Consider the following 144179-nt stretch of genomic DNA (forward strand, 5'->3'; position numbering starts at 1 on the left):
AAAAAAAATTCAGTCTCAACCCCAAATTTTAACCCTCCATGTTATTACTTTCCCTTCTTCCTACTGTAACGATCAGCCTGCTGGCTCCTTTTTTTGGATCACCATATACTCCATAGCCATTGATGATCTGGATGTCATACTCTACTCACCTATATGAATACAAACTTGCTTTCTTTCACTGGACCTGCATGGAACAGAGCACTCATCTGATTGGACTTCTACCTGTTACTTGATGACATATTTCTCTAACACTGTATACATCTATCTTAAATTCTTTTTGGTGTCTAGGATATTCCTGGCTCTCTTGCCGTACCTCAATAAAGTCTATCTATGTTTTAGTTTTCAATTATCTATTCATGATCTACCCATTTCTCAAAGTTCAGTCCTCCAAAAAGTTCAGATTTTTATTTCATACATAAGCCTGTCTGTCTCAGCTGTCCATTGAATAAAAGGGTCTTATATTTTAAGGATTCATGGAAAAGAACATTATCATCAGATACTGTAGTATCCCTATTAACATTGTTAATAATTAGAGTCCATAGTAAAACATGAGAAATTCCTTAGTCTAGAGCTAGAATACCAAGAATAGGGGGGTAAAGATCCCTGACTTCCACTGATAAAGAAGGTCCCAATCCCCTACACCCTATCAAGCAAGCCCTGAAAGAGGCAGTGAGGTGATATGAAATATATTCTTCTACATTCTTCAGCTAGGGACATTGAATCCCAATAATCTAGTTGATGCCTAGGGACTGACCAAGTTTTGTAAAATAATTGCATAATCAGATATGTATAACTTGGGCAGTTAAGCATTAGTAATTCTTGCTTCTGATCCTATAGGTGTTATACTTAATTCTAGTAATAGGGTTCAGAGATTCAGATTAGAGAGAAACTTAGATGTGACCTGGACTAATCCTTTAGTCAACTGACTTGATAAAATGATTAAAGATATACCAATTGGAAGGGATACAATGGACACTAGAGAATGTGGGGATGAATTTAAGAAGGGTTGGCAATTGATTGGATAAACAGGGCAGGGAAAGGGAATCCAAGAATGATTCCAAGGTTGTTAACATCCATTTGTCAATGGATAAAGCCACCAGAATAAATAAGGATACTTGTTAGAGGCAAGTTCATTGAAATAATGAATTTCATTGGTGACATGTTAAGTTTGAAAGGCACATGGGGCATTCAGATTCATGTTCAAGAGGAAATTGGCAGTATAAAATTGAAAATATCAAGAACTTAGAGGCATTTGTGTAAATATTATAACCAAACCCAATAACAAGAGTATAGATGGGGGAGGGAGGGAGTAGGAACAGATGATGATTTAGCAAATAAGACAGTAAGAGCAATTAGCTAGTAAAGAACAGTGTTATGGAAACCAAAAAGAACATCAAGGACTGGGGTACTTGAAAGCTAGAGGTGTTAAGTAGGATGAGAACTGAGAAAAAGACATCATATATAGTGGTTAAGATCATTGATAGTGAGAGAAAAGTTTGCAGTGCAAGGAGAGGTCAGATTACCTACAGTGGAAAACTCAGAAGTGCGGAGATAAGTGTGTTACCAGTTGAAGTTAACCAATTTGTGAAGCACAGTTAGTCTTATTTATGACTTGAAGTGCTACACAGAATTATTGGAATAGAAGATGGATGAGGCAATTCGGGGTTGGGATTTAAGATGTGAATGGCAAAAGGACAATGGGTAAGGAATTCAGGGTAAGGGAAATAGCTTGAAATAGCTACAGACTTGTGAAGAAAGGAAGATGAGGTAACAGACAGAAGAGGTAGATGTTCAGAGAGAAGAAAAAGAACAGGTTTCTGAGGTGAAAAGTAGAGAAGGAAGGACACGAATTTATGATCAAAGTGAAACTGTAAGGGCCTTGAAGCACATCAGTGATACAGATAAGTGATATAGATCTAAGGTATGATTCTTCCTATGAATGGATGAGGTGAAATGAAAATTGGAAATCTAATTTAAGAATGATCAACTGGGAGTCTAAGGTGTTTGAAGGGACATCAATGTGCAAATTGAATTGCCTGAGCATGAGGAAAGGGGATGGAGGTGAAAAGGACAATTGGGAATCAGATACTGAACTCCATAAAAGGGAATGACCTAGAGATGGACAGTTGACATCAACAAGAATCTAGACTGGTTGAAAGACCAATGGAGTGACTCACAAAAAGGAGAGATTGCTAAATGACAGTTAATCTAGAACTGAGAATGGGGGAAAAAAAGATTTCTATTGTTACTGTTTCTTTTTGTTGAAAGGTAAGAGAGACTACTAGAGTGTAGCTATAGATGTTTTCCCAAGGGATGCAAGTTTTCCGTAGAATAAAATGAAAGGTACAAGAGAAAAAGGTCTAGGGTAAAAGAAAAATATAGGTAGTTGCCAGGAGCCATCAAAGACCATGTTGTTTGACATAGTCACAGCGTGGACACCGAGGACTGCCAAGCAACCTCTAGGAAGGATGGAAAGACCCACTGAAACCTCCCTAAGTGCCTTATTAACATCCCCATATTATTGGAATTGCTATGATTCTTACTTAGCCCCAGGAAAAATAGATGAGAGCAACATGCTTGAATGGTTAATATAGATGTCCCACTCTGTCCCCAGAGAATACTACCAGATCACACTTACAAAATTAAACCTAAGGATTCTTACATACCCACTTAGATAGGACCCTCTTTTCTAGGCATAAAAATTTCTGACAAATTCCCCAACCTATATCTGGGTCATGTTGATTCTACCCTTTGACCCTGCACTCAGCAACAATGTTTTGTTGACTTATCTTCTTAGGCTTCGCATCTGTTGTTGGGTTCTATGGAAACATTTATGTTGAGAATGAAACTATGTGCCAAGTAGATGTGTGATCATGAAGGTTTAAAATAAAGCCAAGCCTCAGCCAAGGTGGAGTAGTTTTCCCCATGAAACCCGTGCTGCAGTTTGAATAGAAAGCTGCGTCCCATTCATCATTCCACCGACACCGTCCCACCTCCAAGGCCCCATCCCCTGTGGGATGTTGGCCCACCCCACAGCAGGTAGTTATTCATAAAATAAACTGGACAGTTTTCAAAAGCAATTTCCAGAGGCAACTTTGGCACACCAATAATAAGTAAATAAAAGCAGTTTCTTTATCCTGCCCCATAAATGAGGGCCCTTTTCAGTTAGATCATAGAACCGAATATACTTGGGGATTAATTTTCCTTACCCATCCTAGAATAGTATTTGTAACTCTTAAGCACAGAATAACTTAAAATTCTTGATTTCTGGTATCATTTCATCCTCCTGTAAAGTTCCATTCTTTGAAGATCTTATGCTATCAGATTTTGTCCCACAAAGCATACAAAACATGGACAATTTTATACATCTCTAGAGGATCAAGCCCATACTTGCTTCTTCAATAAATATGAAGAGATCATTCTCCCAATGTAAATTCCTTCAGCCCTAAGCTTCATTGATGCAGTTTCCTTCTGATACACAACCTGATTAGTTTCAACTTTACATATATACCCTCCTGGTCAAAAGGCACAAGAAGTCTCAGTAAAGTCTTAATAGTTTGAAGCCCTCATATTTGGTGTATGTCTGAAAACACATTTAACTGTCAGAACCTGATGACTTATTGACAGGTTTCAAAATGAAGATGATTGGGGTCAGGGTCCACTAAATGCAAATATATCCTTGTATATTCCTATGGTTAAGGAAAAGTAAATCTCCACTGTTTAAATGTTTAATGATCTGTCACTTAAAAGCCCTTCCCATAACACAAAAGTATTAAAGAATTAAACACTAGGTAAATAATATCCATCCACATTATTGACTAGTTGAAGATTGATTTTTACAATAGTATGAATCACTATGGAATTTTACAGAACTAGCAATGAATGATTAGTCACTTAGAGGGAAAAGCCAATTGTTCATTTTTGGGACAAAAATAAAACTTCTATTGACTGTTTTATACAGTTAGCCACTATCATTATGGCACCCTACTTATATTGGATAAAAGAGCTTTTCCAATTTAAAACTTAAGGGTTTAAGAAATACATAAATCCTTTGAGTGGAATATTGGGGGGGGGGGAGTGTCCTGTGAAATACTGATTATTTTTATTCATTAAGCACTGCCAAATACAAGGAATTTTCATCAGGTCAAGGGCAAAGTGAAATTTTAATACCTCTCCTAACCGAAACAAAAGTCAACCTTAGTATAAAAAGCATAATTAACAGTAGATTCCAAATTTTATGTTTTTAGTTCTGTACTATCGTTTAGCATTCAAATACTACCTTTATATTTTCAAAATACTTTAAAACATTTATTAATCCTCACAACACCCCTGTGAGGTAGGCAAATTTGTCTTTTATAGCTGGAGAAATTGAGGCAGAGGTTAAGTAACATGCCCAAGGCCACCAAGGCAATAAGTGAAGTTGTATTTAAAATCCAGAAGCTACAGTCCCCATCCTACTAATGTATTTCATCAAAGAGAGTTACACAAATACCAGATCTTCTTAGCCCATATTACAACAGGAGACACAACAACAACAACAACAACAATAAAGGAAGAGCTTAAATGCTATCAGGGATATCTGAGAGTGTTAGAAAACATTTAACTAGAAACAGGCAACAGAACCTTGAAATAAATTGTGGAATCACCAGCACTGGAGCTATTTGAGAATAAGATTAGGCATTCATCAGGAATGGTTTAGGAAAATGTAAACAAACCTGCTACAATTGCAGCGAAAGTAAACTAACCAACCCATTAAGAGTTTTTTCCCTAACCCCAAATGATTATGTTTTCAAAGGAAAGAAAAACAGAAAAATCAAACTGAACTCAATATAAATTCAAGCCAGTAAACATATGGTTATTCACATTATAAAGGTCAAAACCAATTTTAGTTTGTGACAATTAATGTGTTTTTATATATTGATTTTCAACCAAAATCTGCCAACTTAAAAAAAAAAACAAGTCCTATTTCCCCTGGCAGTCTTATTTTCTTACCAAATCAAACTAGATTTTGGGGAATCAAGCCCCAAGCAATCATATATACAACTAGTTTGTAATTTTTGATGACAAAATCCAAATTTGGGCTCTATAATTCCCAATTTCAACTGCATACTTTTATATTTTGTAAGTAAATATTTAAATTGGTTTATCTAAATTCAATCTTTGACTGTGTTAAGAGAATAGAGGTGTACCTTATTTTTTTTTTTTGCAAAGGGACTGGTGTGCTTGGTTCAATATATTACATAAAAAAAAAAAGAACCTGCTTTTTAAAGCCTAACAAATGAGTAGATTACTACTGCAATTGCAAATTTTACAGATAGTGATACAATGACTACATAGTTTAAAAATATCACTGTTATCACTGTTTATTTTACAATAATAAGGATTAGTCTACAAGTTAAGGCAAACATACTAATGCATTTGCTTTTCTTCACAAATCATATTGGAAAAGATTACATAACATGTTCTAAAACTTCTAAGAAATGTTCATTAACTAAAAAACAAGCCAAATCAAGATGCTTTTCCAAGTATATATGAGTAAACAATGCCTTATATTAACAGTACTCAAAAATAGCCAATGGAAATATAGATCCTATTTCTTCAGATGAATAACTCAAAAAAAAATATTGGCAGCTACATGTAAGTATATTTATAACATGAACATAATTATATTGTCTACTTTCACAAGAAAAAAACAGCTTTTGGTTTTTGAACAAGAAAAGTATACAGTGATTAAATAAATGTACATGTGAATACATGTGTTTCTGAACAGAGTTGCATTATACACTCAGGAATCATTTGAGGGTAGTATTAATCCATTCTTTAAAATCAGATTATGTGCACTTTGTCAGCTGATTATTTTCCTGCAATGGCTTTAGGTAAATGCCTAGAGGCAACAACAAGATGCAAAAGGAAGGCAACCCTTGTTAAACGAGATCCTGGAATGCAGTTTATATATCTCCATTTAGCACTGCTAAGCAACTTTGTAGCAGTTGTAAATTACCCTAAAAAATAGAAACAACAAAAAAAGTTAATAAATTTAGCACTTTACTAGAAAAATGCCAACTAATACTATAAACACTTATAACCTAAAAACCAAGGAGCATTAAATATTTAAAATATATTCAAGCCAGAAGAAGTTATTAAATTGACGATTTTATGAATTTTGAATCATATCCTGAAATTTAAAGAACCATTAAATTATAGAATTTTAGAGCTACATATTGTGTATTATATTATTATTATTCTAAAATGCAAAGTTTAAATTCTTTTGAGAGAAATTTCAGGATAAGAAACATGCTACCTCTCCGAATCCAAGAAGTGAACTCTTTGGAGAAGGTGCCATGAAGATGTCTACACAGACCACACTGCACTTTGGGATGTGTTAATTTGAACTGTGTGGGATTGAATGCATTTGTTTTTGTATGTATACTCTTATGGTGAAGGGGACTTCCCCCAACTGACTTTTTGTCAACATGTCTAGAAATCATTGGTTTTGTTCTCTTTTCCTTTTATCCCCAAATTATTGTAATTTAAAAGTTGATTATGTTAAATGATCAATTGGGGAGATGTCATCAGGGGGAATTGTATAATTGAAAATCTGTTACCCTAAAGAAACACCTACATTTCCCAGGAGCCCACTGACTTCCTGTTGACAAGGGATAAAATCAGTGGACATTCCTGCTTTAGCATTTTTTTTGGCTTCCTGGTAAAGATGGTGGTGGTAAGTGCAGGGGTTTTGAACAGGCTGATTAGTCATGGGCACATGGTTTTTATTTTGTATCCCTTCTGTTTCTTTATTTCTAACGATCATTATTAAATCTTTTAAATATATTTTATTGAGACTAATTTTAATTTTTACGATGCTAAAAACATCTCGTATTACATCCATATTATCCTATAAATGAGGTAACAAATGCAGAGGAAGGTCAAATGACTTGCCCAAGGTCATAGTATAACATGATAAGCTGAAACTCAGGTCTTCTTACTCTCAAATATCATACACTACTTACACACTAATAGGATAAGCAGAGGGACAAAGCACCACTTTCTGAATTTTTTTTTTAATTTTAAACATTATTTTATTTGGTCATTTCCAAACATTATTCACTGGAAACAAAGATCATTTTCCTTTCCTCCCCTCCCACCACCTTTCCCTCTCCCATAGCCGACGCACGATTCCACTGGTTATCACATGTGTTCTTGACTCAAACCCATTTCCATGTTGTTGGTATTTGCATTAGAGTGTTCATTTAGAGTCTCTCCTCAGTCATATCCCCTCCAACCCTGTAATCAAGCAGTTGCTTTTCATCGGTGTTTTTACTGCCACAGTTTATCCTCTGCTTGTGGATAGTATTTTTTAGATCCCTGCAGATTGTTCAGGGACATTGCATTGACACTAATGGAGAAGTCCATCACCTTCGATTGTACCACAATGTATCAGTCTCTGTGTACAATGTTTTCCTGGTTCTGCTCCTTTCGCTCTGCATCACTTCCTGGAGGTTGTTCCAGTCTCCATGGAATTCCTCTACTTTATTATTCCTTTTAGCACAATAGTATTCCATCACCAACATATACCACAATTTGTTCAGCCATTCCCCAATTGATGGGCATCCCCTCGTTTTCCAATTTTTGGCCACCACAAAAAGTGCAGCTATGAATATTCTTGTACAAGTCTTTTTCCTTATTATCTCTTTGGGGTACAAACCCAGCAGTGCTATAGCTGGATCAAAGGGCAGACAGTCTTTTATCACCCTTTGGGCATAGTTCCAAATTGCCCTCCAGAATGGCTGGATCAATTCACAACTCCACCAGCAATGAATTAGTGTCCCCACTTTGCCTCTGAATTTTCTTAAGGAGTTCAATACCTGATATACTCTTTGGGTGTTCTACCCCAACCTCTGTTCTTCTACTTAAGGATCTATCTCAACATACATATCAGTCAATAAACATTTATTAAACAATAAACATTATTAATATTTAACATGAGTCAATAAACATTATATAATAAACAATAAACCTACTATTTGATCAAGCAGGATCTGGGCTTAGTGCTAGAGATTAAAAAAAAGGTATTCAAAAATATCATAATTTAATTTGAGGGAAGATAATATATATAAGATAAAAAGTGGAGTTCCTGGCTTCAGGACATGTTGAAGAGCAAAGGAGTGAAACCAGGTGGGGAATGATGAGATCATTTTGTGATCTCCTTAAAGAGGGGATCTAGAAGGTTTTCTCCACATGAACCCTCAGAGGGAGGGAACCCAGGAGTAAGGGATATTGAGGTGTCAGTTCAGGGTTGAGTAATCTTGTAGGATGATGAGATTCTGAGGAAGAGCAGTCAAGATGGGAAATGAAGGTATATTGTTCTTCCTTCAAACACTCATTCTAGCTTCCTCAGTCTTTTGTTTGTATTTTAAAATTTCATTTTTTAAATTCCAAATTCTCCCTTTTCCTCCAGCCACTCTCCCACCCATGGAGAAGAAAAGCTTAATATATGGCTAACATATAAATACTTTATATGCAAAACATATTTCCGTATGTTCATCAGTTCTCTCTCTGGAGATGGATAGCATTTTTCACTGAGTTCTCCAGAACTGTTGGGGATAGCTGTCTTGATACCTTAAATTTTTTATACATAATTATCCTTATAATACCACAGTTACTGTGTACCATGATCTGGTTCTGCTCATTTTACTCTGCCTCAGTTCAATATAAACTTCTTGGATTTTTCTGAAACTATTCCCCTTCTTTCTTTTTTTTTTAAAAACATCTACTTTCTGTCTTAGAGTCAATACTGTGTATTGCCTCCAAGGCAGAAGAGTGGTAAGGGCTAGGCAATGGGGTTTAAGTGACTTGCCCAGGGTCACACAGCTAGAAGTGTCCAAAGCCAGATTTGAACCTAGGACCTCCCATCTCTAGGCCATCTGCTTCTCAATCCATTGAGCCACCCAGGTGCCACCTCCCCTTATTTCTTAAACCATAATAGTATTCCACCACAATCACATACCACAACTTGTTCAGCCATTTCCCAACTGATGAGAATGCCCTCAATCACCAATTCTTTGCCACCACCGAAGCTGTATTGCCTTCTTTTGACGAATTATAAACTGGGTAATGACTCTAATTTTTATAAACAACTTCTAATTAAGAAATTATATTTTTAACAGAAAAACTTGCAGTAAAAAAAATTTTTTTTAAAAATAAAACCCTTACCTTCCATCCTGGAGTCAATACTGTGTATTGGCTCCAAGACAGAAGAGTGGTAAGGGCTAGGCAATGGGGGTCAAGTGACTTGCCCAGGGTCACACAGCTGGGAAGTGTCTTGAGGCCAAATTTGAACCTAGGACCTCCCATCTCTAGGCCCGGCTCTCAATCCACTGAGCTACCCAGCTGCCCCCACAGTAAATTTTTTTTATGTGATTTCATTGGCTGTGGTGCCTTTTTCACCCTTAAAAAAAATTTGAGTATTTTTCCATGGTTAAATGATTCATTATTTTCCCCACCATTCTTCCCTCCCCCTCTCGGTGCTGACAAGCAATTCCACTGGGTTGTACATGTGTATCATTGTTCAAACCTATTTCCATGTTATTCATGTTTACAACAGAGTGGTCTTTTAACATCAAAACCTTAATCACATATATCCCCATCAAACAACATGATTATGTTTTTCTTCTGCATTTCTGTTTCCTCAAGTTCTTTCTTTGAATATGTATAGAGTTCTTTCTCTTAAATCCCTCTGGATTATCCTGGATCATTGCAATGCTGCTATTAGAAAAGTCTATTATATTTGATTGTGCTACAATGTATCAGTGTCTGTGTACAATGTTCTCCTGATTCTGCTCCTTTAGCTCTGCATCAATTCCTGGAGGTCTTTCCAGTTCACATAGAAATCCTCTAGTTCATCACTCCTTTCAGTACAATAGTATTCTATAACCATGATATACCACAAATTGTTCAGCCATTCCCCACTATGGTACCTTTTAGCAAAATGTGCTTTCCTTGATTATCTTTTTTAATTAGGTTCATTTTTCTTTTGCTTTTGTCTGACACCATGATTTGTGAAGAGTGATTCAAACTCTCTTTGTCTATCAATCAGGACTTTTAAGTTAATCAATCAAAAAACTAACATACCCCATACCAGTCACTAAATACGAGAATTCACAAGTCATTTGCTAGAGTGGGTGAGTGCCAGGCAAACTGAAAGACTGCCATTGGCTCAAGGATTCAGTCATGCACTCTGCATTAGTGAGACTGGAGGAGTAGACTCTTTCCCTGAATCCTGCATTGGGTTTGTGGTGGTGAATGGTGTGAAGCCTTCCTTGGTTGCCCAGTGAGGAGAACTTTCCTACTCCTTGGCATGAATTCTGGTGAGACTCTTGGGAGTCTTAGCTCTTTACTGTTGGGTGTGAACTGAAGGTTCTTGGCGGATTCTTCAGGGTCTCCTAGCTCTTCAGATTTGGGCTTCCTAATTAGGACTTTTGATTCTGTTGAGATTTGCTTTTTTGGTCTGGAGATATTAGGATTAAATTTAGGGTATTTTGTAGCTAGGCAGTACTTTCTGTCTCTACATTTTTCCACTTTCACTCTTTCCACCTCTTTTGTAAATAAAGCTGCTAAGTCATTTTGACTTAAGCTGTAATATTTTTAAATCAGAGACCACAATATTACTTTAGAATTCTCATATTTAGCATAAAACCTAAATTTTAAATTCTTACAGACTGTTAACGTTGCCTCCTTCACTTTAGTTGAAGCACTCTGCTTCAGTCCTTTAACTCTGTAAAGTGTCTCTTTTAAACAACATATTGTTGAATTCTGGTTTCTGTTTGTCATCTGTTTTATGGACAAGTTCATCCCATTCACAGCTATGATTTATTAACTATGCAGTTCCTTCCATGCTTTCTTTTATCCTCTCTCTTTACCCTATATCCTTCCTCTAAAATCTGCTTTGGTTCTTATTGTTGCCTCTCTTAAATCTTCCCTCCCTTTTACCATTCATCCACCCCTTTCTTTTATCTCCTTCCCCTAAGATTTGTATACCCAATTGAGGATATATATATATATATATATATATATATATATATATTCTTCAGTCTTTGAACCAATTCAAATAAGGGTGAAATTCAAGATCCCCTCTCTCCCTATAAAAGCTTTTATGTTAAAAAAAAAATTGCCCCATTTTTCCTACTTTCCTCTGTCTCTCAATTCATCCTGCTTCCTCACTTTATTTCAACTCATCCAAACATAAGCTTACCTTTTCATCAGGAATATTTGAAAGTTCTCCATTTCACTAAATATCCATTTTTTCTACTTAAGGATTATACTCAATTTTATTAGGTTCATTATAGTTTGTCATAATCCTAGCTACTCTGCCTTCTAAAATATATTCTAAGCCCTTTACTCCTTTAATGTGGAAGGTGCTAAATCTTGATTATTTTCCCTTGATCTGGGAGCTCTGGAATTTTGACATCAAATTTTTGAGATCTCTTTGAAAAGGAGATGGGTGAGTTCTTTCCATTTCTATTTTATCCTCTGATTCTAAGAAACCACTGCCAGTTTCCATAATTTCTTGAAATGTGATGTTTGCACTTTTTTTGGTCAGTCTTCAGATTTTCTAATAATTTTAAAATTATGTCTGCTGAACTTATTTTCCACATCAACTGTTTTTCTGATAATTCACATTTTTCTATCTTTTTTCACTTTCTTGACTTCGTTTCTTAAATGTCTCAGCATCATTAATGTTCTCTTGCCTAATTTTAATTTTTAAGAAATTTTTATCTCAATTAATTTTTGTTCCATTTGACCAATTTTCTTTTTGTGAAGTTCTTTTCATTAGTGAATTTTTGGGTCTCTTTTACCACTTGGTCAATCCTGTAAGGTATTGTTCTCTTTAGAATTGTGTGTGACTTACTAAGCTAATTAATTTTCATCATTTTCTTACATCAATCTTATTTCTTTTGCCATTTTTTATCCTACAGTTCTTTTCTTTAATGCTTCCAGAAATCCTTGTTGGGCTTTATGGCCAACTGAAATTTTTCTTTGAGGCTCAGCTTGTAGATGTTTTCACACTTATTTTCTTCTGAGTTCCGAGTTATGGGTTTTCTCTGCCACTGCAGTAGATTTTAAGTCAAATTCTTTTTTTATCTGTTCATTTTTCTCAGCCCATTTCTTGACTTTCACCTGAGGGTGAAGAGGCATTGCCCCAAGCTTTTTGTGTGCTACTGTTTCCAGTTATTTATGGGAGTCTGCAAGTTTTTATTGCTTCCAAAGTGGTGTGATTCAGAAAGAGGTTTGGTCTGTACTCTGATCTTCATCCAGGAAGGCCCCTTGCTTCCCACTGCAGTCACAAGTGCTAGTGCTACTCCTTTGGGCCCAGGAATTGTGACCAAGACCCTTAATATCCTGCACTTATAAGAGCTAGTGTTCCTTTCTTCTATGGAACTGTGACCCTTTTCCCTTGTAACCATTCACAATCACTCCTCTCCATCCTGACACTGACTCATAACTGTATATGGGCCAAAAAGCTCCCAGTTCTGTGCCCAATATTACTTCAAGGTCTCCTGAAAACAAACCAGTTGTCCAATTCCATTACCATCTACAGATTGGGAGATCCCAAAGCTGTAACTGTTTTAGCCATCTCCAAGGTCTACTGCTGGTGTTGTTGGCTGCATCACTTGACATCACTTTAACCTGGCTCCCATCCCAGTGTCACACAGAGTTCATACTAACCCTCTTAAGTTGCCCCGGGAAGGATAAATGTCTCATCCATTTCTTTTGATGAGTATTCACCTCTTCAGAAGGTTAGAAGTAGTTCCCACAGACAATGCCCCCTGGGCAGTGCTGGGCAATTTGGAAGCTATGATTGGCCCTTGTGATAAGGGGAAGGGACAAGAAGCCAATATAAAAGGCCCTGAATTTCTGGGGCTAGAGAAGTCAACTCCAAGAAGGAAGATGGCTTCAAGAAAGAGTTGACCTTCAAGAAGGAAGTCAGTTCAAGAAGAAGATTGGCTGAAGAAAGAAAGTAGGCTTCAGGAATCAGATTCTGCTCAAGTCATTGTCTTGATCTTATTATTGGCGGGAACTTGGGTCAGTGGATCGCTGGTTTTCCATTCCTGTTTTCTGGAGATAGTTTAATTCCAGTTAAAGTTCAACAAGTTCTGGCTGAGTTGAGCACCAGAGCAATATTTAGTTAGATAAGCTAATGTCTTCTCTACCCTTTTGTATTTCTCTGCTTTCACTTTTTACACCTCTTTTGTGAATAAAAGCTATTAAAGTCATTTAGACTTTAAGCAATAATATTTTGAATCAGCAACTACAATATTATTTATAATTTTCATATATTTTAGTCAAATCACTAATTTTTAACCTCTACATTTTTTGGTAACCATTATTTTTTAACCCTTACACATCTCAAGCTTTTTTTGGCTTTGCCACTACAAAGTTCAATTTGAGATGATATTTTAAAGTTGTTGGGAGGGAAATCTTCAGAGAGTTCAGCTAGGTTGCTGCCTCTACTCTTGTCTTCTCCACCCCCAACCCCCAAATCCACCCCAAACTCTTTGTTGCTTTTAACCTAACATGAATTTTGGTTTAGATTCACTATTTTTTGCTTCTACTCCTATCTGCACTAACTGAATGAAGCTAGAGAAAAATCATAAAGCCAAATCACAAAGTCCTACTACAAAACAATAGTTATCTAAACTTGGCCCTTTGCACAGCAATATTTTCAGTCCTCACTGTTTGTTTATGCTACTGCTCACAACAGTTATTCCAAAGCTTTTCTTCAGTTGCCATCTCCTCCCTTCTTTTTCAGTTGAAGACTTCACCAACTTATTTGAGAAGATTTATATCATTCACCTTGAAAGGCTCTTCTCTCATTCAAAACACTTTGAAAGAATCCAGCCTCTGTTGGCAGACTTTGGAGGAAAAGAACCTACCATTTCTCAAGACTATCAGCATTTGAACAGACCATATCATGCGTGAGTACAAGCTAGTGGTCCTTGGTTCAGGAGGTGTGGGGAAGTCTACTTTGACTGTACAGTTTGTCCAAGGAATCTTTGTTGAAAAATATGATCCTACAATAGAAGATTCCTACAGAAAGCAAGTTGAAGTTAATTGCCAACAGTGTATGCTTGAAATCCTCAATACAGCAGGAACAGAGCAATTTACAGCAATGAGAGATCTGTATATGAAGAATGGACAAGGGTTTACACTAGTATATATTAGCCCTTACTCTCCTCTCCTTTATTATAATCCTTGTCACAAAAAATTTCATATACACACATGCTCCAGCCCAGGTACCATCTTTCAGATTCCTTCTGTAGTCAATCCTCAGTCTCTACCTATTTCCTTTCCGACTGCTTATAAACAAGACTCACTCTACCTCAACCTAAAAAATTCCCAAGTTATGAATCTAGATCTTTCCAGTTTCCCAATCATACACTTGGAAAAAGCTATGTAATTCTGCCATTTCCACTTTTTTCCTTGTCACTCTTCAATCCTCTGTGACTTGGCTCTTGACCTCATTATTCAGATGAAATTAATATCTCTAATTGCTAAATCTGATGGCCTATCAATTTTCCCTCCTTTTTGTCCTTTCAGCCATATAACAAAGCCCAGCCTTTTCCAGACATTTTTTTCCTGTCTGGATTTAAAAAAAATTACTTGTAATCTTTCTGATCACTCCTAAGTTTCTTTTGCCAGTTCATCATCTTTATTGTATTCTCTAAATATGTGTGCCTGAAAGCTGTCTTTTCCTCCCTTCTATTAATTCTCACATTTTATCAGATTCCATCACTATGCTGATATACCCTCTAGTTTTTGTTGTTCAGTTGTTTCAGTCATGTCCAACTCTTTATAATCTCATTTGAGTTCTCTTAGCAAAGATACTAGAGTGGTATACCATCTCCTTCTCCAGCTCATTCTACAGAGAAGGACACTGAGTCAAAAAGGGTTATGTAACTTGTCCAGGGGGTCATATAAGTGAAGTCAGACTTTTAACTCGGGTATTCCTGAATCCAGGCTCAGAGTTCTCTCCAGTATGCTACCCAGCTGCCCCAGGAACACTCTAAAACAGATGTCCTTTAAGTATCTCAAAAGCAATACTGCAATATTTCTCCCTTAATGTCCCTTCTTTAACTTCCCTACTTCAAAGAGCAAATGCTAGGCACTAGAAATAAAGGGGAAAAAGAATTAAATAATCCTGTCTCTCAAGGAGTTTACATTCTAACAAGGACACAAGTACATATGACAACCAATAAACAAGTATTTATTATGTGTAGAGCATTTTGCTAGGAGGTGGGGATAAAAGATCAAAGAATGAAATAATTTCCAAATACATAGATGCCCAATATATGTAGATACATAAATATATAGAAAATAAATATTGGTGATTTGGTATGAGATTCACAGGAGGAAGAGTACACAAAAGGAGACTGGGATCAAATTAATATTAAGCACAATTAGTTATTAGGTTCCAAATGCTATCAGGAAAAAGAAAATCACTAAGAAAAATTTTAATAAAAAATATTACATTCAGAAAAACAAAAACCTAACAAGTATAACCATCAATACTCAATAAAACTGAAAATGAGGAACTAGAACAAAAGTTAATATGTTTCAGGCCAGTTCCAAAAGGCAACAGTTGTGATAATAATTTTAGATAAAACAATAAAATTCATGTCAAGAGATTAGGCAAAGGAATCGTCTCTGTCTCTCTAATAGACTGGTATCTAAGTTTTTATAGAAAAAGATGTTACAGAAATAAAAATAATTGTCAGATTTTAATCTTCTTTTAGAGTTCAATGACTTTAAGAGTAAGATAAACAAAAAAGAAAATGCTGTAAAAATATATTTGAGACACATGGATCTAGTGAATGAGATTAAATATATATAGTTTCTGTTTTTAAACCCTTACCTTCCATTTTGGAATAAATACTATATATTGGTTCAAAGGCAAAAGAGTGGCAAAGGCTAGGCAATGGAGGTTAAGTGACTTGCCCAGAGTCACAGAGCTAGGAAGTATCTGAAGACAAATTTGAACCCACAACCTCCTATCTCTGGGCCTAACTCTCAATCCATTGAGCCACCTAACTGCTCCCAATATAATATATCATTCTAATCATCAAAAGGAACCTTTATAAAATAAGGCATATGACAGGAAAAGATAAAAGTTCTGGCATTGTTAAATAGTCAAATCAAGGATTTCCACCAAACTACTGGGTACTTGTCAACCATAAATAAACAAATATTTATTAAGCTTCTATTATGAGAAAAGTAGGTCAGCAAAATAGACTCAGTAGAATCAAGCACGGTGTGTGTGTGTGTGTGTGCGTGCGCGCGTGCATGTGTAACTATATGTAAAAGCAAGAGGAAGACCATATATTGGAGAATGGCTGAATAAGTAGGGTATATGTTTTTGATGGAATTCTGTTGTGCTATAAGAAATGAAAGGAGTTTTACAAAAACCTGGAATGCCAACATATGAACATCATGATGTAAAGTGAAAAGAACCAAGAGATCATTTTACAAAAGAACAAAAATATTGTAATGATTATAAACTGAGACTGTTGCTCTAAACAATAAAATAATCAAAGATAATTATATAAAGGACTTTTTTTTTAATTTTAAAAAGGAGTTAATTTATTAAAAGTCTGTCAAGATCAAATGTTGCTTCAGAACAATCCCAAGGGACTTATGAAAAAGAATGCTATCCACATCTAGCGAAAGAACTGTGGGATAGAAATGCAGAAGAAATACTTATTCGGTATATGACTGGGGTTTTGGTTTTAAAAGATGACTTTATTACAAAAATGATGTATAACCCAATGGAATTGCCTGTCAGCTCTGGGAGGGGGAGTAAAGAAAGGGGGAGAGGGAGGGAGGGAGGGGGAGGGGAGGGGGAGGGAGGGAGAGAGAGAGAGAGAGAGAGAGAGAGAGAGAGAGAGAGAGAGAGAGAGAGAGAGAGAGAGAGAGAGAGAGAGAGAGAGAGAGAGAACATGAATTATGTAACCATGGAAACACAGTTTTAAAATAAATTGTGTTAAAAAAAAAAAGTTGATCATTAGAGTTCAGCCCATGAAGGACTTTTTTTAAAAAAAATGCCCTTACCTTTGTGTTGGTTCCAAGGCAGAAGAGTGATAAGGGGTAGCTAATTGGGTTAAGTGATTTGTCCAGGGTTAAACAGCTAGGAACTGTGTGAAGCCTGATTTGAATCCAAGATTCCCTTCTCGAGGCATGGCTCTCTATCCACTGAGCCATCTAGCTGTCCCCATCAAGGACTCTAGATGAAAAATGCCATCCACTTCAAAAGAGAACTGATGAACTTTCAGTGTAAACTGAAGTATAATTTTCTCACTTAATTTTTCTTTCCTTTTCTGGGAACATGGCTAACATAGAAACATGTCTTGCATGGTTCCATATTAACTGTTATAGTGCTTGTCTTCCCAGCGGTTTAAGGAAGGGCTAAAGAGAGAGAATTTAGAACTCAAAATTTAAAGATAAATGTTAAATAGATAAAAAAATTTTTTTAACTTCCTAAAAAAACACATTGCAGAGGGAATATCAGGCTGAATAAGTAGACAAAGTTCCTCATATCAATTAAATCCTAAGTCTAGACTCTAACCCTTGTCCTTCTTCATAGTCTAGCTAACATATGAAAAATAAGATTGACGACTACTTTTCTTTTTTTAACCCTTACTTCCATCTTAGAATTAATATTATATGGTTCAATGCAAGCTAGGCAAAATGGGAGTTAAGTGACTTGTCTGGGGTTACACAACAAAAAAAGTGTCTGAGGGTAAATCTGAACCAGGTCCTCTCATCTCTAGGCCTGGCTCTCAATCCACTCAGCCACCTACTTGCTCTCCTGACTGATATTCTTAAAATGTTTTCATACCTTTGCATGTTTTAGTTCCAGTTCTGCCAGTTCCACTAAATTTTTTCTGAATGCTGCAACTCTTCTTGTCTTAAAGTCAATAAGTTCTACAAAAGTAGGAAATTGAGATTAAAATTTAATTTACAAATAAGTTTGAGACTTTTTTTGTAAACAAATAGTACCAACAAGACAGTACCTTGTTTTGCAGATTCTGATATCTTTTCAAATTTCTGACAACACACTTGCTGAGAGGTTTCAGCCTGTAGAACATCTTTATTTTTCGCTCTTGCTTTATCCAATGCCTTATTAGCATTTTCATAATCTACTAGTGACCTAGATCTTCTGTACAAGAGGTCCTATAAAATAGTAAACTCCAAAATAATATATGCCATAAGGTCAAAGATATCATTTTCAACCTTTTAGTTTATCAGTTAAAGGGAAGTTCATTAGAAAACTTCAGTAATTATTTTGTCATATAAATACCGAACACTTTAAGAAAAAGTAAGATAAATAACACTTTGTTTAGTCAAAGAATTTATAGTTCTCTTAAAGAAAGAGGCCTGGGAGACAACAAGGCACAGCCATATAATGTATGTGTATGTGTGTATGTGTGTATGTGTGTGTGTGTGTGTGTGTGTGTGTGTGTGTGTGTGTGTGTGTATGAATAAATCTTATTAATATTAAGAAATTTGTCATATTAAAATTATGAAAAAATATGCCTACTCTGTAGAAAAAACAGAAAATTTGAAATATAAATCCCACCAGAAAGTAGCAAATGTAATCATTTATAAAGCTAAAATATCAAGTGAAGATTTTTTATAAAGATACATGTTATAAAGAATATCTTAGAAGTGAACTTAAAAGTAAAAAATTTAAGTCTGAATCTTGTCCCTCTCCTTGATATTTTTTCCCACCTTGTATATTTTATTTTGCATTTCATATATTAATCAGTTTCACATTTTCATAGATCAGCAATGATACTAGCAACCTATTTTCCAAAGTCTGAATACAACCAAGACAGCTGTGGGTAAATAGGATTATGTGCAAATATTGATGTGCATATATTATGTATATATATTGAGCTTGAAAATACAGCCTTAGTAAAGAGATGTAGATTTAATGTCACACTTCATTTTTCCCTCTAGTTCTTACATCTTTCCTTCTTGTATCTAATAGGAAATAAGGGTTTTCTTGGCAAGTTTTGCACTTCATATTTAACAGTGCTTAAAGGTTTCCAAATCATCATAAAGTAAAAATACTTTCAAGTATTGTGGAATTACATAGCATTTCACAAAATTAATATATCTGAGGTGATTATGTTTTCTGTGGTTATTGAAAATTCCAATTAGAATCTTATTTTGAATTACTTTTTTCAGTTATGTCCTACCCACTATATTTTTCCATTGTAATTTCTACCAAAGCAGCTTACAAGACATGATTTGGTTTAAAAAAGCATATCACAGAAATTCTTTTTGCAAAATGAAACACCAAGTACAACACAGTTTAAAAAGTAATGGTTTTTTTGATAAATTGGTATGGAATGAGAAGTATGCACTGAGACTCAGACTCATCTGTTTCATAAATTAACATTAAATCTGGAGTATCTGGTCCCAATTTTTATAGGTAGTGTGTTGGATGAGCTTCAGTGTGCAATTGTAAGAATAATATTTGGCATATAACCCCAATTTTCAAGACCCCTTAGTATTGCTATTCCTTACACTAAAACTGCCGCCCCTCCCCCCCCCCCCCCATCTGTAGTCTGGGAAGAAAGCCAACTGTAAGCTGAAGGAGTAAGGAACAGCAAGTATCAAATGTTGCTTCATTGTCCCAAGCTGAAAATCCCATGATAGTCATGGGGTTTTTTGATCATGAGTCTTTAAGGGCACATAATGTTGAAAATCATGCACTCAAGATTGTGAGTATAACCTCTGCCCCCCCCCCCCAAACTCCTATGGGATTGGACAGTACATCAGAATTATCATAAAAGCCTGTGATTGTAGCTAGAAGAGAGGACAAAAATTTTTGCCCCTAAGCAAGCAGTTTGTATGGAAGAAACCCTTTTCCTTCCCTTCTCCCTGTCCACTGTGTTTTCTGAATAAAGAAGCTTTTCTCTGCTAGCATCTTATCAAGTCTCCTGTCTGCTCATTACAGTGATTTATGGGGGGTACAAGACCCCCCCCAAGAATTCCACTTCATACAGGTAGTATTAAAAATATTCTCATGGTCCTGAAGCTAAAATGCAGAAAGTTTTTTCATTGAGTAGTTATAGCAAATTTCAAATTCCTTAGCGACTCAAAATGTTTTTCATTTGGAGACATTTCTGGATAACTTAATGGAAATTCGTAGAATTCAAATGAATCATCCTTGCCTGCAATAGCAGAAGCTTTAGGGAGGTAGTATGTAGGATATTAGGCATAAGATTAATGATGTTTATACTGTCATAGAACATTTCAAAAAACAATGAATAACATAATTCACCTTAGCAGCTTGAGATTCTCTTAAGTAGTATTTTAAAAGGTCAGAAAGTTTGAGGTCCTCATCAGCAGATACTCGTGCTTCTATCTTCTGAAAGAGTAAAAACACTGTTTTTGTAAGCAAATACACACCTTTTTAGCTTTCCCTACTTCAGGAGTCCTTAACGTGGAGGGTTCTATAAAACTTTTCAAAAAAATATTGTGATGATTCTATTTCAATACAATTGTTTTATTTGTAATTCCATATTTTACTTTACGAATTTGAAAACACTCTAAAGAGACATCTATAGGCTTTATTAGATTGCCAAAGGTATCAATGACACAAAAACAGAATTTTATTCAATAAGTTACTACAAGAAATTTAAATAGTTGTAGAAAACTCGTACCCATATTTTTTAAAACCCATACCCTCTACCTTAGAATTGATATTAAATACCAGTTTCCAAGGCATTAAAGCAGTATGGGCTTGACAATTAAGGTTAAGTGATTTTTCCAGAGTCACATCTAGGAAGTGTGTCTGAGGACAAATTAGAACCCAGCATCTTTTGTCTCCAGGTCTTATGTTTTCAAAAAAAATTCCCCTTTTTTCCATGTCTATTTGTCAGTACAGAAAACTGAAATTAAGTTACTTAGCAGATGACTTTAAAGAATCACATAACCCCAGATTTGGAAGATCTTAGAGGCCATCTAGCCAAATCCATATTTAAGCGTTATTTGACTTTAACCCTTCCGTGAAGAACTCAAGTTAGGAAGAACCAATTACTTTATAAAGAAGCCTGTTCCATTTTTCAAGAATTAAATGTAAGGAAGTTTACCTAAATTTGTCACTTTTATCCACTACTAGTCTAGTCCCCTAGGGGCCAAGCATAATAAATCTATATACATAGCTTTCTCATATCTACATAATCATAATCCAAAATCTCCATTTATCTAAAAATGCTCAGAACTAGAACATAAAGACACACTTCAAAATATTACATCCTAGACTCATCCAGAGAACCAGAAAATTCTTTTAAGCTTCTTACAGGATGCACAATTTGTATCCATTGTGGAATCCCCTTTTTATGAATGTCAGTAACAAATCATTAAAATGGATGAATGTTAGTAATGTTATGTATAATACTAAAAAATATAATGCATTGGCTTAAGTAAGGGGAATGTGTTTAGCCTGAACAACAGAGGAAATGGTAATTTTCTTTAAAAAGATGAAGGATAGTAATTATGAAAAACGATTAGGTATACTTTGTATTTTTTATAGCTAAGGAGTAATAATTTTAAGATAGGGAACTGTATTCCTGAACAGTATGAAAAACATGACTTATAGCTGTTAAAAAAAAAGGGATACGCTTCCTTATAAGATGGAAGTCCTTTTCACTGGAAATGTTAAAGCTGAGGGCAAATGTGCCCCTGTTGGCTGTTATAGAAGGTAATTCTATTATTAATACTGAACAAGATCACCTCACAAAGAAAACAACAGAAAGGAAAATGACATTTTAAAATAATATTTAGAAAGTTATAGCTCTTAGAAATTATTTTACTACTATCCTCTAGAAAATGACTATTTTTCCTATTGGCATCTCTTAAAGGTTCAAAATTGACATGTAAAGTCAAAAATTATTAACTTGTAAAGAGTATATCAAATGTTAAAAAATGATTTTGATATGCTTACTGTAATTATGGCATTCCCAATAATTTAGTACCCACATAATTGTATTTATAAAGGTAAAAAAAAAGCCTTCATTTGATTTAAAAGGTCCACCAGTCTACTATAAAAGAAAACAGCAATTTGGTATAGATATTATACATAAAACTAAGTTTCAAAGATCTGTTACTTTATCAGTGTGGTTAGTGACTCAGATCACAACATCTCTATAATTTAGTAACTTGTGTTGGAGATTTTTCTGTGGTTGTCAACAAGCATTTATTAAGTGCTATAGTTATATGCAAAACATTATGCTAAGTGCTGGTAATTTACTCTCTTGCCAAACTTGTGATGAATTTCTGTGATTGGTTCTTAGCTATCAGGAGGCTAATACCTGAAACTCTTCCAGTTCAGTAAGACCTGCCAAGAACAGTCTTTTAAAATAAGATTTCCACTTAACATAACTTTTAAGAACTTAAGAATACTTTCACACCTCAAAGAGGGAACTAAAAAGGCAAGTTGAAAATCAGTATTTGAATAATAATAATGAAAACACATTTTTTATTTCAAACATAAATATTTGGTAAAGAATAACATTTAAAATTAACTTCTGGGTACTAAATAAGTTTCAGAAAAATCTATGCCCTTAAACTATAACAAACCTTTCTTGATAAAACACAGAAGAAATATTAAAATCTTACTGTATGCACAGAGCTTAGATTCTCAAATCTTAATTAATGAGACTTACCCGTGTCTTATCAAATAATTCTGAAACCTTAAGAAAAAATCTGGAAAGAAAAAAATTTTTATCATTTATTTCCTTAAACATAATTTATTTTCCATTTCATAGAATTGTTCAAATATCCATTGAATTTTGAGTATTTTACAGAGTGCTAAACCTGGAATCAGAAAGATATAGGTCTAAATCCTGTGGTGCAACTGAAATTATATTTACAAAGAATTTAAGGAATTTTAAAACATGATTTAAATGTCAGTTATTACAATCAGAGATTTTGTTAATTACAATTATGTGTTAGAAACTATCTCTAACTTTGATCCATATGCAAATTGAATTTTTAAAAAGATAAAGAGAAAATATCCTTATATTTTAAAATGCCTTTCATTTCAAGGCACATTAAACCACATACCACACTAATACAAATCCCATTATACCCTTTAATAATTTACCATATTTCATTGAAGTTATAAATCTCCTTTAAAAGTTAATGTGCAGTATGCAAACATTAAAAAAGGTAAAGCGAAACCTCATTTTCCCCCATCCAATTAAAGGGAAAATAACGAAGGTACAAAAATGCTTAAGATATCTAATTATTAAAAACTATGCTTTAAGCATTTCCAAAGATGACTAGTTTGTTCTTATATATAGTCCTACCAAAGAATCATCCTATACTTCCAGGTGCTACTACCACCAAATACTAAATCAAATATCAATCTGGGGTAACAGCAATTTTATGGGATAGGATAAATCAGTGATGGCAAGCATTTTATAAGGGTGGGTGATATGAGAAAAGTCTTCAGGTGCACATGGACAAGGGGAGAGGAACAGCCCAGTCCTGCAGCCCTCTGGCTTTCTAATAACAAACTCTGGCAAACTCTGTGCTGAGGTGACAGAATGTGCACCCACAGAGAGTGCACCCCCCCCCCCCGGCATATGTGCCATTGGTATAGATGATACTGTTTTCAGTCAAATTAATTACTACAATTAAAAAAAAAACTTCAAACAATTCTTGGTCATGGTTTCAATAAATTTTTCATATACTATCTCTCCAATGTTCTAGAGTCTTCTCATTTGCTCCTCACTGGACTATGTGAGGACCTGGCCATTTAACAACATTTAATACATTCTACATTGCTTATCATAATCTTAGAGCAATACATTGCAGGCTGCACATGGCCTGAATTTTTCCTGTCCTTTGGGCTATTTGTCACATTGAAAATCAACAAAAAGAACTTTTGGTAACAATAAGTTGATGAATTTTTCCAAATGCAACTCCAATATGATCTCCTATTCAACTGAAGATCCAACGCATTATTTCAGCAGCATATATCAATTAGTGTTCAGTAGTGTCTCACTCTTCATAATCCCCTGGACAATTACATGCCATTACTGTCCAAAGGGTTTTCTTGGCAAAGGTAGCAGAGTGTTTTGCCATCTCTTTCTCTAGTAGATTAAGATAAAGAGAAATTAAGTTACTTGCCTAGGGTCACACAGGCCAATGTCTATTGCCACATGTGAACTCAGCTCTCCTTGATTCTAGGTCTAACACTCTACCCCTGAGCCACCTAGATGTCTCCACATATATTAACACATTGATTCAAAAGGAAAGCCTGTCTAGCTACCTGCCACAGACATGGAGCGTTTTGGAGAATCCTCTCTGACCAAGATTAAAATATCACCATAAAATGAATACAGAAGTGAAAGAACCAACAGAATAAAGACAGAATAAAACAACTTTCAAGAAAAGAGAAACTTAATTGAACTCCCAAAAAATTACTTTACTGATTTAGAAAAAACCATAACAAAAGTTCATTTGGAATAACAAAAGATCAAGGATATACAAGGAAATAATGAAAAAAAAAAACACAAACGATGGGGGCCTTGCAGTCCCAGACCTTAAACTATATTACAAAGCAGCAGTCATCAAAAAATTTGGTACTGGCTAAGAGACAGAAAGGAGGATCACTGGAATAGACCGGGGGAAAGCGACCTCAGCAAGACAGTATACGATAAACCCAAAGATTCCAGGTTTTGGGACAAAAATCCACTATTCGATAAAAACTGCTGGGAAAATTGGAAGACAGCGTGGGAGAGATTAGGCTTATATATTGCTATTAGGGGGAGATATTACTATTGCTTCCTATATACAGGAGTTACAGCACAAACTACGTGAACTTCATGAATCTGGAGCTGCAGTACAAGCTGGACCATTAGACTTTTCTCTGCATGACCTGAACCCAGGAGATAAAGTTTATATCAAGAATTTCAAGCGAACTGAAGCAACTCAACCTTCATGGGAAGGACCATTCCAAATATTATTAACTACTCCAACATCTATAAAGATTGGAGAAAGAGACTCTTGGATTCACTGCTCACATGTGAAGAAAGCATCTTCTGCTGAGACTGATTGATTGTGTCCTATCATATGAATTGTGACTCTATCTTATCATATGAATTGGAGATAATAATCCATAGACAAATGGATGCTGTTTTTTCAAGAATATATTGAATTTTCTCATTTTTTGTACTGAAGGTACACATAATTAATATTAATATTATTTTCCCCTGCAGTAATACAAGTTAATATATATACTCTTGCTATAATATCAATATATGCCTAAAAGCTTTAAACTATGGGAACCTGCCATTTATTGATAAAATATTATAGGACTGTGATTAATGTTTGTGTCTGATTCCAGGAAAAGGGATAAAAATAAGGAGCACAGACTAAACCTGAATAGTGCCAATAGAGCACACAAGAAATATTAAAGTGAGACTCGAGGTTGCGACGCTTAACTTATGTTTAAGTCGTAGGACTTCCTTGTATCTTACACTCTTTTCGAAGTACTCAAACAAGTACAAAGCTTGACTATCATGCTGGCTCCCTATATCCCTGAGGAAAAAAATCAGACAAGGGAATGACATTTCCCCATCAAAATAGAATTCTAATTCTTTTTTTCTTATATTATGGCAACTTCCTGTAGTCTTGGCTACAAATGGCTAAGTGAAATATTACTGCATTCTGTACTACATACTTGTGGGATAGAAATTACTTTAAACTGGACCTATACAAGGCCTATTTTGAATTTTTCTTATGTTTTTGATTATTTTTCTATTCTTTTGATAATTGACACATACACCCCCATAACTGAACATTGCATTCTGAGCTAAACTTGATATTTTTTTAAATACTTACTTCAGGGGGGATTGTATTTTAATTTAAAATCTAAGAATTTTTTTTGAATTTTTTTTTGTTTGAGATTGTATTTTTATAAAAATCCAAGAATTTTGAATTTTGTTTAAGATTTTACTGTTATAAAAAATTCAAAGATTTTGATTTTGTTCAAGAAAAGATCTTCAAGAAAGAAGCTTGAAACTTTTATATCCAGAGAATGAACTGTTGCAGAAAAATGCTGAAAACCTACACTTCATCAAGAAGATCAAGAATGAACTTTGGATGTGATTGATTGGACTGAACTTTTGACTGAACATTTATTGTAACTGTACACATTTATGCCAAAAGGGACTGCCCCTAATTTGGCTTTCTGTCAATGCGCCTAGCAAACATTGGTTTTGCTTTCTTTTCTTTTCTATTTCCTCTGTCACTATTCTAATTTCTCTTAGAAAATTGAATATTGTGTATATCTTTAGTTAGAAGTGAATTTAGAACTACAAAATGATTATGTTAAATGATCAATGGGGAGACTAGTCTCCCAATGATCATCAGGGGGGATTGTAAACCTTAAAATTTCTTAGACTTATAAATGTTGGAAATTTCACCATTGGGAAATTTCATACTTGGAAAATTTCTTACTGATAGTCTATTGGAATGTGAACCCCATTGTCATGGGAGGTTCCTTCTCCTCCCTACTTAAGATTACTTTAGGACAGAAACCTTTTGCTGAACAATGGAAAGGGCTTTGACCTATGCTTAAGCACAGAACAGGAATTTCTTTGAGTCATGATTGATTTTAGAAATGATACAATAGAGATACTTGGAATGACAGAACCAGGTCTTGGAAAATACAATTTCCACCCCACTCAGTCCTAACAGGATTTAGGAAGGGCTGCAGCATAGATCAAAATTTAATTATTCCAATCTCTACCCTACTCAGGGTAACAGGATTTAGGAAGGGCTGTAGCAAAGGAACAAAGATTTAATTATTTGAGAATATGACCTTCAACAGACATGTGCAAAGCCACAGACCTCTGAGCGGTCCTGGGTTAAGCTAGAGCCACCATTGGCACAGGGAAGACATGGACAGTGATTGGTAGATGTGAGAACTGAGGGGAGGGAACTTGGATGGTTTCCTTAAAGATAGAGGGGTCTGAGGACTGGGAAGGTTGGTTGGAGAGGTTTTTGGCTCTGAGAGGTTGTGCTGCTCTGAAGGAAGCTGGAGGTGGAGGCCCCTGAGACTGTTTCTCCATTTTGTCACGTGAGTAATAGGGACTGATCTCCTTTCTTTGCCTCAGCTATCTAAGGGCTTGGGCCTTTTGGCCCAGCCTAAACAGAAGGGGTATTTAAGCCCTATTCCCTTCTCTCCCCTTTCTCTCTCCCTCTCTCTCTCTATCTCTAATTCCTTTCTTCCTCCTGTTTGTAATTAAACTCTATAAAAGGTTGACGGCTGACTTGAGTTTTCATTTAGGAATTACATAGCTGAATTCCTTGGCGACCTTAAATTAATATATATCAGTCTTTTAAAGTGATTTCCTTGTCACAATACCCAGTGGAATCACGTGTCGGCTATGGGAGGGGGGAGGAAAAGAAAATGATCTTTGTCTTTAATGAATAATGCTTGGAAATGATCAAATAAAATATTATAAATTTTTTTAAAAAAAGAGAAACTTAAAAGGCAGGCAAAGAATATATGGGGAATTGAGGTGTGTGAACCTTAAAAATTTTCAGACCCTACTTCATAAATTGGACCTATACAAAGGCCTATTTTGAATTTTTTTTCCCTTATGTTTTTGATTATTTTTCTATTCTTTTGATAAATGACTCAAACACCCCCATAACTCAACATTGAGCTGAACTGGATGTTTTTTTAACACTTACTTCAGGGGGGATTGTATTTTAATTTAAAATCCAAAATTTTCGATTTTTTGTTTGAGATTATATTTTTATAAAGATCCAAGATTTTGATTTTTGTTCAAAAAAAGATCTTCAAGAAAGAAGTTTGCTAACTCCTGAATCCAAAGAATGAACTGTTGCAGAAAGATACTGGAAAAACCTACACTACATCAAGAAGTTCAAGAATGAACTTTGGATATGGTTGATTGAACTGAACTTTGATTGAACATTTAGTGTAAATGTATACAATTTATGCCAAAAGGGACTGCCCCTAATTTGGCTTTCTGTCAATGCGCCTAGCAAAACATTGGTTTTGCTTTCTTTCTTTCTATTTCCTTCCTCACTACTCTAATTTCCTCTTAGAAAATTGAATATTGTATATATCTATAGTTAGAAGTGCATTTAGAACTACAAGATGATTATGTTAAATGATCAATGGGGAGACTAGTCTCCCAATGATCATCAGGGGGGATTGTGAACCTTAAAAATTCTCAGACCCTACTTCATAAGGTTGGATTGTGAACCTTAAAAATTCCCAGAGCCTACGTCATAAGGTTGGGTTAAGACCATTCCCCATTTTAAACAATGAAGGAACTTAGATCAGGAATGTGAGACTTCTACTTAGATCAGGAATGTGAAGACCTCTACTCCACCCCTACTTAAGCATACTTTAGGGAAAGATAAAGTTGTAAACTCTTTGCTGAACAATGAAAAGTATTTAAAGCCATACTTATAATAAGGCAAAAAGTTCTTAAGCTGTGCCTATTTTTAGAACTAATACAAAAGGGTGCTAAGTACCTATAAAGGTCAGGCAACTTGTGAACTTGCAAAAGGCAAAGAGGTGAGAACTTACTCAGGTGTGAATTACTCAAAAGTTTAGTCTACTTAGGTGTGAATTAAGAATGTTCTGTCCTTTGAAAAAGGTCTACTGTGATTGATAGATGTAAGAATTTAGGGGAGGTGACATAGGAGCTTTAAAAGGACCTTTAAAAAAAAAACTTTAAAAGGAGCTCAGAAAGGGAGCTGAAGGACATTCAGATTGAGCTGGTAGAGTCAGCTGAGATGAAGCTGGCCTGGTGTCATTAGAATCCTTGCTTGGACAGATCTTGTGGTGAGTGATTAAGGACTGACTGATCTTTCTCTTAGGGCTTAGGCCTGGGTTGGCCAGGGCTGCCCTGGGCCGGCCTATCCTTTTCTCATTATTCCCCTTTTCTCTCTTTCTCTCCTTTTCTTTAATTCCTCATTTGTATTAATTAAAATCTCTATAAAACCCAGCTGACTTGGGTATATTTTAATAATTGGGAATTTTTCCCTGGCGACCACCTTATATTTGATTTAAAAACAAAACACTGTCTTGAAACCATATTTTTCTGCGATCTCAATTTACCCATTCACTCTTTTATCTGCAACAATTTAAGTCTTCCACTATTTTAATCATACAGGTGAGAGGAAAGCAGACCCAGGTAGATAGGAAACATTTTCCTAATCTCTTATTTTTCCAATATGTAAGATTATATACATCTTTTTACTCATTATTATCTATTTTACTTGGAACTTTACTCCCCCAACCAAAGGTCAGAAATAACTTTCTTCCTCAGCCTTCATATGGTACTGTTTTATATATTCTAATACATTTTCTAATACATAAATGAAGGCTTCATATCATTCTTTATCTCCCCTAGTACCTGGAACAATGATCTGGTACATAGTACATGCTTGATAAATGTTTGAAACAATTAACATAAAATCTTTATATTTTAGACCTTATAAGTATATAAGATCCTCTGGAAAACATAACTTCCTATTTAATACATTGTCAATAACTCAGAAATGTTAAGGAAACAAGTAATTTTCATTTCCATGAAGACATTAACAATATCTTGATAATAACTACTAACCCATATTTTATCAAGTGTTGAAAAGTGAACTATTAGTCAATTATCTTTATTTCGTGTGAACTAATGTAAATAAAAGTGAAACAACATATTCTGACATTCTGCCCACTCAAAATTCTGGACCTTGCATTTCTCCTGAAAATTGTTATGTCATAGTTCAAAGAGAAGGTTTTAGGGGAAAGATCTGAAATAATTCGATATCAAATTTTTTGTATTACTTAAAAACATAGAACCAAAGAATGAAAATTAAGAGTAAGGATTAAACTGTACTCTAGGTATAGGTAAAATTAACTCAAGCAAAAGAAAACCAAAAAACTCCCCAATCCCACAAAACACCATACAATTATGCAATCAAACACTGAGTAATCTACTATATTGTTGATATTTCATTTTATACTATGCATGTTGCCACATGCACATTTGACAACTTATAAAATGTAGAATTAATCATGCTTAAAAAATAAGTTTCTTTAAGAATACATCTGAATCACAATAATCTTTCTAATAATGAATTTAAAACTAGAATTCCTTATATTACTAAAGTTTCTTACAGAAAGAAATAACTTTAAGACAATAATTAAAGAAAATAATTCAGCTAATTTTTAATCAAATAGAGTAAACTGTGAATATGTATTATATTTCAGTGATAAGTGAACAGAAATGAGAAGATAATAATTAAGCAAGTTCATTTTTTTCTTTATATAGATGTATGCAGAACACAAAATGATGCATTCCAATATGCTGGGTTGGAAGTGTGTGCGCTAAGAGTATTATTGAGCAATTTTTTATTATTTTGCTTATCATAAATACTGTTAAACCAAAGAACTTACTTGCATATCTCTGTAGAATCCTGTGTTCCTAATGCATAAAGTGAAGATCCAATTCTATTGTAATCATCTGCAGCACCTAAGAAATTTTTGAAAAAATATTTAATATATTTCAGTAAAATGCTAAAGAATAAACACACTTAAGACTTACACAAAATTGTTTTCCAAGGTTATGCTATCAGTACAACTTTCAGATAAAAGTCTTATGAAGGGGTGATTCTGGTGATACCAATAATAAAACCACTTGAAAGAAGTCCAAAGAAAAGTCATCATATATTTAAATTCTCCATACATTTACAGTTCATATTATTATATTAAGGTTCCAAGTTTAACAAGGTATATAAAATGGTGTAAAAATATTCTATTTAATATTCTAACAATTCATGGATAGAATTGCATTTATCCTCAAATCAAAGATTTACATATGTGTTGAATGCAAGTCCTTTCTGAATATGCTTTCTCCACCAGAAATAGGAAATTTATTTCTCATTCACACACTTTGAAATCTGTTGAAGACAGATAATTTTGGTAAAACTCTATATATTTATTATTTTCATAACCATGATTCTGAATTTTGATAAAGAAATAAATAAAAATTAAAAATCTCAGCCAGATTTTTGCCAGGAAGTAAAAATGCAAAGACTTTGTTTTGCTGATTAATTAATTTTGATTGTTTAGTTTTACCAAGGAATTTTATTATATGAGTCTAATAGAATACTTCTTAAATATTAATCAAAATGAGATCACACAGCATTTCAGTTTTCAAATTGCTTAAATATTCAAGTGCTCCACTGACATTTTTAGTGATACGTTTCATTACAAATAGTCATCCATTTTTTGCAATCTTTTTTGGCTGGGTGTGTGGTAGGGGGAGGGAAGTGGCAAAAAATCTTAAAGTGAGATTCTTTTAAAATCAAATAAATGTACTTTTAAGCGTTCCAAGAACATTTTACTAAGTGAAAGATCATTTTCAATAGCTATAATTAACACTAAAATAATTCCAAAATTTTAGAGAATACATGTTACAAAGAGTACTAAATACTTAACAGAAAACTTCCTCCTCTCATTTCCTAGAAAGTATAGGCTTTACCATGTATAGACAAGAAATTTAAAGCAAAACAAAGTCATTTCCCAAGGTTTTTTGGCATATCAAGCTGAGAGAAATAATCAATTTATCCTAACTTTCCATTCAGAAGGCTAGTTTATGTTTGTAAAAACAGAACAGAAAGTTCTGGTATTGTCTCCATAATCAAGAAGATCTTCATATTATAGACAGAAGTTTCATGGAGAAGAACCCATTAAAATAGAATTTTCAATTACCCCAAAATAATGACACAAAGAACAGAAATTTACTGGTTACCAAGAAACTTGTCTAATTCTCTCCCTGCTTATTAAAGCACTTAGCTACACCCAGAGTCTACTGTCATATAGGATCTGTATGTTTAATTCTTGCATATACTGATTTTAAAAATTTTATGTCAAACTTTTAACTATAAATAATAAGCAAATTTTATATTTATCCTACAGAAGGATTTTACTTTTGCTATATTAAGTTTATGTGATTCTATGTTTCTCTTCAGAAAGTTAATACTTACTTTTATGGGACCTTGTCATTCTATCCGATTTAGCAGATGCATCTTTAACGCGATTGTGATATTCTAAAAGGAATGTTCGTTCATGTTCAAAGAAATCATCTACATCCTATAAGTCAAAATTAGAGTTCTATTGAAATCTGTTATTTTTCTTATTCATAAGTCACATATTTTAGTATAAATATAAGTGAAAAATCAAATTTGTAAACAAGCATTTTAAGAACAAATGTGGATATAGGGCAGAGTCCAAGATGGCAGAGGAAAAGTAGTGACTTTTTAGAAGTCTCACAAATTGTCCTCCAAACTCAAAACAAATTCTGGAGCTGCAGAAATCACAAAAGATGGGGTAGAGCAATGTTCCTATTTAAGAAAGGATAGGAAGTCTACAGGAAAAGTTTGTTATATGGATGAGAATGGATCATAATCCAATGTAGCCTTGTCTTGTTAAGCTTACAACAGGCCTTGGGGTAACTGAATAGGAAGCAGTGGTTTCTGGAGCTCTCAGGCCATAGAAGACAAGAGAAACTGCTTAGGAGAACATAAGAGCCCTTTTGCTGGCACTGGGTGCAAGATTCTGTTGACCCATGAGTGGGTCACTCCAGGGCTGAAGGAAGTTCCTAGGGTGAGGAAGAATACTAACTAAACACTAAGTTTAACACTAACTAAGTTTAAACTAACTAAGAACACACTAAAACATTTGGCCACAATGGAACCCTGGGCACTGTTCTGGGGAAGAAAAGAGTATATGTGGTTGGTCCAGGATAGCCAAGTAGTAATCACACTTCTCCTTAGATCATACCACTTTGGAAGAACTAAAAATTTATGGACTTCCAGAGCTAGCTCTAAAAACGGCAGCACAAAAAACTTAAAGCTTTGAACAGTGACCACTCCGACTCAGAAGCAGAATACAACTTTAACAGAAGTTAAAAAAAATACGAAAGAGGCTAAAAAAAGAAAGAACCCAAACACAGAAATTTGTTGTTATGGTAACAGGGAAAATCAAAACACAAACTCAGAAGAACACAAATCAAAACTGCTACATCCAAGCCCTTGAAGAAAAATATGAATGTCTCAGTTTTAAAAAATTCCTTAGATGAGCTCAAAAACATTTTTTTAAATAAAATAAGAAATAGAGGGAAAATAGGGAAAAGAAATGAGAATGATGCAAAAAAAAAAGCATGAAAAGAGTCACCAGCTTAGCAAAGGAGGCACAAAAGACACTGAAGGAAACAACACCTTGAATAACAGAATAGGTCAAATATTAAAAGTGGCACAAAAAAAATCCAATGAAGAAACAACTCTTAAAAAAGCAGAATTGGCCACATGGAAAAGGAGGTACAAAAATTACTGAACAAATAATCCCTTAAAAATTAGAATTGGGCAAGTGGAAGCTAATGACTCCATGAGTCATCAAGAAACAATTACATAAAATAAAAACAATTTTTTAAAACTGAAGAAAATGTGAAATATCTCATTGGAAAAACAACTGACTTCAAAAACAGATCCTATACTACCTGAAAGCCATGCTGAAAAAAACCTAGACATCACCTTTTAAGAAATTATCAAGGAGGGGGCAGCTGGGTAGCTCAGTGGATTAAGAGCCAGTCCTAGAGATGGGAGGTCCTAGGTTCAAATCTGGCCTCAGCCACTTCCTAGCTGTGTGACCCTGGGCAAGTCACTTGACCCCCATTGCCTAGCCCTTACCACTCTTCTGCCTTAAAGCCAATACACAGTATTGACTCCAAGATGGAAGGTAAGGGTTTAAAAAAAAAAGAAATTATCAAGGAAAACTGCTCAAAATCAAAGAACCTATAGATAAAATAGAAATTGAAAGATTTCAACAATATCTCCTAAAAGAGATCCTAGAATGAAAACTCCCAAGAATATTATATCCAAATTCTAGAGCTCCCATATGAAGGAGAAAATGTTGTAAGCACCCAAAAAAAAAACAATTTAAAAATCATGGAGCCATAGTCAGATCATACAAGATTTAGCAGCTTCTACATTAAAGGATAAAAGGGCTTAGAATATAATATTCTGGAGAATAATGGAACTAGAATTACAACCAAAAAATTACCTACACAGCAAAACTAAGCATAATCCATCTGGGGAAAAAATGAATATTCAATGAAATGGTGATGAAAAGAACTGAATAGTGAATTTGACTTTCAAATATAATATTCAAGAGAAACATAAAAAGGTAAACAAATCAAAAGGTGTATATATATATATATATATATATATATAGTTTACTATATACATTCCTACATGGGAAAATGATACTTGTCACTCCTAAAAACTTTCTTATTATTAGAGCAGTATGTAATGAATTGCATTATGTTATTAGAAATGACAAATATTGGAAATATAAAAAAGGGAAATATATGAAGAGAAGAAAAGAGAATGATAGAAATCATGATTATAAAAAAATAAAATAAAATGAAAAGAGTATCTAAATAAAACAAATCCAGAGGGAACTGAAAAGCTGAGAATGTTTCTATTAGCATACACATATAACATCTTTTTAAACAAACTGTAAACAATATGTAGTTTAGGGTTTTATATACAATTTTTAAATGCATTTGTTAAATTAAATGTTTTTTGATGGTGTAGTGGTTGTCATTCCTAAGTATATAATAATAAACAAATTTTAAAAAGAAAAGAAAAATAAAGGTTACATTTAGAGAAACAATATATCACAATGAAGAAGAAAAAGATGGGGTGTTGGATTTCAACAAATGAGTTCTTATATGGTCCTGAAATAGAAAATTAGAGATGAGACCTGGGAGGTTAGACAAAGAAGGTTAAGAAAAAAACAAAAAAGAATTATGCTAGAGCAATGAAGGAGAAATTCAAAATAATTATCTCTGCTAAAGTATATTAAGGTAACTGGAAAGTGAGAATGACTAAAATTGTTAAATTTAGTTATGTTCCCTAATTATTCTCTCTTTACCTCTGATTTTCACTATCTCCTGGGTTCTTTCCTGCCATTGGTAATCATGTAAGAAAAAACATTAAGTATCTACTTTGTGTTAGAATATCCTAGCTGTGGAGTTATACAAAGACAAAAACCAAAGTCAATTCCCTCAAACAGTTTACAATCTATTGGGGAAGGAAATGCACATGTAAGTATCTACAAAATAATTTTGAAGAGAAAAGTCCTAGTAGTTTCAGAGGATCAGGAAAGGCTGTTGAGCAAACAAGTTTAGGTTCCCTTCTTCCTTAAAAATCCACTATATGATCATGCCAATAGTTTCTCAATGTACTGTATTATCTTTTTCTTTTACACAAACTTTCAAATTGTTAGCAAGAGTAATGTATTCTTATTGCAATCATTTGCTCATCTTACTCCCTTATCCACCCAACCACACTGTTCCCTTTTCCAGGTCACCAATAACTTTTTCTCCACCCCCAAACCCCCACAATAACCCTTATTTCCTGACAGTATCAATTCTAAGACAGAAGAGTAGCAAGAGCTAGGTAACCAGAATTAAGTGACTTGTCCAGAGTCACAACTAGAAAGTTTCTAAGGCACAATTTTAACCTAGGACCTCCTATCTTGAGGCCTGGCTCTCAAATCCATTAAATCACCTAGCTATACCCCTAATAATTTCTTAAATACTAAATTCAGTAGTTAGCCCTCATCTTATTTGACCCCCAGCCCCCTATAGCTCTGACATCCTCCTCCAGATATTCTCTTTCCTTGCCTTCACTGGCACTTCTACTCTTTTAATCCTCTTCTATCCATCTCAATCTCCTTTGTTCAATTGTAATTCACCTATTCACAAAGTGTGGGCATCATTAAGAAAAATAAATGCATTAAGCCCTCTTCTCTTATGCTTTATCCCTATAAAATTTTATCATCTTCTAAAATACAATTATCTTTGTGACTATGATTCCCAACATAATATGAGCTCTATGAGGCCGTGTTACAGATCTTACTTTTACCTTCAGTAACCTAGCAGCTAGAATAATGCTTTGAACATAATATTTATTGAACTGGAAAAACACACACACACACACACACAAATTCTCAAACTGTTATTATTACAAACAAAATCTTACCTTTACCCCTGAAACAATGACACCATCTGCTGATTTAACCATATTTTTAAAGAAATCTTCAAGTTTCTCTTTCTTATTTTTTCCACGTACACTCAACTGAAAGATATAGAAATTTTTAAAAGGCATTTTCAGAATAAATAGGAAGTAGTGCCTTTAAAGTTTGTAGCATCAAAATGGAAACCACTATTGATTTCTGTCTGTTTACCCTCCCATTTGTGAATTTTAAAACTATTCCACCCTAATCAGACTTTACTTTAGAAGATCTGATTTAGCTATTTCCTAATCAATAACAATAGAGATACTTAGACTAACAGAATCAGGTCTAAAGAACCCTGCATTTCTCCACTCTCCTTAGTTTAACAAGATTAGGAAGGTCTGCACCAAACTCAAGATTTAATTATCTGAGGAAATGGCCTTCAATAGACATGTGCAGAAAAATCGGACAGACCCCTGGGCTGTCCTAAGTCAAGCTAAGCTATTATTGGTACAGATGAGACACAGGAAAGTGACATAAAACTGTCTATATAAGGCACATCATTTCCTCTCTCTTCTTTCCCTGGAGAGGCAACTCTAGCTGGCAGCATGCTAGGCATTCCGACATCTTGGAGTGGTGGCAGTTATTTGTCTGGGTTTGACAGTGAGTTTTGCCCTTGAGCTGATTCAGGTTCGAGCATCTTAGTTGAGCCCCTTTGGAGGTCAGGCTGATTCCTTCCTCCTTCACACTAAAAACCTTACTTTCTAGATCTCCTAATCTTTCCCGCCCGATACTAGCTCCTTCCTTCATCCTACTTAATCTCCTCCACTATCAATTAAATCACCATAAAATTTCCAGCTGACTTGGGTGTTTCATTAGGATTTTATAAATAAAATCCTTGGCAACCAAAATAATTATTACATTCAGTCTCAACCACAATTTTAACCTTTACACATTACTACATACCCTTCTTTCCCTATAATTGGCTAGCTATTTCCATAAACATAGTAAAACAAATATAGCCCCTCATAAAAAAAGGCTTATCAGTCCTATGGCTTCCTTAGCATTTGCTATCATTTATCTGTATTCTAAATTTATTAATGTTTGGGAAATTTCTACATTATATAGTTGGACAATTGTTTCATTTCTTGTTTTCACTAATATATAAAAATCACTGGGAAAATGCAAGTTATATTATTAAGTTTGGTATAGGAAACCAAAGAAATTATAGACTGGAAAAAACTCTAAACATCTCATTTTAAATTCTTCTGTATTGTAGCCCCTGAAGTAGAATAAGGATCAGCAACTCTTAGCATCTAGTGGTATGTGGGAAATTTTTGATTAAAACCTTAAATCAGGGCTTGCCTTAGGAAAAATTAAATTTTGCTTCTGGTTTCTCCCTCTCCTCTCAAACACTATTCTAGATCTGAATTGTCCAGTCTCTATAATTCACTAACTACCAATTCTTTTCTTTCAATTCAGTTAATCTCTGCCAAGGTCGGAATTATTAAGGAGTTAGCTGATAAAATAAGAATGAGTTATTTTCCCAATCACCACTCACAAAGGAAGACTCCGAAAACTATGCTACCTCAAATATAAACTTGAGTTGGGAGCTAGCCTTTAAATAAGAAGAAACTAAGACATTCCATCTAATGTGATGATGTAAATTTTAGGATGAAGTGGAAATAGGATATAAATTTAAACTTGAATATATATTATAAGAAAAAACTAGAACTTATAGATAGTGGTTCTGTTATTAATTTTCAGGGAATTATATAATAGAAAATGTTAAGTAGCCACTGTGAAAAAGCATGATTGTATACGTCACCTTTTTTTTTTGTTATATTCCTGGTATTTTCTAGACTGTTGTCAGACATTGATATTAAAAACAATTTTAAAGTGTTTATAAAATTATCACTCTTTTCCTTCTAAAATTACTCTGGATTTCATTAATGGTAAGGCACTTTAACCAAGTTATTAACACTTCAAAAACACTAATACAAATGATTTGCTATATCCCTGCAAAGATTGCTTGCAAATATATATATATATATATATATATACTTTGATCTCATCTACTTAATAATGTTCTTTTTCTCAACCTCTGATGCAGATTTAAAACTCCTCTGTATCTTTTCATGTCTTGTCCATGGCTCTCCAAAAATGATATATGACAAGGTCTTTTCATTTTCTGGATACTTCTCTCATAGCAAGCAAGTACTACACTGAAAAAGCCTGATTATAATAACCAAAATGGTTCACCTTTAATTTTGATTCCTTAGATTTCGAGCAGCAGTAACAAATATTTGAAGTACTGAGTACTCAATACAATCTAGACTCATCTCCTACTCTAGACTCAGTTCACTGACCATGGGTACAAGGTCTCTGTCTCTCTCTCTCTCTCATGCACACATACACACCCATGCACAAACAGATTTTGGAGGCTTCACAATAGAGTGTGAGATAGCCTTAATATAAACATCAACTGGTACAATTCATGACATACATGAATACCATAAGTAATCATATTTTTTCTTGCTTTATACCTAGATTGGAGTTCACACTCAGGCCAATGCTGAATAAATACATCTCTATAGTCAGAGCTGTCAAGAAATTTCACATTATTTTAACATTTTTAACTGCACAATAAAAACACTATTTTCAGATTTAATGTAAAAGCTTAACACTTATGGATATATTCCTGTGCTACTGAGCCACAATTTTAATGTAAGAATGACAAATAATAATACAAAAAACAAACAATTTACAATAATAAAACCAAAAATGTATAAAGTGCTTTAAGGTCTGCCAAGTACATGTATCCTATTTTTATACTGACAATCTAGAAGTGGTATTATTATTATTATTCCTGTTTTACATATGAGGAACTGGAGGGAGAAAAAAGGTAAGTGATATATGAAGGGTTGTCATACAGCTAGTTAGGGTTTGAATTCAGGAATTCTTGACTCCGCGTTTAACATTCTATCCACAAAGTGATGCAGTGATTCTCGTAATATAAATACTTAGGTAGTTTGGCATAGATCAACTACTTATCAGTTATTTACAATATTGCCAATACTCAACAATATTTAACAACACCTGTATCTTTGGGTTTTTTTGAGGGGGGTGGTATTTGTTTGACAAAGAGGAAGGTAGAGAGGAGGGTCTTGGATCAGTGATTTTCTTTATCAAAAGGTGCTACAATAATACGAACCAGCAAGTAAATTTAAAGAATTGTTGAGGCAACTGAGAAGTTAAATGACTTGCCCAGGGCCACACAGATCTGACAGGTTAGAATTAATGCTCAATGGGACATCTATCCTTGCTTACAAAGTATTTCTTATTATTTTTTCAAATAGTAATAGTTTGACTATTGTTGGATATGTCGGTTATATTTTCATGAACTTAAGAGGCAAGAAGCTCTGGGTTCAAGTTCTATCTCTGACATATACTGGTTATGTGATCCAGACGAGTCACTTAACCCATCAATGTAAAAAGCAACTATCTAAGATACTCAAGTTACATAAAGTTTGTATTAACAGAGGGAGATTCCTTATCAGAGAATTTTCCATATAAAAGAAATAATAGTTCCAGTTTATATCCCTATTGAAATTAGGCCAGCTAGGCACATTTGTATATTAACCCTTGGGTACCAGTAGCATAGGCAAAACAATCTAAGTATAGAACAGATTCTATTTTTGCCCCTATAACTATTATTTAATAGCACTGTATCAGCTACTTTTTAAAATAAACTCCAATGTCTTCCTATTACCTGTCAAGAGCAAATATAAACGGTCTGCTTGGCTTTTAAGATCCTTCACAACCTGGGTCCATTCAATTTTTTAGTCTTCCTATATACACTTTCACCCCTCTAACATACTCTACAACCCATGGACATTAGCTTCCTGGCAATTTCTTGAACAAAATACATTATTTCTTGACTTTGGACTGTCACTCATGCCTCAAATTTTCTCTCCTTATCTCCATTCTTTAGGCTTTCTTGTATTCCCAACTAAGATTACATATATTAAAAGTCACTTTTCATTATTCCTCCTAATGCTAATGCTTCTCCTCTGTTGATTATCTCCAATTTAAAATGTAGGCACACACATCTATTTGTACATAGTTTTTGCATATTATCTCCCTTAGACTGTGAGCTCCTTGAGGGCAGGAATTGTCTTTTACGTTTTTACTTCCCCAGTGCATGGCACAGTACTGACAGAACTCAATAGGTATTTATTGACGGACATACCTCTACCACAACTTTTACAAGTTTCTAGTTTACTTATAGACAATATTTTATTTGAAGGTTTAGAACTATACATTTCTAGCCTCCTCTGCACAGAAGGGAAAAAGAACAAAGAGGAAAACAAAGGAAATATATATATATATATATATATATATATATATAATACCTTCAAGCAAATTGATTTAAATTTAAAAAAATTCTAAAACATCTAACCCTTTCCCCAAAATATCTTAGAAATAAATCTTTGATTATTGTTCTAATCAAGTCAATCAATACTCACATCTTGATTATATTCCAAGAAGACATGAAAATTTAAATCTTTTCTCAAAATAGGATGTGCTGCAACACGACACAAGAAGACTTCATGCATTGCAACTGTCTTCTTGAATATTGCCAAATACTCACTGGAAATAATAGAATTAAAGGTTAAATCAATCAACTGCAACAAACTTTCTCTTCACTCAAATAATTCATCAAATTTGCTAATAAGAGAAGAGACAAAAGTATTACAAAATTGTTGGTTGAATTTCTTACTAAAAATAGAGAATCCTGCCTTCGAAGTTTATTAAACATATGTAGATTTTGATACTGAATTGCTTCTTTAGAACTTTTTACTATAAAAGCTGATATTTAATAATTTTCCAACCATATCATTATTACATATAATTATTATAAATGTTGAGTTTCTGGTATCACAAAAAAATATACTACAAACAACACATCATTAATTAAAATTCAAGTTCTTGGGCAATTACAGTCTTTCAACAAATGACACAAAAATCTCTAAATCTTAACTAAAGGCAAGCAGATTTTGCAACAAAGACTATTTGTTTTCATCAATTCCCAGAATCATTTTGAAGATTTTTATTTTTAGCATTTGATGAACATTTCTTTTTTTTTAAGCATTTTTTAACCACAATTGTCAACAAATCACACTGGCCACACAGACAAAAAAATATGGATTTGAAGAAAAAAAGTTCTTTTCTTTTTTCCCTTTAAAGACCTAATTGATACTCTTGCTTCAACTACGTGCAAGAAGGATCATAAGTTTTACATACCAGGAAACCAGCAGGATCAATGTTGGGAGAAGTTTGATCTCTGTGAGGGTAGTCATTCAGTGAAGACAAAAAAGAAGGATGCAGAGGATGGAGGTGGCAGTAGAAGAAACCCAAGGTTTCTGTGTTATCCAACCCCTAACCAGACCACAAAAGAATCATGATCAGGGCCGCTGGAAAATCACAGATTCTTCAATATAAATTTCCTCTGCTAATTTCCAGTTTTTCAATCTTACAGTCTGTAAGTATATATCTCCATCTGCTAACAGACTACTTCTTATACACAAAACTGTCATGTTTCTAAAAAACTAAGCCTAAACACAAAAAAGAATCTAGTTTTCCAAAACTAGATTTTGGAATGTTGAAGAAGTGCCTAGTAGCAATGTGCATATATACTTGGAAAAGGAAACCCAATGAAATTAGGTAAGAACACATATGAAGGGTAGAAATGACCAAAAAAATTTGAAAGGGACAGAATGACATTTTTCTGTGTGAGTCTCACAATACAGAGAACCAGCACAAAGTAAAGCCTAAATTATGATAAAAATCATATACTCCTCAGAAAAAAGGGAAAGTCTCGTATACTTTGAAAAAAGCATAAATATAAAATGTTAATTGCCTTAACTTTTTTTTTTTTGCTAATATATGGTATGGTTAGGATTGCATCATAAACATTAAAGGGAAAGGGCTATTATATCATGGTTACTTTGCTCAAAATATGCACTAATACTTATTTGCTTTTACATTTAGAAGCAGTTCAAAACTGAGACAGGATAAAAAAGGAAAAGATTTGTATATTTTGGTCATTAGGAAATTTGAAAGGAGTGCCCTAGTCCATAATTATATGAAGAAATAGAAGTTTTATGGTGGATAAAGAATCAAATTAATAATAGTTGAAGCTTTATGAATTAAACACAGTTTGCATTCAGGTACTTTAGTAATTACTTTTGTAAGCCTAGAAATAAAGTATTTTTGCAGAATGTATTTTTAAATAAATCATTTAAATGATTTTAACTATAGGGATAATAACTGCTATAATTTTCCTGCTGGCTCTGATCATGATAGTTAACTCTAGTCATGTAATAACTGTTAATGTGCAAACCTGAATCTTCCAGAATGGGTTACTGCACTGAAATGATCAGAAGGATGATAGAGCAAAGAACATTCATAAAGACATGATAATGAAAACTTATTTACCAAAAATTACTGGGGAAAAAGTTGTACATACGCTTCTAGTTCTTGTTTCATCTTTGTGAATTCTTCTTTAGTCATTGACCCTTCTCCTTCACCAAGTTTCTGTAGTTTTTCTCTTGAAGCATCGAAATCAGGTCTTGGTGGTGCTGGTGGGATCTGGAATGGTGTCATTCAGGAATGGGTAGCTACTCAGTTTTAAGTTGTTTCATTTCATAAAGCTAGTCAAATAAAGATTTAGGCTTAGGTTCAGTTTTGGAATCAATCTAGCAGTTTGGATCCATTGAAAAATCTGAAGGAGTGTTGAAATGAATTGAACTAGGTCCTCAAGATTACCTAAGAACATCCTAGAAATCTGACTGATCCAGGATACAGATTAACATGTTATTCAATTTTTAGACCTTTTTTGGTGTAACTTTTTAAAAAATCATCTCTTTACCTAAAACCTTTTCAAGGGGAAAAAAAACTGAAGTTTTTCATATTCTAAAATTAGAACCCTCTCTAACCACTATTAATTAGTATAATATTTCCTGTACCATCAACCTACAGCCATATACCAAACAATAACCTAGAACTAGAGCTATCTCAAAAATACTAGAGCTTAGCTAAATAAAATTATTTGCTTTACTTTTGTTCTAATGGACTCGTGTTATGTAGGAATGCAAGAGAACGATAGAGATCATATGTGGATCACATGACCGCTTTCAAATTATTCTATTCTGTTAATGTTCCACCATCAAGAAAATAGTAGGACCTGAAAGATACTAATTAGTTAGGGAAAGAAGAGTTAAGAAAGAATAAAACAATTTTAAGAGGCATTGACTAAAAAATGAGGATCTATTCATGACATGTTCAAGGATACATAAGGCAAGTTTTCTGCATTTTTTGGCAGTAGAAGGCTACACAATCAAAAATTTGTGTTTCAGCCACACGGATATTTTACAATTACTCAATGCAACATCATTTGTAGATGGCCATAAGAGAAACTAGATTGAATCTTACCTCTGTCACAATAACAACTATATGACCTGGAGTAAATCACTTAAATCTCTCACTATCTATAAAAGGGAATGAGGAAACTTCCCTTATCAAAAAAAAAAATCACACAATTAGTAGAGAAAAAACCTCTTATTAACAGGTAGTAATCAATTATTTTATTTAAAAGTTATAGCTATACAGATATTGGAGAGTAGCCAACTATATATGTAAATATATGCATATTAATACATTTACACATACTAGCCTACTGGTTCTTTTGTATCAGCTATGAAGTTTTTTGTTTTGTTTTGCAGGAGGGTGGGGGGTGGCAGTTGCTAAAAATCTCCACTGAATTACACTCAATAGTCAAATAGGTCAAAATTGTCCTGGAGATGAACTTTGGATGCCTAAGATGCCTAAGGGGAGAAAACAAGAACTGAGCAAGAATGGGAGAATGTGTGTTACAGAATAACTGAAAAAAAGATAGGGATGGGTGACTCAAAATGGGAAGAAGATTTAATAAGATGTGAACATAAAGGAATGAGAAGTATTAGAGAAGGATCTAAGGACAAGTAGGAAAAAAAGAATGAATTTAAAGAGAATGAAATGGCTTTAGAGATAAATATTAAATATTGGAATAAAAAGATGGAGGAAATGGTTTCAATGATGAATAATGAAGTCCGAGGATGTGAATTAAAAAGCCTGGCTCCATTTACTACCCTTGTGAACTTAAACAAGTCACTTAACCTCTCTCAGTTATGTCATTTCTAAAATTAAGGGATTGGGAGAGGGCTCTAAATTCTATGAGCCTTGGTATTAAGATTAATCCTGAGGGGGCAGCTGGGTAGCTCAGTGGATTGAGAGCCAGACCTAGAGACAGGAGGTCCTAGGTTCAAATCTGGCCTTAGACACTTCTCAGCTGTGTGACCCTGGGCAAGTAACTTAACCCCCATTGCTTAGCCCTTAACCACTCTTTTGCCTTGGAACCAATACACAGTATTGGTTCCAAGACAAAAGATATGGGTTAAAAAAAAAAAAAGGATTATCTGGCCTTTTGATTTTGTGTAAAGCAACACTGAAGACCTGAAAACAATGTACTTTAAAAAAAATTCTAGTGTGAAAGGTAAGAGTTAAAAAAAAAATTTTTTTTTAAACTGAGGAGGAGCAGTTAAGTAGTAGAATGGATTGTGCACCAGGCCTAGAGTCAGGCAAAAATGAGTTCAAATCCAGCCTAAGACAACTCCTAGCTCTGTAAGCCTGGGCAAGTCACTTAACCCCCCACCACCTAACCCTTGTTCTCTTATCTTAGAACTTGTTCTAAAACAGAAGGTAAGGATAAAAAAAAAAAAGATTAATCCTGGGGCTGAGGTAGGGATGCTTTCTGAAAAATCAAGCTTTCCTTTAGAAGGGCCTGCTTAATTTTGGTCCTTTTATCAGAAGACCAAGCACAAGGCTTGGCATACAAAGGCATTTAATAAATGCTTGCTGACTGATTAAAAAAAGAGAGAGAGAGAGAAAATTTTTAAAAAGGATCGAAACACAAAGCTTTAAAGGAAGAACTGCTCCTAATCATCTCATTAATTCTATCATAAAGAAAACCCCACCACAGTTAAACATTATAGAACTCTTAAACAGTGAGAAAACTTAAATTGGGTGGAACTAAAATACATATCATATATAATATCCTAAAAAGTTTTTACTCAGGAGACAGGAAAAAGGCCTGAATTCAAATTTTGCCTTAAGACATTTAGTAGGCAGTGTATGATCCTAGGCAAATCATTTAATATTTGTCTCAGTTTCCATATTTGTAAAATGGAAGACATCATTTTCCTTTTGGAGTTGTGAGGAATACTGAAATCTTAAGGTGATAATTAAATGTTAGCTACTATTAATAGTATTATTCTTTTTTAAGAAAGGTAAATGGTTAGAAAACTGACTTATAGACAGATCCCCATAAAAACTGAATAATCTTACATAAAAAGAATAAAGAAAGCACAAAAATTAATAAATGATTATTCTAGAGTTAAGCCAGATTTAATTAAATCAATTTACTTGCAACATTTCACATGCAAATGTACCATAATATCAGAAACCGACAAGAAAAACTAAAAGGAGAAATAAAATATTTTCAGGTCATTTTAGGAGAATATGAATGATGTGACATGGCTGCCAAAAAAGCTACACTGCACTACTAAAGCATAGTGTTCAGGATAACTGAAGATAATACTTTTAATGTACCTTGTATTGATTGGTCTTAAGAGTAGTATATTCTAAGTCTCATATTTAAATGGGCACATGAAGGAACCAGGCAGAATTAGCTGGAAAAGATAGGAGAGCTGTAATCAATTATTTAAATAGCTATAATGGAAGAAAGAGTCCATTCTGCATAGCACCTAACAATATAATTAGGATTTGAATGTGGAAATGAAGAGAATGTTTTAACAATTTACAATATGTAATGACTTGCTTTCTGAAATAAATTATGCATTCCCCATCAAAGGAAGCATTAAGAGGGTAGATGATAATCTGTCAGAAATAAAGCAGGCAACTTCTTGGATCACATAGGAGGTTAGGCTAAGATGATCTCTCTAAGTACATTCCAATGTGAAAAGACTATGATTTTACAAAATGAAATATCTAATCAAATATATTACTGAACTCTATAGGAATAAAATGCCAGTATTAAAGGCAACTATAACAGATATATTTCTTTTTATTGCAAAACCACATAAGCTAAGTAATGCAAGTAGATAGAAAGTTAGTCTTGGAGAGGAAGATCGGTGTTCAAACAGAGTCTCATACTTAGCTTATGACCTGGAGAGCAAGTCACTTAATCTGTGTGCATCATTTTCCTCATTTGTAAAATGTTATTATTAATTGCATCTACTTTCTAGGGTTTTTGTAGGAATAACATGATAGCTATTATCCAGATATTAGTTCCTCAAAATAATATTATATAACAATAAAGATAAGTTAGAACATAAGATAATTTAAAATTGGTACTATGGGGGCAGCTGGGTAGCTCAGTGGATTGAGAGCCAGGCCTAGAGATGGGAGGTCCTGGGTTCAAATCTGGCCTCAGACACTTCCCAGCTGTGTGACCCTGGGCAAGTCATTTGACCCCTATTACCTAGCCCTTACCACTCTTCTGCCTTGGAACCAATAAGGTATGGGTTTAAAAAAAAAATTGGTACTATGTTACTTTCTAATTAAACTAGTTTAGTTCTTCCAAAATAAGCAATGTGAAACTAAACTCAGAAAACTACTTTTAGTACAAAATAGTTTTTTTTAAGAATTATACCTTTAAAAATTAGTTATTTAAATGAATGATATTTTACTGACTATTAAGTATAATTTAAAGAGGCTGTACAGCATAGTGAACAGAGATGGTCTTAAGAGGCAAGACCTGGGTTCAAGTCCTATCTCTGCCATGTGCTATTTATGTTACCCAAGGCAACTCTTAAATCTACAAGTTGCACAGCAGCAGATCTACATTGGTAGATGGAGTTTGAAATCATAAGTCCAGTTGAAAAAATGGCATTTTAAAATAATTATCTAAATGATGAAAAAAGTACAGTAAAGATATCTCCTTCCCACCTAAATCAAGGCTGTATTAGAAAGCAGAACTTGAAAGTACAAAATAAAAATTTAGTTCATCACAAGGATATATTAATTATATAAACCAAAGCTTAAAAAAAAAAAGCAACCAAAGTACTTACAATGTAACCTGCATAATCTTCATTTTCAACAAAGGAATCATGAAGCCATATAAACTCCTCATGTTGTCGAACAACAGAAAATTCATTTTGTTTAAAATTTGGTAATGAACTCTGCAAAGATAGAGATCCTTTTGAGTGAAAAAAAAATGCTTAAGATTTTTACAGACATTATTACATCTTAATTTCAAATGAAGATTATTCTTCCAAGAAGAAAAGACATTTATTCTATTAGGAAAAAATACAAAACAGAAAAAAGATAGAAATTATTACAATCATATTTGGGAAAATAGGTTAACATGGTATTATTTTCTAAGATTACTACCATGATTTAAAAATCAACTTCAATAAATACTGAGTTCAACTACTTAAAGGAAAAATATGTTCAAAATTACTGGAAGTGCTTAGGAAGTAAAGTATCTGACATGAGGGAATTGAAAGACAATAGTAGTTTAATTATAAAATTTAAAAATGAGTGATCAAAATATCACAATATTTAATAGACTGCTGAAATAAAAAATAATCATGTCAAACATGACAACCACAACACATCAAACAGGTAGACTAGAGCACTCCAGAGTGAATCTGAACACTATTAAATTGTAAATGAAACTATTTCACAAGATAAATAAAATACTATAAAAAAATAGAATCTTAATATGCAATTTTCTAAGTCAATATAGCTCCTCAGGGATGTTTATATATGGTACTTTGAGTTTGACATCACTGATTTAGAGTATTAAGTTTTTAATACCTCTAGAGTCTATACATAAACTTCTTAAAGCAACATGCAGTTTATTTTAGCTAACATTTATTCTGTTAAAAAATATACTAATTATAAATTGAAATATATTTCTCTTCTGGTTAATTTATTATCTTTGTTTCAAAGCCATAGTCCAGCCAAATGCATTATTGCCTAGTAGCATTAACAAAAAAACAACTCTAAAACAATTTAAAGAAGGTAAAAAATAAATTTACCTTTGTATGAACAGTGAATTTCACTTTATCCCTCTCACTAAGAGCATCAGAAATATCCACTTGCAGGGCAGCATCACTTTGAAGATCTACATTTATTGCTCTAAGCTAGACAAAGAAAATCAATAACACCTTAATAAGAATATTGAACTTGTGCTTTTAAAGAGTACTTCATATTTTTTTCCTCCCCCAATACCAATCAACAAGAGAACATCAAAACTTTAGGAAAGGGAAAGGGAAAGATATACATAAGAAAAGGAGAAGAGTGGGAAAAGGAGGGAGAATACTTGGAATATGCCTTAAGTAAATAGGCCTTCCAAATCATCTTCCCTTCCTGCAACTAAACATTTTCAAAAGACTAATTCACATAAAAACAATGATTCTCTAAAGCTCTGTATAAGGGGAATTCTTTTATTATACTATTAGATCCATTATATTAAGTCTACTAAAATCACTAGGACTCTAACCTTAGAAGTGTTTAAAAGGCTGCCTTAACTAGGATAGCCAAATCAGAGATTGTGTCTAATTGCAGCTGCCCACACAAACTCAAAATGATAAGAAATGTACCAAATCAAGTAAACTATAACAAAAGGGTGAAAAAAATTATCACAAGGTAATCATCATGGAAAAAATATCAAATAGATATATAATACTATTGGCTTTCCTTTTTGATGAACTAGAACATTAATCAAACCGGAAGCAAGTATAACAAACCCCAACAACAAAGTCTTCCACTCAACATATCAATGAAAGCAGAAATTCAACTGGAATATTCCAAGCCTCAGGAAATCGAATTCCATGAATTAAGCACCCAGAGAAAAAAACCTAGCAGACACTGCTGAAACAGACATTTAATACAATGAAAGAGTAATATTGGGAAAAAGCATACCAAGACAAATATCTAATAACAAAAGGTCCTGACAGCCAAATGAACTCAACAAAGAAGGATCAAATAAATGATTGAGTCATTGTATTTGTTGGCAGAAATGGAGATTTTGAGAAAAGTTTAAAACCAGGTTATTGCTACCAGAAATTACAGATATATACTTAAAAGCTTGAATTTATTTATAACTCAAATTATGCAAAGAAACAGTATAAACTGCAACATTGTGAAAATTTATCACTAAATAAGACCTGGCCTAATAGCCATAATCACAAATTAAAAGCTCATTGTCTTTCATAAGTAAATCTCTGTGAACTACAAGTATAAGCCTCAAAATGTGGTTGAAAATTGAAAAACTAAAATGCAGTGGAACCACAGCATTATCACACAACATTGTTGCTCTTCATCACTGGACACAACATATGATCAATATATGAATTTAATAATATATGAACATTTAATAACATTTAAAATAGATACTGACAGTTGAGAAACACATCACTCCCAACCTAAAACCAAAAGGTTTCATAACATAAAGACCTAGCAGTCCCTGTCATCCTGTCTACTAAAGAAGTTGACCTGAAAGTGTTTTCAGGTTGATGTTTTTTTAATCTCAACACTTTTATGAAATTACATAACCGAGTCCCTATTTCTACAATAAACTAAACACTATTATCCTCATATATAACTCTTAACTTTGCCTCCAAGTTATAAAATAACAAAGGCTAGCTGGCTGAGCCTCAGCAAGAACCAAGTTAGGACTTTGAGCCTTAACAGACTCATAGAGTCCAAACCAAGAAATATTATAACCAAATTTCAGAGCCCCTAGTTGAGGAGAAAATACTGCAAGCAATCAGAAAGAAATAATTCAAATATCACAAAGTCATAGTAAATATCACAAAAGATTTTAAAATTTATTAAAGCATTAAAGCATTGGAGGTCTTGAGGAGTTATGATTATAATGAAGAAAAACTGACTCAGCAACACTAACTATAATACCTCTCTGGAAAAAAGGATATATAATGAAACAGATGGCTTTGGAGCATTTCTGATGAAAAGATCAGATCTGAATAGAAAAAAAATGTAACTTCCAGATACAAGAATCAAGAAAAGCACAAAGGCATATGCATAAATGAGAAATTACAAGGAACTCAATATGGCTAAATTGTTTACATTTCTACGAGGAAAACTGATACATATAACTGTACAAAATTAATACTGAATTGTTAAATGCTTTCCCTTTTTGTTCTCCCTAAACAGTTTGATTGTAAAACTACTGTCTCTGCTCCAGGCTATGAAACTGGGTTGAGTTCTCCCTTGTCTAAATCTAATATAAAAACACTTGGGAGTATACCTGCCAAGACAAATCCAGGAAACACGAACACAATTACAAAACCCTTTTTTGCACATATAAAAAACAGACCTCAACAAATGGAAAAATATTGATTGCTCATAGAAAAGCTGAGCCAAAATAATAAAAATGATAATTTCTCTAAGTTTTGCTTATTTAGTGCCATACCTATCAAACTATAAAATATAAATCAAAATACAAAAAATTATATTATAGAGACAAAAAAAAATAACAAAACTTGGCTGGAAAAACAAAAGTACAAGAATGGCATGGGAATCAATGAAAAAAAATGTTGAAGGAAGGTGACCTAGTGGTACCAAATCTCAAACTGTATTACAAAAAGGTAATCATCAAAACAGTCTGGTACTGATTAAGAAATAGAGTTGTAGATCAATGGAATATATTAGGTATACAATGGTAAGTGAACAATGTAATTTAGTGTTTAATAAACCTAAAGATCCAATCTTTTGGGACAGGAACTCATTATTTGACCAAGATCTCCTACCATATACCAAGATAACATCAAAATGGGTCTATGATTAGGTGTAAGGGGTGATATCATAAGCAAATTAGGGGAGAATAAATAAAATTTACCTGTCAGATCTTTGGATAAGGAAATAATTTAGGACCAAACAAGAGGCAAAGAACATTTTAGGATGTAAAATGGAAAACTTTAATTGCATTAAAAGGTTTTTGCCAAACAAAATCAATTCAACCAAGATTAGAAGTAGGAAAAGGGGGCATGAGGAATTACACCAAGTTTCTCTGATAAAAGTCCTCATTTCTCAAATATGTAGAGAATGAAATCAAATTTATAATACAAATCTTTCCCCAATTGACAAATGGTCCAAAGATATGAAAGAAGTTTTCGGAAGAAGAAACTAAAGCTATCATCATATGAAAAAATGTTCTAACTCACTATTGATTGGAGAAATGTAAATTAAAATAATTCTAGTGTCACCTCACACCTATCAGACTAATATGACAGAAAAGGAAAATGACAAATATATTGAAGGAGCTGTGAATTCATCCAACTATTCTGGAGAAAAATGTGGAACTATGCCTAAGGTAACATAACTGTGTACTCTGACCCCAAAATACCATGACTATATCCCATATATCTGTATCCCAAAGAGATCAAAGAAAAAGGAAAAGGACTACATATGTAGCCTACAAAATATTTAAAGCAGCTTTCTGTTGTAGCAGTTAAAATTAGTTTCTCTGCTAAAAGTATTATATTTTTATTAGGTTTATTAAAGATTAAGAAATAAAGAAAATACAAAATAAGAAAGCATGTGTCTAGGCCCAGAGTGCCCATTCACAACCACTCACTCTACATCCTGCCTGGTAGAGCTGTGTTTGCCCAGACACGTGAAAGCCGAGAAAGCGAGAAGAAGGCAGCGTCAGTTTAAAAACAATTTCTGTTCTCAGCCCAGGTGGGAATTCAGGTGAAGTTACAAAGCATTCTGGGAAGTAGCAAGGACTTGTGGGGATTGAAGTCTGGGGTTCAAATCTCCATTTTTACACTGTGGTAGCAAAGAATTGGAAACTTAGGGGATGCCCACTGATTAGAGAATAGTTAAACAAGATGAAGAGATTGTGATGAAATACTACTGTACTATAAGATATGACAAGGTAAGTGGTTTTAGAAAAACCTGGAAAAATATATGAACTGATATAAAGAGAACACTGAACACAGTAATAGCAATATTGTACAATAATCAACTATGAATTACATGCATTTGAATAAAAACAATGACCTAAAACAATTTGAAAGCACTTATGATACAAAATGCTGTCCACCTCCAGAGAAAGAACTAATGAAGTTTGAATGCATATTGAATACATTTCACTTTATTTTTCTTGCTTTTTTTGGTAGCAAATATGGAAATGTTCTTCATGATTGCATATGTGTATGTGATGTCACATTACATGCCTTCCCAATAAGTATGGGAGGAATGGAAGAGAGATACTTTGAAACTCAGTTTTTTAAAAAAAGAATAAAAAATAACTTTTTTTAAGTTTAAATGATTCAAGTATTAGAACAAGAGGGAAAAGTACAGATTAGTAAAATCTGTAATAAACCAGAAAAAGACCACATTTAGATAATCCAGGAATGTTATTACCAAGCTCTATGCTCTAAACCAAAGAAAATATCATATATATGCTATGACTTTGTTGTTATTCAATTGTCAGTCACATCTGACTCTTTGTGACCCAATCTGAGATCTCCTTGGCAGTGATCTGCCATTTCCTTCTCCAGCTCATTTTATAGATGAGGAAACTAAAGCAAACAGGATTGATTTGCCAAGATCAAAAGCTATATAGTGGCTTGGACCAGATTTGAATTCAGGAAGATGAGTCTTCAAAACTTCAAGCCTGACACACTATCCCCTGCCCACATGCTATAACTACAAGACATATAGTTTTCAAAATTATTAACAAATATTCATTAAAAAATTTAATCCACATGACTATTCCAATGAATGCAAAACAATCTTTAACAAAATACTAAAATTATTCATAAGACACTAAATTACATAGGATAATGGGTAGCTCTTTCAGAGTTGTAAAGATGAGATATTTTCAAAGTCCTTAGTACATCTTAAATTGCTACAAAAATGATGTTGTTATCATCATCATCATCATCATCATCATCATCAATAACAGTTAATATAGTACCTACTATGTGCCAGGCACCAAGATAGGGACTTTATAATTACTATCTCATAGGATCCTCAAAACATCCCTGGAAGACAGGTGGCGTTATATTCTTTCTTCCTCCATCATCATCATTTCTCTACACCCAAGTACTATATCATTTGCACTAGAGAAATATTACAAGCCTTTCAAATAAGATTAAAGATAAAGCAAGGATAACAACAATGTTTGACATAGAGTGACAAATCATAGCTATAGCAATACAAGAAAAGTTATAATAAGGGAATAAGCACAAACAAGGAAGTAAAATTATCTTAAGTTTAAAAGTAGTTAAAATTATTTTGTTTTCACTATATATAATACCTCTACCTCACAGTACTTTTCAAAGTCAATCACTGCTATTGTAGTATATACTTTTGTCTCCTTCCAATCTTGACCCTATAGGTAACCAATTCAACTCTATACTGTCATCTAGTCCCTCATTCCTTCCCCCCCTATTGTTTATCCCTTGCCAAAACTATGGCCTGGATTTTTCTCACTATCTAGCCTCTTTGTTCTTCACATGATCTTGAACAGAGCTGGAAAAAGTCACACAAGTGGGCTGATTAAATATATTACAAATTCACATTATCCAAGTACTTAAAGTAAAAGCCATAGTACCTAATCCTAATTTGGATTAATTTGCATTAATTTGCATCCTAATTTGGAGCCACAGCAAAAGAATGTTAGCACAGAACCTGGGAATCAAAAGCACTTTTGAGTCAAAGAAAATTTGCTACTAGTTCCAATTGGCAATATCCAGTTGGGACTGGTCAGTGTTAGAGCAAGAGAAGTGTTAACCCTCAGTTAAATATAGTGCAAAGGGAAGTAGAGAAAGGTAAGGACAGTGACCAAATCCTAAGCCCAAACCTCAGGAGACTGAGTAAGAAGGATGCCTATTGAGGGAAGGACCTGGTCCTAGCCACCACAATCAAAACAGAAGCAGTTTTAGATCTAGCTTACATAGGAGGCCTATCCAAGAGGCAAGGGACCAGTGTCTAGACCAAGCACAAATTCCCAAACTAGAAAGCCAGTTCTTCTAGACTCCAAACAGTTAGACAAACAAAGCATTAAAAAAAAAAAAAGAGGCTATACCAAAATCTACTATCTTCAGTTGAAGTAAGAAAAAGGGTAGCAATCATGATTTCAGACAAAGCAACAGCAAAAATAAGACAATATAAATGTACCAAATAACATAGTATCCAAATATGTTAAGGAAAAGTTAAATGAAATACAGAAATAGTAAAACATAAGAGAAATCTCAATTCACCCAACACAATCCTAGTCACAGCTAATCCTCTCCCCCAATAAAAAATACAATTTTAACAAAATTAGAGATGATAACCCTCTAGAGAATACTGAATAGAAATAGAAGAGGATTTCTAAAATTTACAGAACATCTTCACAAAAATTAACCATGTATGCTATTTTTAAGTTGTGTCAGTCTGTGAATTCTCTTGGGGTTTTCTTGGTAGAGATCTTAGAGTAGTTTGCTATTTCCTTCTCCAGCTCATTTTACACATGAGGAAACTGAGGCAAACAGGCTTACATGATATACCCAGAATCACACAGCTACTAAGTACCTATGGCCAAATTTAAACTAAGAAAGATGAGACTTCCAGACTCGAGGCCCAGCACTCTATCCACTGACTCATTTAGACATTCCAATCACATATTACAGATAAAAACCTCATATTTTAGTGGAGAAAAAAATAAACTCAATTTTATGGCCCACAACACAATAAGTTACATTCAATAATGGGAGACAAATGAGTTGAAAGAAAAAGACTACCTGTAGACTAAATAACAACCCTAAAGAATTATTGGGTCAAAAAAGATCAATAATTTAAAATGACTGAGACAATACACTAAAACTTTTAAGAAGTAGCCAAAACAGTCCTTTGGAGAAAATTTACATAAACTTTTTTTTAAATTAATAAAAGAAACCGGTACACAAGTAGTAGGCTCTGAAAATTTGAATAAAGCAATCAGAACAGAACTCAACTCCATGAGACAACCAGAAATATAAGGACAAAGTAAAAAAAGTTTTTCAGTTGAACTGAAAAACAAGTCATTTAAGAATTATCAAACTTCCTGAAAATCATGAACAAACCAAAAAACCTAAATACCACTGCTTCAAAAATTCATAAAAATAGTAGGGGGCAGCTGGGTAGCTCAGTGGATTAAGAGTCAGGCCTAGAGATGGGAGGTCGTAGGTTCAAATCTGGCCTCAGACACTTCCCAGCTATGTGACCCTGGGCAAGTCACTTAACCCCCACTGCCTAGCCCTTACCACTCTTCTGCCTTGGAACCAAAACCCAGTATTCCAAGACGGAAGGTATGGGTTTAAAAAAAAATCATAAAAATAAACTATCCCAAACTATTACAACCTGAGGATAAAGTAAATATAAAAAAATCTGTCAATCACCTGGACAAAACATCAAATTTAACACTCAAAAGAATGCCATGGCCAAAATTCTGATTCCAGATTAAAAAAAAAAAAATTAGGAGCCAGAAAGCTCTCACTTTGGAATATACCAGACAAGGCAAAAGACTGACAATGAATAATGTAACCTGTAATTCTAAGTTGCAAAATGAGTCTTTAATAAACAATTCTCGTCAAAATAACAAAAGCTGTGCAGAATCTTTGAAATGCAAGTATAGGAAACAAGTAAAATCATGTGAATGGGAAGGAACAAAATGATATTTAAGTAATAACATTTGACTAGGACAGACAGGTGTCCCTTTAAAATTTTACTAGCTTTAAAGGTCACAAAATGATAAACAGGGCCTATATTATTGTTTTTAAGGGAGAAAAGAAAAGGTGGGGGGAAAAAAGAATAAACTAAGGAAGAAATGAAGAAGGGACAGAATTTACTATTTATCATTATTAAATCTCCTGAGATTATATAAACTAAATGGAGAAAACTCCTCCTTAACTGAACTGAGTAAATTAGCTTACCAATAGAAACAGAAGCAATTTGGTATAGAAATCCAATCAATTCAACAAAGAAACGGGTGAACAGAAATAAGGAAATTATTTAAGGAGAAAGGTAGATTTGGGAAAAGAACAGTCAAAAGTAAAATAAAATTTAATTTCAGATGGTGAATTATTAAAAGGAGGGCAAAAAGGAATAAATCAAAATGTAAAAAAGATCAGTATTTGGAACACATAAAGAGGGAAAAAGGAGTAAGATCACTTTATATCTGACTAGTACTTAATTCCATTCCATTTCTTTCTTCATTATGATGATGATGATGATGCTACAAGTTGGCATCTATGTAATACTTTACTATGTAGTACTTTGCAAAGGAAATTACAAAGGTTACCTTATTTAATCTTCAAAATACCACCAAATGGTAGGTACTATTATAATCTCCATTTAATAGATAAAAGAACTGAGGCTGGCAGAGACTAACCAACTTTTCTTTGTTGCAAGCGGGAAGAATGATTAAATAAAGGAAAATATATTAAAGGATGTGATAAAGGGAAAAATAAATATCAACCATAAACCAAGTGATGAACTTACCTGTGAAACAAGGTAGGATGGATTAGATATCAGAAACCAACACTGTTGTTCATACACACTTGAAATAGAAAGATTTATAGTTAAAAATGGGAGGTGGATCAGAATTATTATAAATCAGGGGAATTTTAAAAAAGTAGATATGGCAGTCATTCTCAGAGAAGGCAACAGTAAAAATAATGAGGGAAACTATGCTTACAAGCATTATAGATAACAAAAAAAATCAATATTTAAAAATCCACCTATTAAAGTAGTATCTAAACACTTATTACAAAATAATTTAAATAATCTTATCTTATGTAAAAATGGAGACTTGAATCCAGGACTTCAATCCTCAGAAGTCCTTGCTCTACTTCCCCAGAATGCTTTGTAATCTCACTGAATTCTCACCTGGGCCGAGAGCAAATTATGATTTAAAGGGTCTTCGCCATAGGCGGGGTCTCTTCTCTTCCTGTCTCAGCTGGCAAGCAGACGTCTCTCATGATGTGAGTGAAATTGAACTGGGCCTTTTGGCCCACCTAGCACATGCCTTTCTTACGTGTATTTTCTTTAAATTCTCAACCTTAAATAAATCTCTAAAAATATACTCCATGAAGAGAGAAACTAATATTAACTTCACCTGCGTGTCAGGGAAAATATTCAGCTCTGTACAAGGCAGCTGGGTGTCTCAGTGGACTGAGAGCCAGGCCCTGAAACAGGAGATCTCTGGTTGAAATCTGGCCTGACACACTTCATGGCGGTGTGGCCCTGAGCAGATCCCTTAACTCCATTGCCTAGCCCTTACCACTCTGTCTTCCGACAATAAGCATCTAAATGGATAATTAAAAACAAAAAAAAAAAACAAAAAAACCCCAAAGAACTTTAAAGAGAGACTAGAGATTATAATTTTAAGGCATTTCAGACTCCAATGGTTTATTTAAAAAATATCTGTATTCTATTGCATTTTACTGTTTGCTTGGTTTAAGGTTTAACTTTGTGATTTTAAATTCATGTATTACTGCATTCAATATTATTCTGTTACACTGAATCATTTTAATGTACTGTTAACTACTATTAAATTCTGTTGCTTTTCCCCTATAACCATATTGAGATCATTGTAATTAAGCCCATATATGAAAAAACAGCCTTACTATTTTTGACTTTGTAAATTGTCACATAGAGGATAGATGGACTCCATCAGAACTGGCTATAATGCTCTAACAACCTTTGGAAAATTTAATGTGCTAAATTTTAATCTTTACAGTTTTTGTGAAAATACTTACAGATAAAATATCTCAAATTGATTTTAAGGGTTTTTTAAACATGATTTTTGGAATTATTTTTAACAATCTCTGGTTATTTTGCCTGCCCCTACCATGAGGTGTAAGGCCCATTCTAGTAGCTGAAGCGAAATACATTTTATAACACCCAACCTTCCCGCATTTCTAAATATGTGAATGGAAGTTGGGGCAGTTAATCTCAGGGCATTTGTACCCCTAAAAAGCCTCCAAAAAAGGAGCATCTCTCATTTATAACTCTTCAGCTCACTACTTTACTTCCACAAGAATGATCTCTAGATTTCTTGATTATGTTCTAAACCTAAGATGAGTTTTACTTTGTTTTAAAATATGTTTATTACCAAGGTTGAAAGACTGCTACATTTGTAAAAATTGTGACAAATATCCACCAATTCGTAGGCTTTTAAATGCCATACAGCAACTCGTATAAAAATGATTGTGTGTTTGTTTGCTATTGTAATTAATTGGGTATTGAGAATTTTGGGGATATTGATAACTACATATTTGTAATACTGTTCTTTAAAAATGAAAAATGTTACCTTGTTCAATTCATTTGCTTTCACTCACAGTGGAATATGGCCAGATATGAAGAGGAAATGGATCTCATTTTTGGTGAGAAAGCTTGTATTCTATATTTTCTTAGCTGACACAGAATGTCAATGATTATAAGCTACATTTTTATTTTTAAAGCTCTTTTATTATGTTTTTCTTGCATGTGCAACATACTTTTTCAGTTTTTTCTCTCCTTTTTATATTTAAAGCACATGTCACCAGCATTAAGATTTTCTTTAACTTTTTGACTTTTCAGTACTATAAGTTTAAGATGCATTTGTCAATGCATGCCCCAAAGGCTTGAGACTATAAAAATGATGCCACTAATTATTTAAAATAAATTATGGGATTTTGCTTAATGATTCTGTCTGATTCCAGGACAAGATATACACAAAAGAGCCATTGCATAGTGCCAATCGAGCACAAGGTCAAAGAGACCAACCAATCCTGGTGGGATTGATGTAATTTTGAGCCTAGACAAAGAGGATTTGAACGTGTTTGGGGTTCGAGATTGTGGCTGTTTAACATGTGTTAAAGGCAGGTCTTCCTTGTTCCACATTCTACCAAGTATCTCAACCTTGGCTCTTATAATCTGGCCCCTTTTCTGTCTTTCATTGTGTGGTACCTTTCTGTAGTCCTGGCTACTCACTGGGTAAATGCATCATTGCTTAGATCATTTTAATTGGTCCCTGATTCAAGGACCTGTTATAGATTTATTTTTCCTTTACTTGGAATTTTTACACATAAGACTTTTATAGTCTATATTTTCATCCAGAGGTTTTTCTTTTTTATTTGGATTTTTCTGATGTCCTTTTAATTTCTCTTGACAATTGACTCATATACCTCATACCTCAGCCATGCATCCCTAAGTGATCCTGTGTTTTTTCAATCACCCTCTTAACGGGGGAATATAAAAAAACATCATTATTTAAATTGCAAAGTTTAAATTCCTTTTGAGAAGAATTTTAGGTAAAGAAAGATGATACCTCTCTGAATCCAGAAACTGAACTGTTGGAGAAGACACCATGAAGAAGCCTCCAGACCACAAGCTGCACAAAAATGAAGTTTGGGTATGGTTGACTGAACATTTATTTTTATGTATACTTTCATGCCAAAGGGGACTGCCCCCTAACTTTTTGTCAATGCGACCACATCAATTATTGGTTTTGGTTTTTTTCCCTCTTATCCTCACATTATTGTAATCTTTAAGATGATTATGTTTTCATGATCCTTTTGGGGAAAAAATAAATGATCACATGGTGAAATGTAAAAAATAGACTCGAATCCAGGACTTCAATCCCCAGAATTCCTTGCTCCACTTCCCCAGAATGCTTTGTAATATCACTGAATTCTCTCCTGGGACAAGAGCAAATTATGATGTAAAGGGTCTTTGCCATAGGCGGGGTCTTTTCTCTTCCTGTCTCGGGTGGCAAGCAGACGTCTCTCATGATGTGAGTGAAATTGAATTGGGCCTTTCGGCCGGCCCACCTAGCATGTGCCTTTCTTACTTGTATTTTCTGTAAATTCTCAACCTTAAATAAACCCCTAAAAAATATCATACTCCTTGCAGAGAGAAACCAATTTCTACCTGCCTCAGTTTCCCTAAATTTTAACTCTTACACTTAGAAAAAGAAAATGACAAGCCATAAACTGCCAAAAGGGAAAAACAACTTGGATAGAATGTATTAGTAAGTGAATTCCATCAAGTATTTAAGAAACTGTAAACTCTAATTTTACATAAATTATTTACAAAAATAAGAAAAAATAAAATCCTACTAAACTCCTTCTATGATATAAACATGGTCCTGATAACTAAGAGACAAAATATGAAAAAAAGGACTATAGACCACTATTTCTGATAAATATTAAAATATTAGCAAAGAGGCTATAGCAACATTATTAAAAAGATTATATACATTATTACCATAAGTATGAGGAACACAATAAACATGATAAATCACATTAACAAGAAAAACAAAACTCATATAATCATATAATTGATGCAGGAAATGCTTTTGAGAAAAAACACCCCCACATTCCTATTAAAGACACTAGAAACCATGGGAATAAATGAAGCTTTTCTTAAAAAATTATAACTATCTACCTAAAACCAAGAATGAGCATTATCTATAACTAGGATAAGCTAATAGCATCAGTGATAAAGCAAGGATATCCTACATCACCATTATTATTCAATATTGTACTAGAAATGCTAGGTATAGCAATTAGAAAAATAAATTGAAGGAACAATTACACCAAAGTTGGAGGATATAAAATATATCCACATAAATCATCAGCTTTTCTATATTCACCAATAAAACCCAGAAAATTCCATTTAAAATAACTGCAGACATGGGAATCTACCTGTTAAGACACAAAGGATTTATATAAACACAACTAGAAACACATCACACAATTATGAGAATTAAACAATTGGAGAAAGTCATTTGCTCATGGGGAGGCCGAGTCAATATAATAAAAACAACAATACTACCTAAATTAATATATTTTATTCAGTGCCATACTGAACTACCAAAGAACTACTTTATAGTTAGAAAAATGTCAAAGGAATCAATGAAATAAAAAAACATAGGAAGGGAGCTTAGGAACACCAATATTACAAAGTAGTAATCAGCAAAACAGTTTGGTACTGGTTAAAAATAGATTAGGTAGATAAAAAGGAGCATACTAATGTAGCATATGATGATCCAGAAACCCAAGCTTTTGCAGCAAAGAATTCACTATATGACAAAAACTATTGGGAAAATTGGAAAGCAGTCTGACAGAAACTAAACATAGACTAGCATCTCACATACCGAGATATAGTCAGAACAAGTAGGGTGATATCATAAGCAAATTAAAAGAGCATGGAAGAAATTACCTGTCACATCTATGGATAGGGGAGTTAATGACCTAACGAGATAGAGAGGTTCAAATGAAGTAAAATGGGTAATTTTGATTACATAAAATAATTAAGTTTCTGTACAAACAAAACCAATGCAGACAAAATTAGTATTCAAGGAGAGGAGAATTTTACAGTTAGCTATCCTGATAAAAAATCTCATTTCTCAAATACATAGGGAACTGAGTCTAATTTATAAAATTTATAATTTATAAAAATTCCTCAATTTATAAATGGTCAAAGGATACAAACAGCCAATTATCAGAGGAAGACATCAAAGTATCAACAATAACATGAAAAAATCCTCTAAACCACTAATACAGAATGAATTTTAAACAAATGTAAGGTATCACTTCACAGTCAACCAAATAGACTGGCTAAGATGATAGAAAAAGAAAATGACATGCTGGGGAGGATGTGGGAAAATAGGGACATTAATGTATTGTTGATAAAGCTGTGAACTATTCCAATTCTGGACCAATTTGAAATACTATCCTGAAGAATAATTTGGAACTATGCCTAAAGGGATATAAAACTGGACAAATCCTTTGACACTAAAGAGTTCAAAGAAAAGAACCCATATAAACAAAAATATTTATAACAGCCCTTTTTATAGCAAAGAATTGGAAACTTGGGGGGGGGGGTGCTATCAGCCAAGCAATGACTGAACAAGTTCTGTTATACAAATGTGATGGAATATTATGGTACTGTTAAAGAAATAATAATGTAAATGATTTCAAAAAACTTGGGAAGACTTGTATGAACTGATAATGCAAAAGTGAAGTGGGTAGAACAAATAGAACAATGTACAAGGTAACACAAATATTTCAAAGATAATAAAGTGTGATTTAGTAATTTTGATCAATACAAGTATTCTTTTTTTAAATCAACTACATGTAATAATAAATTTCCACATAAGTATCCTGAAGCTATATGATCCAAATTTTCTCCCTTCCTTTCCCCCTGTCAGAGCTGGCAAGCAATTCAATCTGGATTACACAGATATTCTCATGCAAAACATTTCTGTACTGTTCATTTTTGTAAGTGAATAATCGAATAAAACCCAAACCCTAAATAAACAAGTAAAAAAATCACAATACAATTATTCTTGATAATTTCAAAGTCATTATGAAAAATGTTATCAACCTCCAAAGAAAAAACTTCTCTGCAGATTGAAGCATATCTTTTCCTCTTTATTTTTCTTACATTTCACCATCCCAGAACATGGCTAATGTAGAAATATTGCACTTTTTGCCTTCTCAAAGGATAAAGAAGGAAGGAGGGAATTTGGAAATGCAAACAAAAATAAAAATTTAAGAAGCAGAGAAGAAAACAAACCTAGAAAGCGTTATAGACTTTCCCTTAATATGGTGCAGAAGCACATTTAAAACTCTTTGTAAAAATGAAAATATCAAAGTAATATTTTTCTGGTCTTAAAAAAATAATAAGGGGGGGGAGGGAGTTAAACTTCTTGGGTTTTAAGGTGATATAGTTTGAAGTCAAAAAAGCCTCTTACAAAGAAATGAACTAAGAATGGTAACTTGGAATACATACCTTAAATTAATGGAATACTGACCACTCTAAAGAAAGTCTTATTTTCTTTCTAAAAAAAGGGTTGGTCTCCTTCCAAGGAAAGTGCTCATTATTCTAATTAAAGAGAAGTATCCTCTTCTATTATTCAGAAGATATTCTTTCTCCTATTCAGAAGAGATTTTAATATTGATTTCGGAGAGAAGTTCCATAGGATTCCTTTGAGGAATAGTACAAGAAGCAAGGGAAACATCTCTCTCAATTGTAATTTTTACAAATTGTGATTGTTTTCTTCGAGATTCTTCCTTAAAGATTAATTTAATTTATTATTAATGGAGCAGTCATAGGGCAGAATTGTCATAAGGGTTAAGCAAAACTGTTTCTATTAGACCTGTTATTTTTGTGTCTAAAACCAAGATTCTGATATACAAAGAACTCAGCAATTAATTTAGATTTTTAAAGCCACACAAAAGCATCTTATAGTCTTATAGGATTACTATTAGAATCAATAAAATTCAGAATGAGCTGACATAGCCAAAAATTCAAAATTTGAGGTAAGCATATGGAGGGAAAGAGACTCAAAGAATTGCTCAAGAGGCTGATGGGAAGATTAAAAATGGAGAATTTATAACACTTAATCTTAATTTTTCTTGTTTCTTTTTCCAAAGAGAATTTTTGGATAAAAAAAAGGCAAAATATGATAAAAGTTGATACCCAAGACAAACAAGGAAACAATAAGAATGCATCTATGTACCTTCAATGAGCCTCAGAAAAACCTCATTCCAAGGAACCAAAAAAAAAAAAAGAAAAGAAATCCCCGGATATGATTAGAGTCATTGTCAAAGATGTCAAAAAAAGAGAGAGAGAGAGAAATACAGTAAAGCTGCAGATGGACAGATGTCTAATTTCTGAAAAAAGTGAGTAAAACCAGCAAACTATAGGACAGAAAGTTTAAACATCAATTCTTGGCTAAATTCGGTAATTAATAAATATTTAACACCAGACTACTCTTTTCCTGAGTGTCATTTTGGCAAAGTAATGTGGGATAGTAAAACAAGTACTTTATTAAAAGTCAAGTTTCATTTCTAGACACTTCCTAGCCATGATTACAAACAAGTCATTTAATCTCCGATACCTAGTCAATTATCTAAAAACCTATATTACTACCAAGATGCAATATGCATTGAGGGAGTTTCCACACCGATAAAATCAATGTACTGATTAGACTGGCAGGTCAAGATATAGTTTGCTTAATTTTTTTTAACAAAGTATTTGTACTATCTACATGGATAGAATAAGGAGATATGAGCTACACTATAAAATACTCTCTGAATTTGGAACTAGCCAGACTGAAAAATTAAGTCATCAAAGGTTTAATGTCAACATGGAAAAAGGTCTCTAAGATTGCTAGGGATCTCTGCTTGGCTCTGCATTAACATTTTTATTAATGACTTGGACACAGATTTACAAAAGATTAAAAAAAAAAAAGACTGGCTCTCCATCTCAACCAGGCTAAAAGTATAGTGGCTCCTCAAAGTTCTGATCCCACTCCTGATCTGCACAAAGGCTGCACAAAAACATCTGCCGTTTCCAACTTTGTTCCTTCTGAGGCAACCTGATGGTCTCCCAATCTGGGGGGCTAAAAATTTTGATGTCAGATTTACTAAAGACACCCTGATTAGCTTAGCTGAATGAAACTTAACTCCAAAGATGAAAATATCTGCCAGTCTCAGCCCCATCAGTAGTAGTAAATATAGGAGGCTATTCCATGCCCAGCCCCAAAAGATTCTTAATGGACTAGAATTTTTGATAAATCTATTAAGCTCGAATTGAAAAGGCATTAAATGTAAGCTTATGCTAGAGATCAAGAAAAGCAATTTCACAAGTAGATCAACAAGCATTTTAATAAATGCAATATGTACTACATGCCAAGGATTGCATCTAGTGTAAGATATACCAAAAAAAAAATCCTGCTCTAATAAAGTTTTTACTCAAATGGAAGAGACACATATATCAAGATTTCAATTTTACACTTGAGCTTAATCAGTCAGTAAACATTGATTAAGCATTTAGTAGTAGTTCCTGTTCTCAAGGAGCTCATGATCTAATTGGGGAGATAGCATGTAAACAACTATGCACCCACAAACTGGATTAATTAGGGCTAACCTCAGAGGGAAGACTCAAGAAGATTCATGAAAGCCTTCCTATAAGTAGGATTTTAGCTAGGACTTCAAAAGAAGTTGGGAGGCAGAGATGGAGAACATTCCCAGCATGGGATGCTAGTGATAATGTCCAGTCAAGAAATGGAGAGTCTTGTTCATGGAATAATTAGTATGTCGTCACTGAATCAAAAAGTATGTAAAGAGTGGAGGGAAAATAAGGTTTAAGACCTGAAACATAGAAGGAGCAAGAGAAAGATTATAGTGGGCTCCAAGTGCCAAATTGAAGATTTTATAATTTCATCTTGTAAATGATTCAGTCACTGGAGTTTACTTAGTGGAGGGTAACTTGGTCAGACTTGTGCTTCAATAAGACTATTTTGACAGCTAAGTGGTATATGGACTGACAGGAGAAAGGAAAAGACTTGTGGTAGAGAACTAGCAAGCTATTGCAATAGAAAAGGTCTGAGAATGCAAATACAACTTGAGGTTAACATAGCTATGAGGTGTTGGTAGACTGTTATGGTCAGAGTCTCCAATGTGATAGGGCAATCAAAAAAATAAATGCAATCTTAGTCTGCTTCAAGAAAAGGCTAATAATGGATCTAGGATTAGAAAGGCAATAATCCTATTTTACTTTGCCCTATTCAAACTACATATATTCTACTGTGTTCAGTTCTGTTTGTCAAATTTTATCAAGGATTTTCATATGCTCTGGAGTGACCAGGATGGTAAAGAGTTTTGGAATCATGCCACCTATTAACTGTTTTAAGTAATTGGACATGCTTAGCACAATCTTTGTTGCTGAGTATTTGAATGGTCATGCAGAAAGCATTAAAAGACTAATTCTGTTTGGCCACGGGGGTGGGAGGGAATTGGAAAATCATAAAGTCACATTGTGCCAAGAAGTTTGACATAAGAAAAAACTTCCTATTCAAAAGTGTTAGAAAAGTGTTAAAAAAGAAGTTAGAAAATAAGGTACTAGGTCTTAACAGTTGGATGACTACTTGTTTTAGATGTTTAGATGTTTCTTGTTCAGGTATGATTTAGATGATTTCTGGGAGTCCCTCAAAACTCTAATATACACACACACCCACAGGTTCTGCTTGTATAACAATCTGTATGTTACATTATACAGAATGAGATTTGGAGCTGAAATGGACTTCAGAGGTCTTCCAGTAGTACTAGTTCATCCCCTAATTTTACAGGGTAAGGTAAAAAGTCACAGGTAGCAAATGGGGTATGGTCAGGATTCAAACCAAGATCCCCAATTCTAAATTCATTTTTTTCTACTGAAAATTGTATATTCTTTTAGAACCTTGAGTTCTTTTCATAAAAAATATTTACTCCATTTTTCTGTCAAGACTTTATTGCTTAGAAAAGACTAAACCTACACAATACATAATTTAACTATAGCTATATAGATACACACACCACACACACAGTATCCCAAAAGTTTGAGACATTTTAAACTTTAATAAATATAACAGTAAAAGAATTTCAGATGGAAATGGAAGGAAACAAATTTTGTCTTCTAAAATTTAATTTATTATATTTTGTTATGTTAAGGGTTCTATGATAAAGTTTTTTTTTTATTCTGTATACTTTATTTTATTTGTACGTTATAACCAAAAAATTAAGTCATAACAACCCAACCCACAAATGTTTTAATTAGCTAGTCCTTTTTTAAGACCAAATTTTCAAACACATCTTAAAAAAAATATTATATATGACTAAGTTAGCCCCATTTTTACACTCACCCAGCTCTATAGAGCTCAGTAAACAAGAACTAAACAGGTTGCCTCATTATTGAACAAGCATACACTGAGAGCTTATAGTATGCATTTACTGAGACAAGGAAAGGCAAAAATCAACATCCTGATCTTAATGGGAGAGAAAATATGTAAATAACAATGTAAACACCAGATATACAGTGTAAAAATACAGTATAAATGAAGATAATCTTAGAGGGAATACCTTCACATAAGATAGTATTTGAGATGACTTGAAGACTATTAGTGATAGGTACTCAATAAATATTTGTTAGATTAATATTTCTTTGTTCATTTTATTTAATACAATTGAATTAAATTTAATCAATTATTTATTGAATGTCAGTCAAGTGCCTAGCTGAAAGCAAGGTTACCACTGGATTAAAAAAATAACAATCTCTACTCAAAAGGAACTCGGAAGTTCACAAAATAAATTAAAATTTTCAATAGTGATTTAATATGAAAAAATGAATAAGTTAACATTTAATTAATCAGAGGAAACAGGTAAAGTAGGTAATGAAGTTAAAGCACGAGGAAGCAATACAACCCAGCTTTTTTTCATAATTACTCAAAAATCTAGAAAGAATGTAAGTATAGTGGTGATGAGGAAATTCAAGGTGAAAACACAGTAAGTTTCCAGCTCTAGTCACCATGGAGATAAACTAAAGGGATTGAGGACCAGACTTGGCCAGGAAGGCACCAAGAGAGCCTTCTAACTATGGAAACTGAACCACAAGAAGTTCAGACCAGTCTTGTAAAGTTAATTTAAGGGTTGTGATTTAAAATCTAAATTAATTGGTCACCAGAGAAAAAATCCTAAACTAAAATATCCAAATCAGTCTGGAAATTTATTGAAATTTTAATTAATATAGAGGGAAGGATTTAAGGAGAAAGAGGGAAGAGAGTATAAGATTTCTCCCACCTGACCTGTGCCAGGGGGAAGTTCAAGATCTCCATCACTAGGTCGCTGAAAAAGATTAAAGGCTTCTAAGAGGATAAAGTTTGGAAAGTAAAGGAGGGAAACTCAGCCAGAAACTCACCACTGAACCAGACAATAGCTGTAGCCACACCAAGATGCTGAAAGGCCCAGCACGCTGCCACCAGCCACCTCTCCACTGCCAAAAGTCCCAGAGAGGAAGTGATGTGAAATATATAGACCTTTTACTCTTGTGTCCCCTCCTCTAAAATTTCTAATCTTCTAATCTTTCTAAGTCTTCTAATCATATTAGAGGCTTTTCTCCATGACTGCCCATTCTTTAGTTCTCATCTTATTTGATTAGATTATATCTTTTGAGTTACTTAACACTTCTTTGTTAAATTCATCTTTTGTTAGTTACTTAACCTTTTTGTGATTAATTTACCCTTTATAGTTACTTAACATCTTTTTGTATCAAGATCTTAAAATTCTAGCTTCACTATAAAGTAAGAGCTAATTACCTTCATTGTTCAATCAGGAGATTACAATTTCATCTTCTCCATAAAGTAAGATCTAAGTAGGGTGGAGTAATCTAAATTTCACAGTCTAGTCTATAGTTCTACCGCCATAAACCTTGCAGTCTTCTATTGGAATGATGGGGACCAGCAACTATCTCCTGGAGTTTTGAACAGAGATAAACTTGGACCCAAAAGAGATTTAGGAGTCTGCAAAATTCAGATTATGAAGAACAAGGACTAGATTTAGCTCCAGAGAAGAGCTGTTTAAGGACACTGAAAATGTGAAGCAAGAGCAGGACCCTAGAGAATACAAAAGCAGGACCAACCAAGGTCCAGGCATTCCTTTCAGAAGCTTGCAGAGGTTGGCTTTAATAAAAAGTCCCTACCTGGGAAGTAAAGCTGGAAGAATGAGTATACAAAAACAGATTTTGGAGATGCAATACAGTCAAATAATCCTTAGGAAAAAAAACTTTTGTCATTGAACACTTTCATCAAGAGAGAAGAGATTAACAGTTGGAGCATACAACTTAAAAGCCCCAGGAAATCTTTAAAAATCCAATTAATCATCAAACTATGAAAAAAAAATAACAAAATCAAAAGTAAATTTGAATTTTTTTAAGCTGGAGATTTATTTTGAACTAACTCATTAGCTAAATGAAAACTAAATTACCAGTATTAAAAAGCAAAGTGGAGTATGCCAAGAAAATAACCATATAAATGAAACAAATGAATATTTTCATTGAAAAGGAAAAAAATAAAGGGCAGCTAGATAGTTCAGTAGATTGAAAGCAAGGCCTAGAAATGGGAGGTCCTGGGTTCAAATCTAGCCTCAGATTTGTGTGTGACTCCAGGCAAGTCACTAAACCATTGGCCTAGCACTTACTGCACTTCTGCCTTGGAACCAATAAACAGTATTGAATCTAAGAAAGAAGGCATGGCTAAAAAAAATTTTTTTTCAATGTATTATCAAGAGATAACCAGCAAGAGATGGAAAAAGAAATTCTATTTACCTAAAATACCTGGAAGTAAATATACAATAATGACAGAACTAAATACTTGGAGAAATGGTCACTGGACATAGATAAACTAAGCCAATATAATTTAATGTGACATTACTCAAATTAATTTACTCATTCAGTGCCATACTATAAGGCACTTCGTAGCTCGAAAACAGTAATAATATTGGCAATAATATTGACATATATTAATAAGCTCGAAATAATGAAAAATGAAAAAAGTAAGAAGCAAATGAGTATTAGATCTCAAATTACACTACAAAGTAATAGTCAGCATAACAGTGGGTTAAGTAATCCAAGGAACAGATCAGATAAACACAACACAGAAACAAATGAACACTGGAAACTAGCTTTGGACAACCCCAAAGACCTCAGTTATAGGAGAAAGAACTTACTATTCCACAAAAACTGCTAGGAAAACTGGAATGCAGTTTAGCAAAAATTAAATATAAACCAACAACTAAACCATTATGGTAAGATAAGCTCCAAATGGGCATGACACAGATCAGTTCAGTTGGCTGCATAAAGACCACAAATTAACATTATCTATGTTGTATTATAGGGCAGCTAGGTGGGGAAAAGATAAGAGTACCAAGCCTGGAGTGAGTTATATCTGAGTTCAAATATGATCTCACAGTCTGTGTAACCTTGGGCAAGTCACTTAAACCTATTAGCCTATCTGTAAAATGAGCTGAAGAAGGAAATGGCAAATCAGTCCAGTATCTTTGCCAAGAAAACCCCAAATGGGGCAAAAAGAGTCAAAATGACTAAACAAAATGACTAAAACTAAATGTATTATATTTTTGTTTTGCTAAACATTTCTCAATTACATCTTAATACCCTTTGACTCCTCTGACAGATGAATCATAAATCAGAGGTGCAAGAAAGAAACTGATTCACATCTATGAAAAGAGGAGAGTTCAAAAGCAAATAAAAAATAGTGAAGATCACAGAAAAAACTAATTTTGATTACATAAAACTGAAGTTTTGCCCAAATGAAACAAATAAAGCAAAGCTTTAAAAAGAAACAATTAAGTGGGGAAAAAAATTTTTGTAGCAAGTTTCTTTATTAAAGGACTAGTTCAAATTCTCCAATCAACAAATAAAAAGTCAAAAGATACAACTCTAAGGAAAAAATTCAAGTTATCAAAAATCATATTTTTTAAATGGTCCAAATCACTAGTAAGAGAAATGCAAATTTAAAAACTCTGAGGTTCCACATCACACTTATCAGACTGGGAAAACTGGCCCCAAAAAAGAAAATGACAAATGTTGAAAACGCTTTTTTGTAAACAACAACAAAAAACAAGCACATTAACGAACTGGTTTAATCATTTTGGAAAGCAATTTGGGGCTATGCCCCAAAAGTTACTAAATTGTGCATTTTAGGCTGACAGGCCTATCAAGAGATCAAAAGGAAAGCAAAAGAACCCATATGTACCAAAATGTTTTAGCAATTCTTTTTGTAGAAACTAAGAGGGTGTCCTTATTTGGGGAATGGACAAACAAATTATGGTATATTAATGTACTGAATACTATTGTGTAATAAGAAATGATTAAAGAGGCAACTGTGGAGAAAGCTGCAAAGGTCTGTGTAAAAAACCAATACTGGATGAAGTGAATAGAATAATTTATACAATAACACTTATCAAATCAAAGGGCTTGCAAAGGCTAAAAAACTCTGAACCAACTCATCAAAAGGAACCTGGCTAGGCTATACTAATAATCAATTAACGATAAAGATCACATTTGCAAAATACAGTTGAGACTTCAGAAATAAAGAATGGGTAGGGTAAGAGGAAGTTAAGGGATTTCCAGTGACCGTTTCTGAAATAATTACTCTCAGGAGTAGAATATTCTCTTATACAGAAAAAGTTTTCATGTGTCAGTCTGAATTATTCATACATTTTTTTAACTTCCCAAATTAAACTTGCCAAAAATACAATTTAAAAGTTTAACCTATTAAGTTGTTTTTGGAGTGATAAAGAGGCATAAGAGTGCGTAGGAAATAGCGGATAAAAATCTATGCGAACGTGTCGTGGATCATAGAAGAAATGAGTTTTCCTGCACCTTAGAATGGAATGCAGGCCCAAGATATTCTTTGAAGGGTCAAAGCTGTAAGAAACTGGGAAAGGCTGACTGCCCCGGTTCTCACTGTAAACCTACCAGAAGGACTAGCTTCCTGGGCTGGGCGAGAACTCCGGGCTCCAGGGGACCTCAGCGTGAACAGAGAACGCTAGAAGGTTGGGATGGAGGAATGAAAAGCAGAAGAGCAGGTTAAAACACCCCGGGACACAGGAATAGGGGCGTCCCCAAAGGAAGGCGGATTGCAGAAGGGCGGGGCAAAGCTGGGCGGCCACAGGAGTAGAGTGCTAGGCTAGTCTACGAGTATGAGTGCCCGAGCGGACAAAGGAGGTGCCCTCCGGGGCCCCAAAGAGAAGAGAAGGAGGCGCCAGAAGTAAATGAAGCAAAACTTACTCCACGGTCCTCCTCAGCAAGGAAGTCAGGGCCGTCGTCCAGGCCTTCCTGCAGGGTTGGTGGCGCCGGGAGCACCCAGGAAGAAGGTGGGAAAGGGGGAATACAAAGAAGAGAAGTTAGTGCGAAGCAATCCCCCACCTTTCCCCGCCTGCTGTGCCCGCAGTCCCCGCCGTCCCCAAAGCCCCAGTCGCGCGGCTGGACACTCCAAGAAGGCGAAAACACCCACCATCATGGCTGCTCCAAGCCAAGGGCTGGCGCAGGCGCACAGGAAGCGGAGGGCGGGGAAAGTAGCCGGAGGGAAGGTGGGGCCCAAAGAAGCATCCGGTGCTCCTGGGGTCCTGGATTTAGGGGTTGTAACTGCCGTGTTATCCAGGCTGTGGTGCTGCTTGTCTGCCAGTGAAGGAACATTGGATAAGACTATGCAAACTTGCTGACGGCTTCATCTCTACCAGCTCCATACTATCCCCATAGTTGGTCTGTCCGGGGCTGCTCTTCTCACCAAATATACACGCCCAAATTTATAAGAATCAAGGGAAACTAAAATCTTCCTGATCTCTTGTCACAAATGATCCAGTTTTCTCCAAAGAGAAGAAAAACAGTCTGCAAAGTATAAGCCAGTGAGGTGGTCTTAAATTCTTGGGGAAATTGTTTAAGAGATCAAGCTTGAAACTATCAATTCATGGCATACCTGATTTAAAAACAAGTCATTCCACACTTTTATTTCATTTAAAAATTTTATTTTGGGGGGTTTTCTAGACTGGTAGATCCGGAAAATGCCAAGGATACAATTTGTTAGCATACAGGTGGAATCAAAACTACCCTAACTCTAGTGCATTAACTAGGTGCAGAGGCTTTTTAATCAGAACAGAATGTGAATAAGGCACGAACATACACCTCCTAGAATCAATTAGTCATTATGTGATAGACTGGGTCTTAAACTGCCTAAAAGGTAGAATCTAGCAGAATTGGAAATAAGAAATTCTGATCATCTAGATTGGAAAAGTTGGAGCAAGCAGAGCAAAGAACAGACTGGCCTGTAAACAGAGAGAGCTTATAATGGGGAAAGGCTTTCTTTGCAGGTGTAGAGAGAGGAGGATTCTGGCTGAGGAAAATGTCAAGAAAAGGTCAGCTATTTAGTCAACTCCATGTCCCAAAGCCTTTCTATAATTGTTCTTTCTCTAGATGTGGATAATATTCTTTTTTATAAGTTCCTCAGGATTGTCCTGGATCCTTGCATTGCTATTAGTAGTGAAGTTTATCACATTTGACTGTCATACAATGTTTCAGTTACTGTGTACAATATTCTCCTGCTTCTGCTCATTTCACTCTGCTTCAGTTCATGTAGATCTTCTCAGTTCTTATAGAAATCAAACTGGTCTTCATTTCTTAAAGCATAATAGTATTCCATCACCATCACATACCACAATTTGTTCAGACATTCACCAATCAAGGGACAACTCTTCATTTTCCAATTTAAAAATAGTTCTTTTCATTCAAAAAAATTTCTCCACAAGGTAAATCATTCCCATCTATGTGTCTTAATTTGACCAAATATAATCTCAACTGGAATACTCAGGGAGTATTTTATATATTTAAATAAATTAATGAAAATGAGTCTTGGTTAAATAAATCTTATTCATTCAATGGTTGGTCTTCTTCCAGTTTCTCTTTGTATCCACAATAGATAATTGCTTATTAATTGGAACAAACTAAAAAGTTTCTTTCCTAAAATAAGAAGTATCCCATAGCATCCTTGTTTATAGCACTAGTCTTGTTCTTGGGGTTGGTGTTCCTTATCCAATGGAGAAAAAGATCATGTGATTCTATTGGTTAATGGGTCATAGATGGCTGTGAAGATTGGATTTGCCCTGATTGTAACAATAAATGTACTTAGCTCTTCCTTGATTGTGAAGATTAAATTGTAATGCCCTGTATATTTTTGGATTTAATCCCCAAAGTACAAGCATGATACTTAAAATTGAGTATGGAGATCTATCCATTTTGGATTTAACCAAAAAAGGTATGAACACTCATCTCACACACTGAGTGGGAGGTCTGTGACCCATGTGTAAAAGAGTGGGTGATAATCAGAATCAACTGACTGCCTTCTGGGAGGCCCTAGATCAGAGCATCAGCTGTGATAGGTAGGCATAAAGATTAAGGGAAGTGATACAAGAAAAAAGGTCTTTAAAAGAAAGTGACATGGGTCTAAACTGAGTTCTTCTGGAAGTTCAACTTGGACTTCTACTTCTATTGAAGTTCTACTGGCAGTTCTACTGGAGTGGAGAATAATTCTTCTGAGTGGTGACTGGACCTGTTTTTCCTGGTGTAAAAAATAGACTCGAATCCAGAACTAATTTCTACCTACCTCAGTTTCTCTAATTTTTTAACTGTTACAGTTTTGGTGACCACTAGATTGGACGAGAACTTCTCAAAATTTTTAGCCTAGATAATGATTTTTTTAAGCCACATTTCTCCAAGATGCTTTTTTAGAAAATCATCTTGGTCAGCTCCTGCCTGCAGCCATCGGCTGGCCGCTGCCTGCCTGCCTGCCGCTCATCCTCTTCGGACGGCCACTTCTCCCTGCCTGCAGACCTGTTTGCAGATTGCAGCTCACCTGCCCACCCTGGCTGCCCGCTCTGGCTCCCGGTCCTTCTTATCTGCTTTCCTGTCCCGGCCCTGCCCACCCCGGTGGTCTTTCTCTCGCTCACCAGGTTGGAGCAGATCTGCTCATCACTCAAGACTCATTCTACCAGCTGGTAACAAATGGGGGGGGGGGTATTGGCTCCACATAGGTGGATCAGAGTGTAGGAAGGGAGAGACAAGAGGGAAAGAAGAAAGGTTTTTTCAAGCAGGAACTTAAAAGCAATGGCTATTTTACAAGGATGTCTTTTAATTGCATTGATCCTTTTATTGACTTCACCTGCATCCATTTAGCTAACTTTGGGGAAAAAAACTCTGCTTCTCAGCAAACTGAGAGCCAGGCCTAAAGACATGTGGTCCTGGGTTAAAATCTGGCCTCAGATACTCCCCAGCTGTGGGGCCCTGGATGGGTCCCTTAACCCCCATTGCCTATCCCTTACCACTCTGCCTTCAGACAATAGACATTTAAATGGATAATTAATAATTAAAAAAAAAACACACCCAAAGAACTTCAAAGAGACTGGAGGCTATATATTTTAAGGCATTTCAGACTCCAATGGGTTATAAAAAAAAAAACTCTATTTCTATTGCATTTTACCATTTGTTTTGTTTAAGATATAACTTTGTGATTTTAAGTTCATATATTACTGGATTCAATATTATTCTGTTATACTGTTCATTTTAATGTACTGAGTTTTGACTAGTTATATTCTGTTGCTTTTCCCCTATAACTATTGAACAAATATAATTGAATAAGCCCATATATAAAAACAGCTGTTTTCTATTTTGCCTTTGTAAATTGTCACATAGAGGATAGATGGACTTCATCAGAACTGGTTACAATTGTATAACAACCTTTGGAAATTTTACTATGCTAAATATCTCAACTGATATTAAGGGTTTTTTAAATATGATTTTTGGAATTTTTTTTTTTACAATCTCTGGTCATTTTTGCCTGCCCCTACCACGAGGTGTAAGGCCCATTCTAGTAGATGAAGTGAAATGCATTTTATAACCCCCAACCTTCCCACATTTCTAAATATGTGAATGGCAGTTAGTGCAGTTAATCTCAGGGGTGCAAAAAATTGTACCCCTAAAAAACCTCCAAAAAAGGAGCATCTCTCATTTATAACTCTTCAGCTCACTACTTTACTTCCACCAGAATGATATTTCTTGATTATGTTCTAAACCCAAGATGAGTTTTACTTTGTTTTGAAAATATGTTTATTACCAAGGTTGAAAGATTTGCTACGCTTATAAAAAACTTGTGACAAATATCCATCAATTCATAGGTTTTAAAAATCCCATACAGCAACTTACGTGAAATATAAGTGTGTTTGTTTGCTATTGTAATTAATTGGGCTATTGAGAATTTTGGGGATATTGATAACTACATATTTGTACTACTGTTCTTTAAAAATGAAAAATGTTACTCTGTTCAATTCATTTGTCATACTCACAGTGGAGCATGGCTAGAGGAAATGGATCTCATTTTTGATGAGAAAGCCTTGTATTCTGTATTTTCTTAGCTGACACAGTGTGTTAATGATTATAAGCTACATTTTTGAATTCTTTAAAATTTATATTTTTCTTGCATGTGCAATATACTATTTCAGTTTTTTTCTCCTTTTTTATATTTAAAGCACATGTCACCAGCATTAAGATTTTCTTTAACTTTTTGACTTTTCAGTACTATAAGTTTAAGATACATTTGTTAATGCATACCCAAAAAGCTAGAAGACTATAAAAATGATGCCACTAATTATTTAAAAAATTATGGGACTTTGCTTAATGATTCTGTCTGATTCCAGGACAAGATATACAAACAAGAGCCATTTCACAGAGCCAAAGAAAAGCCAATCCAGGATGGATTGATGCACTTCTAGGCCAATACAAAGATCTTGAACCTAGTGTGAAGACTCAAGGTTACTGTGTTTAACATTGTTACGACATAGGCTTTCCTTGTGTCCACACTCACTCTGAAAATACTCACAGACGAGTATCCCCGAAACCTTGGCTCCTATAATCTGGTCTCCTTTTCTGCCTTCCATAGTGTGGTAACTTTCTACTGATTGGGTAAATGCATCATTGCTTAGATCATTTTAATTGGGCCCTGATTCAAGGACCTGTTATAGATGTATTTTTCTTTTACTTGGAATTTTTACATATAAGATTTTGATAGTCTATATTTTCATCCAGAAATTTTTTCTTTTCTTTTGGATTTTTCTGATACCTTTTTAATTTCTCTTACCAATTGGTTCACATACCTCATACTTCAGCCATGCATCCCTAAGTGATCCTGTATTTTTCAATCACCCACAACATGGGGAAATGTAAAAAAAAATGTTATTATTTAAATTGCAAAGTTTAAATTCTTTTTGAGAAGAATTTTAGGTAAAGAAAGATGATACCTCTCTGAATCCAGAAACTGAACTGTTGGAGAAGACACCATGAAGAAGCCTCCAGACCACAAGTGCCCAAAAATGAACTTTGGGTGTGGTTGATTGAACATTTATTTTTATGTATACTTTCATGCCAAAGGAGACTGCCCCCTAACTGACTTTTTGTCAATGCGACCATCAATTATTGGTTTTGGTTTTTTTCCCTCTTATCCTCACATTATTGTCATCTTTAAGTTGATTATGTTTTCATGATACTTTTGGGGAAAAAATTAATTTTTTCCAAAAATGATCACACAGTGAAATGTAAAAAATAGACTCGAATCCAGGACTTCAATCCCCAGAATTCCTTGCTCCACTTCCCCAGAATGCTTTGTAATATCACTGAATTCTCTCCTGGGCCGAGAGTGAGATGGGGTATTTAAACCTGGTTGTGAATAGGCTTGGGCTCTCTCTTTTTGGACTTCCGTTTTGGAGCAGACGGGTCTCTTTTTGTAATGTAGGAGAGGTTGTCTAGGCCCTTGGGCCTAGACACGTGCTTTCTTATTCTGTATTTCTTTAAATCCTTAACCTTTACTAAACTTCATAAAAATAATACTCCTTGCAGAGAGAACTAATTTCTACCTGCCTCAGTTTCCCTAATTTTTAAACTGTTACACTGGTGACCCTGTTCCTTTGGACTGACATGTGGTGAGTATAAAGGCTGACTCCCTTTCCCTTGGCCTTTCTGGAGGCACCAGCCTCTGGAGAGGCCCATTGCCATGAGACTCCTTTCCCTTGGCTGGGGCCTCTGAACTCCTGCCTGGCTCAGAGGAGGCTGGAGTAGCTATTCTTTTTCTTCTCTTTCTTGCTTCCTTAATATCTTTACTCTTTATTGTAAAATAAACTACCATAAATTTCATTCTGACTTTAGTAATTCATTTGAGATTTAGTAATTAAATCCCTGGCCTCCAACTAAAATATTATTCAGTCCAACAATAAATTTAACATGACTATGGTAAGGGTCTCCATGCTTTCAATATAATGATGAGTGGTTTGATTTGAGTTGAATTACATGCAGAATGTGTTCAACCATGAGAATCATAGCAAAAACCCTTTGTCAAGGAATATTCCTTGATTCTGAAGCCATTCCTTGATTTCAGGAGACTAGATAACTATCTTCTTTATGGCTTTCCAACATTTTCTCTAAAGGCTTCAATGTGATATACAGGAGAAGACTTACCTACCTCAATATAGGTAAAAGTATGTCAGTGCTCTCTATGAGGCTTTAAAATTTCAATAAAAAAGGAAACCAGTTCACAGAAAGGGAAAGAATTTGGTGTTATTCAGGGCAGTTATTTGATTTCATATATTTCCCCTATTATCATCAATGCATTAAACTTCATTAAGGTACTGTGGGGGTTTATTTGCCTAAAAAGAGTGTTTTCATTCAATACCAGACCTAGACAAAGGAAATAACTTGGTTATGGAATGAGTTTAAAAACTGTTTAATTTGTTTTCCAGTACCCGAACTATCAGGGAGTATTGTGATAGATAGACAGACAGACAGACGGATGGATAGATAGATAGATAGATAGATATCCTTACCTTCTGTCTTATAAAGGCTAGGCAATTGGAGTTAAGCAACTTGCCCAGGGTCACACAGCTAGGAAGTGTCTGAGGCCAGATTTGAATCCAAGTCCTCCCAACTCCAGACTTTGCTCTCTTTTCACTATGCTACTGTCAACTTGGAAAAACAAAGAACCATTAAAGTAGTCAACAAAACCAAATCTTTAATCAGGAGAGATATAGGTCCATAATAATCAGCTGCTACCCAGAGCCAAGCACCAAATACTATACAGAGTCGAGACCCTGGGACTCTTGGGATAATATCTCTTGGGACAATATCTAGGTGACTCTCTAAACAATAATAGAACATGGGGATTTTATATGCCTTTTGGGGAATTAAGCACATCAAACATACACTGACAGGTTGTAAACTGGCTTGGGAAAGAGGCTTTAGCCAGAGGCTGGAGTATCAGGGAGTGGTCTACTACAATGGATACTAAAAGGATGTTTCCAGCATGTTCTAGAGAATGGATCTCTGATACAATGGGGGAATCTTCTAAGACTAAAAGGGTGACAGCATTTGATAATTTCTGATAATTTCTATTACTCCTATTTATTTCACTGAATGAGTGCTGGGAGATCCTTTATTCAGTCTAAAACAAAGTCACTTTAGGACTTCCCTTAAAAGCAAGTTCTCAAGGTAAATGGGCAAACCTGGGTCTTCCAGAATTCACATTGACACTACTTAGTTATATATTTGTATGAGACAATATGGCTTAGATAACAGAGACCATCTAGGTTAGCAGAGGCAAGTTTTAAACTTTCTCATGAGAAAGGGGTCACACCCTAATGGCGCTGCCCAACACATGGGTACAGATACATATATTTTATAGATTCCTGACATAAGGCCTCCTCCTCTTTCTGTTTGACACCCCATGGTCTGGGGACCAAACTTAAAATTTAGGTGTGAAAGTCTAGCAGATTAAAAAAGGACAGGTTACACAGCAAGAGCCCCATCACAGCATGGGCTTCATCATCAGTTTCAGTAAGCTATGGCAGGGAAAGGTTATAAAGAGATTGCTAAATCCTTAGGAGTGGTTCTTCTGACTTCCAAAGGTCAGAGGAGATAAGGAGGTAGCCTAGTGATTTGCTCTCTTCAAGAGCTCTCAACTCTCTAGGTCTATGGCAATAACAGAATGTCCTTGAGATCTTGTTTTAAAATCCTAAGGAGGTTTTCCTTCTCTAATGGGATCTATAATAAAATCCTACCCAGAGGAGAACAAACTAATTCTTTTCTCTCCACACATATTCAATTCAATTAAATAAAATGAGCCATACTTAAATACAATCTTAACTACTAAATACTTTGTCTCATTTCAAATAGTTTCCTTTTTATCTATAATAGATATTCATTTGTAAATCAAAACAAATGGAAATGATGCCATACTAGAACAAAGTATAACATCCTGATTTGTAGTGTCAACTTGGAAATCTAGAAATTCCCAGTTTATTTAGTTGGGAGGTAGAAACCCCAGGTTTTGACCTTGTCATAGGAGAGTTTTCTCCCTGAGGGAAGAGTTTTCTCCCTACTTCACTGGACTAAGGCTAACAATAGACATCCTGGTAGTTTGGGTGGAAATTGCTAATCCCATCAGAGGTTAAGTATCTCTTTTGTCCCAATGGTTTCTCCCCCTAGGCTAAAGTCCTTTACCAAGGTGGCCCAGCCTGGGCTGAACCTTTCCCTTTTGTGTCCATTGTAAAGCATTCCTGGAGTCTGGAACTCCTCATTTTCCTTTCTTACCATTGTAAAGTCAATCAACTGACCTTCTCATTCTAAGCCCCCAGGTTTCATCTTATTAGTTAGTGGTGACCGAGAATGACAATTGTCTTTGTGCATTTTCATCTACAGTGTACCCTCATGTGGCTTTGGAGTCCAAAGGCTGAGGCGCAAAGTTTGTGGCACATGGGGCATGGGACAACAGTTGTTACGGGAGGTGTGGTTGTGGCCTGGTGTTGGCATTCACATGCAGCAGCAAGACTTCGCTCATCTTCAAAGGTGGTGGCGGCATGGTGAATGTGGGTTCGCCAGCTGCTTCTGTCAGAGGCAGCGAGTTCTAGTTGCTTTGGTGTAATGCCAGCCCACTTCGAGTTGGACTTTAGCTGATCCTTGAATCTTTTCTTTGGTTGGCCTTGTTTCCTGAGTCCAGCTGACAGTTCACCATAGAATACCTGTCTTGGTATTCGCTGTGGGTCCATGCGGATGACGTGTCCAGACCATTGTAGCTGGGTTTTGAGGACCAGGACTTCGATGCTGGTGGAGTTGGCTCTGCCGAGGACTTCCTGATTGGTGATTCCGTCCTGCCATTGGATCCTCATGATTGACTGGAGAGAGCATTGGTGGAATTGCTCCAGCTGTTTCATGTGCTTCCGGTACAGTGTCCATGTCACACAACCGTACAGGAGCGAGCTAAGGACCACTGCGTTGTACACTTTGAACTTCATTGCAGTGATTACACCGCTGTGTTGGAGGAATTTGCAGCGCAGCCGCCCAAGTGCCTGGCTGGCCTTTTGGACCCTGGCATTAATCTCTTGGTCTAGGGACTTGTCGTTGGTGATGGTGCTGCCCGGGTACTTGAAAGTGTTGATGTTAGAAAGCTGCGTGCTGTTGATTGTAATGTAAGGCTGGTTAGTTGGCCTCCCTGTTGCAGGTTGGAACAGCACCTCTGTTTTGCTGAGGCTGAAGGCCAAACAGTTTTGTTGCGGTGGAGAACCTGTCCACAATGGTTTGATAAAAAGATAAAAAAGGCATCAGCAACAGGTGGAAAGAACACTTCAGTCAGGTTTCATCTAGAAAGGTATTTAAGCACCCCAACTTGGATGACTTTGAAAGTGTCATTCTCTTAATATTTGGCATTCCCAGGGGTCAGTGACCAGAGAGGCCAGAGTTTAATCCTCAAACTCTGTGCACTGTGTGTGGCACGAAGCTTTGTGTCAAGGCCTACTAGTGCTGAACCCCTTTTGCCCTTGATTAAAGTGATTTTGACTATTTAATAGTTCTGTGTTTTTTCCCAGTCAACAGTATTAATGGTCTTGTCATTGAGGTTAATGTTCCTTTTGCCATGGAGAATAACAATCTGTTGATCTCTGTACAATCAGGCACAGGTAGAGTTCTTGACTGGAAGGAACAACTGACATAAATGAAAGAAGAAAGGAAAAAAAGAAGGAAGAGAGAGAGAGAGACAAAGACAAAAACAAAAACAAAGAAATATGGAAAGGTTTTGAAAAATAGCTTGAGCTCTAGCTCAAAAATAGCTCTAGCTTGAGGTATTTATTAAGAAAAACCATTCCCCATTGACACCTGGCTGATATCAGTGTCAGACAGAGGAAAACTATACAGATAGTTATTTCAGAGGAATATTTTTAAAGATACAAAGTCTCTGGATAAAACACAGAATTGCTCAATTCTCATTACTGGTAAAGTTCATACATTTATGGCTATATGACTGGAAACAATAAAGATGGGGAAAGGGGAGACCCAAATCTTTGTGCCTAGGACAATTGTGCCTTTGGATATGCTAAATCCAAGGTAGTCCAAGATGCTAATTAGGAATGCTAATATAAACACTGGTAGACTTGGCCAAAGGTCAGTTGTGAATTCAGCCCATATATTGCCAATTAATAGACTTTTAGATATTGGAAAAATGTCCCCCAAATATTTTTAGAAGTCCAGGACTTATTAACTCATGAGGCTCTCTGATATTGTCACAACAAGAAAATTGCTTTTGAAATATCTTTTTTTTTTATTTTTTATTTTTTCAGTATTTTGCAAAATACTGAATCCTAGCTTTTGCCATAAGATCTAGTGAGGCAACATCATTTTTCTCAAGGTAATTCTTTCCTTGTAATCCCTTCATAGTCCAATTCCACTGGAAATAAAACCTTTGCATTTTATGTCAATTATTCAGTTTTAGCTTGAATGTGCATCTGTTTTTCAATTATATATTCCTCAGTAAAAACAGATAGTTTTATTGGGATTCTCTTGGTTAGTGGATCATGAATGCCTATGTCAAAATATACTTTCTTCCATGTAAAGATGAGAGTTGTATGAATAATGTTGAATTATGTAATAATTAAAATAAATAATATTTCTATTTCTACCCAGATATATATTTTATAAAGTTTATTAGGAAAGATAGATAGACAATGTTCCTAATAAGTAACCTGACCTCATGGTTCCTAGCCTGCAAGTCTCTTCCTCATTCTCCCTCACCTGCACTGTCTCTTCTCCTCATGGTCCTCCTGATTCTCTCGTCTGTCTCCCCCGATCCTTAACTTTTATTGACGTGCAGAATGTACACCAATGCAACCCTGGCACAACTGTGGTATGTCAGGAATGTTTGATAGACATGTAAAGTTATTCAGGAAGGGGAGGGGATGCACTTCATTGACACAATTCCCCCTGTGATGATTTGGGAGATCCTTCTCCCCAGTGGATCATTTAAATATAACTATCTTATAACTCTAAATACCTTCTAGCTAAAAGTACATACAATATTGTATTTTTCTAAGAGAGATTTACAATAGTTAGAGATGGGAATAAAATACAAAAACTGATTGATAGATGCATTGACAAAATGCCAACTAGGGAGCAGTCCCCTTTGGCATAAGAGTTTACATTCAGAATAAGTATGTTTAATCCCCTTCAATTCAGTTCATTATATGCCAAAGTTCATTCTGGATCTTTTGATGCAGTGTGTGGCTTCTTCAGGCATCTTTACAGCACCTTCTCCAAAGGGATCCACTTTCTTGATTTTGGGATTTTGTCAAGTTTTTTTTTCCTGAAATCTAAAAAATTTTAAACCTTGAATTTTAGGATAATTACACAATAATAATTATATAATCCCCCCTGAGGAGGGTGTTGAACAACACCAGAATCACACTGGGATACATGACTGAGTTTTGAGGTATATGAAATAATTGTCAAAACAAAAACAAAACAAAAACAAAACACCCCCCAAAAAATCCCAAATAAAAAAGTAAAAAATGAAATTCTATATAAAAATAATAAGAAATTCAGAAATGATAAAAATAAAATAAAAATCTTATGTGTACAAAATTCTGACTAAAAATATTAAAACTGTAACAGGTTCTTGAATCACAGACAGGACCAATTAAAGTGACTTATGTCTCACAAGCCCATAGGATGCTGAGAGACCATCAGACCAAGACAGCTTGACAGAGTCATGAGTAGTAGCTGGGGAGACCACAGAGTGGTCCTTGGTGAGATGTGATTGCTCACCCAATTCCCCTTTACATGACCTCTTTCATCAATGCCCCTTACCTATGAATTGACATGATTATTATTCCCCCTAGTCTCAAAAAAAATAATACTAAAGCAAAATATCTGTACCCCAATTCTCTAAAACATCACCAAAAGATCAGACCCTTAAACCCAATCCCAAAAAGACTATCATGTGTTAATTTTTATTTAGGTACATAATTCCCAGTAAAACTGCAGCTGTTACAGGCCAAGCCCAAAACTTTCCCACTCACAGAAACCTATTCTCATGAAGCCAGCACACAAATCAATCACAGAGGCTCATACAATAAGTACAAGTACATCAAACTTCAGTATGCCTCAGTGACTCGATTACACAAATCAGTAACTCAGGAACTCCCTAGTAAAGAACCCTGAGAAGCCAGCAGTCTAAATTTGAATTATATTCCCAGTACTCCTCAGCCTCAGTGATATGATTGTTGAATTGTCTTTTAAGAACTGCTGATTAATTATTCATTTTATTAAAAGCAATATGTAAGTTTCCTTGATTGTTTATAAACTCAAAACTTCTCACAGGGTAATGAGAAAATTAAGCCACATGTGACAAAATCATTTATCTTGTATGCTGTCTGTAATCACAATATAAGAATATAGAATGTTAATCAAGTGATTTGTTAAAAGTTAATGTATCACTTTTTCAATTATCTCTCTTTGAACATGTGTGTTAGGTTATGCAATCTGCATGCCAAGAAAATGGGTATAAAAATAAAAGTCAAGCCTAGGAATGGCGGAGCAGCTGTCAGATGCAAAGCAGTCCTATGGCCGTAATGATTAAGGTGTCTTCCTTTTGTTATTTATTTTGACTGATAATTCACCACCTGTCTGGAGACACTGGAGTTGCAAATGAGGCTGGACCCTCACGGAGGCAATAGGACAATAGCAGCAATACAGCATTTTACCCATTTGCAGCCAGGACTACAGAAAATTGCCAAATTATAAGATAGAAAGGACTAAATTTCAGCAACAAATGGGAAAATCATTCCCTGGTCTAATTGTACCATCACTGTCAGAGATTGGGGGAGCCAGGATGATAGCCAACCTGAGGCACTTGACTCAAAGTATTGCATATGTAGTGTGGTACAAGGAAGTCCTGCATCTTAACATATGTCAAGTGCTGCAACCTTGATTCTCACACTAGGTTCAAGTCCTTTTGTATTGGCATAGAAGTTCAACAATCCTCCCTGGATTGGATTTGGCCTGTTCTGACCTTGTGCTACTTGGTAACTATGGCTGATTCCTAAGAAGTGATGTGTGAGAGTTAATGGATGGAGTAAAGAGCTTATAAGGTCAGACCAGGAGGCTGTCTGGGTCTTCTGGCTGGAGTGTGAAGAACAGAAAGAACCCTTGCTAGAGTTTACCTACAGGCTCATCATGGTGGCTAATAGATTAGAAAGCTAGGTATCTCTCTACTTCTTTCCTACCTTTCCCTGTCTTTACTGATACTATTACTTTGATTTAATAAAGTTATTAAGCTACTATCAGTCTCATAATTTTAGTTATTACAATGGAATGTTTTCCTTATTGGTAGAGATCACATTGATTTCATCATTAATTACTTATGGGCTTGTTCCACCTGGATACATTGGGCCTTGTGCAGAAGTGATGGTAAAAATTGAGAATGTGGACTAAAATATTGTCCAGAGCAGTGGATCTCAGGTTACCAATTATTTTCCAATCTTTTTAGGAGAGGTCTTTGGGTAAAATATGTTTAATACGTAAAATCCTTTGCTATATCGTGGTTTACTCATCACGGTTTCACTGTATCATGTTTGTTTTTAATCTATTTCTGTATTGTGGAGTTCTTACTATATCTCAGAATTTTTTTGCAAGAAACTACCAGTTTATTGAATGAAAAATCCAACAGCATCTCCCCCACTACCCACAGCCCAACCAAAAGAGCAGCTGAGCCCAGGCAAGATGCTTTGGAGAGCAGGGCTGAGTGATAGGACCTGGGGGCACAGGAGGGCTATGAAGGGAGAACGCCTTTCTATCCAATCCTCTGGGATGGGGACAAGTTCTGGGGCAAGAAGGAGGGGTGTCAATGGACAGAACACTGACTGAGGCCTGTAGCCCTAGCACCTGGAGTTCAATCCCCCACATCTTCCCTGTGAGAGAGGGGGAAGCTAGGGTTCAAACCTGTGTTTACCATGAGGAAGAAAGAGGTCTGTGGACACACAGCCAGACTGGGGCAAGGATGAAGAGTGGAGGGATCATAGCAGGGACTAGCCCAATCTGGGAGGCTGCACACAGAGAGAGAAGAGGGAGAAGGAACAGGTACAGGGGTGGGAGCCTGGGGGAAGCAGGACTAGGCTGGAATGTGGGAGGGCAGCAGTACTGGGAGCAGAGAAACTGGAGTAGGCAGGGCCTGGTGCACAGGTGAGTCACACAGAATGAAGAGGAGAGAGCAGGCCAGAGCAGGGTGGTGGGAGCAGAAGTCTATGAGTTCTCCAAGACACACACACATCGACAGGACACTACGGAGGACATTGAGAATGCTGGGCAGGGCCCCTAGAAGTGGGGCCCAGGGGCAGAGAGGCCCTTCCCTATTTGCCCCACTAGTCAGGGGATGGAGAGGCTTGGCCTCCTTCAATGCCCCTTTCATGCTGGCCAGTTGGCCAGCTCTGTCCCTTTGGCCTCAGGTCACCCCTTCTGTCCCTCCTTGGGAAAGCCGAACTGACTTGAGACAGAAATGATGTTCTGGGCGAGGTGGGGTTGAACTAACTCCTAACCAACAGCTGGGGACCCGTGGGTGCCCCTCACCAGCTCTATGTTCTGTATCCTGGGTGCTGATTGGCTCATTGACTGTAGCATCAATCTGCTTGCTCGCCTGCTACTTTGTGGATTTTCACCTATCATAAGGATGTCTGGAACATAATTCCTACAATAGGATCGCTGTATATACAAATGAGCTTGAAATCTCATAATGAAATTGTTAGAATCAGTAGAAAAGTGGACACTCTGGCTCTGGTATGTTGAGATTTCCCACCACTCACTAGAGTTGTTAGGATTAACTGGAAATAATTCTAGTATTTCCAAAATTCTGTTAGGGGACACAATACCTACATATTTCAACAATCCATGAAGACTACAGAGAGAAGATAAAAGCAAGAGGTTCTAATGAATAATGAAGATGCTCCAATTTGTTCCCTTTCTGCTCTGAACCTGGAGTATTTGACTTTGGAGACTTAACTACCACAGGAGTTAAAGGATAGGTTGACTCTGATAGAAATCAAGAGGATAAGTGTATTCTCAGTGTATTAGTGGGATGTCCTTGAGGTACAACCCACAGAATTCTGCTTACTGATTCTTGACTATTCAGAGAAAGATCGTAGGATAATTCCTCTGTTTATGATAGAAGATATCAGAAATCATTTCAAAGAAATTCTAGTTAATGTCATCATTACAAAATCCAACAGACCATGTATACCACCTATAGTTGTGTTGCTTAACAAAAATGGAAAGATACAGATGTGTGTTAATCACTGAACTTAGAACAAAGGGACTAAGGTAGACTATGCCTTCCTTCTTTTCCAGGTGCTGTTAGCCCCTAGGATTTCCAACTCCCCTACTTCCAAGGTAGGCCAAGTAGTCTTTTCAAGCACAAAATCCTCCAGATCAAAGAACATCTTTTTTCACTCACAGGGGCATTTATCCGTGGAAGCCCCTCCAACTACCATAAAAGTGCTTCTTTCTTTCCTTTTTTTAAATCCTTCCTCCTATGAAAATTCTCCCCTGCCCATTTTTAGATTTAATCACCAGAAGTATACACACCCAATCAGACTTGACTGATTTGAAGGAAAGCTATCTGTGGGGCTCCTCAAAGCTCAAGCTCCAGGATCGAATTGAACTCTAGCCCTCTCCACAGGAAGTCATGAGAACTCCAGGCTGTTCTCAACCTCACTTTCTGCATCTCACATGTGCTAATGGTGGCTCAAGCTTGACTTAGGAAAGCCTAGAGATCTGTCTTTTTTTGCACATGTCTGTTGAAGGCCATCTCCTCAGATAATTAAATCTTGAGTTTAATGCAGACCTTCCTAATCTTGTTAAACTAAGAAGGGAGGAGAAATGTAGTTTCCAAGACCTGATTCTGTTATTCCAAGTATCTCTATTGTTATTGATCAGGAAATAGCTAAATCAGATCTTCTAAAGAATGGTCTGATTCGGGTGGAATAGTTTTGAAATTCACACTTCTTGATACCAGTAAAATAAATCCCAAGTGTCAACCGTGCCAGAGCTAGTGTAATGTCTCCATGGAGGGAGGAATATGTTCATTAAAAAACAAATGTGAGAAACTGAGAGGGGCTCCTGGACTTCCATACTGGTCTCTGGGCTGGGGGTTTCTCTCTGTGCTTTTCTTTATCTCTTGATCTCTAGCATGTGAGCCAGTTAAAGGGAGAATCAGATCTAGAAAGAATGAGAACCTCCAGCAATCTCTCTCTCTCTTTACTAATAAATGCTTATGTGTGATAATAAGCATCCAGAACAATTTTTATTTGTAACAATTATGGTGACCAGAAATTGGTGATGAGTTCCTTCTTTTATCCTCATTTCCCTCTTCTTTAATTCTTTCCCTATCTCAGTTTTTCACAAAAGTAGCTTTCTGGAAAAGAGAATTTTGTTTTGTTTCCTCTGGAGTTCTGAGGTTCTGAAGACTCAAGGTAGCACACTAAGTATCAGTGAGATCTTAATCTTGGGTTCTTTTAAATTGAATTTTTAGGGGGCATTTGGGTGACTCAGTGGATTGAGAGCCAGGCCTAGATATGGGAGGTTCTAGGTTCAACTCTGACCTCATATACTTCCCAGCTGGGTGACCCTGGGCAAGTAACTTGACCCCCATTGCCTAGCCCTTAACACTCTTCTGCCTTGGAAAAAATACATAGTATTGATTCTAAAACAGTAGGTAAGGGCTTAAAAAATAAATTGCATTTTTTAGCCTATGGGGAGTCAGAAGGTGCAAAAAACTATTTCTTTTTATTTCTTTTTTATTTTTTTTACAATAGTAAAAAACCTTTAATTATTTATTGTGATTTCATATTCAATTATTAATGGATTTATAAACCATTTAACTTACTTTACTTTTTTTTTTTAATATATTTTATTTGATCATTTCCAAGCATTATTCGTTAAAGACATAGATCATTTTCTTTTCCTCCCCCCCACCCCCCATAGCCGACGCGTAAGTCCACTGGGCATTAGATGTTTTCTTGATTTGAACCCATTGCTTTGTTGATAGTATTTGCATTAGAGTGTTCATTTAAAGTCTATCCTCTGTCATGTCCCCTCAACCTCTGTATTCAGGCAGTTGCTTTTTCTCGGTGTTTCCACTCCCATAGTTTATCCTTTGCTTATGAATGGTGTTTTTTTTTCTCCTGGATACCTGAAAGTTGTTCAGGGACATTACACCGCCACTAATGGAGAAGTCCATTACGTTCGATGATACCACAGTGTATTAGTCTCTGTGTACAATGTTCTCCTGGTTCTGCTCCTCTCGCTCTGCATCACTTCCTGGAGGTTGTTCCAGTCTCCATGGAACTTCTCCACTTTATTATTCCTTTGAGCACAATAGTATTCCATCACCAACATATACCACAGTTTGTTCAGCCATTCCCCAATTGATGGGCATCCCCTCGTTTTCCAGTTTTGGGCCACCACAAAGAGCGCAGCTATGAATATTTTTGTACAAGTCTTTGTGTCCATTATCTCTTTGGGGTACAGACCCAGCAGTGCTATGGCTGGGTCAAAGGGTAGATATTCTTTTGTCGCCCTTTGGGCATAGTTCCAAATTGCCCTCCAGAATGGTTGGATCAGTTCACAACTCCACCAGCAATGAATTAATGTCCCTACTTTGCCACATCCCCTCCAGCATTCATTACTTTCCTTTGCTGTTATGTTAGCCAATCTGCTAGGTGTGAGGTGATACCTCAGAGTTGTTTTGATTTGCATCTCTCTGATTATAAGAGATGTAGAACACTTCTTCATGTGCTTGTTAATAGTTTTGATTTCTTTATCTGAGAACTGCCTATCCATTTCCCTTGCCCATTTATCAATTGGAGAATGGCTTGATTTTTTGTACAATTGATTTAGCTCATTATAAATATGAGTAATTAAACCTTTGTCAGAGGTTTCTATGAAGATTTTTTCCCAATTTGTTGTTTCCCTTCTGATTTTAGTTATATTGGTTTTGTTTGTACAAAAGCTTTTTAGTTTGATGTAGTCAAAATTATTTATTTTACATTTTGTGATTCTTTCTATATCTTGCTTGGTTTTAAAGCCTTTCCCCTCCCAAAGGTCTGACATGTATACTATTCTGTGTTTACCCAATTTACTTATGGTTTCCTTCTTTATGTTTAAGTCACTCACCCATTTTGAATTTATCTTGGTGTAGGGTGTGAGGTGTTGATCTATTCCTAGTCTCTCCCACACTGTCTTCCAATTTTCCCAGCAGTTTTTATCGAATAGTGGATTTTTGTCCCAAAAGCTGGGATCTTTGGGTTTATCGTATACTGTCTTGCTGAGGTCGTTTTCCCCCAGTCTATTCCACTGATCTTCCTTTCTGTTTCTTAGCCAGTACCAAATTGTTTTGATGACTGCTGCTTTGTAATATAGTTTGAGGTCTGGGACTGCAAGGCCCCCATCATATGTGTTTTTTTTCATTATTTCCCTGGATATCCTTGATCTTTTGTTCTTCCAAATGAACTTTGTTATGGTTTTTTCTAAATCAGTGAAGAAGTATTTTGGTAGTTCAATGGGTATGGCACTAAATAGATAAATAAGTTTGGGTAGGATGGTCATTTTTATTATATTGGCTCGTCCTATCCATGAGCAGTTAATGTTTTTCCAATTGTTCAAGTCTAGTTTTAGTTGTGTGGCGAGTGTTTTGTAGTTGTGTTCATATAGTTCCTGTGTTTGTCTTGGGAGATAGATTCCTAGGTATTTTATTTTGTCTAAGGTGATTTTGAATGGGATTTCTCTTTCTAGTTCTTGCTGCTGAGCTGTGTTGGAGATATATAGAAAAGCTGATGATTTATGTGGGTTTATTTTGTATCCTGCAACTTTGCTAAAGTTGTTGATTATTTCAATTAGCTTTTTGGTTGAATCTCTAGGATTCTTTAAGTAGACCATCATGTCATCCGCAAAGAGTGATAACTTGGTCTTCTCCTTGCCTATTCTGATGCCTTCAATTTCTTTATCTTCTCTAATTGCTACTGCTAGTGTTTCTAGTACAATGTCAAATAGTAGAGGTGATAATGGGCATCCTTGTTTCACTCCTGATCTTATTGGGAATGCATCTAATTTATCCCCATTGCAGATGATATTAGCTGTTGGTTTTAGATATATACTGTTTATTATTTTTAGGAATGACCCTTCTATTCCTATGCTTTCTAGTGTTTTTAATAGGAATGGGTGTTGTATTTTATCAAAGGCTTTTTCTGCATCTATTGAGATAATCATGTGGTTCTTGCTAGTTTGCTTGTTGATGTGGTCAATTATGTGGATGGTTTTCCTAATGTTGAACCAGCCCTGCATCCCTGGTATGAATCCTACTTGATCATGGTGAATGATCCTTCTGATCACTTGCTGGAGTCTTTTTGCTAGTATCCTATTTAAAATTTTTGCATCTATATTCATTAGGGAGATTGGTCTATAGTTTTCTTTCTCTGTTTTTGACCTGCCTGGTTTTGGAATCAGTACCATGTTTGTGTCGTAAAAGGAGTTTGGTAGAACTCCCTCTTTGCTTATTATGTCAAATAGTTTGTATAGTATTGGGGTTAACTGTTCTCTGAATGTTTGATAGAATTCACAGGTGAATCCATCAGGCCCTGGGGATTTTTTCTTAGGAAGTTCTTTGATGGCTTGATGGATTTCAATTTCTGATATGGGATTATTTAAGAATTCTATTTCCTCTTCTGTTAGTCTAGGCAGTTTGTATTTTTGTATATATTCATCCATTTCTCCTAAATTGGTGTATTTATTGCCATATAATTGGGCAAAGTAATTTCTAATGATTGCCTTAATTTCCTCCTCATTGGAGGTGCTGTCCCCCTTTTCATCTTTAATGCTGTGAATTTGCTTTTCTTCCTTCCTTTTTTTAATTAGATTGACCAGTACTTTGTCTATTTTGTTTGTTTTTTCAAAGTACCAGCTTCTTGTCTTATTTATTAAATCAATAGTTCTATCACTTTCGATTTTATTAATTTCTCCCTTAATTTTTAGGATTTCTAATTTGGTTTTCTGCTGGGGGTTTTTAATTTGATCGCTTTCGAGTTTTTTCAATTGCATTTCCAATTGATTGATCTCTGCTCTCCCTTGTTTGTTAATATGAGCTTTCAGGGATATGAATTTGCCTCTGATTACCGCTTTGGCTGCATCCCAAAAGGTTTGAAAGGATGTTTCGCCATTGTCATTTTCCTTGATGAAATTATTAATTGTTTCTATGATTTCTTCTTTAGCTAAACGGTTTTGGAGTATCATATTGTTTAATTTCCAATTGGTTTTAGATTTGGTTTTCCATGTACCATTACTAATCATTATTTTTATTGCCTTGTGATCTGAGAAGGCTGCATTCATTATTTCTGCTTTTTTGCATTTGTGTGCTATGTTTCTGTGACCTAATGTATGGTCAATTTTTGTGAATGTGCCATGTGGTGCTGAGAAGAAGGTGTATTCCTTTTTATCCCTATTTATTTTTCTCCATATGTCTATTAATTCTAATTTTTCTAAGATTTCATTCACTTCTTTTACCTCTTTCTTATTTATTTTTTGATTTGATTTATCTAAATTTGATAATGGTTGGTTTAAGTCTCCCACTAGTATGGTTTTATTGTCTATTTCTTCCTTCAATTCTCCTAGTTTCTCCATTAGAAATTTGGGTGCTATATTATTTGGTGCATACATGTTGATTAATGATATTTCCTCATTGTCTAGAGTCCCTTTTAACAAAATATAATTACCTTCCCTATCCCTTTTGATCAGGTCTATTTTTGCATTGGCTTTATCAGATATCATGATTACCACTCCTGCCTTCTTTCTATCAGTTGAGGCCCAGAAGGTCTTACTCCATCCTTTAATTCTGACCTTGTGGGTGTCAACCCGCCTCATGTGTGTTTCTTGAAGACAACATATGGTAGGGTTTTGGATTCTAATCCATTCTGCTATTCGTCTACGTTTTATGGGTGAGTTCATTCCATTCACGTTCAAAGTTATGATTGTCGTTTGTGGACTCCCTGGCATTTTGATTGCCTTCCCTAATTCTAACCTTTTCTTCTTCGGCTCTACCTTTTAGTCCAGTGATTTACTTTGAATCAGTCCCCCTTGTCCCCTCCCTTGATGTTTCCCTTTTTAGTCCCTCCCTTTTTGTTCCCTCCCCCTCCCCCCTCTCTTTCCCTCCCTTTTTGTTCTCCCTCTCCCCCTCCCCCCCTTGGTTTTCCCTTCTCCTTACCCTTGTTGGGTAAGATAGAATTCAAGATCCCAATGGATCTGGATGTTTTTCCCTCTCAGAGTTGATTTCCCTGAGATTGAGGTTTAAGTAACCCCCCCCCCTCTCTTCCTCTCCTTCTTATAGGAGTTTTCTTCCCCTCCCCTTCCCATGTGAATCTTTGTGTGAGAACCATTATTCTATTTGGTCTTTCTTTACCCCCTATTTATACATTACATTTTCCCCACATATTAGTATACATAGGTTGATATAAATGTAGTCCTTATAGAAGAGAGTTTGAGTAAAAGAAGATAACATTTTTCCCCTTTCCTTAATATTTACCTTTTCAGGTATTCCTTGCTCTTTGATTTTCGGTATCAAACTTTCCACAGAGCTCTGGTCTTTTCTTTGCAAAAAGTTGGAAGTCTTCTATTTTGTTGAATGCCCATACTTTCCCTTGGAAGTATATAGTCAGTTTTGCTGGGTAGCTGATTCTTGGTTGGAGACCCAGCTCTCTTGCCTTTCTGAAGATCATGTTCCATGCCTTACGATCATTCAGCGTAGAACTTGCAAGGTCTTGTGTGACCCTGATTGGCATTCCTTTATATCTAAATTGTCTTTTTCTGGCTTCCTGTAGGATTTTTTCTTTTGTTTGATAGCTTTGGAATTTGGCAATTACATTCCTGGGAGTTGTCTTTTGGGGGTTTAGTGTAGAAGGTGTTCTGTGAGCTCTGTCAGTGGATGTATTGCCCCCTTGTTCTAGAATCTCTGGGCAATTTTCTTTGATTATATCTTGTATCACCATGTCCAGTTTGGTGTTTATTTCTGGCTTTTCTGGGAGTCCAATTATTCTTAAATTTTCTCTTCTCCCCCTGTTTTCCAGATCTATCACCTTGTCGGTGAGATATTTTATGTTCTCTTCTAATTTCTTGGTGTTTTGGCTTTGCTTTATTAGTTCTTGCTTTAAAGCCTGGTTTTCTTTTACAGTTTGGTCAAACTGGTTTTGTAGATGCGTGAATTTCTTTTGCATCATTTCCCACTTTTCCTCCCAGAGGGCTTCCATCTTTTTGGTCCTTTCTGATTCAAATTCTTCATGGGTTTGTGGAGAGTTTCTATTTCCTTTGGAAGATTTTGGAGAATTTTCTTGTATATCTTCTTCTATCTGCTCTGTATTTTGTATTTTGGCTCCATAGAATGTGTCCAGAGTCGCCCCTTTCTTCTTATTTTTCTTGGTATTTTGGGGCTTCTGTGCTTCTGTGGAGTTTGTCATCTCTGAACGTGGAGGATTGGCTTTTCTTGTCTTTGTCTGGTGATCAGAGGCTTTAGTCCTGGGCAGATGTTGGTTCTATGAGCGTTCCCTGGGTTAAACTGAATATGCCTCACTGGAACTGGAATGGAAGGGTCGGACCACGAGGCCACACTCTCCCCCTGGCTCGATTTCCGGAAGTTGCCTTCAGAATCGCTGGCCATGAGGCTGTTTCGTCGGCCTGCGGGGGGATGGGCTGCCGCTTCCCCAAGCTCCGAGAGCACAGACTTTCACTGAGACTTGGATAGCAGGATCCAGCCCGTGAGGCTGTCTTGCCCGCCCTGAGGGTTGCTGTTGTTTTGACCAGCTCTCTGCAGCGGAGGCCCCAGGCAGTAACTTTCACCCGGACCTACAGGCTCTCTGCAGCGGAAGCCCCAGGCAGTAACTTTCACCCGGACTGGGACTTGGGTAGAAGACCCTGAGGGTTGTTGTTCCTCAGACCCTGCTCTCTGAGCCCGGCGCGGCTGCCGCTTCCGGGAGCCTTGGACTCTGCGCTCCTACCCCTGAGGTCCGAGGGATCTCGGGTTCTGGCTTTTAAGGGGAGCCGTACCTTTTGAACCGGGTCCAGGTCCAGGAGGAGGGTTCCCAGGGTCTGTGCTGTTGATCGTTTTGAATTTCGGCGCCTTAGGAGCTTCTAGTTTGAGATCGGTCGGGAAGGGTTTTCCGGAGATCTGAACTTCAGCTTTCTCTAAGCCGCCATCTTAACCGGAAGTCCAACTTACTTTACTTTAAACCAATACTCCAGTCAAGAAAAGTAGGCCCAAGTTTTATAATGACAAGCATAACTAAGTGACAGACCTCAGGACAGAAACAGAAAGCCACATCAAAAACATCAGGACTTTCCATTCCTCAACCTGTCAGACCTGAGACAAATGCATAACCTGATCACATCCTGCATGGCTGAACATTGGGACTTTCCATTTCTGAAAACCATGCCTTCCCCAGAAAGCAACCAATAAAATCTCAAGAACCACATACCCTCCCAGAAAACAACCAATGAAATCTCCTCCCCACACCCCCAAAAAACAAAACACCAAACCATCTTCCACACTCATTTTTTTTCTTTTTTATACAAAAAAAAAGGTGGGAATGATAAACCTGGAGACCCCAGCTAGGAAACAGGAAACAAACTCCAGCTAGGCAACAAAAAGCCAAAATGATTGCCAACAACATCCTATAACTTAGAAACTGGGACTCTCCACCTCCCTCAGGGGACATCCAATGGAGTTAATTCAAGTAGCTCACTTTCCCCAGAGACAGCCAATAGAGGCAATCCCTGAAGCCCCCTAATGCTATAATATTTTATGATTCTCCCACCTGGATAGGACTCCTAGCCACCTCTACTGGCATTGGACTTCCTCTTGCCACTTCTTTCCTCCATTAAAGCTATCTCTTGGATCAAATCCCCATAAGTCAGACTGATATAATGGTGCCAAACTCAGCAACCCATAGTTCCTTGGACCTGTTTAGACCTTGAGACTTTCTGAGACTCCCTCTCTCTTTTGCAGGCCAGAATGTTGCAAGAGGAGTTCCACTTAGGAATGGTGGTAGAAAATAATGAAGGGTTAAAAAGAAACACTTATGCTGACAGGCTTTTAACAGTCCTGGTTTATTCCATCATCTTTCTCCTCCATCAGGCTTCTCCTTCTGGCTGAGCCAGAAGCAATGTATATATCCTATTCGATTGTGAGAACTGAGCTAGTTCATTGTTGGAATCAGTATGTCAAAAAAGATAATTTTTTAACTAGAGCCTGACATCTGGAGCCAGGGAGGGAATTTTTCCCTGACTCCATATCTCTATCTTCAAGGTTGTATTTTTATCTGCAACTATGCCCTTTTCCCAGTCTTTTCAAGAATGTCAGGAGGAGAGGAGGGAAGCATTTGGGGGGATTTAACCCCTTGACTCCCCACATCTTTCTTTCTCCTTTCCTCCTTGACTCTTTGAACCTATATTTTAAAGGTTCCTTAGTCCTTTTGGACATTATTTATAAAACTTTCCCTCTGCCAGTGACTCTGCACTTCCTAGATCCTTCTTCTGGACAAAATGAAAAACCCTCACCTCCTATCTCTGATCCCTCAGCATCACTGGCTACAGTCTCACCTTCTCTCCCTAACTCTGCTTTTGCCATTTCTCCACCCACCTGCCCCCACCTTGGGAGCAGCAGTTCTGTCCCTGTCTCATTTGTCTCCTTGACTTCCTTTGATCCCTCTCTCTTTGCTCCTGCAGAAACCCCCTTTCAGGAGAAGACCACTCACTTCCAGCTTCTGCAGTTCTGCTTCCTCCCTTTCACCTGCCTTATACCCCTCCTTGCCACCTACTCTCCCTCTTCCTATGCTTCCTCCCAGTCCATTCCATACCAGGAATGGCTTGTCTTATGCACCATCACATCTGACCTGCTCCCTGAGGGAAGCTGCTATGGGAAATGGGAAAGTATGGATCCATGTCCCTTTTTCCATGACAGATTTGGTTATTTCAAAATTAGAAAGTGTTGGGGACTGCTATGGAGTCGCAGTAAAGAAAGACTGGAACATTAACAAAGCAGGAAAAATGAACGTTTATTGTGTGCAGCTACACAGGTTTTAAAGCTCTCCTCAAGAGAAACAACCTATCCTCCCCAATCTTCCCCAGAATGTGAACAGGGGAGTTTAACAGTTCTCAGGAGTTCTTGGTATTGTTTATGCAGCCTTGAACTGAGAATTCTGTTTTCATGTACTCAGCAAGAACGGTATGTCACAAACACCTGGGAAGAGGAACTCTTTCTCATGGGTTCATGGAAGGTTCACTACAATTCCCCCTTTTTGTTTAAGGCATCCAATTCCCTTTGGGACAGGATCCCAGTAATAGTTTTTGTAATACAGCAAAACTAGTCATTAAAGCTTTTAGTAAACAAGGCAAACATAGACAGATAAACAAAATCACAAGCGCACCAACTACAAGAAGAGTAATATCATGAAATAAGGAGGAAAACAACCCTTTTCTTGTATTAATCCAATCATACAAAGAATCTGCAATATGTTGTGGTTCGAGATCCTCCTGTAAGGACGAATCAATATTTTGAATCAATATACTGAGATCATTAATATCTTTGATGATGTTTTCATGGTTCCATAATCCCTGTAATTGTAATTTAATTTTTTCCAATGTTTATGTGTCATTATGTACTGTTATGGGTAACAAGCAAAATGCAATATACCTATAATCACATTTCATGCGTGTTTTTAAGGATAAATATTCTACTTCATTTGTTAGATCAATTATATTTTTCTGTAACATCATAATATTTTTATAAAAGCTTATATCAATTTTTTTGTCTTTCTAATGCTGAGGTTACATTAGCAGCCAATGCTTTCAAATATTTGACATCATGCTCAAGAGTATGTGAGTTAGAAACTGATTGTGCCAAAGATATAGAACCTATTATAATAGAAGCCAATGCAGAAACTAATGCTACTATGCCTAATGCAATAAAACTAATACATAGTTTACGTAGTGGTCTTATTTTTTGATGTAATACATGAAGAATTTGAGCCCCTGGACGACCATACTGTGAATCTTTCTGTTCAGTGGCAAAAAGGGCCATGCATGGTCACTTGATAATTAAGACAGGCCCATCCACTTGTGATCCTACACAATAACTGACCCTACAATTGCTACAGGTTACATTCCAATATCTAACTCCTTTGTTTGTTATTTCAGTAATGTTCAAGTCTTCAGGATGATTTTTTTTAACTGTAGTTATAAAAGCATCCCCCCGTTAGGCAAGCTTAAATGTCTAATGTAAGACTTCTATTTACTGGTTTTGGGACTTTCCCATTATTAGTAACATTAACATAATGAGACATATTTACTTTATCCAATGCTAGTGCTATCTTTCTGTAGTCATTCAAAATCTGTGTGAAATTAGCAGAACATAACCAATTTTTCCTGGGGGGCATCATCCACAAAGGCAAATTCTATCCTCCTATAAAACAATCATGAAATTTATATGAATCCATTTTTGATCCTATACACCTTGTATCGTTATGCCAAGTCATATTTTTCCAATGAATACATGACACCCTTTTGTATCTACATGACAGCAAAGGCAGAAACATATTAACAGTGTCTCCTTGTTCATATTCCATCACATATGGACAAATAGTTCCCACATACTGTTACATGATTCCGCCAACCATCCTAAATATTGTAGTTGCCCATAACCTTCATATTTTACCCCTTTATCTACACGATAAGGTCCTATCCAGAAAGAGTCTGATAGGTCAGGATGACCATAATAATGTGCCTGCAGAGACTTGCGGGATAGGCATTCAGGATGGTCTCATGTGAGACACACTGTGGGTGTCTCAACTAGTCCAGTCCAATTGAAAGACACAAATTGTTGGCCTGATGTCTGTCCCTAGATGGTCGTTCGAAATGATAAATGCTTGGAATACAAGAGTTGTTTTTTGGATATAAGATGACTTCTGGTAAAGCCTGTCCCATGCCAACATACTCTACTCAAGGTGGTTGCTCTCAAAAAACCCATCTCTTTATTACGGTAGCTGTACTTAAATTCTGGAATAGAAGAAAAAGAGTAAGCATCTTATGGAGACGTTATTGAGTCTCCTTGCGAGGCTTACTGCCATCTCTCCTTGTCCTTCTCTTTATAGTCAACCTCTCGAACTTGGCGGGAAGGGAGCCATACTCTGTCTTTACCTGTTGAGACACAAGCAAAACCTTGGCCTTGTAGGACCACTGGGTGGGGTCCTTGACAAGATTGATTATCATCGTTCCACATGACAAATTTTTGGTCTAAGGCAGGGAGGACAGAGTAATGGTACCTGAATTTCTTTCATAAGAAAATGCAGAGAAAATTTTTTTAGGTCTGGATATGTTATTGGAAGTAAAAATCAAATTATTTATATTATATACAGCTATTGCCAATCATCGATGCAGGGTGCTTTCCCCCCCCCTTTTTTTAAAACAATATTTTATTTGATCATTTCAAACATTATTCATTAGAGAAAAAGATCATTTTCTTCCCCCCCCTCCATAGTTGATGCACAATTCCACTGGGTATCACATGTGTTCTTGATTCAAACCCATTTCCATGTTGTAGGTATTTGCATTAGAGTGTTCTTTTAGAGTCTCTCCTCAGACATGTCCCCTCAACCCCTGTAGTCAAGCAGTTGCTTTTACTCAGTGTTTTTACTCCCACAGTTTACCCTCTGCTTGTGGAAAGTGTTTTTCTCCTAGATCCCTGCAGATTGTTCAGGGACATTGTATTGCCTCTAATGGAGAAGTCCATTACGTTTGATTGTACTACAGTGTATCAGTCTCTGTGTACAATGTTTTCCTGGTTCTGCGCCTCTTACTCTGCATCACTTCCTAGAGGTTGTTCCAGTCTCCATGGAATTCCTCCACTTTATTATTCCTTTTAGCACAATAGTACTCCATCACCAACATATACCACAATTTGTTCAGTCATTCTCCAATTGAAGGGCATCCCCTCATTTTCCAACTTTTGGCCACCACAAAGAGTGCAGCTATGAATATTCTTGTATAAGTATTTTTCCTTATTATCTCTTTGAGGTACAAGCCCAGTAGTGCTATGGCTGGATCAAAGGGCAGACAGTCTTTTATCACCCTTTGGGCATAGTTCCAAATTGCCCTCCAGAATGGTTGGATCAATTCACAACCCCACCAACAATGAATTAATGTCCCTTACTATGCCACATCCCCTCCAGCATTCACTACTTTCCTCTGCTATTAGCCAATCTGCTAGGTGTGACGTGATACCTCAGAGTTGTTTTGATTTGCATCTCTCTGATTATAAGAGATTTAGAACACTTTTTCATGTGCTTATTAATAGTTTTGATTTCTTTATCTGAAACCTGCCTATTCATGTCCCTTCCCATTTATCAAATGGAAAATGGCTTAATTTTTTTGTACAATTGATTTAGCACTTTGTAAATTTGAGTAATTAAACCTTTGTCAAAGGTTTTTATGAAGATTGTTTCCCAATTTGTTGTTTCTCTTCTGATTTTAGTTACACTGGTTTTGTTTGTACAAAAACTTTTTAATTTGATGTAGTCAAAATTATTTATTTTACATTTTGTGACTCTTTCTAAGTCTTGCTTGGTTTTAAAGTCTTTCCCTTCCCACAGGTCTGACATGTATACTATTCTGTGTTTGCCTAATTTACTTATATTTTCCTTCTTTATGTTCAAGTCATTCAGCCATTTTAAATTTATCTTGGTGTAGGGTGTGAGGTGTTGATCCAAACCTAATCTCTCCCACACTGTCTTCCAATTTTCCCAGCAGTTTTTATTGAATAGTGGATTTTTGTCCCAAAAGCTGGGATCATTGGGTTTATCATATACTGTCTTACTGAGGTCACGTGCCCCAAGTCTATTCCACTGATCCTCCTTTCTGTCTCTTAGCCAGTACCAAATTGTTTTGATGACTGCTGCTTTGTAATATAGTTTGAGATCCAGGACTGCAAGGCCCCCTTCCTTTGTATTTTTTTTTCATTATTTCCCTGGATATCCTTGATCCTTTGTTCTTCCAAGTGAACTTTGTTATGTTTTTTTCCTAAATCAGTAAAGAAATTTTTTGGAAGTTCAATGGGTATGGCACTAAATAGATGAATAAGTTTGGGTAGGATGTTCATTTTTATTATATTGGCTCGTCCTACCCATGTGCAGTTAATGTTTTTCCAATTGCTCAAATCTAGTATTAGCTGTGTGGAGAATGTTTTGTAGTTGTGTTCATATAGTTCCTGTGTTTGTCTTAGGAGATAGATTCCTAGGTATTTTATTTTGTCTAAGGTGATTTTGAATGGGATTTCTCTCTCTAGTTTTTGCTGCTGAGCTGTGTTGGAAATATATAGAAATGTTGATGACTTATGCAAGTTTATTTTGTATCCTGCAAATTGCTAAAGTTGTTGATTATTTCGATTAGCTTTTTGGTTGAATCTCTAGGATTCTTTAAGTAGACCATCATGTCATCTGCAAAGAGTGATAACTTGGTCTCCTCCTTGCCTATTTTAATACCTTCAATTTCTTTTTCTTCTCTAATTTCTACTACTAGTGTTCCTAGAACAATGTCAAATAATAGAGTTGATAATGGGCATTCTTGTTTCACTGCAGATCTTATTGGGAATGCATCTTGTTTATCCCCATTGCAGATGATATTAGCTGATGGTTTTAGATATATACTGTTTATTATTTTTAGGAATGACCCTTCTATTCCTATGCTTTCTAGTGTTTTTAATAGGAATGGGTGTTGTATTTTATCAAAGGCTTTTTCTGCGTCTATTGAAATAATGATGTGATTTTTGTTGGTTTGCTTGTTGATAAGATGTGGATGGCTTTCCTGATATTGAACCAGCCCTTCATCCCTGGTATAAATACTTGACCATGGTGAATGATCCTTCTGATCACTTGCTGGAGTCTTTTTGCTAGTATCCTATTTAAGATTTTTGCATCTATATTCATTAGGGAAATTGGACTATAATTTTCTTTCTCTGTTTTTGACCTGCCTGGTTTCGGAAACAGTACTATGTTTGTATCATAAAAGGAGTTTGGTAGAACTCCCTCTTTGCTTATTATGTCAAATGGTTTGTATAGTATTGGGATTAGCTGTTCTTTGAATGTTTGATAGAATTCACTGGTGAATCCATCAAGCCCTGGGAATTTTTTCTTAGGGAGTTCTTTGATGGCCTATTGGATTTCTTTTTCTGATATGGGATTATTTAAGAATTCTATTTTGTCTTCTGTTAGTCTAGGCAGTTTATATTTTTGTATATATTCGTCCATATCTCCTAGATTAGTATATTTATTGCCATATAATTGGGCAAAGTAATTTTGAATGATTGCCTTAATTTCCTCTTCATTGGAGGTGATGTCCCCCTTTTCATCTTTGATGCTGTTAATTTGCTTTTCTTCTTTTGTTTTTTTTTATTGGATTGACCAGTACTTTGTCTATTTTGTTTGTTTTTTCAAAGTACCAGCTTCTAGTCTTATTTATTTGTTCAATAGTTCTATCACTTTCGATTTTATTAATTTCTCCCTTAATTTTTAGGATCTCTAATTTGCCAATCAGGGTCACACAAGACATTACAATTTCTACTCTGAACGACCAAAAGGCATGGAACATGATTTTCAGAAAGGCAAGAGAGCTGGGTCTTCAACCAAGAATCAGTATCCATCAAAACTGACTATATACTTCCAGGAGACAGTATGGGCATTCAACAAAATACAAGATTGCCAAGTTTTTGCAAAGAAAAGCCCAGAGCTCTGTGGAAAGTTTGACATCCAAACACAAAGAGCAAGGAAAACTTGAAAAGGTAAATATGAAAGAAAGGGAAAAGGAGAAAAATGTTATCTTTTTCTTTTATTCAAACTCTCTTCTATAAGGACTACATTTATATCAAATTATATATATTAATATGTGGGGGAAATGTAATGTGTAACTCTTGAAAATTGTATGCATCATTAGAGCAGTTAGAAGAATCACGCATAGGGAATGATTGGGGCATTAAGACAATATGGAGAAAAGGGGGGTGAAAGAAAGAAAAAGGGAGGGGGTGAATCGTTGATGGTACTAAGATATACTTCAAGAAATGGAAGGAAAATAAATAGAATAATCTTTCTTCTTTCCTTTTTTTAATTAGATTGACCAGTACTTTCTCTATTTTGTTTGTTTTTTCAAAGTACCAGCTTCTTGTCTTATTTGTTAAATCAATAGTTCTATCACATTCGATTTTATTAATTTCTCCCTTAATTTTTAGGATTTCTAGTTTGGTTTTCTGCTGGGGGTTTTTAATTTGATCACTTTTGAGTTTTTTTATTTGCATTTCCAATTGATTGATCTCTGCTCTCCCTAGTTTGTTAATATATGCACTCAGGGATATGAATTTACCTCTGATTACTGCTTTGGCTGCATCCCAAAAGGTTTGAAAGGATGTCTTGCCATTGTCATTTTCCTCGGTGAAATTATTAATTGTTTCTATGATTTGTTCTCTAACTAAATGATTTTGGAATATCATATTGTTTAATTTCCAATTAATTTTTGATTTGGTTTTCCACGTACTATTACTGATTGTTATTTTTATTGCCTTGTGATCTGAAAAGGCTGCATTTATTATTTCTGCTTTTCTGCATTTGTATGCCATGTTTCTGTGACCTAGTATATGGTCAATTTTTGTGAATGTGCCATGTGGTGCTGAGAAGAAGGTGTATTCCTTTTTGTCCCTATTTATTTTTCTTCATATGTCTATTAACTCTAATTTTTCCAAGATTTCCTTCACTTTTTTACCTCTTTCTTATTTATTTTTTGATTTGGTTTATCTAAATTTGATAGTGGTTGCTTCAAAACTCCCACTAATATGCTTTTACTGTCTATTTCTTCCTTCAATTCTCCTAGTTTCTCCATTAGAAATCTGGGTGCTATATTATTTGGTGCATATATGTTGATTAGTGATATTTCCTCATTATCTAAAGTCCCTTTTAACAGAATATAATTACCTTCCCTATCCCTTTTAATCAGGTCTATTTTTGCTTTGGCTTTGTCAGATATCATGATTGCAACTCCTGCCTTCTTTCTGTCAGTTGAGGCCCAGAAGTTCTTACTTCATCCTTTAATTCTGACCTTTTGGGTGTCTACCTGCCTCATGTGTGTTTCTTGAAGACAACATATGGTAGGGTTTTGAATTCTAATCCATTCTGCTATTCCTCTACGTTTTATGGGTGAGTTCATCCCATTCATGTTCAAAGTTATGATTGTCACTTGTGGACTCCCTAGCATTTTGATATCCTTCCCTAATTCTAACCTTTCTTCTTCAGCTCTAACTTTTTAATCCAGTGATTTATTTTAAATCAGTCCCCCTTGTCCCCTCCCTTGATATATTTCTCTTTCTAGCCCCTCCCTTTTTGTTCTCCCCTCACCCCCCTCTTCTTCCCTCCCTTTTTTATGTTCCCTCTCCCCCACCCCCATTGGTTTTCCTTTCTCCCTACTCTTGTTGGGTAAGATAGAATTCAGAGTTGATTTCCCTGAGAGTAAGGTTTAAGTAAAAACTCTCTTCCTCTCCTTCTTATAGGAGTTTTCTTCCCTTCCCCTTCCCTTGTGAATCTTTGTGTGAGAAAGATTATTCTATTTGGTCTTTCTTTTCCCCATATTTACATATTACATTTCCCCCACATATTAATATACATAGATTGATATAAATATAGTCCTTATAGAAGAGAGTTTGCACCAAATAGTATAGCACCCAAATTTCTAATGGAGCGACTAGGAGAATTGAAGGAGGAAATACACAGTAAAAGCATATTAGTGGGAGTTTTGAAGCAACCACTATCAAATTTAGATAAACCAAATCAAAAAATAAATAAGAAAGAGGTAAAAAAGTGAAGGAAATCTTGGAAAAATTAGAGTTAATAGACATATGGAGAAAAATAAATAGGGACAAAAAGGAATACACCTTCTTCTCAGCACCACATGGCACATTCACAAAGATTGACCATACACTAGGTCACAGAAACATGGCATACAAATGCAGACAAGCAGAAATAATAAATGCAGCCTTTTCAGATCATAAGGCAAGAAAAATAATGATCAGTAAGGGTACATGGAGAACCAAATCAGAAATTAATTGGAAATTAAATAATATGATACTCCAAAATCGGTGAGTTAGAGAACAAATCATAGAAACAATTAATAATTTCATCGAGGAAAATGACAATGGTGAGACATCCTTTCAAACCTTATGGGATGCAGCCAAAGCAGTAATCAGAGGAAAATTCATATCCCTGAGTGCATATTTTAACAAGCTAGGGAGGGCAGAGATCAATGAATTGGAAATGCAAACTTAGTGCTAAAACTATTTGGATCTAGATAGGAAAGTTACTCCAGCAGACTGATAAATTGATCCTGCCACATGGAGGGCAATACTCCTACATCTCAGGTTATAAATTTTTATCACAAGTACTGGAATTGGTTAAAAGGAAAGTTAATACTAAGTACAATTGTTTAAATGACAAGCATGAATTGGTATATTCTTTAGAGAAATTTCTAATACAAATTTTAAATATGTAGGAATTATTATTTTTTAAGCAGGACATAAGGTCAGAAAGGATAGAAATTAGCAGATATTATTTAAAAAACCTGAATGAAGTTCAGAAACTTTATATAAGGCATATTAATGCAACTTTATCCAAACAAGCAAATTATTTATAATTATTCACTCTCAAAATGATGTAGCATCAATTTTCAATATTGCATGACATCAGAGTTGAACACAGGGTTGGAAGGATTTGAACTGTTAACCAGTAGTTAATTATTAAGGTTATTAATTAATTTGTTAACCAGTAAAGTGATTTATGTGTGATTTAGAATTGGCAGTACTGCTACTCACTCAAATTACAAATATTGATCCTGATCATTATATTAGTATAAATCAAATGACAAGAATACAAGTTCAAACATTACTTGCACAATGTCTATTTTGGCAATGGAATTTTGTAAAACTTGTAGGTAAAATTGATAATTCCATTCATAGTATCAAGATCTTTTCAGTTATGAATTTAGATGTGATAGTTTAAAAATAATAACATCATTGCACCTGCTTGATAAGGCTGTGCATACTTTTACTGCATCTATTTAGGGGAAAACAGAAGACAGTACTGTAATATTGATAATTGCACAGCATAAATTTTTGCAAAAAGCAAAATTGCATGCAGATAGACAAATGCTTAAGATCACAGCACAAACTGGTAAACTCATATGTGATTTATGGTATGATGTTTTTATGATTATTGGTTTAAAAGGTGAATGTTAAACATCAATGTATGCTATCTTGCAAAGTAAAGGTGAAAACGTTTTCAAAGGTAAATGGCCTTGAGGCCACTGCTTTTTAGTAAGCAGATCATTAGCACTCACTACTCTTTCAGAATGCCAAATCTATTGTACCTCAATATTCTATGCAAACAAGTGAAATTGCTTGCCAGTGCAAAATTTTGTGAATTATATCATGTCACTTACTCACCTCAAAGAGGTATCTGATCTACACATTGTGGACTAAGGGATGCATTGCAAGATGCTCCTGTGGTAAAAATATTGAAAACTAATATGTGATTGGAGATAATTACTCTCCTGATGTTTGGGATTAAGCTCAAAATGAAGAAGTGTGCAAAGTTATTACAGATCTTTTAAATAATCATGCACATTTCACTATTCCAAAACAATTTTGGAATAACAGTGCTTTTAACAGAAGTAGATAGGCTGAATTGGAAAAATCATGGCTTAAATGCAAGCAATTGCAGAAAGGGCTCAAAGGAATTTATAAGCCCCAAGATTCAAAAACTGGAAGGATGTATTTTCAATCACTTTCTAACTTAATAAGACCCAATAAGACTTTCATTTGGGGTTGAGATTTTCTTTCTATTTTCTCAGATACCAGAAATCCATAGAGGAACACTGAAGATATCCAGCAGAAAGAAACACAGAGTGCAAAATACAGATTCCTGTCTGGAAACATCCACAGTGCAGCACAGAGGCCAGACACCAGAAAAAATAGCAGATGAACTAGAAAGGCAAAACCACTGCCTTAAAGACTGGTCTCTGGTACTCTCCATACAAATATACTTTACCTGAGAGACAATTTACCTACAGAAGAATATCATTAATTTGCTTACAAACTATTATACAAGTATATGGGTATTTGTTGTAAGATCAAGCTTTATCATGTACCTAGAAATTTCAAATGGTATTTGAACAATATGTAACTTGCAATTATTTTATTGGAACTGTTCCATGTTACCCAAATTTCATCAAATAACAAACTGTACAATTCGGAATGTTATAACAGTACATTGGATACTGTCTAATCACAGCACAAATTGTTGCTATCATCCAAAATGTATATATGATAATTGTCTTATATGGTTCATTTTACATTTGCAAGAAGAAAATAGGTCTTTATTAGAATCAGACTTATTTAAAAGTCTATGTTGTTGGGGGGGCAGCTGAGTAGCTCAGTGGATTTAGAGCCAGGCCTAGAGATGGGAGGTCCTAAGTTCAAATCTGGCCTCAGACACTTCCCAGCTGTGTGACCTGACCCTGGGCAAGTCACTTGACCCCCATTGCCTAGTCCTTACCACTCTTCTGCCTTGGAGCCAATACATAGTATTGACTCCAAGATGGAAGGAAAGGGTTTTAATAATTAAAAAAAAAAGTCTATGTTGTTGGGAATGGCATTTAAGCTTTTTTAAAAAAGGGTGGTAATGGTATTCCTAACCATCTATCTCTCCTACATCCAAGAAGGAATATAGGCTAATCCTATGCAATAACAGTTCGAATGTAATGATAAGGATTACATTGTATGATGTACCTGGATTGGGTTGAATATTACCAGGAGATTAAGACTATCAGGGACCCAACAGGTTGATAACTTTGGGTTGCGGGTTTGTTTGTATGTTTACAGAGAGTGAAAACATCTGGTCACCCACAAAGCACATCATGCCAGCTGACACGAGACGAATGTTGATGACACCTGTTAACTGCACACCAGCCACACTCCAGACATGCTGGAAGAAACCATCACTGGTGACTACAAACACACCAAAGACTGACATTACACTACTTTTAATGACATTTACTATTATTCTACTGATGGACACTTGTCATGCTGACATCTGCTGGTATATTATACCCAAACCAACATCAAGCATGTTAACTTAGATGGACTTAACCCCACTCGTGTCTGTCAAGGACACTAGATAGATCCCACACTCCAAAGACTTTATCATGGAATCAAAATGAAATAGCTATAATTGTTCAGGCACTACTGTATGCCTTTCATTTTGGATTTCTATGCTATATACTGTCAAAAGGAATTTATTTTGTATGCATTGTAAAATTCCTACTTGTATTATATGAAATGCTTCTATTGACAAGGGTATAGACATTGGTATGACTCTCCAAAGAGAAGAAGATAGAAATTTTTCATTCATAGCATAGACCTAGTAACCCTAACCACAAAAAATTATGTTTGAAACAGGAGATGCTGCACAGGAATGTATAATGAACAGATGGTCCTGGTATAACTCTCAAAAAAGGATGAGATGTCAGGCAAAATGCACTTTGAAATTTTTAATTAGGAACCTAAGTTATTGAAAATGATCATCTACATTTATGTATAGATTATGTTCCTGACAATGCCTATGTAGACATTATGTGCCAACCGCCATTGGTGTGGTTACATGTTAATAGCATTGTTGATCATTATTCCTGAAACCCCATCTTTTTGGGTGATATCTTTATGGGAACTCTTTATTGCTCTCTCCCACCAGTCCCAGAATTCAGGCAGGCCACTGGATTCGGGGTCTATTAGCTTCCCCTTCAAATACTGGAAGACGTTCTGGTATATGAGAAGCCTTGCCTCAATGGTAAACTGAATGCTCTAGGTTGGACAATTGCTGTGGACACACAGCTGTTGACCCTCCTAGGTGGAATAGGTTATTACACACCTACATGGGGCAAGGGCAAAATATACCCTAAGTTTCCCTTTTGGAGTATGTATTAAAAAAAATAGGCACTAATAAGCTTGTAGAAAAAGCACATTGAATATTATACATTGACAACTAGGAAAGAATAAGTTACATCAAATTCTATATGAACAAGAAAATGTAGAAATTGCTTCTACATGAAAAGCAACTTAAGCTTCTATTAACCCAAACACTGGTTTGGTAGAATGAATTTTGCAAACATTGACATGTTATATGCTTGGTTATCATATTGATTGGTTCATTTATACAGAAGCAGAGATTTAAATAAGGATGATATAAGAAATATGCAGCCAGAAATTGCAATGTCACTTCATTATCATCATTCTTGTTATTTAACTACAAATCAGAATGTAATGTGTATGGGAATATTGGTATTTGTTAAAAATTCACAATAATTGTTATATTAATGTTTTTGCAAAGCTTTTTAATGATGAAAAATTATGCACATATACAAGGTGAATTTTTGGTCAACTTAGATTAGGAAATAGAAATCATTTTTTAATGTAAATCCTGATATTACATATTGGCTCAGCTACAACGATGCTACATGGAATGTGAGCCATGAATTTAAAATTTTGTATTAATTTTAGGGTCATTTTCCCAGGATCATTTTCTCAGATTATTTTTTCCCATGTATTTGCTTTTGAATAGTAGAGGTACCTTGCAAGTACTATGAATACTCTGATCCTGAACTATGAAAGAAACATGAATTTGGACTTTTATTTTTATACACACCCAAAAGCTAGAGACTATAGAAACATGACAGCATTTGTTAAATTTCAGAGGACTATTCTAAGAGATTGTGTCTGATTACATAAAAAGGGATGGCAATGGATACTTCTCACTTGGCCAGACAGCCTAAAGCCACAGACAAATGTATATTCCATATGAAATGGATATCTAAGGTTGGAGATACTAGGACATGATGTTTTGACACCCTCATTCACAGGTCGGCCTGGTACCAAAGTTCCAACCATGTATCTATGTGGCAGGCATATTGCCTTATATATCCCTAAGACCTTGCATGATCAGAACATGGGAAAGAAAGGATTTCCCTCTCATCTCAGGATATAGTCCTTCTCCTCAACTATTAAAGGTCTGACTACTTTTTATAGTCTTGGCTATGCATGGGTAAAACTATATAATAATACACATGTCCTACAAACTATGAAATGGACATCACATTAGTTCAGGATCTATAAAGTAAAGATCATTTTATTATCAAAATTTTCATTATTGATGTTTGATGAAACTTTTTACCCTTAACTTTGATACATTGATATGAAGAACATTCTTCTCATTTATACAAAATTATTACTAAGTTAAGGTTATTTTTATTATTGGTCTTTCATAATAGTTAAAAGTTTTGCAATTTGATTTGGAATTCATGTTTGATTGATTATGCTCACTAATGTTTGATTCTTTGATTTAGTTTAAAATTTCTTACCCTCTTATTTTATTTTTAAAAACAAAAAGGAGGATATGTAGGATTCCAGGCATATATATCTGAAAAATGTGGTTGATGTATTGATATTGTATTATACTTGGTCAGAGCAGTTAATGAGACAGTTCAGAGGCCAGAAGAATCTCTAGGCCTGAGCCACAGAAGGCTCAGCTCTGTTCTGGTCAGACAGCATTCCAATGCATGATTTATGAGCAGGCCATGTGGTCTTTGTTCTGGGAGTTTGAAAAGAGTGGGCTTTTACCCACGCCCCTATCTTGAACGTCATTGATATGTCAAGCCAATGTAAAGCCACTATGTGCTGTCGCATATGCATTGCATACCTCTTACCTCATTGCCTTAATAAAAGTCAGGAAGGGTGTGGTCCTGCTTCTCTTCCTTTCTTTTCTCCTCTCTCTCTAACCTGCTTGCTGGCCATATGGATCACTCCTTCTTTGGAGCTTTACTATGGTCTCTAAAGTCTTCTTTCTTTATTCTTTTCTTCTTTCTCACCTGACCGCCAGCCAGTGCAATCTGCACTTGGAGTTTTATCTCCCAATTCTGCAAGTAGTACTTTTCTTCAACTGATTCTTTCCTCACAGCTAATTCCTAATCCTATCTCATAATTCTACTCTACACGCATTCTTGGTTATTTTTATCTTCCTTCACAGTATGCCCTACAAAGGAAGATAACAGGAAGAAGCGTCCTTCCTCCCCCAAATCTGATCTGTGTGTGCCTCAGTTTACCTACCCTCTCTCCAGCTTCTGTTCTCCTCAAAATTATATTCCTTTAGATTTCCCTTTTATGCAGTGGTTGCTGGCTGGCTGCTGTAAGGTCATTTACCCCAGGTCTATTCCACTGATCCTGCTTTCTGTCTCTTAGCCAGTACCAAATTGTTTTGATGACCACTGCTTTGTAATATAGTTTGAGATCTGGGACTGCAAGGCCACCTTCCTTTGTATTTTTTTTTCATTATTTCCCTGGATATCTTTGATCCTTTGTTCTTTCAAATGAACTTTGTTATGGTTTTCTCTACTTCAGTAAAAAAGTTTTTTGGAAGTTCAATGGGTATAGCACTAAATAGAAATGGAAATTAAACAATATGATTCTCCAAAACAGGTTAGTTAAAGAACAAATCATAGAAACAATTAATAAATTCATTGAAGAAAATGACAATGGTGAGACATCCTTTCAAAACCTATGGGATGCAGCTAAAGCAGTACTAAGGGGGAAATTTATATCCTTGAGTTCATATATAAACAAATTAAGAAGGGCAAAGATCAATGAATTGGGCCTTCAAATTAAAAAACTAGAAAGTGAATAAATTAAAAGTCCTCAGATGAAGACTAAATTAGAGATCCTAAAAATCAAAGGAGAAATCAATAAAATTGAAAGTCAAAGAACTATTGATTTAATAAATAAGACTAGAAGCTGGTACTTTGAAAAAACAAATAAAATAGACAAAGTTCTAGTCAGTCTAATTAAAAAAAAGTAAAGAAATTAACCAAATTGGAAGACTCCAGCAAGTCATCACAAGGGTTATCCACTATTATCAGGTAAGATTCATGCCAAGAATGCAAGGATGATTCAATATTAGGAAAACCATCTACATAATTCACCATATTAACAAGCAACCCAACAAAAATCACATGATTATCTCAATAGATGCAGAAAACGCCTTTGATAAAATACAACACCCATTCCTATTGAAAACACTAGAACATATAGGAATAGAAGGGCCTTTCCTAAAAATAATAAACAGTATATATCTAAAACCATAAGCAAACATCATCTGCAATGGGGATAAACTAGAAGCCTTCCCAATAAGTTCAGGAGTAAAACAAGGATGCCCATTATCACCTCTATTATTTAATATTGTACTATAAACACTAGCAGTAGCAATTAGAGAAGAAAAAGAAATTTAAAGTATTAAAATTGGCAATGAGAAGACCAAGCTGTCACTCTTTGTGGATGATATGATGCTTTACTTAAAGAATCCTAGAGAATCAACCAAAAAGCTCGTCGAAATAATCAACAACTTTAGTAAAGTTGCAGGATACAAAATAAACCCTCATAAGTCATCAGCATTTCTATATATCTCCAACCCAGTTCAGCAGCAAGAATTAGAAAGAAATTCCATTTAAAGTCACCTGAGACAATATAAAATACTTAGGAATCTATCTGCTGAGACAAACACAGGAACTATATGAACACAACTAAGAAACACTCTCCACACAACTAAACCTAGATCTAAACAATTGGGGAAACAGTGATTGCTCATGGGTGGGACAAACTAACATAATAAAAATGACCATCCTACCCAAATTTATCTATCTATTTAGTGCCATACCCATTGGACAAAATTTTTTAGCTGCCTTCTTTTTACTTTAACTCCATGTAACCCTAGAACTGTTCTGAGTAGCTTTCCTGCAACCTGATCTTCATCTGAGATGAATACCAGAATATTACCCATCTTATTTATAACAAACAAATGCAATTATCAGGGAGGAAATAGCAGCAACAAAGAAATAGTACTAGCAAGAGACCAAGACCTATTCCAACTAAAATACAAATTAAAAGAGCTGATATTCCCTCTCACCCTTAGAGTATCATATACTCACCACCAAGGGGATCTCCGTAGAGTCAGAACTCTGCATGACCAGCACATAGGTTTGGGGTTCACGGAAGAACTGGACAAGTTGGGGGTTCTCCAAAAAGAACCGAGGGGAGAACTGGAGAGGGGGGGGGTCTCCCTGTACCAGGCGCCACTTGCCAGGGGCTGCTATGGAGTCACAGTAAAGAAAGACTGGAACATTAACAAAGCAGGGATAATGAACATTTATTGTGTGAAGCTACACAGGTTTTAAAGCTCTCCTTGAGAGAAACAACCTATCCTCCCCAATCCTCCCCAGAATGTGAACAGGGGAGTTGACCAGTTCTCAAGAGTTCTTGGAATTGTTTATGCAGCCTTGAACTGAGAATTCTATATTTTCATGTACTCAGCAGGAATGGCATCTCACAAATACTTGGGAAGAGGAATTCTTGCTCATGGATTCATGGAAGGCTCACTACAAGAAAGTGTGTATATGTTGTTTTGAAAGTACTCACAAGCTCCTTTATACAAGCTAAGATATTAGAATTAAAAAGGAGAAATTTTTGAAACTATAAATTTAGGATGGAACATCAGAGTGAATTCAGTTTCAAAGGATTTGAGAGTAAAAGATAGGAATTTTTGCAATTAAGAGAAACCAATCAAGCATTTTCCTCTTCTCTCAGTATAGAAACAATTGGGTCATCATTAATCAAGGTAAATGTTAGTGGAAATATTGCTCTCTGCAAAATTATTAACTCTTTTTCTGACTCAATGAAAAGGGGAGAAGATAAATGAATTAGAAAGAATTCCCAAATAGGTTAAGCATTGCAGTAGCATGGGGAAAAAATTCTATCAGTTAGTCCATTATTGATTGGTGAGACTCAGAAAGGTCTGGAAAAATATTGGAAAGGAAAAGTGGTAATCATTACATGGGGAAAAAAGCCTAGTACATTTTTTTTAGCTGTAACTTTTGGTTTATGTGAGCAGGCAAAACATGAAACTTGTTTGAGTATGGAATTTTAAACAATAGAATTGGATTACTGAGAAGGCACAAGTCTGTTTGTAATACAGCAGTGATTTCTAATAATTAGTCTTTATACCAAGATGAGTTATAACTTAAGGAGAAGAGAAATGAATCAAGTAAAAGTTGTGAAATCAAATCTCTTTGTTGTGAATGTGAATCATGGAAATTTTTCAGCTCTAAAATTTTTCAGCAATTGGTGAGATGAGATTTGCTGTTTGAGGTAAAAGCTTTTGGGGTTGCAACTAATATTGAGTTTTGGATTCAGGCATATTTAGTTGTCTGATGGATCATTGATCATTATGTTGGTAATTCACCAGTCAAGGGAAAAGCCAAAAGGTACTCAGATAGTGTGTGATCTTGAACTATCACAGATGAAGAGCCTTAAAAGTTGAGGGGACAATTTTAGCACAGCTGAGATAGGATCCCTTCCAACTAATGGGAATTCCATCTCATTATTCCTGAGTCCATCTGTGAAGTATAATTGTTACTACGTGACTGATTAATAACTCTGACTCTTACATGAAATCAAAGTTATAATTCCTTCCCTTCTTTCTCTTTTTCTAGCAAATTTGTATAATCAAATCAAGTGGCCATTGGAAGATATGAGCATAAGGCAAATTGTAAGATGTGACTATTTTCAGTTTAATATGTCATTCCATATCCCAAACAGCCAAGTGAATGGTGGGTAATTGAAGCCCCTGAAATATGAATATGCATAACAATTAAATATGGTCCACTATTTACCTAAGTATCTGTATCCCATTCCAAGCTTTTGTTTCAATTGGAGTATAACATCTTTTATAAGTTAATTCATTTATGTAATCACTGAATATGAGGTGGAGAAATCTATCTACAAGAATGTTGTAACTTATGTGTTCAAGCTACTAAAGAGGAAACCTATCCCTGACTGTCAGAGAAAAAATGATTTTTGGAACTCAAATAATTACATGGGACATGTGAGATCTAGATGAAGTTTTGTTGATATTCGGGATAAGCTACTAAAATGCAAAGAAGGCTAATAATGTTGTAAATGCTATTGTATCATCTTTGCTTTCTGTTACTGTATCTGCATACACATTTCTTCTGTATTGCTATAGGAGTCTTGGGATCCATATAGTGACACCTTAGGCTGCCACTCTACGGGGATAGCTTCATTCCTCAGAGGAATCTGCTTCCCTAAAGCAAAACTGCTACTCCATACTATCAGTTCCAAAGAAGCTACTCTACTAGCCCCTGGGCTTATCCATTGTTCCTAAGGCTACCTGATTACCTCTCATGAACCAGTACTTCCATATCCCTTTAGAAACTCATTGAGAGTAAATGACTAAAATGTAAAGAAGGAAATCATAAACAAATTAAGTGAACATAGAATAGTTTATATGTCAGATCTATGGGAAAGGAAGGAATTTAAGACCAAGAATGAGGGGGCAGCTGGGTAGCTCAGTGGATTGAGAGTCGAGTCTAGAGACGGGAGGTCCTAGGTTCAAATTTGGCCTCCTTAGACACTTCCCAGCAGTGTGACCCTGGACAAGTCACTTAAACCCCCATTGCCTAGCCCTTACCACTCTACCGTCTTGGAGCCAATACACAATAGTATTGATTCCAAGATGGAAGGTAAGGGTTTAAAAAAAAAAAAGAGCAAGCAGGAGACAGAGAAGACTACAAAATTTAAAATGAATAATTTTGATTATATTAAATTTAAATGTTTTTGTACAAACAAAACCAATGAACCAAAATTAGAAGGGAAGCAACAAATTGGGGGAAAAAAACTTTTATAACAAAAACCTCCAATATAAATCTCTCAGATTTATAAGGAGCTAAGTAAATTGTACAAAAAATCAAGCCATTCCCCAAATGACAGATGGTCCAGGGACATTAATAGACAGTTTTCAGAGAAAGAAATCAAAACTATCAATAAGCACATGAAAAAGTATTCTAAATCTTTCATAATTAGAGAAATGTAAATGAAGACAACACTGAGATACCACCTCACACGTAGAAGATTGGCCAATATGACAGTAAAGGAAAATAATAAATGTTGGGAGGGTTGTGGCAAAATTGGGACACATTGAACAGTATTGCTGGTGGAGTAGTGAATTGATCCAGCCATTCTGAAGGCAATTTGAAATTATGAAGAAAGGGCTTTAAAAGAATGCATGTCCTTTGATCTACCAATACCACTACTAGGTTTGTATCTCAAAGAGATACTAAGAAAAATATTTGTACAAAAATATTCATAGCTGCACTCTTTGTGGTGACAAAAAAACTGGAAAATGAGTGGTTGTTCCTTGATTGGGGAACAGCTAAATAAATTGCAGTATATGATGGTGATAGAATACTATTTTGCTGTAAAGAATAATGATCTGGAGGATTTCTAAATGAACTAGGAGAATCTCAGTGAACTGATGCAGAGTGAAATGAGCAGAACCAGGAGAACATTGTACACAGAAAGTAAAATATTGTGGAACAATACAATATAATGGACTTTGCTATTAGTAGCAATACAACAAACCAGGACACTCCTGAAGGACTTATGTGAATGAATGCTAACCGCATTGAGAGAAGGAACTTTGGAAGTAGAAATGCAAAAGAACATGAGATCACTTATCATATGTAGATATGGGTATGTGATTTGGTGTTTAGGCTTTAAAAGATTTCTCTATAGCAAAAAGGAATAACATGGAAATGGGTATCAGGTGATAATATTTGTACAACCCAGTGGAATTTCTTGTTGGTTCTGGGAGAGGAGAGGGAAGAGGAGAGGAAAGAAAATAAATCATGTAAACATTAAAAAATATTTAAAATTTAAAAAACAACAACTGTGGAACAGAAACTCATTGAACAAACAATGCTGTTTATTTATAGATAAATCTAGGGATACAGTGATAGGAAAAAAGTGAAGGATACAGTCAAATCTCTGAGAGACAGTAAGTAGCACACCTAGGAGAAGAATCACAAAGTCATAACCCCGGGGGACTGGTTTCATCATGACTACTCATATAGTTCTTTTTCTAATACTCCTCCTCCTCCTAACTCTTCACCTAATTCCTACATCGTACAATTTCCTCAATAGCCAGTTTGACTGTCCATAATGTTCTCCTATTGAGATCTTTCAACACCAATCCTAGCAGGTAGATGGAGATGGGACCTTGAGAGAATCCTCATTTATTATCATCATTCCTCCTCAGCAGGAAGAGATCTGATAAGCAAAAACTACATACATCCTGTTTCCCCTTGGACTCCAGGGCCACTCTCCCACTTTTTACTCTGCTTTATATAAAGAAAAAGATGGAAAGTTATGTCAGTCCAACTGAAGGGGGTTCGACCCAAGAGACAATGAGACTAGAGTAAGGTAATACAGCAAAGCTTTAATGGAGGAAAAAAGCAGCAAGGGGGAGTCCAATGCCAGTAGATGTGGCTGGAGATACATCATGAGTTATTATAGCATTAGGGGCTTCAATACAAGTTGGGTCACCTCTGTTGGTTATCTCTGTGGAAGGTAGGCTACTTGGATTAACTTCATTGGATATCCCTAAGGGAGGTGGGGCGTTCCAGTTTCTCGCAAGTTGCTGAATGTTGTTGGAAAACATTTTGTTGGCTTTCTGTTGCCTAGCTGGGGTCTGTTTGTTTCTTGTTGCATAGCTGGGGTCTCTAGGTTTATCATTAAGTGCAAAGGAATTTCATTGGTATAGATTGTTAGCATGCTTCATTGCATTATGCCAATAAAACCATTCCTCCTCCTCCACCTCCTCCCTACCCCCCATTCTCTCAACAACCAGAAAAATAAATGATTGTGCTCTGCATAACAATACCATTAAGAGAGTACTTTAATTCATGCAAAATTGGCTCCCACATAGAATTCAGAATCAGCAACCTCAGTACCCAAAGTCATTTTTTTAGCTGCTGTCCATATCTTCAGCCATGTTCCTTCCATAATACTAAGTGAATAGTTCGGTCAAGCACATTGGTGGCAAAAACCAAATCCGTATCATTCTGCCCATTCAGTCCATTCAGCCATGACATTTCACCTGCCAAGAAGCTGGAGTCCCTCTTTGATTTACTGTCTTAACTTACTGACTCAGGAAAGATTCTCTGTCCTTAAGTCCATGATGGTAGTGGTTGTCAAATAATAGAGCAAAGATGTCTCCAAAGTCAAGTAATGCCAAATTTGCTAACTCTAGAGTCTTGATAACCCTGAGAATATCATAGCTGGCAAAGTCCCACTGATAAAGTCCTAGGGCTGAATGATATACAATGCATTTGTCATCAAAATAGAGTCTTGGCTGCAAACAGATACTTCCATTCTCAGACACAGACAATGTTTTTAAAAATTTGCAGTTGATTTCTCTTCTAATAGGCCAAATCCAGATTTCATAGTAAGCATGAAGGAGAATATGATCTCCAGTGCTGTGCAAGAGAGATTTGATCTGTATAAAACCACTTTGGTTACCCACTCAGTATGTCCTGTGAGTGTGTTCAGGTATGTTCCCATTGATAAGGTCCATACTTTCAGAGTGAAGTCTGCAGAACCACTCACCAAGAGATCAAGGTAATCATTGTAGTCCACATTGAACACTGCACCTATGTGTCCTTGGAAGTTCTGAGTTCAGGCTCCTGAATTCCATTCCCAACAGGCTAATGTATTAGCAAAGGATCCCATTATCAATTTCTGTCCATTGAACTTCACAAGTTTGGGTCTGCATGTCTTGTGCTCACATTCCAGAGTTTTGCAGACAATTCATCTGACCCTGTAGAGAGAAGTTCATCTTTGTAGTAAAGTGCATATAATCTCTTACACTGTGTCCACTTAACAATGAGGTTTCAAAGGTTTCATGGTCCTCCAATTGTTTCATTCTCAAAATTGCTTTCAAATAAAAATTTCTTCCAATTTTGAAAATAGGATTAACTCTCTCCTTGCCTATTTTTAGCTAACCAAATCAAGAACTTAAAGTATCCTTACTTAACATTAAGTAAGAGAGTTCATGAGTCACTAGAGTAAGCTCACACCTCCAAAGGCTACTGCCCCCACCCCTTGGACAGTGCTAGGCAAATTGAAAGACTGCCATTGGTTTCTATGAAGAAGAGGGAGTGACAGGAAGTGACATGGAAAATAGGAAGATAAAAGGAAGAGAACAGCAGGGTCTAGATTTATTCCTTTCCTGACTTCTGGAGAAATTGGTTCAGATATTGATTCCCTTCCTGGTGTTTGGAGAGATTGGTTCCGGAGATTGTTTTCTTGGCTTGAAGGAGACCTTTTCCCTAGATCCTATGTCAGCTTGCAGTGGTGAGTGAAGTGATTCCTTCCTTGGTTCTTCAGTGAGGAGACTCTTTCTGCTTGTTGGTGTTTTTGTGGGACACTCCCTTCAACATGAGTTCTGATGAGATTCTTGGCAGTCTTAGCCTCATGTGCACTGAAGATTCTTGTCAGACTCTTCAGTGTCTCCTGGTTCTTCAGATTTCAGCTTCCTAATTAGGACTTTGGATTCTGGTGAGATTCACTTTCACATTTGCAGTCTGGAGACAGTAGGTATTTTGTAGCAAGGCAGTACTTTCTGTCTCTTTTTCACATTTCCTACTTTTACTCTTTCCTACCTTATTGTAAAATAAAGCTGCTACAGTCATTTTGACCTAAGTGTTGTGAAATAGAAACCCACAGACTCCATATAGACAATTTAGGTAAATAAAGTAAAAAAGCCAAATTTCTCCAAGTCAAGGTAGAAAGTTAGATTTTACTGGAAGAGAACCAAGTCCTCCGATAAAAGTATTCTCTTGTATGTGTTACATTGTTGGACCCCAGCAAGAGACAATGCCCAGAGGCTGAGACCTGGTTTTTATAACAAAATGAATACTTCTGTACAAGATCACAAGATATAACATCATATAGACTCTATTTATAAACAGTTACCCAATCACAAAGCTGATTGGTTAGTTCATTTCAAAAAGCCCATATTAGTCTTTAGACTAATGACTAAGTCAAGTCAAATAACTGTTACCTTTCTCTCATGTGATCTGGGGGAAGAGATGACTATTTCCAAACAAGAAAGGGTACGTGATATTTGTGCCATTTTGGGACATGAGATTCAGATAGTCAGCATCTTATGATAAAGGGAAGTACAAACTTAGAGAGGGGTTAGATATCCCGTTAGAAGCAGTTTTTATGCTTAATTAGAAATCCTTGTAAAAATTATGAATTTTATTGATTGTATTAAGATTATAATGGAATTTGTACTAATCACTTTAGAATCACAATACTGATTATCTTAAACCTATCACTATCACTAAAATTCAATCAAGTATAAGGGGGTAGGGATCTTTTTCCCACACAAGGTGTAATGTTTTAAAGTGGTGATCACAATATTACATTATAATTCTCATATTTAATATAAAACCTAAATTTAAACATCTGGGACTTTGAGTTTTTTACCTAAGAAGACAACCCCAGGCTTGGGGAAGGACTCAGTCACTTGTGAGTCCATTCTCGCTAGCCCCTTTTTAATCAATTAACCATAATTGTCCCTAATCTAGAATTCTTAGTCTAGAAAGTTCAGTCAGATGGTTTTTTTTCCTTTTTTTTTTTTAAAGGCCTTACCTTCTATCTTGGAGTCAATACTGTGTGTTGGCTCCAAGGCAGAAGAGTGGTAAGGGCTAGGCAATGGGGGTCAAGTGACTTGCCCAGGGTCACACAGCTAGGAAGTGGCTGAGGCCAGATTTGAACCTAGGACCTCCCGTCTCTAGGCCTGGTTCTCAATCCACCGAGCTACCCAGCTGCCCCCAGTCAGATGTTTTTTGAGTTTAGAAAGATCAGGGAGCTGATAAGAAGGGCTTAAGAAGATGAGAAGAGCTTTCTCATAAGAGGAGCATAGAAAGTGGGTAGATATAGAACTCTATAGAGTCAGGGACATATTGGATCTCTATCAGTTCCCTAATCTTAATAAGCAAAATAAATTTGTGTTTTCATAATAATCTCAAGGGGTTTGAGTTTCACTGGCCTGGGATGGTCCCTAGTTGGGTTTTTCATCACCAATCCATCTGGTTCCTTCTCTATCTACATATCTCCTTTTGGAGATACATTTTTTTTTTCAGATTGTAGAATCAGGAGCTAGATACCTTGAACTGGATGTCTCAAAACAGACAGATTTTCAGATTATTAAAAAAAAAAACTATTTTCTAAATCACTCCTCCCCAGAAATTAGAAAGTAATTTCAGAAGACTTTGTCCAGACTGAACTTGTATGGACATAGAGAAGTTAAAGAGAACAACAGTGTATGTTTTTGAAGGTTGTGAAAGGCAAGAAAAGGAAAGAGCTAAAAAGAGGATTTTAAAAAAGATAAGATGAAACATGGAAAATGAGATAGTTTTTTTTAGCCCCTATTTTACTTAACAAATGTAATTGATGAAATCATGGCTCCCTTGAAAGAAATGATCAGGACCCTGGCAGACAAAGGGTCAATACAATGCTATTTCTGTGGTAAATAAGACCAGTGAATTGTAGGAAGAAGAATCAAGAAAATAGGAACAGAAGTTGGAGGCATAATAGTAATAGAGCCTCCAATAGGGCTAGTAATTCTAATGGGTAAATCATAATTGAAACTATAACCCCTCCAGGATGTAGTCACTTTGAGGGACCAGAGAGGAATGGCTAGGAGTATAGCCAAAGGAATCAGGATTTCTGATGGTATGAGGGAGGGGAAGAGACCTGAAGGAATCCTTTTCAGACTCCACTACCTTATTGATGCTAATTATTTCAGTCTGGTCCCCTCCCCCTTTGTGAAAAACCTTATATAACAAAATCATAAATGCAGATCTATACCCAGGAGACGAGGTAAGGAATTTCCAATGCACTGGAGGAACTCAGCATGCCTGGGTAGGCCCTTTCCAAGAATTGGTAACTATTCCAACTGCTATCAAAATCGGAGGAAAAGACTCTTGGATTCATTGTTCTCACATAAAACAGGCACCATCTACTGACACTGAGTGACTGTATTCTGTCAAACACATTGCATTTTATTTATTGTTTGTTTTTGGATTTGGTTTTGCATTAAGTTTAAAAATTAATAAAAATCTAGGGTATTCTGTTATAAAATATTAACTTCAGTTAGTATGTTTTGGTTATTAGCTATAAGTTATGTTATATTGTCTTTATTTGTACTCTCTTCCCATGATTGGACTAGGGATAATGCTATCATGAAAGTCCATGGCCAAGTTGGTTGTTGGCCCTTATGGATGTTGGGTCCAGATGCATTGGAGCTCTGTTTTGTTATAGGCAACAATTACAGTTCATATGAATGAGACTTTACCATCACTTGTACCCAGGTAACCCCATGTTCCCCAAAATTCTTTTGTCCTTTTTGCTTTTGTTACATGTCACATAAATAATGACAGATGGACTCCAGTCTACTGGTCACAACCTATACTATTGGTCTTTGATAAAGTTAAGAGCTGAATATCTTAGTTGATTTTAACAGGTCTTCTAAAGTGATTTTCAGATATTTGGGAGCCCTACTACCTCTGACTAATCATGTACCTACCTTTTACTTGTGTGTGAAGAGAAGTAAGGATTTATTGAGTAGAAAATATATGGGTGATAATGGAAAGTGCAATCTCACCATTCCATTCCCTACCACAACATTTATGCTAAGGCAAAGCTAGAAAACACCAAGGATGGGACACATAAACATATGTCTTTTACAACAGTTACTGCCCTCATCCCAGTTAATGTAGATTTCCCATGGGTGACTCCTGGGCAATTCTATGTCTGTAACTCGTCAGCTTACTCTCCCCTTTCCCCAGGATGGTAAAGTACTTGCAGTTTGGCCTTTGTTACCTCACCAGTATCAGTGCAAGACCATGTTATTGGCCAACTGGGCAAGTCCATAGCTAGGAATCTAGGTATTTGGTGGTATTCAAGAACCAAGAGGTCATGGCCTCATTCAGTAGCCTCCTTATAAGCAGTACAAAGGTTTTTCTGGGCTCTTCTGCCCAATTTTGGAATGATGGCAGTCACAAATTCTATTAGAAATATTTCTGCTAAAGTTGAAAGAGTGGCTCAAGATACAGCTCAAGCCATCAGGATAAGATTCCTTAGAAAAGACAATTATACAAAATAGTTAGTCCTTCCTATGCTTACAGCCAAATTGGGAGGTATATGTGTCCTTATTAATCAATCTCATTTCTATATAAATAGATTTGGTGAAATTATTACAAATGTCCATGAGCTTCAAAAGATTTTGAATAACACTCAGCAAATTGCTTTAAAGACCCATATGGTGCATGGTGGAAACTTTCATGGCAACAGGGAACTGGTCTGTTAGCTACTGTAGCCAAATTTTTTTTTTTAATTCTAAGAATTTTGGTCCTTTTTAGACATGTCTCAGTTGTTATAACAAAGCTTATGCAAAGCTTTTACCAGGAAAAAAAAATATGTACACTGGAATTGTGGATCATGGCCAAACTAGAAAAATAATAGCTTTCACTTTTAGGTGATGTCTTTTTGTTATTTCTATGTTTTGCTGGCCCATTGTTTAATGGGGATTGTGAATTTCAAAACTACTCCACCCTGTTCAGACCATTCTTTGGAAGATGGGATTTAGCTATTTCCTGATCGATGACAATGGAGATACTTGGAGTAACAGAGACAGGTCTTGGAAACTGCAATCTCCACCCTACTCAGGTAGAGATTAGGAAGGGCTGCAGCAAAACTAAAGATTTAATTATTTGAGAATATGGCCCTCAACAGACATGTGCAAAAAAGGACAGACCTCTGGGCAATCCTAGGTCAAGCTAGAGCCATCATTGGCACTTGTGAGGCACAGGAAGTGAGGCAGAGAACAGCCTCTGGAATTTGCTCACTTCCTGTGGACAGAGTGAGATGCCAGTTCGTAGTAGGAACTGGAGCAGAGAGGAGGCCCGCAGACAGCTTTCCTTCATATCGGTCACGTGAGTCAAGGACTGATTCTCTTCTCTACCTTGGCTCTTTTGGGCCTAAAACTCCTTCTGGCTCTGCCAGAAGGTTGAGTTAACCCTTTTCCCTTTCCTCCTCTCTCCATTACTCCCTGTCCCGTTTCCTTACTCCCATTGTGATTAAACCACCATAAACTCCATTCTGACTTGAGTGTTTCATTTAGGAATTTCATAAGTACATTCCTTGGCGACCATAAATTAATATTATAACAATCTTTAAAGGTGATTTCACCATAACAGGATGTACAATATGATTTCCTTTTTTTCTTTCTTCCTATTTTAAATTTGATTTTTTAAAAAGTCTTGAGTTTATATCAGTATTGATATTTTGATATTGAAGGATTTGTTTCAATGCTTATCAGCTCTGATAACATTACATACCCCAAAACTTTAGACTATTGCAACCTGCCATTGGTTGTTAAATATTATGGGACTTTAATTGATATTTGTGTCTGATTTCAGAAAAAGGAACTGCTAATGAGCCACTGAGTAGTGCAAAGGAGCACAAGATCAAGGAGACCAGCTTGTGGGGTTGGTGAGGATCAATGCCAAGGCAGAGGACTTGTCTGAGGGGATTTGAAGAAGCAAGTATTTGGCAAGTTCTGAGGTTGAACTTCCCTGTTTTCTGCTATATCTCTGTTTGGTTTTAACTTTGGCTTGCTGTCCAAATGATTGAAGTAGAAATCAGACCATGATATTATATCTCCCTTTTCCTCAGACTTCTCTCCCTTCTTTCTTCTTTAGTATGGCAATTTTCTGTAGTTCTGTTTGATGTTGGGTAAGGGCAACTACAATATTGCTGCACCTGTCCTGCATGCTTGTAGGATATACACTACCTCAATTGGACCTTGATGGTAAATCAAAGACCTGTTATGATTTTAATTTATATTTATATTTAAATACATATATGATTTTAATCTTTTATTTTATTTTTCCTCTCTCCTCTTGTTTTTGGGAGAATGATTCATATACTTATAGTTTAGCCATGAATCCTATGTCAATTATTTTGTTGGTATATACCCTCCTCAGGGGGGGTAATATGTAATTTTTCTAAAAAAAGAAGTCCAAAGTCTAAGATCTTTTAAAGTCATTTTAGAAAAAAGATAATCACCAGTACCCTGCCAGGAAAACATATCTTCTGGAGAAGATGCCGTAAGAATATTTACAGAAATCAAACACTTACAGGGAGCAGCTGGGTGGCTCAGTGGATTGAGAGTCAGGCCCAGAGAGTAGAGGTCCTGGGTTCAAATCTAGCCTCAGACACTTTCTAGCTGTGTGACCCTGAGCAAGTCATTTAATCCCCATTGCCTAGCCCTTAACACTCTTCTGCCTTGGAGCAGTATTGTCTCAAGGATGTGTTAAGAGGTAAAATTAGGGGTTATTGTCTGAATATATTATTTTAGTGGCCACCAGGGATTTAAATTCAATCCCAATAAAATACTCATATCAGTTTGGGATTTTTGTGGTGGTTTAATTACAGTAGTAGGAAGAAATTAAGAAGAAGAAGAGAGAGTAAAGGGTGTAAGATTTCTCTGGCCTAGCCTAAGCTAAGGGAAGTTCAGAGGCCTCAGCCATGAGGCCTCCTCCAAGATTAAATCTAACTTGGCTTCCAGCCAGGAGGCCTCCAAGATGAGGAGTCTTCTAGGAGGATAGTGCTTTAGAAGGTAAAGGAAAGGAGGAATCACATCACTCCTCATTTTCCTTTCCACTATGAAAGCTTTCTTGAATGCCCCTTTTATGTGAGAAAATTTCCCCATTCTATCTCTACTTTCCCATCTTCCAGTGCATTCTTCTTTCTCATCACTTCATTTTTATTTTTGAGATTATCCTAACATAATCACACTCATGCCCTCTATGTTAACACCTTCTAACTGCCCTAATAATGATAAAGTTCATAAAAGTTACAAGTATCATCTCCCCAAATAGGAATATAAAGAATTTAACTTTATTGACTACTTTATTTACCTTTTTATGCTTGAGTCTTGTATTTGAGTGTCATATTTTCTATTTAGTTCTGATCTTCTCATCAGGAATGCTTGAAAGTTCTCCATCTTACCAAATATTAATTTCCCTCCTGCCCAGAGGATTATACTCGGTTTTGCTAGGTAGATGATTTTTGGTTGTAATACCAGCTCCTTCACCTTCTGAAATGTCATATTCCAAGCCTTCTGCTCCTTTGACATGGTTGCTCTTAAATCTTGTGTGGTCCTGACTGTGGCTACTTGATATTCAAATGGTTTCCTTCTGATTGTTTGTGATATTTTCTCTTTGACATAGAGCTCTGGAATTTGGCTATTTTGAGTTTTCATTTTGAGATCTTTTAAGAGGTGATGGGTGGATTCTTTAAATTTCTATTCTGCCCTCTGCCCCCAAGACATCAGGAAAGTCTTCCTTGAGAATTTCTTGAAAGATTCTATCTAGGTTCTTTTTTTGACCATTGGCTTTCAATAATTCTCAAATTATCTCTCTTCAATCTATTTTTTTAGGTCTGCTATTTCTCCAGTGAGATATTTCACAGTGTCTTCTTTTTTTTTCATTCATTTTGTTTTAATCCATTATTTCTTGATATCTCATGGAGTCTTTTGCTTCCACTTCTAATTTTTCTAATAAATAGAAAAAACTATTTCCTTGAGTGAGCTTTTGTACCTCTTTTTCCATTTGGTCAATTCTGCTTTTTTTTTTTAATTTTTATTTAATTAGGTAATTTAGGATATTTTTCCATGGTTATAAGACTCATGTTTTTCCCTCCCCTCCCCCCACCCCCTTCCCATATCTGATTCACAATTTTGTAATTTTTCTAATTCTTGCTTGGTCTTAAAATCTTTTCTTTCATGGGGCAGCTGGGTAGCTCAGTGGATTGAGAGCCAAGCCTAGAGACAGGAGTTCCTAGGTTCAAATCTGGCCTCAGACACTTCCTAGCTGTGTGACCCTGGGAAAGTCACTTAATTCCCATTGCCTAGGCCTAAAGGAGGAGGAGGAGAAGGAGGAGGAGGAAGAAGGAGGAGGAAGAGGAAGAGTTTAATTCTGGTCTTTTCTTTACAAATATTTGGAAGTTTTCTATTTTGTTGAATTCCCATACTTTCCCCTAGAAGCATATAGTCAATTTCAGTGGGTAGGTGGATCCTTGGTTGTAGACCCAATTCTTTTGCCTTTCTGAATATCATATTCCATGTCTTGTGGTCTTTTAGTGTGGAGGCTGCCAGATCTTGAGTAATCCTGATGGGTGCTCCTTGATATCTGAATTGTCTCTTTCTGGCTTCTTATAATATTTTCTCCTTAGCTTGGAAGCTCTAGAATTTGCAATTACATTCCTTGGGGTTGTTTTGAGGATTTAGTGTAGTGAATGATCTATGGACTCTTTCAATGTCTATTTTGCCCTCTTGTTGCAGAACCGCAGGGCAGTTTTTGTGGATAATTTCTTGTAGTATGGGGTCAAGCTTTTTGTTTGTTTCCATATTTTCAGGTAGGCCTATGATTCTCAAATTGTCTCTCCGACTTCTATTTTCAAGCTTAACCACCTCTCAATGAGATATTTTGTGTTACCTTCTAATCTGTCATTCTTTTGACTTTGCTTTATTAATTCTTATTAATAAATAATAGTTTTGTGAGATCCTTGGCTTCTATTTGACCAATTCTAGTTTTTAATGACTGGTTTTCAACTAAGATCTTTTGATTTTCCTTTTCAGTTTGATCTATCCTGATCTATACTGCTAGGAAGTATCTGAGGCCAGATTTGAATGAGGACCTCCTGTGTCTAGGCCTGGCTCTCAATCCACTGAGCCACCTCACTGCAGCCCCACTCCCATTCTGCTTTTTTAAAGTACTATTTTATTCAATATTTTTTCCTCTTTTACCAAGCTATTAATTGTCTTCATAATTTTCTTGCATCACTTTTATTTCTTTTTGCATTTTCCCCTCTACCATTATCTTCCCTTATCTCTTTCCTTAACTTCCAAGAATTCTTGTTGGGCTTGGGTCCAGTTAGCATTTTTCTCATAGGCTTTGGTTGTACCTGTTTTCATATATTTATCTTTTTCTGAGATTATATATTATATTTCCCTACCACCATAGTAGTACCACCAAAAAGTAGCTTTTTATGGTCAAGTTCTTCTGTTGTTATTGTTTCTTCATTTTCCTACCTTGTTTCTTGACTTTGAACTTTCTGTTAACATGATTTTCTGATCATCTAGAGATGAGGAGGCACTGACCCAAGTTTCACACTATTTTGTGCCATTACATAATTTTTTCTTACCACAGGTTTGCAAATGATAAGCAACATATCGAAGCCATAAAAAATAGGTTTGTTATAGGGGAAGGGGGAAGTCCCACAACAAAGCCAGACCTCTGATCATGACCAGAGGAACCCGAGCACTGTGAGAGACCTTCCTTTATACTCCATAGAGTTAGACAACTTTTATATCTGTACAAAAATAGTCTAAAATAGTCATTGTAAAGGTTAAAGTTATGGTTGAGATTGAATATAATAAGTATTGGTCACCACGGATTTAATTTCTTAAATCCTAAATGAAACACTCAAGTCAGAATGGAATTTTAAGGTGATTTTATTACACTAGGAGGAAGAAATTGAGAGAGAGAGAGAGAGAGAGAGAGAGAGAGAGAGAGAGAGAGAGAGAGAGAGAGAGAGAGAGAGAGAGAGGGAGAGAGTTAACTCAAACTGCTCTGGCTCAGGCTGAGCCAGGCAGGAGTTCAAGGCCTTAGCCAAGGGCAGCCTTCCCCTGAGAGCCAAGGGAAAGGGGAGTCAGTACTTTTCACTCACATGACTGATTGAAGAAAGCTGTCTGTGAGAGCTCCTCCAGCTTCGAGTTCCAGTATCAAATTGGTGCCTAGCCCTCTCCACAGGAAGTGACGAGAACTCCAAAGGCAGTTCTCTACCTCACTTCCTGTGTCTCACATGTGCCAATGGTGACTCAAGCTTGGCTTTGGACAGCCTAGGGGACAGTCAGTCATTTCTGATTTGTCATTTGCTAGCACATGCCAGTGTAGTGTGGGTGTGTACATCCCTGTGTGCTAGACTAAGCAAGATGGGGAAAATCTAAAAATCACAGTTCCCCTTGATCACTAAACATAAGCACCCTATACCCCCAAAATTTCTAACTACAGGTATATACAAAATTTTACCCTCTAAGAGGAAAACTACAATAATTAGAGATAAGGGGGAAATAAAAGAGAGAGAGAGACAACAAGGGGGAAGTGCCCTTTGGCATAAGAGTGTAAATTCAAAATAAATGTTCAATCAACCTTCAGTTCAATCAACCTTACCCCAAGGTTCATTCTGGATCTTCCTGTAGTGTAGAGGTTTAGGTATCTTTCTGAAAACAGTTCATTCTCTGGATTGAGGAGTTAGCAAGCTTCATTCCTGAAGATCTTTCTTGAACAAAAAATTTAAATCTTGGGTTTTATGAAAATACAATCCCCCTTGAAGAAAATGTTGAAAAACACCTAGTTCAGCTCAGGATGCAAGGTTTAATTATGGGGGTGTGTGAGTCAATTTAAAAAAACCTCAAAAACAAAGACAAAAGAAAAAATAATGGAAGAAAAATTGAATCCTTTTATTTTATAAATATAATATTTTTAATCAGAATTCAAAATCAGTATCAAAATATCAAAAATCTATGTATAAAAAATTTTGAGTAAGCAAGAGTAAATTTCTAACAGGCCCTTGTATTAGGGTCCAATTAAAGTAATTTCTAATCCCATAAGAATTCCCTATAATCTCACCTGAGTCTCCACCTGGGCGAGATCACAATTTGTATTTAAACTGGCTGTAATGCCTACTTTGACCTCTCTCTTCCTCTACTTGGACATGGCAAGATGTAGTGAGTAAAATGTGAATTGGCTAATCAGCCCTAGGCACATGGTTATATTATTTTGTATCCTTGATTTCTAATAATATTTAATAAATCTCTTAAAATATCATACTTTTATTACTAGGAACTAATTTAACTTTTACACTAGTAAAGCTGTAGAAGCTACGCCTCTAAGACATGGTGGTGCTCCTGAAGCTACTGGGTCTAGCTGGGCTCAATAATAAGCAACTAGGCACTGAGAAGGTCCCAAAGTCCGAGTTAAAACACTTGAACCTACCCCTCTTTGTTCATGCACATATAAAGTAAATGGTTTGTTGTAATCTGGAATGCCTAGAGGAGGGGAAGACAGGATAGCCTGTTTTAGTTCTGATAGAGCTGACAGGTGTTCTGGTTCTAATTTAAGTGGATCAGGGACTGAGTCTCTTGTTAGTGCTATAAGGGGCTTGGTAATTTCCCCATAGCAAGTGATCCATTGTCTGCAAAACCCTGTTGCTTCCAGAATTGCTCTTAACTGTTTCTTAGTGGTAGGAGAACTCAATTTTTAAATATTTGCAATTCACTTGGGAGAAATAGAATAGGCAACAGCTGTCAGGATGAACCCCAAATATTCTACTTTGGTGAGACACCACTGAACCTTATCCTTCCAGATCTTATGCCCTCTTTTGTGCAATTACAAAAGAAGGTGTTTACTATTTTCCTGACATGCTTCTGTGTCTGTTGAAAACAAGAGTAGATCTTCTATGTATTTGATTAATTCGTTGTTTTAAAATTTTATGTTATCTGTATCTTGGCTCAAAATTTGTGCAAATAAACTCAGGCTTTCTATGAAACCTTGTGGCAAATGACTCCATGAGTACTGGGAGCCTTTCCAGGTTAAAGCAAAGATATGCCTGGAGTTCTCATGTATGGGTATGGAAAAGAAGGCTGAACACAAATCCACTACTGTAAAGTATGTGGCTGTTCTAGGAATAGAGGAAATAATAGTATTAATGTTGGAAACTACGGAGTTTCCCTTTATAATGTGGTTGTTCACAGCCCTCAAATCCTGTAAGAATTTATAGAGGTGCTTGCCATTGGTCCCCCTTTTTGGTTTTTTAACGGGTAGGATGGGCTTGTCATATTCAGATTTACAAGGGATTCTTATTTCCTGCTCAATTAATGAGTTTATTACTGGGGTAATGCCCTCTATTGCCTCCTTTGAGAGAGGATACTGTGATATGGAAATCACTTTAAAAGACTGATATATATTAAATTAAGGTCGCCAAGGAATTCAGCTATGTAATTCCTAAATGAAAACTCAAGTCAGCAGTCAACCTTTTATGGAGTTTTTAATTACAAACAGGAGGAAGAAAGGTATGTGAGAGAGAGAGAGAGAGAGAGAGAGAGAGAGAGAGAGAGAGAGAGAGAGAGAGAGAAAGGGGAGAGAAGGGAATAGGGCTTAAATACCCCCTCTGCTTAGGCTGGGCCAAAGGCCCAAGCCCTTAGATAGCTGAGGCAAAGAAAAGAGATCAGTCCCTATCACTCACGTGACCAAAATGGAGAAACAGCAGGGGCCTCCACCTCCAGCCTCATTCAGAGGAAGCCCTCCTCTCAGACCTCTCCAGGAGCTCTCCCTCCAGGACCTCCCTCCTCTCAGACTCCTTCAGAGCCAAACCTCTCTGAGCAAAACCTCCCCCACCCCCAGTTCTCACATCTACCAATTACTGTCGATGTCTCCTCTGTGCCAATGGTGGCTCTAGCTTAACCCAGGACCTCCCAGAGGTCTGTTTCCTTTGCACATGTCTGTTGAAGGTCATATTCTCAAATAATTAAATCTTGATCTTTGCTGCAGCCCTTCCTAAATCCTGTTACTCTGAGTAGGGTGGAGATTGTAAGTTCTAAGACCTGGTTCTGTCATTCCAAGTATCTCTATTGTATTAATTCTAAAATCAATCATGACTCAAAGAACTTCCTGTTCTATGCTTAAGCATAGGTCAAAGCCCTTTCCATTGTTTAGCAAAAGTTTCTGTCCTAAATTAGTCTTAAGTAGGGAGGAGAAGGATCCTCCCATGCCAAGGAGTTTCACATTCCAATAGAGTTCTTACTATCAGTAGGAAATTTTTCAAGTATGAAATTTCCCAATGGGAAAATTTCCAACATTCATAAGTCTAAGAAATTTTAAGGTTTACAATACTGAGGAATTGAAGGATATGGGCTGCATTTAGTTTTAATTTGCATAGGAACAGCTGATTTAAGTAAGCCTACATCAGAAGAAGATGTGGCCCAAAGAGATTCCAGTATATCTGTAGGTATTTCAAAGTTGGGAGGCTCTTTTATCTCTTGGCTCTCTGAGAGAAATACAGAGAGTAAATTTAAAGATTCCTCGGGCACTTCCAAGGACATAGAGCCATCTGGGGTACACATTATTGTGGCTTGTAGTTTGCATGGTAAATCCCTCCCCAGCAAGTTTGTGGGGAATCCAGGCATTAAAAGAAAAGAATGTTAAACTGTTAGGGGTCCCACACACACCATGCGAGGAGAAATTTTTGGGACCTTTAATGGTGTTCTTGATACACCTACTACATTTAGAGAGCCAATAGAGTCACATTTTGCATCTGCTTACCACATTTGCTTACCAAAACTGACCTAGATGCCTCAGAGTCCAAAAGACAATCATAATATGAATTTCTCACCTTTAAAGTGACATGAGGTTCCTTACTATGGGGGGGGGGGGGCGTATATAGGGATTATCGGCATTAAAATATCAGGATCTGGAAAATCAAAGGGCTCACTCTTTGATTCCAAGGCCCTTACCCCTCTCCCCCTTCACACATTCATAAAGATGCTTGGGCAGTTTTTTGGGATCCCCCACACTGTTGAGGCTTTTCACCTGGAGTATAGCGTGGATGACCTCCATTTTTTATATATTGTTGTTGGGCATTGTGTTGGGTATTATCATTTTCCACTTTTGGAGCACTATCATTATTTTGATTGGCATTACATTACGGTTCCTATAGTTATTATTTCTAAAGTTGTTATTATTTCTTTTTCCCCCATAGCTAGCTCCTACAGACCATCATTGAATGGCCTCTCTTTCCACAGATAAGGCATGTTCATGATTTATCTGTGGATTCCTGCAAAGGGGCTATGGTCTCTCCCTTATTTTTCAGTTGTCCTTGTAACCTTTCAATTTCTTTCATTAAGTCTTCCACTGACTTATTGTGTGCCCCATGTCTTTTTGCATGACCCTTATGAACATAGGCTGCTACTCCCCTTAAGGCTTCAAGGTCCATTGAGTCCCAATCAGGACAGCTAGTTTTAAAGTAGTCCTTTAACACTGGACAGCAATTCTTTTTTTTTTTAAGGTAAAATGTACTTGTCCTTTTTTATTTTTTTTTAATTTTATAGTATTTTATTTGATCATTTCCATGCATTTTTCATTAAAGACAAAGATCATTTTCTTTTCCTCCCTTCCACCCCCCGTGGCCGACGCGTGATTCCACTGGTATCATATGTGTTCTTGACTTGAACCCATTGCCATGTTGTTAGTATTTGCATCAGAGTGTTCGCTCAGAGTCTTTCCTCTGTCATGTCCCCTCAGCCATTGTAGTCAGGCAGTTGCTTTTCCTTGGTGTTTCTACTCCCTCAGTTTGTCCTCTGCTTTTGGATAGTGTTTTTTTCTCCTTGATCCCTGAAGATTGTGCAGGGACATTACACTGCCACTAATGGAGAAGTCCATTATATTCGATTATACCACAGTGTGTTTGTCTCTGTGTACAGTGTTCTCCTGGTTCTGCTCCTCTCGCTCTGCATCACTTCCTGGAGGTTGTTCCAGTTCACATGGAATTCCTCCACTTTATTATTCCTTTGAGCACAATAGTATTCCATCACCAACATATACCACAATTTGTTCAGCCATTCCCCAATTGATGGGCATCCCCTCGTTTTCCAATTTTTGGCCACCACAAAGAGCGCAGCTATGAATATTTTTGTACAAGTCTTTTTGTCCATTATCTCTTTGGGGTACAAACCCAGCAGTGCTATGGCTGGATCAAAGGGTAGACATTCTTTTATCGCCCTTTGGGCATAGTTCCAAATTGCCCTCCAGAATGGTTGGATCAGTTCACAACTCCACCAGCAATGAATTAATGTCCCTACTTTGCCACATCCCCTCCAGCATTCATTACTTTCCATAACTGTCATGTTAGCCAATCTGCTAGGTGTGAGGTGATACCTCAGAGTTGTTTTGATTTGCATCTCTCTGATTATAAGAGATGTGGAGCACTTCTTCATGTGCTTATTAATAGTTTTGATTTCTTTATCTGAAAACTGTCTATCCATGTCCCTTGCCCATTTATCAATTGGGGAATGGCTTGATTTTTTGTACAATTGATTTAGCTCTTTATAAATTTGAGTAATTAAACCTTTGTCAGAGGTTTTTATGAAGACTTTTTCCCAATTTGTTGTTTTCCTTCTGATTTTAGTTACATTGCTTTTGTTTGTACAAAAGCCTTTTAATTTGATGTAGTCGAAATTATTTATTTTACATTTTGTGATTCTCTCTATGTCTTGCTTGGTTTTAAAGTCTTTCCCTTCCCAAAGGGCTGACATGTATACTATTCTGTGTTTACCCAATTTACTTATGGTTTCCTTCTTTATGTTTAATAAACCCACATAAGTCATCAGCTTTTCTATATATCTCCAACACAGCTCAGCAGCAAAAACTAGAAAGAGAAATCCCATTCAAAATCACCTTAGACAAAATAAAATACCTAGGAATCTACCTCCCAAGACAAACACAGGAACTATATGAACACAACTACAAAACACTCGCCACACAACTAAAACTAGACTTGAGCAATTGGAAAAACATTAACTGCTCATGGGTAGGACGAGCCAACATAATAAAAATGACTATCCTGCCCAAACTTATTTATCTATTTAGTGCCATACCCATGGAACTCCCAAAAAATTTCTTTACTGATTTGGAAAAAGCCATAACAAAGTTCATTTGGAATAACAAAAGATCGAGGATCGAGGATCGAGGATATCCAGGGAAATAATGAAAAAAAAACACTAATGAGGGGGGCCTAGCAGTCCCAGACCTCAAACTATATTACAAAGCAGCAGTCATCAAAACAATTTGGTACTGGCTAAGAGACAAAAAGGAGGATCAGTGGAATAGACTGGGGGAAAGCGACCTCAGCCAGATAGTATACGATAAACCCAAAGATCCCAGGTCTTGGGACAAAAATTCACTATTTGATAAGAACTGCTGGGAAAATTGGAAGACAGTGTGGGAGAGATTAGGAATTGATCAACACCTCACACCCTACACCAAGATAAATTCAACATGGGTGGACAGCAATTCTTAATGAATTGCCTGTGTACTGTAGCAATCCACCCCTAGCTATGGGCAAGGGAAACAGTTGGTATGTACAGATTGCCTTAGAAAAGAGCATGCTCAGTCTTGAGCATGCTCAGTCTTGCACATGGCTGGGAAAGCCTCTGACCCTTGACCCCAGCTTCCCCCAGGTTAGGCGGGAACACAGGTTTCTTTGTGCTCACCTGGTTAAGAGAAACCACACCTATACCTTGTCATTAACCAATAATAATCATCCCTATGTACTGTGTATATTTGCCTATCAAAGAGATTAAATAGGCCTCAGCCAGCTCCTCCTTTCTCTCTTCTGCTCTTCCTCCCTTCCAGCTCTCACTGATGGCTGTCCTTGCTCGAGCCTGGCCTTGGGCCAGGCTCCATCTTTAATCTTTCTCTATCATCTCTCCGACCTGTGTGGTATTGAATCTGGATCTCTGGACTGGTAAAAGCTTTCGGAAGGGTCCTTTGATCAGAGCTTGGCTATGGCTCATTGATAATTAATAAAGACTCATTCCTGCCACTTCATATCTCTACTTCGACTCCGTCATCCCCCTCGTGGTATCAAAAACTTCTATCCTTTCTCTATCTTCCTACCTTAAAGCTTCTCTCTCCCTCTGAGGAAGCTTTATGTAATTATCTAATGTCCCTTTCTCTGGTCAAATCAAGGTCCATATATGTATTTCCTACATCAATAAGTCTGTCCACAAACTGGGAGAGGGTCTCATCAATTTCTTGTTGGGTCATTTCAAATTTTGATCATTATTCAGGTCTATCAGAGCAATTCTTCATGACTTTCAATAATGCTTCTCTGGCCTGGTTTAATTTTGTGTGATCTTCTGCAAAATTGGGGTTCCAGTGTGGATTTTCAGTGGGCCAGTGGTATGCTCCTTTACCTCACTTCTGATTAGCCAGAGAGCTGACATTATTTTTCTATGTCAGAAATTTTTTAATTTTTTTAAATATTTGTTTATTTTTTCCATTTGATTAAGTTAATTTAGTCAATTTAGAACATTATTCTTTGGTTACAATAATCACATTATTTCCCTCCCTCCCCTCCACCCACTCCTCCCGCAGTCAACACGCAATTGCATTGGGTATTACATGTGTCCTTGATCAGAACCCATTTCCATGTTGTTGTTTACACTAGGATGTTAATTAAGAGTCTACATCCCCAATAATATGCCTTCAACCCATGTATCCAAGCAGTTGTTTTTCTTTGATGTTTTTACTCCCACAGTGTTTCCTCTGGATGTGGTTTTTCTCATAGGTTCCTCTGAGTTGTTCAGGGTCATTGCATTGCCACTAATGGAGAAGTCCATTACATTTGATTGGACCACAGTGTATCAGTTTCTGTGTACAATGTTTTCCTGGTTCTGCTCCTCTAACTCTGCATCAATTCCTGGAAGTTGTTCCAGTCCCCATGGAATTCACCCACTTTATTATTCCTTTGAGCGCAATAGTATTCCATCACCAACATATACCACAATTTGTTCAGCCATTCCCCAATTGAAGGGCATCCCCTCATTTTCCAAACTTTTGTCACCACAAAGAGTGCAGCTATGAATATATTCGTGCATGTCCTTTTCCTTATTATCTCTTTGGTGTACAAACCCAACAATGCTATGGCTGGATCAAAGGACAGACAGTCTTTTGTCGCCCTTTGGGCATAGTTCCAAATTACCCTCCCGAATGGTTGGATCAATTCACAACTCCACCAGCAATGCATTAATGTCCCAACTTTGCCACATCCCCTCCAACATTCTTTACTTTCCTTTGCTGTCATATTAGCCTGTTAGCCATGTTAGCCAATCTGGCTCACATGTTAGCATGTTAGCCAATCTGCTAGGTGTGAGGTGATATCTCAGAGTTGTTTTGATTTGCATTTCTCTGATTTTAAGAGATTTAAAGCACTTTTTCATGTGATTATTAATAGTTTTGATTTCTTTAACTGAAAATTGCCTATTTATGTCCCTTGCCCATTTTTCAAATGGAGAATGGCTTGATTTTTTATACAACTGGTTTAGCTCTTTATAAATTTGAGTAATTAGACCTTTGTCAGATGTTTTTTGTAATGAAGATTGTTTCCCAATTTGTTGCTTCCCTTCTAATTTTGGATACATTAGTTTTGTTTGTACAAAAACTTTTTAATTTGATATAATCAAAATTATTGATTTTATATTTTGTGATTTTTTTCTAGCTCTTGCTTGGTTTTAAATTCTTTCCTTTCCCAAAGATCTGACAACTATACTATTCTGTGTTCACCTAATTTGCTTATAGTTTCCTTCTTTATATTCAGGTCATTCACCCATTCTGAGTTTATCTTGGTGTAGGGTGTGAGATATTGATCCAAACCTAATCTCTCCCATACTGTCTTCCAATTTTCCCAGCAGTTTTTATCAAAAGTGGGTTTTGGTGCCCAAAACTAGGGTCTTTGGGTTTATCATAGACTGTCCTGCTGAAGTCATTTACCCAAAGTCTATTCCACTGATCCTCCTTCTATCTCTTAGCCTGTACCAATTTTTTTTGATAACCACCTCTTCATAGTATAGTTTGAAATCTGGGACTGCAAGTCCTCCTTCCTTTGCATTTTTTTTTTCATGATTTCCCTGGACATCCTTGATCTTTTGTTCTTCCAAATGAACTTTGTTATGTTTTTTTCTAATTCCATAAAGAAGCTTTTTTGGTAGTTCAATGTGTATGGCACTAAAAAAGTAAATTAATTTGGGTAGGATTGTCATTTTTATTATGTTAGCTAATCCCACCCATGAGCAATCAATGTTTTTCCAATTGTTTAGATCTAGTTTTAATTGTGTGGGGAGTGTTTTGTAGTTATGTTCATATAGTTCCTCTGTTTGTCTCGGCAGATAGATTCCTAAGTATTTTATATTGTCTAGGGTGATTTTAAATGGAATTTCTCTTTCTAATTCTTGCTGCTTAGATCGATTGGATATATATAGAAATGCTGATGACTTATGAGGGTTTATTTTGTATCCTGCAACTTTGCTAAAGGTGTTGATTATTTTGATGAGCTTTTTGGTTGATTATCTAGGATTCTTCAAGTATACCATCATATCATCAGCAAAGAGTGATAGCTTGGTCTCCTCGTTGCCAATTTTAATACTTTCAATTTCTTTTCCTTCTCTAATTGCTACTGCTAGTGTTTCTAGTACAATGTTAAATAATAGAGGTGATAATGTGCATCCTTGTTTCACTCTTGATCTTAATGGGAAGGCTTCTAGTTTATCCCCATTCCAGATGATGTTTGCTGATGGTTTCAGGTATATACTGTTTATTATTTTAGGAAAGGCCCTTCTATTCCTATACTTTCTAGTGTTTTCAATAGGAATGGGTGTTATATTTTATCAAAGGCTTTTTCTGCATCTATTGAGATAATCATGTGAGTTTTGTCAGTTTGCTTGTTAATATGGTCAATTATGCAGATAGTTTTCCTAATGTTGAACCATCCTTACATTCCTGGTTTGAATCCTACCTGGTCATAGTGAATAACCCTTGTGATGACTTGCTTGAGTCTTTTTTCTAGTATTCCATTTAAGATTTTTGCATCTATTTTCATTAGGGAGATTGGTCTATAGTTTTCTTTCTCTGTTTTTGACCTGCCTGGCTTTGGGATCAGTACCATGTTTGTGTCTTGAAATGAATTTAGTAGAACTCCTTCTTGGCTTATTCTGTCAAATAATTTGTATAATATTGGGATTAGTTGTTCTTTGAATGTTTGATAGAATTCATTTGTGAATCCATCTGCACCTGGGGATTTTTTCTTAGGGAGTTCTTTGATGGCTTGTTCAATTTCTTTTTCTGATATGTGGTTCTTTAGGTAATTTTTTTCTTCCTCTGTTAGTCTAGGCAATTTACATTTTTGTAAGTATTCATCCATTTCACCTAGATTGCCATATTTGTTGCCATATAATTGGGCATAGTAGTTTTTAATGATTGCCTTAATTTCCTCTTCATTAGAGGTGAGGTCTCCCTTTTCATCTTGGATACTCTCAATTTGGTTTTTTTCTTTCCTTTTTTTATTATACTGACTGGTACTTTGTCTATTTTATTTGTTTTTTTTCAAAGTATCAGCTTCTAGTCTTATTTATTAAATCAATAGTTCTTTGACTTTCAATTTTATTAATTTCTCCTTTGATTTTTAGGATCTCCAATTTAGTCTTCAGTTGAGGATTTTTAATTTGTTCACTTTCTAGTTTTTTTAATTTGCATGCCCAATTCATTGACCTCTGCCCTTCATAATTTGTTAATATATGAAATCAAGGATATAAATTTGCCCCTGAGTACTGCTTTGGCTGCATCCCATAGTTTTTGAAAGGATGTCTCATCATTGTCATTTTCTTCAATGAAGTTATTGTTTCTATGATTTGTTCTTTAATTAACCAGTTTTGGAGAATCATATTGTTTAATTTCCAATTAAGTTTTGGTTTACCTCTCCATGTACCCTTACTAATTATTATTTTCATTGCATTGTGATCTGAGAAGGTTGCATTTATTATTTCTGCCCTTTTGTACTTGTTTTCAATGTTTTTTTGCCCTAATACATGGTCAATTTTTGTGCTGCTGAAAAGAAGGTATATTCCTTTTAGTCCCTATTTCTTTTTCTCCACATGTCTACTAACTCTAATTTTTCTAAGATTTCATTCACTTCTGTTACCTCTTTCTTATTTATTTTTTGGTTTGATTTACCTAGTATACTACTAGTTTTTCTATCTATTTCATCCTTGAGCTACTCCAGTTTCTCCTTTAGAAATTTGGATGCTATGCCATTTTGTGCATACATGTGGAGTACAGATATTTCCTCATTGTCTATACTGCCTTTTATCAGGATGTAATTACCTTCCCTATCTTTTTTAGCTAGATTTATTTTTACTTTGGCTTTGTCAGATATCGTGATTGCGACTCCTGCCTTCTTTTTATCTGTTGATGCCCAATATATTTGGCTCCATCCTCTTACTTTCACCCTATGCGTACATACCTTCCTCATGTGTGTTTCTTGTAGACAGCATATGGCAGGGTTTTGGATTCTAATCTACTCTGCTATTAACTTGTGTTTTATGAATGAGTTCATTCCATTCATATTCATAGTTATGATTACCAGGTGTGTATTTCCCAGCATTTTGATTTATACTCCTAGTCTTGCCTTTTCTTCTTTCACTATTTCCTTCTATACCAATGTTTTGTTTTTTAAGCAGTCCCCCTAATTCCCACCCTTATTTACTTCCCTTTCTACTCCCCCTCCCTTCTTATTCCCCTCTTATTTTCCCTGCAGTCTTTCTAAAATTGCCCCCCACCCTCTCCCTCCCTTGTATTGCTTCCCACCCCACCAGTCTGTTTGTTACTCTTTTACACCCCTATAGGGCACAAATCTATTCTCTGCCCCAATGGATTAGATTGTTCTTCCCTCTTTGAGTCAGTTTCAAAGCATGTAAGAGTTGAGTATTTCCTATATCCAACCTCTTTACCCTTCCAGTGTATTGATGTTTTCTCCCCTCCCGCCATGACCTTCTTTGTGCCATATAAATTTACCCCATTTGTTTCTTTTCCCATTTCTTTTTATATATATACACACACATATATGTATTTATGCATGCATATATCTATATACCTATTTATGTCTTGTCTTTTTATCCTATACAGTTTGTCACTGTTCTCTCTAAGTGTAATTCTTCTAGCTTTTCAGGTGATAGCCATAGTTTTTAAGAGTTCCCAATGACCTCTTTTCTTATAGGGATACATATCATTTTAACTTATTGGGTCTCTTTAAAAAAGTTTTGTTTGTTTGGTTTTTTCCCCCTCTTAATTGCCTTTTTATCATTCTCTTGAGTTCTGTGCTTGGGCATCAAATTTTCTGTTCAGGTGTGGTCTTTTCTTTATGAATTCTTGGAATTCTTCTATTGTGTTGAATGACCATACTTTCCCCTGTAAGAATATAGTCAGTTTTGCTGAGTAGTTGATTCTTGATTGTAGACCCAGTTCCCTTGCTTTCCAGAATATCATATTCCATGCCTTTTGGTCCTTCAGTGTGGATGCAGCCAGATCCTGAGTTATCCTCACTGTGGTTCCATGGTATCTGAATGACTTCTTCTTGGCAGCTTGTAATATCTTTTCTTTGGTCTGATAGTTTTTGAATTTGGCTATAACATTCCTGGGTGTTGTCAGTTGGAGATTAAATACAGGAGGTGATCTGTGGATTCTTTCAATCTCCACTTTTCCCTCTTGTTCTAGGATATCGGGGCAGTTTTCCTGAATAATTTCCTGTAGTATTATGTCCAGGCTTTTTCTTTTGTCATGGTCTTCTGGCAGACCAATGATTCTTAAATTGTCTCTCCTCGGTTTTCTAAATCCTCTGTTTTGTGAATGAGATGCTTCATATTTTACTCATTTTTTTCATTCTTTTGGTTTTGTTTTATAGTGTCCTGCTGCCTTGTGAGGTCACTTGATTCCAGTTGTTGTATTCTGGTTCTTAAAGACTGGATTTCATCCCCAGCTTTTTGGTCATCCTTTCCCTTCTGGTCTGATTTTCTTTGGAGGTCATCTTTCATCCTCTTTACCTCATCTTTCATCTCCTTTGCCTCATCTTTCATCTCCTTTGCCTCATTTTCTAGCTGGTTGATTTTGGCTTTCAAGACACCATTTTCTCGTTTTAGTTCAAGTGCCTCTGTTTCCAGATGACTTATGTTAGTTTTTAAGTTCTTTTCCCAATTGTCTTCAGCCTCTCTTAATTGTGTTTTGAGTTCTTCCACAGGATCCAGTTTACTGGGATTTTGATTTATCGTTAGCTGGTCTCTCCCCCTCTGTTCTGTTTACTGAGTAGAAGCTGTCTATTGTAGTTTCTTTCTTCTTTTTTTTTTTGTTCTTTGCTCACGTTCACCCCTTCTTTACTCCCTGTATTTGTCTTGCTCTTGCTCCTCTCATTTTTTTTTTGGTTTTGGGGGCTTCTGTCAGTCTCCCCTCTTGGAAGTTTAACAGACAGGAGATCTCTTGGTGTAGTCTCTGGTGGAGGTTTGTTGGGGTTTGAGCTTCCCTGTCCTCTGTAGGCTTTTGATTGGATTAAAGTCCAGCAGTCAATGAGGATGGGTGTGGAGTCTGGGCTTCCTGAGTTCTGGAGACTTTTGATGGGATTAAATTCAGCTTAGATGGGCTGGATGTGCTTTGAGTCCAAAACCTTCTGGAAGGCTAGAGCAAATATGGAGGATCTCCACAGCTCTGGCCAGGCTGCCAGGTCTATGTACCCTCTCTAGCTCCTTCCCCACCATCTGTGTTGGATTCTCTGAACTTGGCACAGCCCTGCCTGCAAGGTACACCCTCCAGACCAGCACCTTTGCCTGCCCAGAAGTTCCCGCTGCTGATGGTGTCTCAGCACTCTAGTTTGGAGGGGGGATGGATCCTGGGACCTTCCTTCTGTCTTCCCGTTAAACCCAAGTTTTCTCGGATTCCAGGTTTTCAGAGGGGTGAACCTTTTGAATTAAGTCCAGCAGGAGTGTTCCTTAACTCTGTCTTGTTGTTAAGTTTGATTTTCAGTCCCCTATGAGCATTCAGTTTGTGATTGGTAAGGAAGGGTCTTCAGATGTCTGAACTTCTGCTCCTTCTAGGCTGCCATCTTGACTCCCCAATGTGTCAGAAATTTTTCTAACAAATTTTCAACATCCATCTATATGGGGTCAAAAGTTCTGAATATGTTCTCCACTTTTTTATAATTAATATTGGTTCTTCCTCAAATGATGGAATGTCTTCCTTGAATTTATCTAAATCCTCAGGGTTAAAAGGTGTATGGTGTCTCATAGATACCAAATTCCCATCTTCATTAAAGGTGGGTCCTTCCCTTAACAGAAATAAACTTCTATCTAAATTATCTAGTGTTCCTGTTTCTAGGCTTCTTGGTTTGTTTTCAGTGGGGTTGGTAAGGGAAGAGTAATGGGTGGGATGTTTCAAAGTGGGGGGGGTTAAAGTAGTGTGGGCAGGGCAGGTAGCATGGGTGGGTGGGGTAGCCAGTGCAAGGGGGTTGGGGATGAAAGCATGGGTAGGGGGAGGAGCTGAGAGGGGGAGGTAGGAGGCATAGGTAGGGGGAGGGACTAGAGATTAGGGGGCAGGACAAGAGGCAGAGTAGGGAAAGGGTTTGTGGCTAAGGATGTGGGGTAGGAGGCATAGGTGGGGGAGGCTAGGGTTGAGGGGGCAGGGAAGGAGAGGGGATGGGCTGGGGCTAAGGGGGCAGGGCATGAGGTATAGGTTGGGGGGCTAGGGCTGAGAGGTTGGGGTAGGAGGCATAGGTGGTAAGGGCTAGGGCTGAAGGTTTGGGGTAGGGGTCATGGGCAGGGGGAGGAGTGGTTTGGTTAGGAGTGGGGGGGGATATTTGAGAACTAGGAGCCAAATTGTATAGAGTAGGGTGGGACAGGGGATCTGATAATGATGGAGTATGGGGACATAAATCACTCCTATTACGGGATTCCCTTAAGTCCCTTTTAATGCTTTGTATAGAAGCTACGATCTCCCCCAAACTTTCCTCCATAAGCTCAAACCGAGTATTGTGTTCCACAAGTCATTGAGTAATAGAAGGAACAATTGTTTGGTTTGGTTGGGAAACATGTCTTTTGGGGGGGGGGGGACTGACATAATCCTCCTATATGATTCTCTATCTTATGCATGGTATTTTCCAGGGCTCTCTTAGAGAAAATTAGATAAAATATTACAGTTCCAACAATTACAATCCCAAGAAGAAGTAGTGCGGCAATCAGATATAGCCATAATTCCTCTGGGATGAGCCATTTCAGTGATATAAGGAATAATACATTTGCAAATTTGGTCATGGAGCTGATAAGTCAATTCTTAAGTAAGTCATGAACTGGCTGGAGCCACATTTTGTTAA

General features: G+C 36.0%; 1 protein-coding gene, 1 long non-coding RNA gene and 1 pseudogene across 10 annotated transcripts; 1 reads left to right on the forward strand and 2 right to left on the reverse strand.

Moving 5' to 3' along the window:
- Window positions 1-4280: 4280 nt before the first annotated feature.
- SNX6 (sorting nexin 6) lies at window positions 4281-72276 on the reverse strand. 9 transcript variants are annotated; one of them, XM_007473342.3, is made up of 14 exons: window positions 72123-72276; window positions 71897-71944; window positions 48319-48423; window positions 47344-47454; window positions 42684-42805; window positions 40681-40804; window positions 36178-36273; window positions 32116-32221; window positions 30524-30599; window positions 22737-22776; window positions 20351-20437; window positions 18069-18228; window positions 17894-17979; window positions 4281-6002 (listed from the first exon to the last, which is right to left on the reverse strand). In XM_007473342.3, the coding sequence occupies exons 1-14, from the start codon at window positions 72126-72128 to the stop codon at window positions 5949-5951; spliced, it is 1221 nt and encodes a 406-aa protein (XP_007473404.2). In that variant the 5' UTR covers window positions 72129-72276; the 3' UTR covers window positions 4281-5948. The 9 variants fall into 9 exon arrangements, with proteins under 9 accessions (XP_007473404.2, XP_056667062.1, XP_056667067.1 ...); XM_056811084.1 differs by having other exon boundaries at window positions 20351-20434; window positions 72123-72190; XM_056811089.1 differs by lacking the exon at window positions 72123-72276 and adding an exon at window positions 71585-71654 and having other exon boundaries at window positions 71897-72012.
- LOC103095814 (uncharacterized) lies at window positions 58500-63864 on the forward strand. The gene is made up of 3 exons (XR_457534.2): window positions 58500-58665; window positions 59567-59675; window positions 63706-63864. It is a non-coding gene; the product is annotated as an uncharacterized LOC103095814 (long non-coding RNA).
- Window positions 72277-118066: 45790 nt separating the features above from the next.
- Window positions 118067-119019, reverse strand: LOC100015152 (F-box/WD repeat-containing protein 2-like; annotated as a pseudogene).
- Between the last annotated feature and the right edge of the window lie 25160 nt (window positions 119020-144179).

Source organism: Monodelphis domestica, chromosome 1, assembly GCF_027887165.1.
Source record: "Monodelphis domestica isolate mMonDom1 chromosome 1, mMonDom1.pri, whole genome shotgun sequence".
NCBI lineage: Eukaryota > Metazoa > Chordata > Mammalia > Didelphimorphia > Didelphidae > Monodelphis > Monodelphis domestica.

Bases quoted from the DNA above. Each gene is read 5' to 3' on its own strand.
- SNX6 (XM_056811082.1), bottom strand. From the start codon at position 59,632: ATGGTGTCTTCTCCAACAGTTCAGTTTCTGGATTCAGAGAG. The intron at 47,455-48,318 runs GTAAATTTATTT...CTATCTTTGCAG, and splicing joins AATTCACTGTTCATACAAAG to AGTTCATTACCAAATTTTAA. The intron at 32,222-36,177 runs GTAAGATTTTGT...TTTGACTTATAG, and splicing joins TCATTGTTTCAGGGGTAAAG to GATGTAGATGATTTCTTTGA.